The sequence below is a fragment of the Hemicordylus capensis genome, chromosome 6 (genome assembly GCF_027244095.1).
Source record: "Hemicordylus capensis ecotype Gifberg chromosome 6, rHemCap1.1.pri, whole genome shotgun sequence".
Taxonomy (NCBI): Eukaryota; Metazoa; Chordata; class Lepidosauria; order Squamata; family Cordylidae; genus Hemicordylus; species Hemicordylus capensis.
In genome coordinates this window covers 10,923,428-11,042,109 of record NC_069662.1, presented here as the reverse complement: position 1 = coordinate 11,042,109, position 118,682 = coordinate 10,923,428, and the positions used below count along the sequence as shown (strand labels likewise).

At 42.7% G+C, this 118,682-nt stretch overlaps 4 protein-coding genes and 1 pseudogene across 4 annotated transcripts; 4 read left to right on the top strand and 1 right to left on the bottom strand.

The window, feature by feature from the left end:
- Positions 1-6,705: 6,705 nt before the first annotated feature.
- On the bottom strand, positions 6,706-13,805 carry LOC128330823 (vomeronasal type-2 receptor 26-like). Its single transcript, XM_053264189.1, has 3 exons — positions 13,515-13,805; positions 8,490-8,616; positions 6,706-7,604 (listed from the first exon to the last, which is right to left on the bottom strand). The coding sequence occupies exons 1-3, from the start codon at positions 13,803-13,805 to the stop codon at positions 6,706-6,708; spliced, it is 1,317 nt and encodes a 438-aa protein (XP_053120164.1).
- A 10,090-nt stretch (positions 13,806-23,895) lies between these two features.
- Positions 23,896-41,265, top strand: LOC128331580 (vomeronasal type-2 receptor 26-like). Its single transcript, XM_053265157.1, has 6 exons — positions 23,896-24,023; positions 26,702-26,879; positions 28,795-29,655; positions 32,128-32,355; positions 36,043-36,169; positions 40,364-41,265. The coding sequence occupies exons 2-6, from the start codon at positions 26,787-26,789 to the stop codon at positions 41,263-41,265; spliced, it is 2,211 nt and encodes a 736-aa protein (XP_053121132.1). The 5' UTR covers positions 23,896-24,023; positions 26,702-26,786.
- A 2,042-nt stretch (positions 41,266-43,307) lies between these two features.
- Positions 43,308-62,340, top strand: LOC128330822 (vomeronasal type-2 receptor 26-like; the record flags this gene model as incomplete). Its single annotated transcript, XM_053264188.1, has 6 exons — positions 43,308-43,570; positions 47,337-47,514; positions 48,058-48,918; positions 56,822-57,049; positions 58,992-59,118; positions 61,433-62,340. Coding segments are annotated over exons 1-6 (2,565 nt in total), but the record flags the coding sequence as incomplete, so codon positions are not given.
- An 11,064-nt stretch (positions 62,341-73,404) lies between these two features.
- On the top strand, positions 73,405-90,456 carry LOC128330821 (vomeronasal type-2 receptor 26-like). The gene is made up of 5 exons (XM_053264187.1): positions 73,405-73,512; positions 77,831-78,691; positions 82,818-83,045; positions 86,191-86,317; positions 89,555-90,456. Exons 1-5 carry the CDS (start codon positions 73,420-73,422, stop codon positions 90,454-90,456), a joined length of 2,211 nt encoding a protein of 736 aa, XP_053120162.1. The 5' UTR covers positions 73,405-73,419.
- A 4,721-nt stretch (positions 90,457-95,177) lies between these two features.
- Positions 95,178-115,276, top strand: LOC128330820 (vomeronasal type-2 receptor 26-like; annotated as a pseudogene).
- Positions 115,277-118,682: the final 3,406 nt, after the last annotated feature.

Below are 118,682 nucleotides of genomic sequence, written 5' to 3'. Positions count from 1 at the left end.
ATAGGAACATAGGAACATAGGAAACTGCCATAAACTGAGTCAGACCATTGGTCTATCTAGTTCAGTATTGTGTTCACAGACTGGCAGCAGCTTCTCCAAGGTTGCAGGCAGGAATCTCTCTCAGCCCTATCTTGGAGATGCTGCCAGGGAGGGAACTTGGAACCTTCTGCTCTTCCCAGAGCGGCTCCATCCCCTGAGGGGAATATCTTCCAGTGCTCACACATCAAGTCTCCCATTCATATGCAACCAGGGCAGACCCTGCTTAGCTAAGGGGATAAGTCATGCTTGCTACCTCAAGACCAGCTCTCCTCTCCAATCAGTTGGGCGGAGCTAATGGAATGCAGTGGTGAGGAGTGGGGGAAGAAGGGCTTGAACAAACAGTGCAGGATATGTCTCAGCATGAAGATTGTCAAGACACTCAATCACCTTCTGCTTCTGAGGGGGCAAAGCACCTAAACCTCTTTAGTTTTCTCACCGGCCATTTTTGTATTTCTAAAGGGGGAGCAGTTTGACACATTTAAGCTCTTGGTGTGACAGGTTAACCCCTCCCTCCCATAATATGAAAAATTGGTACAGTATGCTTGTGAACTCTCCTGAGGAATGGAGGGCCAAGTTGCTCACGGAATCTGTTGATCATTGCATGTGTGCACACATACACAGCCACACAACAAACAATCTTCACTATTTCCCCCCACACTGGCAATTTACTACAACATTTTGCACAATACTTGTATGATCTATCACATTGATAACCCACAAACAAACTTTCTTCTAAACTGGAGCTCAGGCCAGGGGCAACCTGCCATCCATACACGAGCCAGACCCACCCCTGCCTAGCTTCAGAAGGGTTGCTGCCCCACATGTCTTCCGGCCAGACATTAGCAGTAGCTAGTCAGACTACGAATGTATCCTGTTTCAGTTTAGTTTTAGTGCAAAATGCATGATTACAACATTCAGCAAGCAGAGGAGGGTCTTCGGCAATATAAGAATGGATCCCAAGGGGTAATTGTTGAGTTTGGAATGGGGTGGAAAAACATACAGTACACCATATATGTCCACCTATGAAATACTGGAAGGGATAAATGGAATGTTTAGGGGCAGTCATGTTCTGTTTCCTTAGGAAACTTGGAAAGATACTCTTACAACACCTCAAGTTTCCCTTGCACCCGATAATGGAGGCTCTATGTGTGATGGAGGTTCCACATGTAATCAGGACCAATGGTCTCTTGCTATTTTGGAAATTATGATTAAACAGCAAGCGCAGCTTAGCAGTCTTGCTTCCACCTGGTCCGTGGAAATCCAACTGATTTCTTGAGGAGTGTAAGAACTTGCTAACTATGCTCACTGAGGCAGTCTTACAATCGACAGTTACCAAGAAGGCTGATGTAACAACTGATGATCTTTCCTCACCTCTGCTCAATTTATCTTCAACTGCCTTATAGTCAGATGAAATAAGAACAACACACTCTCCTATTCAGCTTGCCAAGGTGAAAGAAAAAGCATCACAGAAGGAGGAAAACCTCAAATACTAATACAGATAAGAACAAAAACAAAAATAAACATAAACACAAACATAATACTAAAAATAAAAATAAAAATAAGAGGTCTTCTACTTCATCAGGACGGGGCACAAAAATGAACTTTAATAGATTATTTGAAATTCTAGATGCTCTACAAAGCTCTCATGCTGGCACTAAAAACAGAGACAGGAATCGAAAGAACCGAGTAAACCAAAGGAAGAAGATGAAATCTGCTGTTAAAGGGACAGTTGAGCTTCCTCTGGAGCAAATATTGGGGGCTGAGCCCTCTACTGGGGAGACACCTAAAACTTCTGAGGACTCAGGGTTGCTCACTAGGAGGGAACCCTTCGTTTTGAGCCAGTCATCCTTACCATCTGAATTATTGAAGCCTATTGACCCAGGAGCTAATAACAGCTGCCATTTGCGGCTGGTTCCTTACAAAGCAGCTCTTGTTAACTTCCCCAAGCCTCGAGGGCTGCTACAGCAGAGTGAATGAAAGTTTCACTTTATTCATCTAATGAGAATGCTTGGCTTGACTTTCCTTACCGCCAATGACGTTCTTGATATTCAATATCTGTATTTTAACTATTACAGTGCTCATGCTATTGTAACATTTTCTTCCAAGGCTATGGATTCTCAACTGTTGAGCTATCAAAGTGTGCTTCAGTGTTGTAAAATTCGAGCAACTAGAGTTTTCCAGGACTGTAATATTAAGCACATTACTGGCCCTCGCGATCAAACAATTGAAGTACAATCTAATAAGGTGGTTCGATAGTGTAATGGATGATTTTCCACCTGAAAAGGAAGCCTTGCCTTCAAGCTCTGGGAAGCTCCCAGTTAATGAGTGCTAAATAATTGAGGTAGAATCTAAAAAGGCGGCTGACAAGCAAATTGGTGGCCTCTTGCCTGAAGAGGAAGCCCTGTTTGTAAGTTTTGGAAAGCTCCCAGTTAATGAGCAAATTGATATTGTAACCAGACTAACTCACTTAAAAGATGCTCTAGTTAACAGAAGTTTGAATAACGGTGTTATGCAGGAAGGGTTTCAGCCCTTTAAGGGAATGTCTTCAGATGTAACACACCCTATGATCACTCCCCGGGTTGATGATGGGGTGGTTTTTGTCCCTTTAGGCCTCTTAAACCAATATGAGGAGTTTTACCACTCAAATAATGTCTGCAGGGAGGATGATCTTGCTGCCGAGGATTCATTGGTAGCTATGCAATGACAAAATAAAATAGGGCTTCTAACATGGAATATATCAGGCTGGCATTCTTCTATAATTGATCCCTCTTTTAGGGAGTTTCTTGCCAGCGCTGATATTATTCTTTTACAAGAAACTTGGACGTTGGATGACCCAATCCTTGATGGCTTTTTGTCTTACGCACTCAAAGCGTCGCCGGGGGTGGGTCATGGTAGATGTAAAGGTGGGCTGGGTGTTCTTGTTGCCACCTCATTGTGAGCCTCTTCGAGACTCCTTTCTACTCTTACACCTTTTGCCATGGCTGTCTTGATCCAATTCGCTTATTATAAACTGTTGATCATTAATATTTACCTTCCTCCGCAGAATAGAAAATCACAGATTGGAGCGGTCTGGTCTGAATTGGAAAATTATATTTTAGATCTCTTATTTGCCTTTTTGGACGCTTTTGTGGTAATAGGGGGGGACCTAAATGCAAGGATAGGCCCAGATGATTTCACTTTATACTCACAACAGAAGGCCTACCCAAATAGTTTAGGGGTAGATGAACTCCCTTTTATTCGAGCCTCTAAGGATATGAAATCTAACCATGCAGGCTTGTGTCTAAGTCGCATGGTTTTTAGAGTTAATTTCACTATACTGAACGGCTCAGTCCCTAAAGATCATCCTGCTGTGTTCACTTATTTGGCAGGTTCTAAGATGAGCCTTATTGACTATTTCATTTCCTCAAGAAATCTTCTCCCTTATGTGGAGAGTTTGGAGGTCACTCCTAGATTTAATAGTGACCATTTACCTATTTTTCTTTGTCTCAAGTCCCCCTTCCTTCACCCACACTTAAAATCTTTGTACCCATTTCCTGTTGATGGTGGGGATGCAATGCGCAGAAAAAGATGGTCAACTCAATTGGATCAAATGTTTAAAGATCTGTTGGCTTCTGATCATTTGAGGAATATACGTGAATCTGTTCTTAGTAACGACTCACCACCTACCCTTTTGACATCCTATAACGCCCTAGTTCTCGAATGTCAACAGCTATTATGTAGTAATATTTGTAAGTCTTCTCGGCACCGTCAAAGGGGTTCCCAAGCTTGGTTTGATGGAGAATGTGTCAGTGCCAGGAAAGCTCTTCTTATTAGTTATCAGAAGTATAAAAGAACTTCTAGTGGGCATCATGCTCAGATTCTGCTGCAGGAAAAAAGACGATATAAGCACTTGTTATGGCATAAAAAAAGAGAAGCTGTGAGGGAGAATTGGAAGAGCTTAGCCCAGGCTGTCAGAACTAAAGATTCATCGCTATTCTGGCGCTTAGTTAAGTATCCCTCCAGTTATAATTTCACTCCGTCTAGCTGTCACATCCACCCTGAAGTGTGGGAGGAATATTTCTCCGATCTGTATAGTGACCCTAATGCTTGCTCTGAACATCTTTTTCAAGAGATTGAGTCTACACATTTGTGGGCTCCGGTTTCAATCTCTGAAATTCTTTCTTTAATTGCACAATTAAGACCTGGCAAAGCACCAGGGGAAGATTTTATTCCCCCGGAGGCAATTAAAAATAATCCGGAATGGTGGGCACCAATCTTGGCCTCATTTTTCACTTATATAGATAGGACTGTCTAAATTCCCAAAACATGGAGGGTTGCAGTTGTTGTTCCTATTGTTAAGAAGGGTACACGTGCGAATCCGGCCAACTATAGACCCATCAGCTTACTGAACATCATTGGTAAGCTCTATGCAAAACATTTACATGATAAGTTAAAGGTCTGGCTTGATCGTGAGAACCTTCTTGCTGATGAACAGGCCGGCTTTAGGGAGGGTCGATCTACTATCGATCATTGTTGTATTGCAACACCTTATTGAGAAATATTCGACCCTGGGTACAACCTCTTTATATGCTGCCTTTGTAGACCTGAAGGCAGCTTTTGATTCTATTTCAAGGGTGAAGCTTTGGGAAAAACTGGGGACTTCCTCCATAGACCGTTGTTTGTTCAAGTGCTGTATTTGGACACCTCTCTTAAAGTTAGATGCAGCCTTTAAGGGCATCTAACGAGTGCTATTGTGACTCAGAGAGGTGTTAAGTAGGGCTGCATACTTGCTCCACTATTATTTAATTACTACATAAATTCTATGGTGGAACAATTGAGCCATTTAGATTTCCACCCTCCTAAATTTGCAGGGAGGCACATATCTATCTTGCTTTATGAAGATGATGCGGTCCTCTTGTCGCAGACGCCAATTGGCCTCAAAGAATCGCTGAGAGCATTAAGTCTGTACTGCAAGAAAGAGGGTTTGGAGATAAATTTCCAGAAAACCAAAATAATGGCTTTCTCATGGAGACCTAAGATTCGCACTTGGATGATTGAGGAGGTATCATTTTTTAAGTACCTAGGGGTAGTTTTCCATGCTGGGGGCACTAGGAAGGCCCACGCGAACTACATAGCCTCCAATGCCAGAAAAGCTCACTTGCCATTTTACAGTACTTGTGATCAAAAGGTGGCTATTACTTACCAGCAGCTTTTAAACTATTCAAAGCAAAATCACTAACCCAACTACTTTATGGAGCGCAGCTGGGTTTTTTTCCAAATATAACAACTTTGGAGTGTGTACAGTCAAAATTTTTGAGAACTGCCCTTAATATTCCAAGCTCTGTTTCAAATGCTACTGCCTGTTTGGAGACTGGCTTTATTAGGGTGGAGGCCAGTATCTGGATTATTATATTTTGTTACTGGCTCAAACTAATTTATCATCCAGTTGGCCTGGCTCTTCTAATTTTACAGGATGATTTTGGCTCCAGGTGGATCCAGTCTATTGAGGCTAAAATAGCTACTTTGGGCCTCTTTGTTACAATTTTGTCCAAGCTGGGATTTGATCAGGCAAGGTTGCTGGTTAAACAATGAGTGTTAGACTCCGAACGGCAAAATGACCGCTGGAAGGTCTCCAAATTTTACATCTCAGAGGAAAGAAGATATCTAGTCTCTGCAGTGAATTATTTTACTTGGTTGGAATTTCCGAGGTATAGGAAAGCTTTTACCTTGGCTCGTTGCCATTGTTTACCCTCGGCAGTTCTAGGAGGGCGCTATAGAGGGGTTCCATTTACTGACAGCCTTTGCCCTTGTGGGTTGGATCAGGTGGAAACTACTGAACATGTTTTATTATTCTGTCTGTTCTACAAGGATATCCGTGAATCTTTCATTACTCCTTTGCTTTGTAAATTTCCTGGTCGACAGGAGCAATTTTATTGTTCCTTGTTGCTTTTGGACTCAGAGTGTTTAATTACATCTAATGTGGCTAAATTCTGTGCTGCTGCCATAAATATACATCACCGGATGGTTAATAAGGACATTTTACTTTTAAAATTTTTATTATCACTATGTTTTCAATTTTGTTAATTTTTTAAACTAATTCTAATTTTAACCTGTTTTAATTATATACATTCAGTTTATTGTTATTTAATTGTATCCTTTTTCTTCTGTTTTGGCTTGCTGCTGTAACATTAAAGAACTGAACTGAACTGAATCTAAAAGAGAGCTTGGCCAAATTAACAATTAACTCCACATACAGGCAGATGCCTGGGAGAACAATTGGTTTTGTTCTTGCCTATTAGCAAGGGGGAGCAGATTTTTGTATTTTCCCAATACCCAGTTACAGAGGGCCTTGGACTAAAGCACTCAAACTAACAGGTTGGTCCTCTGAAAGTCTGCTTGGTGGCCACTCTGCTTGGTGGCAGTTATATTAACCTACCAGAACTTCTGAGTTTATTAGAATCTTTTTCTTAACTTATGGCTCTTGAAAGTCAAAGATTTTTTAATTCAGCCAGTCTGCTTCTCCACAGAAAAAAGATGACTCAGCACTAAATTCTCCCTCATGCTGCAGGATTGGTTTAGACCAGTCAGGGAGATCCATTAACCTGACCTGATTCAGGAAAGCAAATCTGCCATATCCACAGTCCACTACATACAGAATAACTGCAATATGACTAAAAAAGCTAATACTTATGGTTTTTTCCTTATCTGCTCCTTCGTGTTTAACTCAGGTCTCAGGATAATAATGTAACATTTGGGGGGAAAGATGCAACCCAGTAACCCAGCACTGGAAGCCAAAATGGCGAAAATCTCCACAGCCACCATGTACTTTCCTCTTGTGCTCAGGTAGGCTGGAACAAAGGACAGCCAGACACTGAAAAAGACCAATAGGCTGAAGGTAATAAACTTGGTTTCATTAAAACTATCAGGTAAGTTTCTGGCTAGAAAGGCTACAGAGAAACTGATAATGGCAATGAGACCCATGTAGCCCAAGACACACCAAAACATAGTGGCTGACCCTTCATTACATCCCACTATGATTTCTCCAGCCATGGTGTGCATGTTGAAATCTGAAAATGGGGGAGAGGTTCCCAGCCACGCAGCACTAATCCCAGCTTGCATAAGGAAGCATAAAAGAACAATGGAACTGGTTAGTCTTTCCCTCAACCATTTCCTCTTCCTGTTTCCTGGTTTGGTGTCCCTGAAAGCTAGGACCACCGTGATGGTTTTGGCCAGCACACAAGAAAGGGCAACAGAGAAGACGGTACCAAAGGCAGGTTGTTGAAGAAGGCATTTCACCTTGTTAGGCCGCCCGATGAATAGCAAAGAGCAGAGGAAGCAAAGACAGAGAGAAATAAGAAGAATGTAGGTGAGACTCCGATTGTTGGCCTTAACTATGGGAGTCTCTCGGTGCTTAACGAAGGTCCCTAGCACTGAGGCTGTGATCAGAGCAAAAGAAACAGCAAACACAGCTGAACTGGTTCCCAAAGCTTCTTCATAAGACAGGTAGCTTATAACCTTAGGCTTGCATTGGTCTTGGTCCTTATTGGGAAAGTGATCTTTGAGACAATTGACACAGACATCCATGTCTGAAAGAGAAGGAAAGGTGTGTTACTCTAGCAGCTGAGCCATAGGGGATGACCTTTTTGGTGTAGACAAGATTTTAAGTCCTCTTTAATGTGTAGGTAAAACAAATAAAAACAAAAATCTTACAAAACCTGAGCAAATGTGTTTCAGTGGTAAAACATCATTGCCATTGCTCTATTTCAAATAGCAAACTGAAATGCCATGCCACAGCGATGGGCTGTGTCCCCGGCATTCCCCATGCAGTGTTGGCATGTAAATGGCCTCGGCGCATGCATCAACGCCATTTTCGGGGCAACATACTGTTGCTGGCCCCGCAAATGGTGCTGACGCATGCACCGATGCCATTTACTTGCCAACGCTGCACAAGGGATGCCAGGGGCGCATTGCATCACCGCAGCGCGGCATTTTAGCAATATTTACACTTTTTGTTTTTGTTTTAACTAATGTTTTACTTTCTGTTTTTATTTTGTTGTAAACCGCCCAGAGACGTAAGTTTGGGGCGGTATAAAAATATGTTAAATAAATAAATAAATAAATAAATAAATAAATAAATAAATAAATGTGTTTTGTTGTTGAGAAGTTTGTCCCAGTGAGGATACTTTAGAGCAGGCCTGCTCAACTTAGGCCCCCCAGCTGTTTTTGAACGACAACTCCCATAATTCTCAGCCACAGCAGCCAATAGCCAGGAATTATGGGAATTGTAGGCCAACATCTGCAGGAGGGCCGAAGTTGAGCAGGCCTGCTTTAGAGAGTGTGGGAGGTAGAGTCAGAGAGCAAAAAGGAGGGAAAGGAGAAAATGGAGTTGTTTCTGAATATACTTTTAGTTAAATCTACATATTTATTTGGTGAAACTTGTGCCCAAGAGCTGTGTTCTCAAATTAGCCTACCTAGCTGGTCAGAAATCTTCCCCTCTGGGCAGGGTGCACAATCGTAGCAGCAAAATGGCTTCCCCTCCAGCATTTCCCTCCTATAGCCAGGAAGGCAGTGGTTTGTACATGAAGAGACAGGTGGTCCCTGCTGGGAAATGGAATACACCAAGTTTTAGTACTCTGAAAAGGGAATGTGACATATACCATTTGAAACAAAGATGAACCAGGGATTGTTGACTTGGATGAGAGAAGAGCTGGTCTTGTGGTAGCAAGCATAACTTGTCCCCATTGCTAAGCAGAGTCTGCCCTGGCTGCATATGAATGGGAGACTAGAAGTGTGAGCACTGTAAGATATTCCCCTCAGGGGATGGAGCCACTCTGGAAAGAGCATCTAGGTTCCAAGTTCCCTCCCTGACATTTCCAGAGATAAGGCTGAGAGAGACTCCTGCCTGCAACCTTGAAGAAGCTGCTGCCAGTCTGTGTACACAATACTGAGCTAGATGGACCAATAGTCTGACTCTGTATAAGGCAGCTCCCCATGTTCCCATGAGTGAAAAATGTAAAAGACTGCAGTTATCATTGACAGATGTAAGCCCTCTTCAGAAATTATAAATTGTAAGGGTGAATGCTGTTTGTGAAGGGGAAAGCAGGGAGGAAGTCCCCAATGCCCACTGCTGTCACTCACCCCTGCCACCGGGTGTGTGTGTGTGTGTGAAGATTCCAGAATCTTCCATCAGCTCTCACCTGGTTAATTCTGCTGTTCCATGTGATGATGTCCTTCGCTATGGTAAGTCCTTTGCTTGGAGTCATCCTTCCAGTTTTTACTCTTTTGAGTGACTGGTTTTGGAAAGTGACCCAGTTTATAACATCAAGCCCACTTGCAAAATTCCTAGTTTCATCAAAAACCACCTCATCACCTGCACTATTGTTAAAGGAGACTTTCTGGATAAATCGATGGAGCTAAATTAGAAGACGAAGAGACAGATGTCACATAAAATGGTACAGGGACATTCAAGAATAGTTATCTAAAAGTCTAGGAGGATATGGGGAAATGACGACATCAAACTAGGTTAGAATAGGAAAATAAAAATTAAAAAATAATTTAATGGGGCTATTCTCACGATCAACAAAAATTGGGCTAGGAGAGCCTAACCCGATTTTTGTTGATCGTGTAAATCACCGGGAGAGCCCGCTCTCCCCGCAGTATCAGCCAAAGTGGGTCTAACTGATTGTGAGACCCGCCTCAATATGTGAGAGCTTTTTACTGAATCATGGAGAAGACATCTGTGCAAGAACATATTTCTTGTCATGATTTTAGATCTTTAGCATCTGATCCAAATGGTGCAGTCATAGAGAGGCCATCATTACACCTGAGTATATTCTGCAAGACAGCATATCAAGACACATTTGATATGGGTCTGAGAGCTATAGGCTACCTCTAGCCTCAGAGGCAGGATGCCTCTGAGTACCAGTTGCAGGGGAATAACAGCAGGAGAGGGGCATGCCCTCACCTCTTGCCTATGGGCTTCTCAGAGGCATCTGGGGGGGCCACTGTGTGAAACAGGACACTGGACTAGATAGGCCATGGGCCTAATCCAGCAAGGCGGTTATTTTCTGTTATTATGTTCTGATGATGATGTTGACTGCAAAACTAACATTTCCTGACCAGTCCTTTAGTCCTTGGCAAGTTCTTCAAAGAGCAAACAACCATTTTCATTATGTGTTTCTGTCTGGGTTCATTGAACCCATGTTCACTGAACATTTTCCCAGACTATGGGAAACCCCTATATCGGGCAGCAGCAATATAGGAAGCATCATCTCATACTGCACGGGAGATGGCAATGGTAAACCCCTCCTGTATTCTACCAAAGCAAACCACAGGGCTCTGTGGTCGCCAGGAGTCAACACCGACTCAACGGCACAACTCCTTGAACATGTGTAAAAGGCTATAGAAAGAGAAAATTTAACCTCATTCCTGCTCATCACAGGCCTGCCAACTATTTCCCATTAGTATTCACGTCCACATGTTATACTTCAATGCAACATAAAGGAGGCCCCTTATTTTGGCATTTCAATCTTAGCAGCCTAGTGAAGAGGTACTACCTGCCAGGGTTGCCGCACCAGAACTTCTTTTCTCCCTCCACCTGCCATTGTTCTGAGTTTGGATTTGGATGAAAGCATGGCTTGCAGAGCATGTGCCACCACATAGACTGCATTGTAGATACTGTAGCTGTGGCCTGTCATGCTTATTTCAAACACAGTCCCAGGAAGACTCTCCAACCTCTCCTCCCCTGTACAGTTTTTACTGACCACTCGGTGTATGTTGGAATTTAGCACAGAACACTGGAATGCTTCCTCCCAGAAGTGCTGGATGAAGCCATCTCCATGGTGTCCATTTGGGCAAAGGCTCTGAAGATGATTTTGGAATCCCAGCACCTCACTGGAATGGATTGCAAAGGACAAAGCACCATGGAAAATCTTCACGCCTTGGCTTCTGATAGATATGGGCAACCCAAAGTCCCACTGAGCTGTCAAGATCCAGATTTTCCCTTGAGGTCCAATGCTTAGGAGCTGTAACCAGATACCCATACTCAAGAAGTAATGAATTTCTGCATGGACCACATACACGTTCACATTGCTGTCAATGAGAAATACATTTCTTCCCCATTTGCTGACTGAGTTCGACTCCGCATTAGTAACAGGAGTCACTGGGAACACTTCTGCAAAGGCAGGACAGATACCATTCTCAGAAAGCATAGGACATAGGGTGCGTATAAAGGTTTCTCCATAGTCATCATCCACAGCAATCAGCCCAACCCACTTCCACTCGAAAAGTAGCAGTAATTGGACAATCCCCTCATACTGAAGAACTTCATTTGAGACTGTCTGGTAAAAGGAAGGGATTTGGGAACCGTCACTCAGTGCTGAGACCAAAGGACTGTAACTTAGCTAGAAAGCAAACAAAATCAGATTGGTTTGAGTGACGTTTTTCTGAGTCTATCAAGATGCCTATGGTATCTGCTTAATTTTCTAATTCGAATTGCGCATCAGTCTTCTAACATGTAGGATAATTTTGATTTTCTCCACATATGTGGGTCTTCTAAGAACTGTGGTGCACTCTCTGGTAACCTCTAGGCTTGACTACCTGGGGCTGCCTTTGTATGTAGTTCGGAAACTTCAGTTGGTCCAAAATGCAGTTGGTTTCCGAGGTTTCTCGGATAGACCAAATTATGCCTGCCTTAAAACAATTGCATTGGCTTCCAGTAGGTTTCCAGGCAAAATACAAAGTGCTGGTAATTACCTTTAAAGCCCTAAATGGCTTAAGACCAGGTTACCTGGGAGAGCACCTTCTTCAACATGATCCCCACTGCACATTAAAGTCATTGAGAGGGGTCTGTTTCCAGATGCCTCCAGCTCATCTGGTTGTGATCCAGAATTGGGAACAGGCCTTCTCTGTAGTTGCTCCTGGTCTATGGAATGCATTCCCTGTAGACCTTCGTGGTTTAACCAGAGGTGCACTTAGGTAATTTTGGAGCTCCCCCTGCTGGAGGCACCCTCCCACTGCAAGTTAAGCATCATCCCCCTACACACATATACCCCATGACAAACACAGTATTTTTAACATGTGGAGTATATTTATCCCAATATGCAGTAGCAGAAACATTTCAACACATAACATATTCTCATCCCACGATTTTCTTTCTCCACTCCCCACTCTGTCTCTAGAGCACCTGGCTCAGATCACAATCACACTCGGCCACCTAGTGCAGTGCAGGCCAGCAGTGACCACAAAACTAGGGACTGTCTAAAGAGTATTTGGGGGCCCCCAGAGGGTGTGGAGGCCCTGGATTTCAGCCCCAAAGTCCAAGGGTGAGAGCACCACTGGATTTAACATCTCATCAGCCTTCAAAATAGCCCTTAAGACACATTTTTAAAAGCCAGGATTTTAGTGATGTTTGAATATTTTAAATTGTTTTAACAGTTTGTCTTATTTTATTTTTGTTGTGTTTATTTCTGTGAACTGCCTAGAATCTTTGGAGTCAGGTGGTATATGAAAGAAAGAAAGAAAGAAAGAAAGAAAGAAAGAAAGAAAGAAAGAAAGAAAGAAAGGTGAGTGTCCATCTGTCTGTCCACCTGCAATGTTTCATCAGAATGAGAGGTCTCAAATTTGTCCTTTGTCCCTGGTTTTTTTCTGCCTTAATGATGTTTTTCTGACATCTATAGCTGGTTGACCAATCTCCATCCTTAACCGAGACCTATTTGCATGCCTTACATCAACACACTTCATATTAAGAAACAAGATCAAATGTGCCGGGGAGAAAAGGTTCAAGAATGAATGCAGATATACAGAAGGTAGCAGCAAGGGAAACACAAAGCAGGATTTGAGGTAGAAGGGAAAGAGTTGAGGGGTGAGTTTTATGGCAGTGAGAATGAAGCAGGGGCCAAGCAAGAGAAAAGTGAAACAAAACTAGCTGGCATAAGAAAAAGTGGAGCTCCCACTTCCTTACTCACTGAGCTACGGACCAGCTGTATGTTTAGGCAAAAGGCAGATTTTGCATCAAATTAATAAAACACAATTGGTTGGGGAGGAGAGCTGGTCTTGGGGTAGTGAGTGTGAATCTTTTCCTTTTGCTAAGCAGAATCTGCCTCAGTTTGCACTTGGATGGCGACTGTAAGATTCCACTTAGGAATCCCCCATCCCCCAAAGGAATGGGGCCATAGCTCAGTGGAAGCTCATCTAGGTTCCAGGTTTACTCCCTGGCATCTCCGAGATAGGGCTTGGAGAGACTGCTGCATGAATCTTTTGGAGAGCCACTGCCAGTCAGAGCAGACAGTCCTGAGCTAGATAGGTCAATTGGTCTGATTCGGTATAAGGCAGCTTCCTATGTTCCTATCGTTAAGTCAGAGCCCAGTTTTGAAACCTCAAAACTATTCCAAATGTCTCCTGAAAGAGAAAGATCACCACTACCTTTTGTAAGGTGGTAATGCTGTATGTGGAGTGTTATAGCTGTTCCGTAAACACCTATATTCAGAAAGCCGCACCTGTGGAATCCTGACAATGTGCAAGATGTCTGCCATCTGGATGGAGGTGTCAAAGTCAAGGCCCCCAATGATGGCTATCAGCCTGTTTGATGACCCACACTTGTAATTGACCACCGTTCGATCCTGTGTTGACACCATGTACAGCATGGTCTTGTAGGTCATCTTTGCATCAAAAGAGTTATCCAGGATGTGGAAACCCAGGGTGATATTGGGTAAAAGGTTGGGGTTTTCATTGATTTCTTTCACAGCAAACACCAAGGCTTGGACGTGCTGGTAGTTCTTTGTCACCATCCTGCAAGAAGAGTTTGTTAGGTTTTGCAGGGATATCTTCCAGCTTCTGAAATCTAGATGACCACAACTATGAATATTTATATACCACTTTTCAATAAAGTGGTCTATAAATTGAAGTAGAGAACATTAAAAGGATATAAATCATTTTATAATAAATAAATAATAATCAACTTTATTTGTTAGCTGCCCTCTAACAAATTGTTCTCTGGGTGGCTCACCACACAGCATTCAAACATCAAAATATATCACACTGATGTTCCTTCAGAAGTCACTGGATTCCCAGCATCCCTAGCAAGGCACCTACTACATAGAATGCATTATTTGTTTAGGCCAGGACACCTACTTGGAGGAGAGAAGATACCAAGGAGAGGATTAAAGGAAGCAGAAAAAGCCACAGAGAAATGTTTTGTGGCTGAGAATTTAGTGGAAGGCTGGGGATGATGGCCTTTGGCCATTGTGTCTGAGGATTATGGGAGACGTTGTCCAGCAACATCTGGGTGACAGAGGTAGGAAAGACCTGCCTTAGATTTATGCTGTACATAGATTGTCCAGGGGTCTTTTGGCCTTCTATGTGTCGTTATGCATGAAACATTGTTAACGTTGATCTCAGTTTTCTAAATTTAAAACAAATGCACTGATAATGGGATTTTTAATTTTTCCTGAATGTTTCCTTGGATCAGAACATAAGAGGAAACCTTCTGGGTCAGCCCCACAACATCCTGTTTCCTACAGTGTCCAACCAGATGCTTCTTGGAAGCCCAGAAGCAAGAGATGAAGACTTTACGCCTCTCCCATCATTACTCCTCAGCAGCTAGTATTAATAGACGGTTGTGTTTAGTATCTTTCAGTATCTCACTATCCAGTGAGCTGGGTCTCACGATCAGTTAGACCCGGTTTGGGAAGGGAAGCAGGGAGAGCGGGAAAAGCCCGCTCTCCCCGCACACAAGCAGGGCGGGAGCCCTGGGTGGCCGGATCAGCTGCTCACATGATTGCCGGCTCCATGATGGAGCCGGTGGGGGCTGGGGAGTTCAGGGGCCGTGTGCCCCCTGGAAGCTCCAGTATGCCTTGCGTGAGCACACAGGGCATACTGGAGAGACCCCCAGGGCCGGGAGGCGGATTTTCGCCTCCTTTCTGGGGGTCTACTTGTGAGTAGCCATGCCGCAGAGCCATGCCGTGGCTGCTCATGATAAGAAAAACCAGGTTTGCAGAGCGCTTGCTCCGCAAACCCAGTGTAAGGGGAGGGGTACTTAGGTGGGTTAACTGCCGGGAGGCAACCGGGCTCGCCTATGGGAGCCTCACCCGATTTTGGATGATCGTGAGAATAGCCTAGGAACATAGGAACATAGGAAACTGCCATATACTGAGTCAGACCATTGGTCTATCTCACTCAGTATTGTCTTCACAGACTGGCAGCAGCTTCTCCAAGGTTGCAGGCAGGAATCTCTCTCAGCCCTATCTCGGAGATGCTGCCAGGGAGGGAACTTGAAACCTTCTGCTCTTCCCAGAGTGGCTTCATCCCCTGAGGGGAATATTTTGCAGTGCTCACACATCAAGTCTCCCCTTCATATGCAACCAGGGCAGACCCTGCTTAGCTATGGGGACAAGTCATGCTTACTACCACAAGACCAGCTCTCCTCTCCCAGTATCTTTCATGTTTCGTTGTTTGTTATTTTACACTGCCAGTTTTATAATGATGCTAGATTTGAGCTTATTTGTCCTGAACTTGCCTTATACACAGATTCAGATCATAACTTATGTTTATCTCATCTTTTAGCTGAATAGAACGAAGCCAGACTGTGGAAGGTTGCCAAATTTTGTTACGTTTTTGGTAGGATATGTCTGGAGGTTAGTGGGGATCCTGTAGAAAATGTGGGGGGAGTGGGGAGTCAGATAGGAAAAGGGTGGGAAAGGAGAAGGAGAAAATGGAATTGTTTCTGAATAAACTCATAGTTAAATCTATATAAGATTATTTTGTGTTTGTGAGGTAAGCAACTATAAAAGATTGACACATTGCTTCTACCTTGCCATCATGACTAACAGCAATTAATGAACTTATCCCCCTCCATGTATTTGTCTAATACTGTTTTAAAACCATCTTAAGCTGGTGACCGTCACTGCTTTTGCCATTCATTAATTGCAAAATTAATTATGCTCTGTGCAAAGTATTTTATTTCTACGATCCTCTCTCTCTTGTAAATCAGTTTCACTGGATGACTCCTAATGGACTGGATTTTGCACTACATCTGTACTGATGGGCTTTGCTTTGGGGATGTGTCTTGTGATGATGTTTCATTAATAAATGGTAAATCTGTTTTCTGTTTTGAAGAATTTGTTTGTATGCTGGTTTGGGTGGGTGAAATAATGTCATGCTTTCTGATGACCTAAAGATACCAAATTTTGCATACACAGTCTTGCCACTGAAATTAACTGACTGCACTACTTTTTACACTGTAATATGCTAAGTGAAAATGTACATAATTTTTGTGGTTTCTTTGAAAAAATTCTGAATATCATACTCCCGATTACCTACAGATACCAAATGTTGCATGAACAATTCTGCCATTTAAATTAGCCGAATGCACTACATTTTACACTGGAGTATGCCTGGGGATGGAAGGATGGAGACTATATCTATATCTATATCTATCTATCTATCTATCTATCTATCTATCTATCTATCTATCTGAATACAATAATCATATTTTAACTGTTATTGTTCCGACATATTTTTAACACTCATTAAGCAGATCAATAATTCCCAAATGATATAATGCCCAAGAAAAGGAAAAGTTCTTTCTCAGATTCAAATGTACTATGATTCAAATTTACTGTGTATGTTACTTATTCAATAAAATAAATAAAGCTTGAAGTTGAAATCCTACAAATTTAAAACTGTTCTTTTACTTCCCTTTCCCAAGCTTAATAAACACTTTTATGATGCATGTTTAATTTCTGCAGCTTTCTTATACATCTAATCTATGCAAAACTAGGTTGCCTGGTCAACAACAGGCAAACCTCACCTATATATAAACAAAACATTGAAGAGCTATCATTATGGAGATATTAATCTAAATGATAAGATCTCAACTTTTGTCCATCATATGAAGTTTCCTTATTGAGCTGGGCCCTTGATCCATCTAGCTCTGTATTGTCTCTTGTGGCTGGCACCAGCTCCTTTGGGTTATAGACAAGGTCTTTTCTCATCCTACCTGGAGATGTTGCCAGGGATTGAACCTGGGACCTTCTGCATGCAAAACATGCTCTCTGCCCCCCAAGCTATAGCCTTACCCCTAGAGCTTCACATCACCTGCTCTAGCATAGCAAGGTCATATAGCACGATCTTAGCAAGGTGTAAAGATCAGATAGATGCTAGCTCTTCATTAGACCCTCTTATTCAAATACATGAACTGCTCAAATGGGATAGGCCCATTCCACCAGCCAAATAACAAGAAATTACCTGGTAGTTCGAGGTTTCATATGCAAGAAGAACTGCTGTGAAGTTATCCCACCAATCATGAGGTCCCCTGGCTGATGATATTCAGGCAGAATCTGGGCAAGATCCTGTGCCATGCACTGCTTTGCAAATACTGTGCATAGTGTTTGAGGTAGCAGCAGCACCAACACCAACAAGATCATCATCCAAGCTAGCCCTTCTTCTCCAGGCGCTATAAGTCCCATGATCCTATCTGCAGATTCATCATTATCATCTACTCATTTACTAGCTGCAATGCACAGCCCTTGACTGAGTGGTGATGCACTATCCAGATCCTCAGATGTGGACCTTGCCTCAAAACCTTCTTTTTCACATAAGAGAAAGAGGCCAACTCTAACAACAGAAAAGCATTTATATCCTGCTGCAAAAGCTGGGAGTGAATGATTAATTTTGGATTTGGATGACTGTTTTCTGTTGGATTACATCACTGGCTTCAGGAAGTCCACAGGGAGTTTGAGTATGACAGAACGTTAATCATGAGCATTTGAAAATTACAGGATGCAGTATGACCTCCCCAGAGTCTTTAGACTTCCTCTTATTTACCATGGAAAAAATGTTTGTAAGACACAGTCCAAATGTGACACCATCTTTTTCTCTTTAGTATTGTTTGCCAAAATGACTCATAGTGAGGGGAGTTTGTTAAGAAGAGCAAGGAACTGGTGACTCCCATTGGCTGGTGCCTTCAAAGTCCCATGAAACCACCCAGAGACGTAAGTTTTGGGCGGTATAATAATATAATATAATATAATATAATATAATATAATATAATATAATATAATATAATATAATATAATATAATATAATATAATATAATATAATATATAAGTGTTTTGCAATGGTCACAACAGAAGACACTTTTTGAAAAAGCAATTCTGAGTAGAATAAACAGAGCTTATTTTCCATATCTTTTAACATGATGACTTACGTATGACCTGCTTCCCAAGTGCTGTGAATTTGGTTTGTATCAGTCCTTTTTGCAGAAGGGTTGCCGTGGTGGATGGCTGCCATCTTGAAACAATATGAACAACTGACAAAAGAATTACCCCAGTTGAGGTCCCCTAGGATCCCCTCATTTGGTTTGTATCCAACTTTCAGTGCTTGGGTTCCAAAGGGGGTGATGACTCTAAGAATGACTGCCATCTTGAAACAACATGGTGGATCAACAGAAAATGCACTGCCTAGAGACGTCTATATCAGGCTATGTATAAATACAATAAACAAACAAACCTAGGGCCTTCTCTCTTGTGCTATGAATTTGGTTTGGATCAGACTCTAAAAGCAAAAGATACAGTGATTTCGAAGGAATGGGGCACACGATCTTGCACTGAAACTTCTTGAACTCATCTATGTAGTATGTGCTCAGAAGGTCCGGTGCAGATGTCAGTGCGAGACAATAGCCATTCCACATACTTCCTTGAGACTGAGGGTTGGTTGACACATGCATACTCACTACTCAGTGAGCTGGTTTTCACAAGCAAAATCAGGGTGGGAGGTGTGTCCAACTATGCAGTTAGAGAGCTGTGTGCACTCCCAAGAAATGGCCGTGTGTCATCAAACATTGAGGTAGGAGGAGCACAAAGCGATCATGTGTTTGCCTCAGTCTGGGTGGGACAATGGCAACCAACCCAGATTGTTTATTCAGCATTTTACTGAGGATGGATGGAAGCATGTCCCATGTTGTCTGACCCAGATTGAGGGTAGCATATGATTACTTTCTCCTCTTCCTACCTTGATGTTTACTGACACACAACCATTTCTTGGTAGCATGTGTAGCTCTAAAAGCCTGGCTGGACACTCCTACTACCCAGCTGCTGGTCATGAGAACAAAACTGGTGATGAGCATCAGGTAGTGACTTACCTTATTGAATGAGACATCACAGCTTGATTGCCACACATTAGGGGCATTAGAAAAAGAGTTTGTATTTCCTTTTCATTTTAGGGGTTTAAAATCCTCATTCAAGGCCATGTTTTTGTGGTAGTGGCCATTTTTCTTCCCCACAATGCCCCAGAGCAGTGCAAAGTCCAGATATTGGGGAAAAGATAGTGGCTACCAGAAGAATTTATGACACTCCTTTTATACCTTGTGAAGAGGTTAAAGACAAGGGGGGAAAGACCACTATTCTCTCATACTGCAAGATAAGTTTCCAGTTCATTTCCCTCCTACATCGTTATAAAAATGAACAGAAGTCACATGTGATGTGATGTGTTGTTTGACTCATAAAATCAGCAACATGGCAGTGGATCTTTAAAAAAAACAGTCCGTTACTCCTAGATAATTCATAATCAGATGCTTCGGAATTAAGAAACTGTGAAATGAATGAGGGCTGGTTGTGTGAACAACCTTAGGATCTTCTATTTCAGCAGCCTTATTCTTTAGAGAGAGACATGAACAGCTCACAAACTTGGACCCATCCTAAGACAGTATGGACAATATGGACCTACCCTAAGACATACTGTCCATACTGTCTTAGGGCGGGTCCAAGTTTGCGAGCTGTTCATGCCTCCCTCTAAGGAATAAGGCTGCTGAAAGAGAAGATCCTAAGGTCGTTCACACGATCAGCCCATTCTGGGTAGTAGAGGGTTAACTTGGGTACAGAATCTTGTCTTGTAAAGCTGTTCTTGTTGATCTTGTAAAGCTGTTTGCTTCCCCTGCTGCCACTTTTGTGGAAGAACACCGAAGAAAAAAAAATCTTTTTAAAAAAACTCGTTAAAAAAAGGGCAAGATGCCAAGATCAATGAAGAATGGAAGTCCAAAACACAGCGTGACAGACTCATGCAATTAAAATGAATACTTTGTTGTATCAGTGGGGCCCCTCCACATGTCACCATGTTAAAAAAAGAGCAACCCAGCAAACAATTCTCAACACGTGGAAAATCAGCTACTGTTTTCTCATGCACATACCCTGCTGTAACCTGAAACATCAGCATAACACCAGAATACAGTCTGTGGGTCTGCGAACTGCACCTTGCTGTTCCCGTATGCAAGCCAGTGTCAAAACTCTGCTTGTATGAACCCACACCAAGCCCATACATAGCGAAGCAAGTTGAGCTGTCATCTGGAAAGGCTCATGGCATGGATCAAGTGGATAGAAAGAAATTTGTCTCCCTCTTTCATAATATTAGAACCCAGGGTCATCAGTTGGCGCTACATGCTGGGAGATTCAGGACAAACAAAGGGAAGTACTTTGGCCTCATTCCCACATGCACCTAGCTGGCCACTGGGTAAAGCAGGATGCTGTACTAGTTGGGCCTTTGGCCTGATCCAGCAAGAATTCTCTGAAGTTCATATAGCAGCTTAACCCTCTTCTCCTCTCTGATCTGACAGCCAAGCAGAAATGAAGGCCTGGGCACCAAAATTACCTAGTTGTACCACTGAGTGGGAATATAAACTGTAGATGGATATTTGGGATACAAACTCTCCAAACATAAATATCTTGCATTATGGACAAGTACTACGGCCCCTTTCTCTGTGTAATGACAATTGCCATCCTGGGTATCATAGGACTGAGGTGGAAGGGAAGCCATTTTGCTGTTATGATTGCCTTCCATGCCCAGAAGGGAAAATTTCAAACCAGAAAGGTAAGGGACATCATATAAAAATCCTATCAAATATTGGCTTATGATCCATAGTGGCCGGTGAGGGCACTGCTGCAGTGGAAGGAGAGGAGAGCTGGTCTTGTGGTAGCAAGCAGGACTTGTCCCCTTAGCTAAGCAGGGTCTGCCCTGGTTGCATATGTAAGGGAGACTGGAAGTGTGAGCACTGCAAGAGATTCCCCTCAGGGGATGGAGCCGCTCTGGGAAGAGCAGAAGGTTTCGAGTTCCCTCCCTGGCAGCATCTCCAAGAGAGGGCTCAGAGAGATTCCTGCCTGCAACCGTGGAGAAGCCACTGCCAGTCTGTGAAGACAATACTGAGCAAGATAGACCAATGGTCTGATTCCGTATATGGCAGCTTCCTATGCTCCTATGTTCCTAAGGGTGGCGAGAGGCAGATTTAAAAATAAATTAGCAGTTGCGTACCAGCAGCAGTGCTGAGTCCACCCGGCATTGCAGAGAGGGCAGTGGGTGCACTGCTTAGCATCTCACATGGGTCGGTGGAATGGTCCATTTACATGGTCAGCCACACCATGCTTACCATGCAAATGGCCTCCGTGCATGCACAGAGACCAGGGCCATGCATGGGATGCTAGGCTGCTGTGTGCAGGATGCCAGGCAGAGCACCACTCCTTGAGGTAGCTTGCAGGTGCTGTGGTAACTCTGGTAAGCACCTGGTAATTTATTGTCAAGGGTGCTTCTTGTAGTGCCCCCTGCACCACTGGCACCACATTCTCTGGACGCCACTGGCTATGTTCCAGCAGCCACACTTGAGCGTGATTAGACACTCATCTCCCTGTTATAAAAGTTGTGGAAAATCCAGTGGTGATGGTTTCTGATAAGGATAGAATTCTATAGAACCAATATTCTTGTCCTCTTATGTAAAGCACTTCCACAAAAAGAAAAATATGTATTACATCCAAGATGAAGGCAGCAATAACTTGCGCTTTGTCTTATGGATATGAATATTCTCTACCCACTGGGATTTCAAGTTTTCTTCGTTTGGGGTGTGTCAGATGCTTAGGAGAATTATCTCCCATTCACCACACAAAGGAATATTTCACCTATCCATAAATGCTTGCTTGGGGTGTGGCTACCAGAGAAAAGTGACCCTTCAGAATACACTAAGGAGCATGCTCAAAAAATAAATGAATTGAGACTACTGTTTCTTTTTAAAGCTCCAGTATAAGTGGATGGATCCTATTTTAAATGATAAAGCAATTTTAGAAGAAAAACTTTTTCAGACTAGAGAAGCAAAACACAAATTTGTTCTTGAGTACTCTAGTCAGTATAATTAAATTTACCATGTAAAATGATTATTATTAGCCAGAGGATCTGATTTTGCAAAACAAAAACTTGTTCTTTTTGATACCAGAATGAAGATCTGGGTTGCTCCTTGTGTATAGTTTCTATAAATATAAATATGTATTAAATATATTTCTAGGTAGAAACAGAGAACATCAGGCTAAGAACAGATTTTAACAGTTTTAAATACAGGACTTCGTAATGTTGAAAATTTCATATTTCAGTGCAGATTTTAATAGTTTTAAATACAGGACTTTGTAATGTTGAAATCTTCATATTTCAGTGCAGTATACATTCTAGCACCATATATGTAAAACAATATTTTATTTTCTAGACATAGATGTCTGCTTCCAATGTGCAAAAGAATATTATCCAAACTATGACTGGGATTTTTGCATTCCCAAGGCCATCACCTTTCTGACTCATGAAGAACCTTTGGGGATCAGTTTGGGCGAGTTTGCTCTGACCTTTACTTTTATCACAGCTTTTGTGCTTTGGATCTTCATGAAGCACAAGGACACTCCCATTGTCAAAGCCAACAACCGGGCCCTCTCCTTGCCTAAATAATTTAATTATTATTAAATAATAATAATTATTAGACCACTTATTATTATTAGACCACTTCTGAAGAAGACTGCATTGGATCCCTCAGGGTTAAGCAACTATAGGCCTGTTTCCAACCTTCCATGGTTGGGCAAGGTAGTTGAGAGGTTGGTGGCCTCTCAACTCCTGGCAGTCTTGGATGGTGTCCCTCAGGGCTCCACAACTTTGCAAGTCTGCACAGTTCCACACTCTTCTTTGAACTTTTGACTTTGAACTTTGTTCATTGACCAAGCACACCATGAGTCAGGATGGCAGCCATTGAGTTCCTAGAGAGCAGGAAAGCAATCTAGGCGCATTCTCTAAATATGTCAGAATTGCTTGGAAGACAAGTGTGAACAGTGGTGTAGTCCCAAATTCAGAAGTGCAGGTGCTCTCCATGACAGCCCCCACAGCCATGTCCAGATGAAACCTAGCTGCGAAAATGGCATATCTCTATCTGTTGCGGTCTGGTCTGTAAGTTCATGTCAGTGAGTGAGATAGTGAGGCCCAAGCAACTTTATATGATAAATTATGACTAATTTTTCAGACAGGATGAACAATTCTAAAAAGCATACTCTAACTCAAAAATACAAATACTTTTCATCTTCTTGTAGTGACTGTGTTGCTGTGGGTTATTACAAGGGCAGGTGTCTCTTGCTGTCCCATGGAGGAGGACCAAGCAGACTTCTGCTGGAATATAGTAAACATGTTTCCTTCATCAGAATTGAGAGCATCTGTAACTCTGAGGATAAAAATTACTTCCCTGCAGTTTTCAAATTAACTGTGATTACTACTACTTCCCACGGGATCTCCAGTGGCCACTAAAGGGAAAAAAAACCATAAGGACTCTGTTAATATCTCCCGTGTGTCATTCAGAGCTGGTTTGAGGGATGCACGAAGCTGAATCAAGCTGATCAACCTTTAATGTGCAGTCTTGGTTCTTTCAGATCCGCCAAATGAGTGCCCGTCATTCGAATGAGGATGTGGGAAATAGTGAGCTGGCATCTAGAAGGGAGATATTCAAACATGATTTTGTTGTTGATGGTACTGATAGTCTTGTGTCTGTCTGCTGTTTCAAGGAACGCTCCAGTTGCTGGTTGCATTACCTCTGATCCTCTTCCTGTCCTTCACAAGTTCTATCAGTCAGGCGACCTTCTCATCGGTGGGATCATTTCTCAGATCCTTGTATTTTCCTCTCAAATAACTTTTGAAAAACGTCCCTCTTCTGACATTTATTATAGCATTCTGTAAGGAGTACCTCTTTTATTTTTTGATGTATAGCACACAGCAGATAATATTCTTAGGATGGCCAATCCTATGTATGGGTTTTGCTTCTGTGTATTGCAAGTTTGGATTTGAATGACTGCATCCTCTCTTTACTTCAAATAAAGCATCCTTTTCATCTTCTTCTGTTGCCACTGGTGCTGAATAATAATAATAATAATAATAATAATAATAATAATAATAATAGGGGCTACAGAAATCACCATCAGCCAATTAAAAAAAGCAACTTTACTGGGAACAGCCTATATTCGGCAATGATATCTATAACAACAGCAACAACATGGACAATAAAATTCAGCCATCCCAGGTCCTTGGGAAGGACTCGATGTCTGGATAAAACAAACCATTCAATAACACCTGTCTGGCTGTGTAAATAAATACATAATAATAATAAATTAAATAAATATATTGTTTTCCAAATCTTCTTCTGTAATCAGTATCGATCTTGGAAGAATGTCTTGGTTATTTGGGCAATTGGGATTATTTGTCCTGCAACCTGGGCACAGAGGCACCCTTTTCAATTGACTCATATTTGAGAGATCACCTGTCCCTATTCAGTCTAGCTTAGCCTCTCCCCATCGGCTATTTCTAGGCTGTGTCTCTGTGTCTGTTTCATATTGTGAACTCTCTAGGGAGCTATTTCCTCATACTCTTTACCTTAAAAAGGATTTGAGAATGTTTTTTTTAAGTGGCACATTAATATTACAATAATGATTAATGATAACAGTGACCAACATGCCACTCAGCATACTGTGGGACAACAATACGATGCTTGTACTATTGAGCATGACTGCTCTTGTGCCAATATGCATGCTTGTACAATACCGTGCCCTCTGGACATTATGACAGTAGTGTTGTGCAAGTGTGATTGTGTACGTTTGCTGTTAACATTAAAGTGCTCTTTCACAAGAGCACAGCATTGTTTTAGAAGCACCCGTGGAATGGCATGTCATCCTATAATTATAACAACAACAACAATAGCAATAATAATAAAATAATGGTGCAAACAAAAACCATTCAGGATAAGCAGGCTGTTCAACCAATCACCCACCTACTTGAATTTCATAGAATTTCCACCTACATTGTATTTCGGCTAATGCCTCTTTATGGTAGTTGAGAAAGAATTTATCGACTTATTCCTGATTGGCGTTTGGGCAGTCTTGTTTGGGGTATACCTACTTCCATGCAACAACACAGAGGAGACTGTTTGAGGCCATCACAAGTTATTTATGGTTCGGTGAGAAAGCCAGACAACAGGAGACAAGAGTAATTGACAAGCTGGCACCCATTGGAGGTATCTGGACTTTGCGCAGCATTTGCTTCAGTGATATATTCCTGAGTCCAAACTAAATGTTGATGAGCAGTTGTTGGGTTTCTGAGGGTGTTGTCTCATCTGGCAATAAATGCCCAGCATACCAAATAAATGACTAGAAATAAATATGGTGTTGTTGTGATGCAGAAACATCCTTCTCACTGACAAAAGATGTTGTCTACCTTGGGAAGGCAGCAGGAGGACCAAGCAAAAAAAGAAGGCCTCGTTGTGGTGATAGCCATGGAACACCACTTGGAGGATAGTGGTCGTGTCTGACTTTCCCCCCAATGTTGAGGTGGGAGGGTCTCTCCTGAGCAAGGAGTTGATCTTTTAGTGCCTATAAAGATCAACTCCTTGCTCAGAAAAGACCCTGCCACCTCAACATTGGGGGAAAATGCAACCATCCAAATGTCCTCCCAGAGATGCAATTATATTCACCAGAGGTATCATTGTCATCTGTTTTTGGCTTGGATCGGCAGAAGATGTCAGTATTGTCTGTACCCAAGAAGTGTCTCTAACCAAGCACAGCTGAGAGGAAACAGAGGGCAAAAGAGAAGTGGTGGTGGTGGGAGGCTGGTTTGTGAGATACACTTGGCCACCTCCCAGTCCTGTGATTATTTCTTTTAGTCAGCTATACTGTTCCTTTCAGCTGAAATGCTAAGCACTGGGATGTTGTGGAACCATAGAACTGTTGGGTTTGATATCTTCATTTTTCTTAGCTACTAACTCAAATTCTCAAGGAGTTATGTGGTTGCACAGTGCACTATGCTTTGTGGAGTGTGTGTGTGTGTGTGTTTGGGGTGTGTGTGTCATTGCTGTACTCCCCTTAAGCAGAATATACAATTATTTGTAGGGGGAATGTAGGGGGGGCATCTAATATACCCAATGAGACTTCTCTGAAGTTCTGCCATAAGTAGGATTTCATAACTCAGAATGAGCTTTAAAAAGGCGCTTCTTGCCCAATTAGCAGAGGTTACACATTCTGACTGCTCTCTTGGTGTGTGTTTATGTATATGTATGTGTATGTGTGTTCCTACATGCTACTGAAACTAGAATCTTTCATAGCATTCCCAGTGTGAATGTAGTTTACAGAGAATCCAAGAGTCCAGTAGTTTGTGCAAATGATTCATTCCCTTAAGTAGGCTGCATTGATCTTAATGCAAGATATTTAATACATAAATATTGAACTGAAATGCAGATGTCCTCTCCTTGCAGAACATTGACCCAGAATTATCAGCATATTTTGGCCCTGGTATTCGCTGTAAAGGAGATCAATGACAATCCTGAGATCTTGTCCAATATCACCCTGGGCTTCAATATCTATAATAGCCATTTTAATCCAAGGTGGACCATTCATGCTTCATTGGAACTTCTTTCCACACAGAACAGATTCATTCCAAACTACAAATGTGACATGCAGAGCAATCCATTAGCAGTAATTGGGGGACCTAACTCTGATGTCTCCCTCCATATAGCAAAGAATCTGTGCATCTACAAGATACCACAGGTAAGATGTGTGCATGATAAGATGTGTGCATGGAATATGGGTGTTCAAAAGAATATAGATTGACGGCAAAATAATTGACTTGCTTATTGCACAACTTCAGCCCTCCTGCAGATGTTGGACTGCAGCCCCCACAATCCCTGCCATTTGGCCACTGTGGCTGGGGATGATGGGAGCTGTAGTCCTAAACAGCTGGAGGGCTGAAGTCCTACAGAACTGCTCTATACTCACTTGCTGGGGCTCTCCCAAGTTTCAGGCAGGAACCTTTCCCAGGCCTATCTGGATGGGCTTGAACCTGCCAGGACCTCAAATGCTCTGCCACTCAGCTATGGTCCCATCGCCTATGGGGAATAGCTTTAGGCAGACAGAGCTCACATGTAGTCAACCATCCAGATGAAAACCATAGGGAACCCTGCTCAGCAAAGGGAACAATTCATCCTTGCTACCACAGAACCAACTCTCCAACCTCGAGGTACAGGAGGGCATCTTGTTAACTTGCTAGTTCCCCAAAAATCTGCTGCGTGAGACAACCAGCTCACCATGTCTCATGGAAGGGCACCACAGTACCTTCCAAGCTTTGCTGTGGTTATGCCTTTAGATATATGAGTTCTAGGAAGCAGGTGAGAGCAGAGGAGGTGTTTCAGTACAGTTCTATGCTAAATCCATGCCCAACACATTTTAATCTCCTGTTCAGGTATGCTACTTGTAGCAGTTGTGCTGCATAAACTGGCCATGCAAGGAGCAAAGCTTCCTGGAATGATATATTTACTAAGAAAGATATTATTGTTATTAATTGTTTTCATCATTTTCACAGAGGACATTACCACATGCCTTGCCTGCCACCTCCAACCCCGGCCAGAAATGTCAACTCCATGCTTAAACGGACATGGAACTGTTAATGCTCACCACGAAGTGAGCCCTAGGCTAGCCCAAACCATACACCAGAAAACTCTCCTCTAGTCAGGGAACACTTTCATGAAAAGGGCAACTTTGGTAACGTTTTTGAAGAGAAGTTGGTACACTCATGGAGGAGAGCTGGTCTTGTGGTAGCAAGCATGACTTGTCCCCTTAGCTAAGCAGGGTCTACCCTCATTGCATATGAATGGGTGACTTGTGTGAATACTGTAAGATATTCCCCTTAGGGGATGGAGCCACTCTGGGAAGAGCAGAAGGTTCCAAGTTCCCTCCCTGGAAGCATCTCCAAGATAGGGCTGAGAGAGATTCCGGCCTGCAACCTTGGAGAAGCCGCTGCCAGTCTGTGTAGACAGACCAATGGACGGACTCAGTATATGGCAGGTTTCTATGTTCCCATGTTCTGATTCCCCCCCCAATTTGTTTGTGCTGAAATTCAATTTGATTGTGCTGAATATGGTGGTTCATGGCAGTTTCCCTCTTATGCAACTACATAATCATCTGAAAGATTATCATCATCCATAAAATGATCAGCCTAATCTGGGAAGGAGGGATGTCATTTTCCACAGCTCTGTGAGGGTGAAAGAACAGCAGGTTTTGACAAAATGGCAGAGCCTAGCTGCACTGAAGTCATGCTCTGTTGCCCAGCTCAGGAGAGGGTGAAATGATATATGCTTTTCTCCCCTCTTTACAACTAGGCATACATCCCTGAGGGTCATACAAGTCACAGGGAAATATTTCTGGCAGTAAAAAGGGCTTTTGGAGGAAGGGGAGAGAAGCAAAAATTGATGTCCTCCCTCCTGTGTTGTAGAATCAACCTTCAGTGCAGCAAGGAATCTGCCACTCTGTGAGGGCAAAGCCCGTTTCTCCTTGTAGCACCGATAGAGATCTGGGGCAAAGAGATCTGGGGTAAGGATTAGAGTTTATGAAGTGCATCTGTACACACACACAAACACAGTTTTATATGAAAAATCGCTCTTAACCTTTGCTCTCTCTCTTTTAAAAGCTCATATATGGCTGCACTCAGGCAATGAAAAATGACATGCAAGCTGGTTTCCTCTACTGGATGTTTCCAAAAGGGGCTCATCAGTACAGAGGGATTCTCCAATTGCTCCTGCATTTTGGGTGGACGTGGATTGGGTTTTTTTACTTGCCTGATGACAATGGAGAGAGATTTGTACAGGATATGCTGCCCATGTTTTCTGAGAGAGGCATCTGCTTTGACTTTATAGAAACACGACCAACATTTTCTTTTTCAGATCATATTACTGATGCAGTGGAGGAGGCATCAACAAAAATGAAGACTATTTCAGAAAGCACTGCCAATGCATTGGTCATATATGGTGAACTACAGACCATGTTGGTTTTCATACTAATGCACAACTTGGCAGAATCAGAGAATATGCCAATTAAGGCAAGAGGTAAAGTCTGGGTTATGACTGCTCAGATGGATTTCACATCATTTGGGTATCAAAGAAGTGTAGATCTCAAATTCCTCCATGGGGCTCTTTCCTTTGCATTGCATTCAAAAGCGGTGTCAGGATTCTGGCAGTTTCTTCAGAGGAGAAACCCCACCTCAGAAAAAGATGATGGCTTTCTCAGGGTCTTTTGGGAAGATGCATTTAATTGTCATTTCACCAACTCCATTGCAGATGAGGTGGTTGAGGAAATCTGCACTGGGGAGGAGAAGTTGGAGACTCTTCCTGGGTCTGTTTTTGAGATGAGCATGACCAGTCACAGCTACAGTGTCTACAATGCAGTCTATGCTGTGGCACATTCGTTCCATGCCATGCACTCCTCTAAATCTAATCGAAGAGGAAGGGTGGATGCAGGTAGACGGAAGCTTCTACTTCATCTGCCCTGGCAGGTAACCCCCTGATCTGCATCTGTGGGAGTAAAAAGAGGATCCAGACTTATTAGAAAATATCTCTTGGAATAGATTAATTAACGCTGAAGTTCTAGGACTGTTGTCACCTACGTTCTACAGATAGCTCACTGATGCTCCTGCTCGCATAAAGGCGCTAGTGAATTTATTAGGTTCAGCCCAACAAAGATTTACAAGTTGTTTAGAATTGTTATACACATAATCAAGTGGGTAGTCAAGTTCATATGATGAAATTTAATCACCATCCTTTGATTTTCCTTTCATTCCTACCAAATTAGCTGATTAGCTCTGCTCTTGGAACACAAGAACTCCTGGCACTGTTTGTGAGCAGTGGCTGAAGCACTAAAAGGGGTGGGGTTTATTTATTTCTTGTCATTATTAAGGTGTTGCTCTTCACAATATGTATCGAGGGGTGTTGCTTTGGAGGAAGCCCTGCCAACTGAGGTGGTCCTTGGCAGAGGGCGATATGTCAGTGGGAGTGGGACATGCCAGGTCAGTGGAAGGCGCACTGGTTATATCGAAGCAATAACACCTTCCAGTTCTTCACCTTCCAGTCCTTCTCCCATCCAAGGAGACCCCAGTAACTCTCCCAGTTGCCCACCTTGCCTGAACCTGGTGCTATTTAATGCCAGGCCCCCTAAATGCAAAGACCACGCCTCACAGAATTAGCATTCCATAAATGTGAAGGCCACAGCCATCCTGGATGAGCGCGCGGACCTGGTGTGCATTAGAGAAACCTGGTTGGATGAAGGGGGAGATATAAATTTATCTCAGCTGTGCCCACCAGGTTTCCGCATGCAGTATCAACCAAGGCAGGGCTGGCGGGGAGGTGAGGTTGCCCTTGTTCATCAGGAGACCATCCCCCTCACCAAATTCATTTTCCACCTAAAATCACAAACCTAACTAAAAACCACCAAGCAACACAAACTACAAAGAAAATATTTAAACACAAGCAATTTTTTAAAAAAATCCAAACAAGCATTTAAAAGCAAGCATTTGAAAAACAGAGAGTGTGTAAGAGCGAGCATTTAAAAACAGACACATTTTAAACCTTTTAAAAGGTTTAAAGCAACAACCCTTGAGAAGCCTTATTTTTTTGTGCATGCAATAATAAAGAAAATTCCACCTCAGACTGGCAGGGCCACCACAACTTTGCCAAGAGCCTGCATACCAAGGCTCTCAAACAATTCCAGACCACTGACTCATCATTGGTGGTCCGTGCATGTATGGTGCGTGCATGTATGAGAGTGGGTACTAGAACTTAGGAAGGAAGCAAAGCAACTATATACAACAGTTGCTAAACTTTATTGGTTATTTACAATATATACAGCCAGGCTTCTAGTGTACTTCTAGTGTACTTCTAGTGTACCATGTGCTTCACCATGGCCCCCAAGTGCTGCTGGATAGGGGCACCAGATGATCAGCATCAGTGGGATGCATGCATATAGGTCTGCATGTATCAACCGCACTAGTGGCAGACTCTGACACATGTGCTTTTTAGGGTTGTGCACAAATTGATTTCTTCATTTCGATAGGTGCCCGAATCGAAACACCCCTGATTTGTTTTGGGTCCAAATCTGACCCCCTGAATCACTCCAGATTTGATTTGTATCCAAATTTTCTGAATACAAATCCAAATCGAATCAGATTTTTTAAAAAGGGCCCCGGGGCCAAAAGAGTGGGATGGGTAGTAGTGCCCAATGGGTGCAAGGAAGCTAGCACCCAAATTTTTAAAAAAAATGGACAAAGGGGTGGTTTTTAATTGATTTTTGAAGTTGGCAAGTCTTTGGGGCAGAAAGGGGCTTTTGGGGGCAGAAGAGTGGGTCAGTTGGTAGTGCCCCAATGGGTGCCTGCTACCATCCAGATTTCAAATAAATTGGTGAAAGGGGTGATTTTTAAAGAATTTCTGAATTTTCTAAATCTTTAAGCTTTTCCCCCCTAGGGAATAATGGGGATTTCAGCAGCCCCATAACTCTACTTGGGGGGCACCAGAGTGGCCCAGAGCAAGTGGTGGTGTAGTAGTGCAGCTAGGGTGCCAACCACCCCCAAACCCACAAGCCCATGGGGCACTGGGTTTTGTTGATTCTGAGGTGTTCTGAAAGGAGATTCTCTGGTAGCAAATGAGGGTGGATTCAACTCTCATTCAAATACCAATATAGAGCAGCAATGTAGGTGCTGACCAGTATTCCCTCTAACAGGGATTCCCAGATATTGTTGACTACAACTCCCATAATCCCCAAGCAAAAGCCATTGCAGCTGGGAATTCTGGGAGTTGTAGTTAACAACATCTGGGAATCTCTGTTAGAGGGAACACTGGTGCTGACTTACTTCTAGTACTACTACTTTACACCTGCATGGAACTTCTTATCAGGACCACTCACCATATCTCTTATTGTAATTTGTACTTTTCTCTTCATCTGTGTGAATTGCTCTCTTCCCCAACACCCAATTCAGCTCCACCACTTTCTGAGAAGTGTTGCCTTTAACAACAGTGTTGGGGAAAAAGTTTCCTTTGATGAAAATGGGGAATTAGTTGCTGGATTTGACATCATTAATTGGGTCACATTCCCAAATCAGTCCTTCCTTCGAGTCAAAGTTGGCAGGATGGAACCAGAAGCTCCTACAGAACAGGTGCTCACCATTCAGGAAGATGCCATTATATGGCCCAGGCGGTTTAACCAGGTGGGAGTCTGTGTATATTTGAAGGAATCTCCATTCATTCCCCAAATATTGTTTTAAATGTTTCATTATTCAGATGCTATACCCATGTTCAAATGCTATGTTCAGTGTACACAAGTACAGGTATTCACAAATTTTGTTCATCACACTTACAGTAGTATGTTTCCTATCTATGCCCTGTATATGATGTGATGTCTGCACAAGTTCACTATTAAATGAATAGATGTAATTCACAAAAAACATTCATAGAGTCACCTGTACACCCGTACAATTTATTATCTGCATAGGGCTTGAGATCACTCTGTATCCAGATTCTATCATTAGGTGACACTCATTGAAACCATGATTTGCTGTTCCATGGCATAACTTTGAAACCGTTTGACCTTTAAATGTTTTGGTTACTAAAGCTGTAATGCTGAGAAAGTTTAGTTGGGAGTAAGTCTCATTGAATACAATGGAAGTTACTTCCAAGTAAAAATGAACAAGCCTGTGAAAACACAGCCAAAGCATGAGAAATACATGACCATAAGGAAAGGTGAATTGCAGAAAAGAGCAGAATACCATGGCCGGCTCCGTTTTCTTGTGTTCCAAAGGATAAAATACTGGATGAGAACTGGAAATTGTGGATTGAGTTGCCCAAAACCTTTATCTAGGCCTGAAGTCAGCAGGCAGTATCTTCAGGCTCTTAGAATAGAAGCCAGGACTGCCATTCTGCTGATGGCCCACATTGTTGCCTACACTGCTCTGAAATGATGCTATTTGGGAGGCATCAAAGAGAAAAACTAATGCTCCCTAGGTGGCAGTCACCAAATGCAATTGTGAACAAAAGGTTTTAAAAATGTAAAGAGCTCTTGCCAAAGTGAGCCAGGAGTGGGCACCCACATGGGAAAACTGGACCAGGACAGTTTGGTCCGGCACCATCTTGAACACTCCCCGCCCCGGTTTGGTTCAGTCCAGGGGGGTTCACGAATATTTTTTTTAATTTTTTTAAAAAAACTTATCCCTCTTTGGGGGAGTTGTTGAAGGCGGCAGGGGATGCGGGTCAATGGAGGCTTTCCCTCCCCTCACCGGCTTCCCTTACAGTCCAAACTGGCCCATTCAGCTGGCTCTTTGGCTCATTTGGGCCTTCCCCCTTCGGTGCAGCAGCCATTTTGGAGGCTGCCGCATCTGCAATTGGCCTCTGCATGATCCAGGCCATGCAGAGACCAATTGCGCAGGCGTGGCAGCCTCCAAAATGGCCACTGCACCAGAGCTGGAAGGCCCAAATGGGCCAAAGAGCCGGCTGAATGGGCCGGTTTGGGCTGTAAGGGAGGCCGGTGGTGGGAGGGGGAACCTCCATGGACCTCCCACCTCGCTGCCTCCTACAACTCCCCTGAAGCGGTTAAGTAAAGAAAAGTCCACGAACCCCACAAACAGTTGGTGGGTGTGGTGTGTGTTCGGTCAGGGGTTATACCAAACGGGATGGTTCAGTTTGACCTCAAACCATCAAGCTGAACAGGTTTGACGTAGAACAGGTTTGACGTAGAACAGGTTCGTCGTTGAACCTGTTTGCACATCCCTAGTCTCATCTCTCATTGGCCAGCCTGCATAAGCTAATTCCATGGATCATGGGCACATTGCTTATATGGAGTCTGGGTTACCAGTCAGGTTTGCTGATGACACCAAATCATTTGGTGTGATTTCAAAAAAAGGATTGAGAAGGGCTCCAAAAGGATCTCTCCTACCTAAGTTTTTCATTGCAAACTGCCCACAGGTGGAGGTTTTCGGCGGTATAGAAATATGTTTAATAAATAATAAATAAATAAGTGAATGGGCTTGAAAATGTCTAATGCATTTCAAAGTAAGTGAGTGTGAAGTGAGGCACATAGTGGCAAAAAGGGTTCCTGATTTTAAATATACAGTACATTGGTGGGGTCTGAGCTGTCACTGACCATCCAGGAAAAGTATCTCGAGGTCATGGTAGATAGCTCACTGAAAAGTCTGTATCAGCAGCTGTAAAGAATAATAATTTTGTATTAGAGGTTATTAGGAAAGGGATTTTCCTGGTGAATTTGTGCAAGATCCCTGTGGAGATTTAGAGCTTTCACGGGGAATGTATCTGTAAAGCTTTTCGCTCTCTCTGCTGTCAGCTTTGTGAAAGAACTCTGATGGGGGGGGCTTTTTTTTTTTTAAAGGCTAGTTAAAAGGCTGAGAAGCAGAGATCAATGAAAATTAACTAAAATAAAACTGGAATTAACATTAATACAGGAAGTGGCTAAGCAAAGGCAGATTAAAAAGCAATTAAGAAATGAAATGAAAGGAGCTATGGCTGGTGGTGGTGCACAAGTACACCGAGATTTTTTTAAAAAAAGGCTGATTACAAAGGTTGAGAGGTAGAGATTAATGAAAATCTGAAAGGAGAATGGATGTCCAACACACTGTGAGACAGACTCATGTGAGTTGTGTAGGTTGCTGTCCAGAAAGGCTCATGGTGTGAATCAAGTGAATAGAAATATGTTTTTCCCCCTCTTTTACAATATTAGATCCTAGTGTCATCAGTTGGAGCTAAATTTTATTTATTTATTTATTTATTTATTTTATTGCTAAATATATATACCGCCTTTCATTAAAACAATCCCAAGGTGGTTTACAGCAGAATTTAAAAACAAGATTGTGAAAATGACACAATTAAAATATTAAGCTAAAAATATAAAACAAATCTGATTTAAAAAATTAAAACACAAGCATAAAAACAACACAAAATACAAATGTTGGGACAAACAAAGGGAAGTACTTCTTTCCCCAATGTATAGTTAAACTATGGAATTTGCTGCTGCCAGATGTGGTGATGGCCATGAATCAAGATTGGTTTAAAAGGGGATTAGAGAAATTCATGTAGGGTAGGGCTACCAGTGGCTACTAGTCTGGATATAGTTGTATATGGGGTCATTCACACAAACAAAAACTGTGTTCTACCTGGGTTTGGGAGCTTTGTTTGCTTCCAATTTGTGTTTATGTGGAAGCAAGGTAGGATGAAAAACCTTGGTTGAAGTGCTTGCATGGAAGCAAGGTAGGGATCAAAACCTGGGTAGCTTTTCCTCCTACCTGACTTCCACACAGTCACTTCTACTCAGGTTTTCCTCTTACCTTGCTTCCATACAACTGAAAACTGGGAGCACACACAGTTCCCAAACCCAGGTAGAACACAGTTTTTGGTTGTATGAATGACCTCTTTATCTACCAGGATCAGAGGAGCATACTCCTGAACACCAGGTGCCTAGGAACACCAACAGAAAGCAGCATTGCCCTCATTCCCTCACTTGTGGACTTCCCATATGCACCTAGCTGGCCCCAGTAAGACCCCAGTCCTCCTTTCAGGCTCTCCTGAAAGCCAACAATGAACTCAAATGACATATTTTTGCCGTGAGTGTATTCCACATCCCAGGAGCAGCTACAGAGAAGGCCCGCCTCTGAGTCAACACCAGACATACTGGTGGTAACTGGAGATGCTGGATTTCATGGCCCTTCGCCTGATCTACCAAGGTCTCTCTTATGTTCATATAGCAGCTTAACCCTTCTCTCCTTTCTGATCACAAGAATGCCGACCAGAAATGCAAGGGGAAAGCCAGAGTGGGAATATAAATTATAGATGGACCTCTGTTATTCAAACTCTTCAAACATAAAATATTGCCCTCTTTCATTTATGGACAGGTGCAGCCCCTTTCTCTGTGTAATGACAATTGCCATTCCGGGTATAGTAGGACTGAGGTGGAAGGGAAGCCATTTTGCTGCTATGATTGCCTTCCATGCCCAGTAGGGAAAATTTCAAATCAGAAAGGTAAGGAATGACATATATAAATCCTATCAAATATTGGGCTATGATCAGTGGCAGGTGGTGAGGGTGGCGAGAGGCACCTTTAAAAATAAATGAGCAGGTGCTTATCAGTGTTTCCACAGCCCCTGCAAGCTGTCTCAAGCAGCAGCATTCTGCCTGGCATCCCACACATGCTTACCAGGAAAGGAGAAGAGAGCTGGTCTTGTGGTAGCAAGCATGACTTGTCCCTATAGCTAAGCAGGGTCTGCCCTGGTTGCATATGAATGGGAGACTTGATGTGTGAGCACTGCAAGATCAGATAAGGAGTCTGTGCAAACCAACTGTGCTTTTGGGCTGTTTGAGAGCTATTTGCAAATAATATTCCAACAATAAGAAGACAGAATCTGATATCACCAATGTTCTTGTCCTCTTCTCTAAAGCAATCCCACAAAAAGAAAAATATGTATTATATTTCTGAGGTAACCCAGAGAGACCATATTATGCCTGTTTTAAAACAGTTGCACTGGCTGCCATTATGTTTCTGGGCAAAATAAAAAGTTATGGTTACTACCTTTAAAGCCCTGAACAGCTTAGGTCCGGGCTACCTTAGAAAGTGACTTTTTCTCTGCATGATCCCCACTGCACGTTAAGGTCATCAGAGGGGTCCGTCTTGAGTTACCACCATTCCATCTGGTGGCGACTCAGAGGTGGGCCTTCTCTGTAGCTGCTCCTGGGCTGTGGAATACACTCACGTCACGGCAGAAATATGTCATTTGAGTTCATTGTTGGCTTTCAGGAGAGCCTTTACAACGTATGTCTTTGGCGTGGCCTTCCAGAGTTTTAAAACTGTTTAAATGCTTTAATTGTGAATGGGTTTATGCTGTTTTCAAATTGTTCTGTAATGATTGTTTTAAAACAAGTTTTAAGCTGTTTTTATATTGTTCTGTAATGATTGTTTTTCAAAAGGATTGATTTGTGGGTTTTTTCTTTATTGTTGTGGACTGCCCAGAGCCGTTTGTATGGGGCGGTATATAAATGTAATAAACAAACAAATAAATAAATACCAGATGAAGGCAGCAATAACTTCCAGTTCTTGGTAGTGGTCCTATTGTCCTGCACGCTATGGATGTCTGCACCTGCCTAGACAAGACCCCGGGGAACCTTCTAGAACTATCAAAGCCTTTTGGCAGTAGCCCCGCCCCCACAGTGACATACCCTCTCCTCAGGCATACCTCCTTCAGTCTTTTCCAACTGCTGCGATAGCAACATCTTTTTGCCTTGGTTTTCTGAGGCCAGAGCTAATTTTTTTAAAGCCTTTACTACTTCTATACAATATACAATATACCTTGTTATTTTTGGTTTGTTTTGCTTTCTATCACCTTGTTATATCACCTTGCCTTTCCCTTTTGAGTGTTCTTTTTCATTTCGTATTCCCCCCAACCCAGCACATGACCTCCCACCATTTTTCCCCTCAGAGGCCTAAAGTCGTGTCTCAATACCATGTTTCTCGGGATATTTGCCTCGCAGTGTTCTTTTCTTCACCCACCTTGGATGAAGAACACTCTTGGCACACGCTGGACATTAAACGTGCCCTCTCCTTCTATCTGTATTACACACATCTGTTCCGCAAGTCAAACTCCTTGTTTATCTGCTTTGCTGGTCTTAACAATGGGAAGCAGGTGTCCTCACATAGACTCTCTGCCTGGATCACAGCTGCAATTAAGCATGCGTACATCCTGGCTAAGAAGTCACTGCCGCCTTCTGTTGGAGCGCACTCGACAAGGGCTATGGCCACCTTTACAGCTTTTCTTCTTGGGGTTTCCCTTGATGCCATATGTAGAGTGGTGATCTGGAAGGGTTGGTAGTCCTTTTTCTGCAACTACGCCCTGGATACCAGGTCAAGGACTCATTCCCAGTTTGGGAAAGCAGTCCATCCTGCAATAGATGCCTTCTTCTCCCGCCATCAGATGCTCAGAAGAATTGTCTCCCATTCACTATTTATTACTGCTCAGATTCCACACACAGGAATAACACACACACACCTATCCATAAATACTTGTTTATCCACACACACACCTATCCATAAATTCTTGTTTGGGGTGTGGCTACCAGAGAAACAGGACCCACATAAGAACGGTCCTGCTGGATCAGGCCCAAGGCCCATCTAGTCCAGTACCCTTCTTCACACAGTGGCCCACCAGATGCCTCTGGGGAGCCCACAGGCAGGAGCTGAGGGCATGCCCTCTCTCTTGCTGTTAATCCCCTGCAGCTGGTACTCAGAGCACTTATTGAATCTGGTACTTATTGTATCCCTCCAGAATACAATAAGAAGTATGTTCAAAAACTAAATTAATTGAGACTACTGTGTGGGTTTTTTTAAGCTCCAGTAGTGGCTGATAAGGCAATTTAGCAGAACAGAAACAATTTTAGCAGAAACAAAACAGAAAGTTGCTTTTAGGGTTGTGTTTTTTGTTTTCTGTTTTGTTTTTGGCCCGAATCCAAAACACCCCCATTTTGTTCTTTGTTCAAAATCAGCTAATTTGAAACACCCCCATTTTGTTTGTTTGAAATTGCAAAATCCGAATCTGAAACATTTTGGATTTTTAAAAAATGCCCCCTGGGCAAAACTAGTGGGTGGGGGTGGTAGTGCCCAATGGGTGGAAGCTACCAACCAAATTTCAGAGGAATTGGGCAAAGGGCTGGTTTTTGGTGAATTTTTGATGTTTAAAATTTTTCCCATAGGGAATAATGGAGGTTTCAGCAAAAGTATAGCTTCACGGGGGGGGGAGGGAAGGAGTGGCACAGAGCAGGGTAGTGTGGGTGGTAGTGCCCAGTGGAGGCAAGGAAGCTGCCAAAATTCTTTCAAAGGAATTGGGCAGAGGGCTGATTTTTAAAGATTTAATGAAGTTTACTCATCTTTAAGGTTCTTCCCCATAGGGAATGGTGGAGTTTTCCATAGCTCCATAACTGTACTTGGAGGGCACCGGGGTGGCCCAGAGCGAGTGGTGGTGTAGAGCACATAGGGTGTGCCCTATGGGTTGCTAACCATGGGGTACTGGGTTCTGTTGTTTCTGAGATGTTTTGAGTATAGATTCTCTGGTAGCATATGAAAATGGATTCATGGTTTGTCATTTAAAATCTCATAAGCTACCAGATAATCTACAGGCTGGGCTTAGTCTGGCACAAGGCAGGCATAGGCAATGGCATGACATCTCTCAAGGGTGTGTGCGTATGAAAAAAAAATTCTTATGGAACAAAAAAGCAATGCAGCAGATAAATCCATTCCCAGGCATCATCATGGCAACTTGAGGCATGCCATGCAATACGATCTAGTTCTCTTTCTTTCTCTTCAATGAGGCAGAAAGGCCGAAAGGCGAATGAATAACTAACTTGTTGAATGAATTGAAATCCCCTCCTTGAATGCTCCCCCACCCTTGCCCTTTCTTCAACCCTTCCCCTGGTCAATGTGGGGTCAGTGAAGAGTGGCAAGAGGCAAAAGATTCAACTGGGAACAAGGAGGGAATCATCAGAAGGTCAGCCCATGCTTTAGGTCACTGATGGGAAGCTGGAAGGGCAGGAAAGTCAAAGAGATGTCAAACACAAAATGGAGACTGACTCAGAGAACGCCACAAAATGGAGGTCCGAAACAACAAAATGTTTTTAGCCGAAACAGGGACATTTTGTTTTGTGTAGAAAACTTTTGGATTTGGAAAATTGGCTTTTTGTTTTGTCTACAAAACACCCGAAATGGCCCATTTCGAGTACAAAATGTTTTGTACCCGAAACGTTTTGCACATCCCTAGTTGCTCTTGAGTATTCTAGTCAGAATGATTCAATTTGAAATATATGGGTTATTATTAGCCAGAGGAGCTCATTTTGCAAAACAAAGCCTTTTTCTCTTGTTGATTCCAGTCCAAAGAAGTGGGTTGTTCCTTGAGTATGGTTTCCTTTAAATATATTTCCCTGAAGAAACTGAGAATATCTGATTAAACATAACATAACATAAGAACACAAGAACAGCCCTGCTTGTTCTTATGTCATAAGAACAATCTTGCCTTGGGATTGTTTTTAATGAAAGGCGGTATATAAATTTAACAATAAATAAATATTTTTTTAAAAAAAATAAAATGGATTTTAATAGTCCTAATACAGGACTTTATACTGCTGAAATTTTCATATTCCAGTGCAGTAAACATTCTACCACATTTTCTTTTCCAGACATGGATGACTGCTTCCAGTGTGCAACAGAATATTATCCAAACAGTGATCAGGATTTTTGCATTCCCAAGGCCATCACCTTTCTGACTCATGAAGAACCTTTGGGGATCAGTTTGGGCATTTTTGCTCTGTCCTTTGCTTTCATCACAGCTTTTGTGCTGAGGATCTTCATTAAGCACAAGGACACTCCCATTGTCAAAGCCAACAACCGAAACCTCACCTACATTCTCCTCATTTCCCTCCTTCTCTCCTTCCTTTGTGTTTTGTTGTTCATTGGCAAGCCTGAGAGTATCACATGTCTCTTTCGACAAGCTGCTTTTGCCATCATCTTCTCTGTGTCAGTTTCTTGTGTCTTAGCCAAAACGGCAATTGTGGTTCTGGCTTTCATGGCCACCAAGCCAGGGTCCAGCATGAGAAAGTGGGTGGGGAAAAGGTTGGCCTACCTCATCGTTCTTTGCTGCTCTCTCATTCAAACCACCATTTGTACAGTGTGGCTGGCAACTTCCCCACCATTCCCGGATCTAGACATGACCTCCATGGCTAAAGAAATGATCCTGGAATGTAATGAAGGCTCCACTGCCATGTTTTATTCTGTGCTGAGCTTCCTGGGCTTCCTGGCTACAGTGAGCTTCATCTTGGCTTTCTTGGCCAGGAAGTTGCCTGACAGTTTTAACGAAGCCAAGTTTATCACCTTCAGCATGTTGGTCTTTTGCAGCGTTTGGTTGTCCTTTCTTCCAGCCTACTTGAGCACAAGGGGGAAATATATGGTAGCCGTGGAAATATTCTCAATCCTGGCCTCCAGTTCAGGATTGCTCTTTTGTATCTTTTTGCCCAAGTGCTATATCATTGTGCTGAGGCCTGACTTGAACCAAAGGGGGGAGTTAATCAGAAGAAAGAACTAAAGGTTCTCTGGCCCTGATCCAGCCAAAGCTATCCATGAGGAATCCTATTGTAAACAATGGGTGTAAAGTCCGTTGTGGCTCCCTTATTCCATTGTTTCCATTTATTCCTAATTGAGCTAATTGCAATTGGATCAGGGCCTGTGTTTTTTGCCATATGCTGCGGAGGTTTTTACTTTTTCACTAGGGTGTAAATCTACTGCAATCAGTGGCATTAAACTGGGAGTGAACCTACATTAATAGATTATATTTATGCTCATCTGTTTTCATATTTTTATTTATTTGTTCTAACTATAGACCACTAAATCATAAAATGTGAAGGCAGTTCATATTTTAAGCAAAAGCCACTATCAACAGTCTTTGTTATTCCAATAGACCATACAACGAGGAAATATATACCTGCCATGGAAATATTCTCCATCTTGGCAACCAGTGCCTGTTGTACAACAGTTGCTGTACACCAATCTTGTACAATGATGTTGCAGAACAGTCTTGAATAATGATGATGTGGAAATTCCAAGGAAGCAGATTTAGGCTAGACAATAGGAAGAATTTCCCAACTGTAAAGGGGAGGAAAGCGCTAGCCAGGCCATCAGGCGGGGAAGGAAAGCGCCTGCCAGGTTGGCCGGTGAGGGAAAGCAGACTGGGAGGGGGAGAACGGACTGGAGCTGAAGTGGGGGAGGAGGATGGACTGGGGCTGAAGGGAGGGAGAAAAATGAAGATGGAGAGGAGAGACAGGCAGTTCTAAGGGTGCAGATGCTTTGCGCCAGATCAGCTAGTTTCATTTAGTTTTGTTTTTAAACAAATGGTTGACCTCATTCTCAGTGAAAAGGTTGCAAAATTTTTGACATTCAACATAGGGACATGTCATCTTATGATTTGAGGACATACAAAATTATCATGTCATTTGGAGGACAATTTAATGTTGGTTTGTCAACTTTAAAACAAACCAAACTTTGAAAACTTTACAGTTTGGATTCTTTTCACTCTGATCCTGATCATTATGTTGTGTTGAGTGGAGTGTTGCTAACTGTAGCTGATACAGCATTAAAATATTCCTTAAGCAATTTGTTGTCAGACTTATTTGTTTTTCTAAAAAGTGGAAATGACATTCTGATAGTTTGTACATTCGATGCACCTATTACTATTAATCTGGAGAAGCATGAGTGATAACTCCTTATGTCCCAAAAAATCAAATGTGACATAAAATCAAATGTGACATATTTTTCAAATGTGAAAAATCTCAATGTGACATAAGACACCACAGTACCCTCCAAAAGGATACAGATAAAAACTGGCAGGTTTTTTTGGGCAGAAAGCAAAATTCACTCCATAGTTACAGAGAGAATTTCTGTAGCAGAGGAGATGCATACCCAAGAATCTTTCGGAATGGCACTGAAATGCCAGTATATAAATATAATACTTTTATATTATACATCCATCCATCCATTCATTCTACCAGGAAGAGCAATTTTAACAAACCTATTTATTTATTTATTTGATTGATTGATTGATTGATTGATTTCTATACTACCCTTCCAAAAACAAAATGTAAGACAGACACCAGCAATAGTCACTGGAGGTACTGTGCTGGGGATGGGTAGGGCCATTATTAAGATTAATTTTTATTAGGATTAAAAACACACAAATATTGGGGGGGGGCTTTGTTTATTGCTGTGCTGCTGTGATTTTTTGCAAGGTCAAGTGTCTCTTGCTGTCCCGTGGAGGAGGACAAAGAATATTTGTTCTGCTGAAATGGAATAAACAGGTTTCCTTCATCAGTATTGAAGAGAATCTGTCATTATGAGGAGACAATTAACTTACCTGCAATTTTGAAATTAAACATGATTATTTCTCCGACTCCTCCAAATCTCACAGGAGTTCCACTGGCCACCAAAAAGACTCTATTAATATCTCTTGTACCCTTTCATTAGATATGCTCAAGTGTGAATCAATCAGATCCACCACCAAATGTTGTGCAGTCTTGACTTCAGATCAGCCAAGTGAATGCTTGTCAGGCTGTGCCACTGCGGAACATAATGAAGATGTGGGAAGAAGTGGATTGCTGTCTAAAAGAGAGATGTTCAAACAAGGCTTTCTTCATGGTACTGGTAGTCCTGTGTCTGCCTGCAGTGGTGAGGAATGCTCCAGTTGCTACCTGCATTGTCTCTGACCCTCTTCCTATTCTTCACAAGTTCTATCAGTCAGGAGACCTCCTCATCATTGGCATCATTTCTCAGATCTATGTATTCTTCACTCCAGCTACTTTTGAAAAATGCCCCTCTTCTGAACTTTATGATGATGTTCTGTAAGGAGTAGCTCTTTTATTTATAAATGTTTATCATACACCAGTCCAAAAACCAAACCTCAGGTAGGCCAGTCCTATGGAATGGCTTTTGCTTCTGTGTATTTTAAGTCTGGATTTGGAATGACTAGTACTGCAACCTCCCCTTTCTTCAAAGAAAGTCTCCCTTTCTTCTGCTAATAATGATAAATACAATAATAACATTCCATGTTTCAAACTTTCTTCTTTAATCAGTGTCTGTCTCTGAAGAATGTCCTGGTTATTTGGGGGATTGGGATCATTTGTCCTACTAATTGGGCAAAGAGCCAACCCTCTTGAAATGGACTCTTAGGAGGGTGAGAAGGATCGTCCCTATGCCTCTCAGCATAACATATCTCCAGTGGTCGTTGCTGGGAGTGTATGTCTGTGTGTGTGTGTGCATGTGTGTGAGATCTATTGAGCCTTCTAGGATAGGGAGCTATTTCCTCATACTTCTTGTTAAATATATCAAATTGAGAACTGATAGTTAAAAAGTGGCATTTCAGTATTTGAATAATTACTACTACTACTACTAATTATAATAGTGGCTGACTTGTCATGAAGAATACAGTGCATAGTTCTAAAGCAATGCTGCTGCTGTTGCCCATAATGGCTCTTCTGCTTATATACAGAGTTATGGAATCATGCTTGTAAATAATGGCTGCAGTGTTTTGCAAGCACAATTGTGTGCTTTTGCTATTTGCATAAGAATGCTCTTGGATAATAGCACCAGCATTGTTTTTGAACTGCCCATGATACGCTGCATGGCATGACAAATGGTGCAAATAATAACAGTCTGGATAAGCAGGTAATGCCACCTCTCAGTCTTTCTATTTGGATCAGTGAGCACATTGAACTTGGTCTGCTGTCTCTTTATGGTGGTTGAGAAAGCATTTCTTTAGTTATTCCTGTTTGGCATTAGGGCAGGCATGTTTTGGGTGTCCCTACTTTCGTGCCACGATACAACTGAGATTGTTTCTGGCCATCACAAGTTATATATGGCTGAATGATGAAGCCACACAACAGGAGAGAAGAGTGATTGGCAAGCTGGCATCCATTTGAGTTATCTGGATCTTCTTGGTGCAGCATCAGCTGCAGTCCTACATTCCTGGGTCTCACCTAACAGTTGATCAGCAGTACTTGGGTTTTCAAGGGTCCTGTTCCTTCTGGCAATAGGAACATGGGAAGCTGCATTCTGCCGAGTCAGACCATTGGTCCATCTAACTCAATATTGTCTGCCCAGAATGGCAGCAGCTTCTTCAAGATTGCAGGCAGGGGTCTAGCTCAGCCCTATCTGGAGATTCCAGGGAGGGAACTTGGAACCTTCTGCATGTGATTCAAATGCAAACCAGGGTAGACCCTACTTAACAAAAGGGGGAAATCATGCTTCCTCCCACAAGACCAGCATTTGCCAAGCAAACCATATAAGTACGGCTTGACAATATGATGGTGCTGTGGTACAGAAAATTTCTTCCCACTGACAGAACATGTTGTTTACCTTGGGAAGCAAGCTGGAGGACCACAGCAAAGAGAAGTAGGCCTGTATGGTGCCGAGCTATGTAACAGAGAATTGTGGTGGGGGCTAATTTTTAACCCAATGCAGAGTTGGCAGAGGCTCTCCAGAGCAAGGAGTTGACCTACAGTAGGCACAATGAGACACAACCAGCTAGATATACTCCCAGAGTTGCAGCCACATTTCCAAAGGGAACCACTCTCATCTGTGTTTGGCTTGAATGGATAGACAGAGGAGGTTGGTATCTGTGATTCTGGGGCAAGTTAACATTTTGTTTGTGTTGTGCTGGAAAGTTTGGAATCTAGGGAGCTGTCAATCAAAATGTTCAGTTAGAGGGAGTGACACTGGACAGTTGGAACAACAGTTAAACAGATATGGTTTGGGGTCAGGGGAGAGAAAGACTCAGGAAAGGACCTGAAATGGACTTTCTTGGTACATGTGCTGAATAACCTATGAAATTGTCATTTGTTAAGTGGAAATCTACATTTCAGTGAAGATAAAGAAGTTGTGAAGCAAGCCAAATAAGTTCTGGTGAAGAATTACTTCAATGTCTGTGTATTGGTTAGTGGAGTACTGTCTTTGTGCCGTGACAAAAGAAGCATTGTAATAAGCAAACATAAAAGCCCTACAGTATTATAGTGCAACGTAAGACAAACAAACCTCGGTGAAAACCATCTGTTTAATTAACTTTATCCTATTTACTTGTTTTAAACACCAGACTGAATAAATTTCTGTCAAAACCACCCTACCTACACTTACACAAAGCTATGCAAACCACTTTCAGTGTGCTAAACACCAAGGTTTGAAGTAAATTCTAAGGTGGCAGTGAGTATAAAGTCTAATTGAAATATTCAGGAATATTTATAGATCATAAGTAACATTTAAGTATAGCATCCTAATGGCACTGGTACAACGGTGTATCGTATGTACCCAGAAGGTTTATGTGACCAAGGACAGCTGAAGGAAACAAAAAAGATATGTGAGACCTGTAGGAGACTGATTTGTAGAATGATCTTGACCAGCTCCCAGAACTGTCATTAATGCCTTTTGGTCAGTCACACTGGCCACATTCACATGACTGCAGAACTACAGATGAATGGGCCAGCAGATCTATGGGTGTTAAGTCCAAATGTGGAGAAATACAGTTTGGTGTGACTAAAAAACTGAGGGTTCGGATTTTGAAGCCCAGTCTGAACCATGGGATTGCAGTGAGTATTGCCACCGCCCACAACTGAGATTAGATGCATCCTGTGTGTTGCACACAACCTCAGGTAGCTCCTTCCTCAACTCCAGTGTGATTGGTCATGTGGGCTGTTCATTTATGGAAGAAGGGGTCCCCCCCTTTTTTTTTCTTTCCACTGACTGCAGAGAGGACACTCTCCCTATAGTCCAAATGTGGACAAGAGAGTGGGGGAGAGGAAGTGGAGCCACGGGTCCATTGGACCTATGGTTTCACATGACGTGCAAATGCAGCCACTGAGGTTGTTTCAGCTGAAATACTGAGAACTGAGATTCTGAAAACCAGATCCACATTACTGTTGGGTTTGAAATGTTCATTTTTCTTAGCTAGCAATTCATTTTTCTCAATAGTTGCAAAGGGCACCATACCTTGGGGTGGAATGGGGTGAGGTTCACCAATGAAATTACCCTTAGCAGAATATGCAATTATTATAGGTTATCTGCTTTGAAAAAATTGAGGAGCCATCTCATATAACCAAAGGGACTGATTTATAGAATGAACTTGACCAGCTTCTAGAAATATGATTAATGTCTTTTGGTCAATCACACTACAGTTGAATGGGCTTGTGGTTCAATGGGCAGCTCTTCTCTGAAGTGCTCTTGTAAGTAGGATTTTAGAATTCAGAATGATGTTTAAAAATGCACTTCTTGCCCATTTAGCAGAGGTTATACATCCTCTGTGTGTGTGTGTTTCTCATATATACTACTGAAACTAGCATCTCCAGCATCAATTCCAGTGTGGATCTCATTTACAGAGAACTCAAAAGTCCACAGGTGTGTGGAAATGCTTCTTTGCACTCTCCCAAAGTAGGCCCAACTGATTTTAAAGCAAGATACTTAGTACACAAATATTGAACTGAAATTGGAGATATCCTCTTGTTTTAGAGCAATGGCTCAGAATTATCAACATATCTTGGCCTTGGTATTTGCTGTAAAGGAGATCAATGACAATCCTGAGATCTTGTCCAACATTACCCTGGGCTTCAACATCTATAATAGCCATTTTCATCCAAGATGGACTATCCATGCTTCATTGGAACTTCTTTCCACACAGAACCGATTCATCCCGAATTACAAATGTGACAACCAGAACAACCCATTTGCAGTAATTGGGGGACCTAATTCTGATGTCTCTCTCCACATGGCAATGAATTTGTGCATCTACAAGATTCCACAAGTAAGATGTGTGCATGGAACATGCAGTTTAGAATATGATTTACTTGTTTGTTTGCTTGTTTATTATTTGTTTGTTTGTTTATTTATTCGATTTCTATACCACACTTCCAAAAATGGCTCAGGATGGTTTACACAGAGAAATAATAAATAAATAAGATGGCTCCCTGTCCCCAAAGGGCTCACAACCTAAAAAGAAACATAAGATGGACACCAGCGACAGTTACTGGAGGTACTGTGCTGGGGTGGATAGGGCCAGTTTATCTCCCCCTGCAATATAAAGAGAATCAACACGTTGGAAGGTGCTTCATTGCCAAGTTAGCAGGAGTCTGTAAATTTATTACATTTACATACCACTGTTCATCCTGGAACCCATTTCTCTTTCCCTGTTTTCTTGGTAAGCTGCTCCTAAGAACTGCTGAGGTGTCTCCATTCTTTTGGACAAGGCATTACAAATTATTCTGGCACAGTGCCTCTGTACACACACACACACACATAGCCATACAAAGCTTTTAAATGAAAGATAGCTTTCCCCTCTCTTTTTTAGCTCATATATGGCTGCACTCAGATGATGAAAAATGACATGCAAGCTGGTTTCCTCTACTCGATATTTCCCAAAAGGGCGCATCAATATGAGGGGATTCTCCTATTACTCCTGCATTTTGGGTGGATATGGATCGGGGTGTTTCATCTGTATGATGAAAATGGAGAGGTTTTTCTACACGACACATTGGCCATGTTTTCTGAGAAAGGCATCTGTTTTGACTTTATAGAAAGCTTCCCAACACTGAAAGGTTCCAGTGGCATTGAAGAAACAGTAGGGGAGGTTGTGGAATCAATGAACATTGTATCCAGAAGCACTGCTAATGCATTGATCATATACGGTGAAATACAGACCATGCTCGTTCTCATACTAATGCACAACTTTGCAGAATCGGAGAATATGTCAATTAAGGAAAGAGGTAAAATCTGGATTATGATTGCTCAGATGGATTTCACATCACTTAGATTTCAAAGAAATGCAGATCTGCACTTCCTCCATGGGGCTCTTTCCTTTGCATTGCACTCAAAAGAAGTGTTAGGATTCCGGCAGTTTCTTCAGATGAGAAACCCCATTTCAGAGACAGTTGATGGCTTCCTCAAGGTCTTTTGGCAAGATGCATTTAATTGCCAGTTCCCTGACTTCACTGCAGATGAGGAGATTGAGGAACTCTGCACTGGGGATGAGAATTTGGAGATTCTTTCTTCATCCATTTTTGAAATGACCATGACTGGTCACAGTTACAGCATCTACAATGCTGTCTATGCTGTGGCACATGCATTACATGCCATGCATTCATCTAAATCTAATCAAAGAGGAAGGGTGGATGCAGGTAGACAGAAGCTCCGATGTCAACTGCCATGGCAGGTAACCCCCTGAGTTGCATCTGCTGGAGTGAAAATAGAATCCAGACTGTGTATAAAATGTCCCTTGGAAAGACTAGTTAACGCTGAAGTTCTAGGACTGTTGTTGTCCCCATTCTACAACTAGTTCACTGGGGCACCTGTTCACATTAAGGCTATGGTGATTTTATTAGGTTAGGCAAACCTATAAGTTAGAATTCTTGTAGAACTGTTATACACACACACACACACACACACACACACACACACACTCACTCACATGGGACTGCTTATATTAGGGAACTGAATAATCTACCTTTCATTGTCTTATATTTTTTCAGATTGGCTGACATACTGCAGGACCTTATGTTTGCATTGCAGCATTGTGTTTACTCGGTCTTGTGCAGGTGGAAAAATTGTGCAAACAGAGTGGTGCAATGGTGCTGCCATTATTTCCAACGGCTCTCCCAGTCTGCAACTCCATTTGTACAATTACCTTGAGCAAGTGTGCTGTAACCTTGCATAGGAAAGCAGCCACGATCTAGGCTGTGTTCTAATGAGGAGAACATTCATGGTTAAGGAGTTAACTGTGATCAACAAGCCCCGTGCTTTTCCTGTGAAGCATGTTGTGAGAACTCTGAATTTCCAGGGTATCCTGGTAAGATCGCTGCAATTAACCAACCTTATCCAACAGAACTAAGAGAAGGCAGAACCTCCCCAAATGACTGCCTGGAGGCAGTGATAATGATCAGGGAGAACTAAGTAAGCCTGAATCCAAATAAGACATAGGTACTTATTGTGTGGCATTGAAACTCAGGAAATAATTTTGATCTCCTAGTTCTGGATAGGGTCACATTTCCCCAGATGGAACAGGTATGAAGTCTGGGAGTACTTCTGAATCCAAACCTCTCCCTGGTGTCTCAGGTTGCGGAGGTGGCCAAAGGTGCTTTCTATCAGCTTTGGCTGACATTCCAGCTGTGTCTGTTTCTTGAGATAAATGACCTCAGAACAGAAGTACATATGCTGGTTACCTCCAGACTTGACTATTCAAATGCACTCTATGTGCGGCCGCCTTTATAGGTAGTCCAAAAACTGCAGCTGGTACAGAATGCGGCAGCCAGGCTGGTCTCTGAGTCATCTAGAAGAGAAACCATATTACTTCTCTATTAAAGAACTACCCTGGTTACCATTTGGTTTCTGGCAAAATGCAAGATGCTGGCTATAACCTAAACTGCTTAGGCCCAGTGTAGTTAAGAGAACGTGACTCTCCACATGAGCAGTGTGGAGAGCGGGATCAGCCACCCACACAGTTACCGGATCCATCATGGAGCCGGTTGGGGAAGTGGGGATCAGGGGCCGCCCAGCCCCCGGACGTCCCAGAATGCCCCATGAGAATGTGTGGGACATTCTGGGGAGACCCCTGAGCCTGGGAGGCTTGTTGGAGCCTCCTGGGCGGGGGTCTCCTCGTGAGTCGCCATGGCGCGGAGCCACGCCATGGCGACTCATGCTCGAAAAAACAGAGTAAGTGGTGTGCTTCTCCACTAACCTCATTGAAGGGTGGGGGCATTTATAGAGGTTTGCTGCCAAGAGCCGTGTGGCTCTCATTGCAGCACACAAGCAGCAGGAACCAGTCCGGGATGATCCCTGCTGCTTGTCAGAATAGCTTCAGTATCTTCTTCACTATGAGCCCCATGGCCATTTGAGAGCATCTGGAGAGGTTCATCGGCAGTTGCCGCCTGGTGACTACACAGGGATGAGCCTTCTCTGTTGCTGTCCCAAGATTCTGGAATGCGCTCCCTGCTGAAATAAGAGCCTCCACATCTCTGACAACTTTTAAAAAGACTCTAAAGGCACATTTATTCACCCAAGCTTTTTCACTAGACTTGTTGTTTAAAATTGTTTTAAGGTTTCCTCTTCCGTTTTATTTTATTTATTCAATTTATATACCACCCTTCCTAAAGTGGCTCATGGTGGTTTACATTAAATTAAAAAAAAAAACACATAAGAAAACTATTAGATTTTTTTTTAACCAGATTAAAATTAAAACTTGATATCATTAAAAGCCAGACTAAAAAGATGGTCTTTGAGACTGTCTTGAAGTCCTCCAAGGAAGATAATTCTCTCATGTCCATGGGGAGTGAGTTCTACAACCTAGGGGTGACAATTGAGAAGTTAGGGATCTTGTAGAGAAAAGTGCCCTCTCAGGTAACCTGGACTTAAGCTATTCAGGGCTTTAAAGGTAATAACCAGCAATTTGTACTTTGTCCGGAAACATTTCAGTAGCCAGTGCAACTGTTTAAGAACAGGAATAGTGTGGTCTCTCCAGGATACCCAGAGAACAATTTGGCTGTCATATGGACTAAATGAAGTTTCTGAACTACATACAAAGGCAGCCCTACATACAGCTCATTGCAATATTCCAACCAGGTTACCAGCTGTTGTACCACTGTTTTCTGGTCATGCTCCTCAAGTAACGGGTGGAACTGTCAAATCAATTGCAGCTGGTAAAAGGGTTTTCTGGCCATATCCTCAACCTGAGGCAGCAGGGTGAGACCCATGTCAATGATTTTGCTCCCAGGGAATTTGGAAATATCCCTGAGTACTTTGGGGGTTGTTTGGGAAACTAGCGAGTTTAGATGGAGGAGCTCATTTCAGACTAAATTTGTGCAAAAGCTTCGGTCTTGGGAATGAGTGATAGAGAGTTGATGTTCAGAAGCAGAATCAGGTTTATTTTAGGGTTTAGGGGTACAGAAGAGAAATTTGGATGATAGAAACACAGTGAGGCGAGTCTCACGATCAGTGAGAATCACTGTAGCCGGATTTGCGGGGAGAGTGGGCTTAGCCCACTCTCCCTGCAGACGATTGGAAGGAAAGCCCTGGGCAGCCAGATCAGCCACCCACATGACTGCCAGCTCTGTCATGGAGCCGGCAGGCATTGTGGGGATCGGGGGCCATGCGGCCCCTGGAAGTTCCAGGATGAGACCCCCAGTGTCGGGAGGCTCATTTCAGCCTTCTGGCGGGGGCTTTTTGGGGGCTTGCTTTTTAATGGAGGATGGTGTGGGATAGTCATGCTCATATATTCTCTATTCTTGTCTACTGTCTGAGGTGGACCAGTCTCACCTCTTCTTGCCCATCCTGTAATATCCTCCTTTTCTCACCCATTCCAATGCATGTCAGGCTTTTTTACTCCCTTCCCATGATTATAAGCAGAGAGAGAGAGTTGCAGTTGTCCAGTTGTTCTTGCTCTATCACTGCAAAAGGAATGAGAAGTCAGTTCCTGTCCCAAAGGGCTCATGCACCATCTAAGCAGAAACATAAGGAAGACGGGGGCAATTTCAATTTGTAGATCTTTGTATTTGGTGATTTTTCTATTTCTTTTTCTTCTATTCTGCTATCCCCTGGTATTGCTATGTCAATTATTTTAACTTGTTTTTCTTTCTTCTCGACTACAGTTATATTTGGTGTATTGTGTGGCAGATGTTTGTCTGTTTGTAGTCGGAAGTCCCATAATATTTTTACATCTTCATTTTTGACAACTTTTTCAATTTTATGGTCCCACCAATTTTTGGCTACAGGTAGCTTGTATTTTTTGCAGATGTTCCAGTGTATCTTCCCTGCTACTTTGTCATGCCTTTGTTTGTAGTCAGTCTGTGCAATCTTTTTACAACAGCAGATTAGGTGGTCCACTCTTTCATCTGCTTCTTTACAAAGGCGGCACGTGCTGTTTGTTGTGGATTTTTCTACTTTTGCTCTTATTGCATTTGTTCTTAGTGCCTGTTCTTGTGCAGCCAGTATTAAACCCTCTGTTTCTTTCTTCAAGTTGCCATTCTTAAGCCATTGCCAGGTCTTGGTGATGTCTGATTTTCCACTTATATTGTGCAAATATTGACCATGCAGTGGCTTATTTTTCAATTTTTCTGCTCGGTTCTTGACTTGTTCTTTCTTGTAGGCCTGCTTTGTTTCATTGGTGTTGAATAGTTTCGCGTTATTGACCATTTGAAGTGCATCTTCTTCACTGTCCTTGATATATTCTTCAAGGCCTCTTTTCTCCTCCTCTACTGTTTGATGGACTTGCAGCATTCCTCTTCCACCTGAGCTGCGAGGGAGGTATAGGCTATCTACATCACTGCGGGGGTGCAGAGGATGATTGATGGTCATTATTTTCCTGGTCTTACGATCCAGCGTCTCTAGCTCTGCCTGGGTCCAGTCTATTATCCCTGCAGTGTATCTGATAACAGGTATAGCCCAGGTGTTTATGGCTTGTATGGTGTTCCCGCCATTGAGTTTGGACTTGAGGATTTTTCTAACTCTCCTGATGTGTTCACTTCCAATTTTTCTTTTAACTTCAGCATGTGCAGTGTTATCAGCCTGGAGAATGCCCAGGTATTTGTAATGTTCTTTCTCTTCCAGGTTCTTGATCTTGCTTCCATTGGGCAGTTCTATTCCTTCTGTTTTTGTTATTTTTCCTCTGTTCATTATTAATGCAGCACACTTGTCTAGAGCCTCAACAAAGATCCTGGTAAGGGAGATGTTATTCTTATAGACCACAGCCACTCCACACCCCCGCTCTTCACCCACTCCTCAACAGAGTACCTTGGAGGGAGAAGCTGGGACCAAACCGGGCCACTGGTCTCCCCCAGCCTGGTCTCCCTAATACGAACCAGGTCGGCTCCTGCATCCAGAATCAAATCATAAATGGTTTCTGATTTGTTCTGGACCAACCGGACATTACAAAGGATCAAGGTGAGGTTCTGAGGGCACTGCTTCCCGAGGTCAAATAGCTGGCAGGGCAGCCAGAAAGGGAAACAGCTTTAGTTTTCTGATTCCCCTTCCCCTGTAATGACCGGCTGGCCTCCCAATATTACTTCTTCTGTGGATTCTATGATAGCAAATGAGATTTTCAACGAGACACCATGAATCCACTCTAATATGCTATCATAGAATCCACACTCAATACCTCAGAAACAACAGAACCCTGTACCCCATGGGTTAGAAACCGATGGGGGTGGTTGGCACCCTATGTGCACTACACCACCACTCGCTCTGGGCCACCCCAGCACCCCCCATGTGCACTTATGGGGCTGCTGAAAGCTCCATTATAACTTATTATGAGGAAAAACCTTAAAGACGCGTAAACTTCAACAATTAACCAAAAATCAGCCCTCTGCCCCAATCCTTTGAAAAAATTCAGGTAGCTTCCCTGCCCCTACCCGGCACTACCACCAACCCCACAATGCTCTAGGCCACCCCTTTCCCCCCAACGTGAAGCGATACACCCTTCATTATACCTAATGGGGGAAAACCATAAAGACGCGTAAACTTTAAAAATCATCCCTCTGCCCAAATCCTTTCAAATAATTCTGATAGCTTCCTTGCCCACCCTAGGAACTACCACCCACCACACTCCACTCTACGACACCCCTTTCCCCCCGACGTGAAGCTATACATTTGCTGCAATCCTAATTATTCTCTATGAGGAATTCAAAAATACTTTAACAATTCACCAATAATCAGAGGAGTGTCCAATTGCCTTGAGATTTTTTGGGTGGCAGGCACCCCTGCCTGTCTACCACCCACCCTGCTTTTGTGCTCCTAGGTGCTCCACAATAGGGGATATGGACTGGTTCATGTCCCATTATACTCAATGGGAAAAATAATTAAAAATATTTCAAATATTCATAAAAAATCATAGGGGTGTCTGATTGCTTCAGGGTTTGCATGGTTGTTGTCACCCATGGGTGCTCCACAATAAGGAATAATGGCCTGGTTGGAGTCCCATTATATCCTATGAGAAAAAATAAAAATAATTTTCAAAAATTCATACAAAATCGTACGAGTGTCCGATTGCTTTGGGGTTTGGGTGACAGGTACCCCTGGGTGCCAGCTACCATCCTACCAATATTCAGGTGTCTGAACCGATCTGATCCAGTCTGAACCGGTCTAAACCTGTTCAGATCTGAACCGAACCAGGGGGTGGTTCGGACAAAACCAAAACCGAACCACCCCCTCCTGGTTCGGACCCGGTTCGGATCTGTACCAAACCGGGTGAACTGGTTTTGTGCACATCCCTAATATATATGGCTCAAGAGAACCAGCAGCCAATCAGGCTTCCCTGAGTCATCACTTCTGCTTCCTCTCTTGTGATCTCCTGGACCTGCGTGACTCCCACTGAGCTTCCCTCTTGAGACGTCTTCTTGAGACAGGTGAAATCCCAGCCTCCTCCTCCTCAGAAATAATGTCTGGCAGCTGCTCCAAATTCTGAGCTCCAGAGTCTGGTCTCCCTGCCAAATCCTGTTGCTGTGCCTGTGAGCCCTCACTAGCAGGCAAATCCTCCCGTTGCTGCTCTGACTCTTCTGAGTCAGAAGTCTGAGCCATGACACACCTGAAATCCACCTGAGACACAGGAGTGGAAACACTGTAAAACAATGCCTCCTATCCTCAACTCCCTCAGGCAATCCAGAATGATACCATGATTGATGGTATCAAAAGCCACTGAGAGATCCCAGAGAACCAGCAGAGTCACATTGCATTGAATGTGTTACAGTGAGACACATTCTGTTTCCAGAAAAAGATTGGAAGCAGAAGCGGCTTGAGTTAAACCAGGGGCATAGTAAGGTTCCTGGTGGCTGGGAGACAAAGTTTAGCCAGGGGGACTCCTCTCGCGCGTGATTCACACTCATGCCCCTGAGCACCAAGCCATGCCCCCTCTATCTGATTCAGATGCAAGGGGGTGAGGCAACCTTACCCCCCAAGTCTTCCCCGCCCTGTCTCTTGAACTTACTGTTCAGTGAGCAACCTTGTGGGCCCTCTGACCCTCCTGGCCATGGGACATTTGTCCCCCATTGTCAAATGGATGCTATGCCCATGAGTTAAACTCCTAACAATCTGGAACAGCTCTGCTGGATGATAACTTGCTGGCGCACTACACACAGAATAAAATTGCTTCCTTGCTGCATGTATTGTCACAGCATAGACCTTCAAATGTCTTATCCAAGATGAGCTCCTCCATTTTGAAGCAGGTCGGAGAGGACACTTAGGAGTGATTGTGTCTACTGCACTGGTAAGTTCCCTGTTCTAGGTATCAACCAAGGCATTGGCAGAATCATTGACAGAATCCAGAACCCTTCAAGGCCCTTTGCTATTCTACTGGATACAACAGACTTCTCGGGTCGACCATTCTAATAATGCGCTCCCTGCGGAAATCCGTAATTTGAATTCTCTATTAGCTTTGAAGAGAGCCTTTAAAACCTATCTGTTTGGCCTGGCTTTTCAGGGTTTTTAAATCGGTTTTAATATTTTAACCCGGTTTCAGGGTTTTTAATTACTGTGACTGTTTAATTGTTGTTTTAAAATGTTTTTAAATTGTTAATTGTTGTTATATTGTGTTTTTTTATATTTTTGTTTTACTGTTTTAATGGTTTGTTTTAATTGTAAACCACCCTGAGCCATTTTGGAAGGGCGGTATAAAAATCAAATAAATCAAATAAATAATGATAAGTCAGCCACCCCTGCAGTCGTCAGACATGACTGCGAGACCAGCTTTAACCAGGAAGTGGTCTGTCCATGACAATGGGGAAATTACATGAGACCCCACCCATGGAACACACCCCTGATCCAAGCAAGATATTAAATCCAGTGTGCTACCAGCAGAGATGGAAGTTTGGGGCAGTGTACAAATATAATAAATAAATAAATAAATAAATAAATAAATAAATAAATAAATAAATAAATAAATTTAACCAAGACTAGATAGGACTAATAGTAGTGGTGGTGGTGGTGGTGGTGATAGCAGTTGTAAGTGCTTCCTTCTTTTTGGAACTACTGTTTTAGGGCAGCAGAACTTATCTTATATGACCACTAACCACTCCCCTTGTATTTTTTTTTCATTTTTCTGTACATCCTGTTCTTTCCCCCCACTCCCAATACAGCTCCATCATTTTCTGAGAAGTGTATCATTTAACAACAGTGCTGGGGAAATGATTTCCTTTGATGAAAATGTGGAATTAGTAATTGGATTGGATATTATCAACTGGGTCACATTCCCAAACCACTCCTTTCTTAGGGTCAGAGTTGGAAAGATAGATCCGGAGGCTCCCCCAGGCCAGGTGTTGGCCATTCATGAGGATGCCATTCAATGGCCCAGAAGATTTAACCAGGTATGATCTGTGCATATTTGAAGATATCTTCATTCATTAACACAATGTTTTTTAAAAACTGCTTCACTGTGCATACACTATAGCCATAGTCATATCATGTCCAATGTGTGTACCATGTATACACCTGCAAGTATTCACACATCATGTCCAATGCACATACACTTGTACACTTCCTATCAATATGTTCACTTTAAAAATGCACAGATGTATAGCCATTCACACAAAAAGAAATACATTCATAAAGACACCTGCGGACATGTGAAATTGCACTATGTATAGGGCTTGAAATAGTTCCATAACAAATATCCATCAGTTATATGGCAGTCATTGAAACCATGGTTTCCTGTTCCAAATCTCCCCCTGGCACAACTTTTAAAGGAATTAACTTTACAGAACATTGGCCACTACAGCTGTAATCCTAAGCAAACTTACTAGAGAGTAATTCCCACATATACACTGTAAGTTACTTCTAAGCAGAAAGTACTTTTTCACACAGTGCATAATTAATCTATTGAATTCTCTGCCACGGGATGAGATGGTGATGACCATGAGCTTGGATGGCTTTAAAGGGGGCTTAGACAAATTCATGGAGGATAGGATAGCCAATGGGTACTGAGGGCTGTCGGTGACTTAAGGCCTCAGAGGCAAGATGCACCTGAATACCAGATGCAGGGGAGCAACAACTTGAGAGAGGGTCTGCCCTCACCTCTTGCTTGTGGGCTTCTCAGAGGCATCTGGTGGGCCATTGTAGGAAACAGGATGCTGGACTAGATAGGCCTTGGGCCTAATTCAGCAGGGCTGCTCTTATGTTCTTATGTAAATGAACACAATTTCTTAGTTACAACAGCAAAAAGTTGTAAAGTCAATTCTTTAGGGGCCCACAGCAGTGCCGATGGTGCAGAAATGCCCTTGTTATGCTGCTCAATATGTGGGCCACTGTGACTAGCTGTCATTTCTCATGTTCCAGTTGATAAGACACTGGATGAAAACCTGAGGTTCTAGATATAGATGTAGTCATCCAGAAACCATTCCTAGACCCAAACTCAACAGGCAATTGGGGGTGTGTAATCCGGGTTCGACATCAAACCGGCTTGGCTCAACAGGTTTGGGGTTGAACCAGACCAGTCTTGGCTGGTCCAAGTTCCAATTAAACTGGGCCCAGTTAAAACCAAATCAGCTTGGAGATCTACTAGTAAAGGGGAATCCTGTGAAGATTACTGGTAAAGGGGAAGCCTCCCCGACACCCCCTTTACTGTTAAAGGGGAATCCTCTTTGGAGCAACGACTTCAAAGTATTCTGTGGCCTTCAGGCAGTAAAGACTGTTAACTCGGAGTAGGTGGAGCACCACTCTAATAATTCTCCCCCCGCCCCGCCAACACAAGTTGTAGTATTGTTTTCTCTCTTGCTTCTTAATGTTTTTCTTTGCTTTCTCTGCCTCTAGTATGTCTCCTACCTTTACTTCACTGACTGAGTGGAGACTTCCATGACACTCTGGCAGAAGGCTTCATCTCCTCTGTCTGGCTCCATCATTCTGTTTTTATTCTGCATAAATATGCCAAGATAGAGTGGTGGCTCCCACTACCCCAAATTACTGTAGTTTGCATTGGTAGTTACTGCACACAGTGTGTAGTTTGCATTGGCAGGCCTGTCTGGCCCAGAGGTCCTTGCAAACTGTGAGGCACAGGCGCGCTGGAGTGGGTAGCTTTTCCTTTCACCTTGTTTCCACACAACCAAAAATTGGGAGCACACACAGCTCCCAAACCCGGGCAGAACACAGTTTTTGATTGTGTGAATGGCCTCAGTATCCTAACCCACATCTAACCTATTTGGAACTCATGCACAAACAATGCAGAGGTAAGGACAGAGAGCCGGGTTATGAACATTTGCAGTGCAAACTTAACTCCCCAAAGAGAAAACATTGCCCTCTTTCATGTATGGACAGGTATGGCCCCTTTCTGTGTGCAATGATCATTGCCATCCTGGTTATAGTAGGACAAAGGTGGAAGGGAAGCCATTTTGCTGCTATGAATGCCTTCCATGCTCAGAGGGGAAAATCTCAAGCCAGAAAGGTAAGAAATGTCATGTATCAGACCCATCAAATAAATTGTCTATGGTCCAAAACATCCATGTCAGAGTGTTTAGGCATTTATCTCTCCATTACATAAAATGTTGTTGACAATTCAGTGCTGATGTTCTCTGGTAAGAAATTAGTCATATACAACCAAAAATGTTTTTTATTTTATTTATTTTACATTTTATATCCCACTCTTCCTTCAAGGAGACCACAGCAGTGTACTGCATACTTAAGTTTCTCCTCACAACAACCCTGTGAAGTAGGTTAGGCTGAGAGAGAAATGACTGGCCCAGAGTCACCCAGCAAGTATCATTGCTGAATGGGGATTTGAACTCAGGTCTCCCCGGTCCTAGTCCAGCACTCTAACCACTACACCACACTTTTGCCCTCTGATAAAGCAGCTTCACAGAATGAAGAAAAAGAAAATTACATCAATGAAGGTAGTAAGAGCTTCCAGTTTGTCCTATCCCTGGAGAGAAGACAAAATCTTTATAAAAGTATTTCCTACCCCCTGAGTTTTTTGAACTTCCTTCCTTCCTTTGAGGGGTAGCAAACACCAAGGAGAATTGCTTGCATGTATCTTGTCCATTAATTTTCAGCATAATCAGAGTTCCTCAGCATGTCCATGGACTTCAGATCCACACCTTCATCTATGTGTAGGAGTGAGAAGAATGGTGTAGTTGTTGGATTACTGGAAGAATAGGAGTGGTGGGAAAAGAACTTGAGTCCAGATCCCTTTCTCAGCCATGAAGCTGGAAATACACAAGAGGCTAATTCATACAGTGGAGAACTGGATAGGATAAACATCCTCCCAGTTTCAAGAGCTGTGCACATGCCCATTTTCTGATTGGGTCTGCGGGGGAGACACTATACTATATTCTATCCTGTATATTTTATGTGTTCTTGTTTAGAAGTTTTCCCCAGTGGGGATTCTGTAGAGAGTGTGAGCGGTGGAATCAGAAAGCAAAAGGGAGAGACAGAAGAAGGAGAAAACAGAGTTGTTTCTCAACAAACTCTTAGTAAAATCTGTTGGGAATTCTCCACAGCAGTGTGCGCAGAGGCAAAACACAGCAGAGTCTGCCCAGGCATGCATGTATGCTAAGAGTAAAGGAAACGTGGAGCCAGTTCATAGTTTCAAATCAATATAAGGAGTCTTTATTGGAGAACTCCATTCTAGAGAGTAAAGTGGAGAGACAGAATCTCTAATCTAGCTAGCTAGCTGGATGCAGACAGATGCTGTCTGCATCTCTGTGCACACATGGTGCAGAGAGAGGCAGGTGTTAGAGAGAAGGAAGGGAGGGAGGCAGGCAGGCAGGCAGGAAGTCCTTGAGAACAGCAATCTACATCTCAAAGGGATAGTGTCAGAGCAGTAGAGAGGAGGAATGACCAATGTCTTGACCCCTCTAGCCCTCTGACTCACTAATCACTCACTCTGTCATTGAGACAAGAGACAGCACAGAGTCCTTCACTTCCAACAAAATCTATATAAGACTACATTGTCTTTGTGAGGGAAGCAACTATGAAACAGAGGGGCTGACAGTGATCATCATAGCTCCATCCAGTTCAGCAGTTGCACCCAGCTGCTGAATGAGGTACGTGGAAACGCCTAGTTGGTTAAATCTCCAGTCTTTTCAAACAAACATAGTGCCAACAATTTGATATGAAAGACAAGACTTTTGAGGTGTTTGTGTTATGCACAAGAAGACATCTGAGCTTGCTAGCATTGTTTTTGACTTAAGCAACAATCCATGAATTCTCAAGTTTTTCAGTGCAGTGGGCCACCATTGCACCATTTCAATGAAGTGGGCCACCATTGCTTGTTGTTCTTCATTTTTCTTCCTGAATGAAGGGCATGGTGGGGTGAGGTGGGGAGCCAAGTTTGGAAGTCGATACATGAGGTGCCTAATGAAGAAAAAATACCCAATGAGAGTGAATGGGGTTTTTTCTCTCCTAAAACTAGGCAGAGTTCCTCCTCCCATATTCTCCTTAAAACAAATTTCAGAGAATATAGAAGGTAGAAAACCTCTGTGGTCTCCAGGAGTCAACACCGACACGACAGCACACTTTACCTTTACCTTTAGTACACCCAAGCCTAGAAGCCACCGTACTTGATAGGACTGAGCTTCTCTTGCTGATTTTGGTCATGGGATCTGGGCTACTTCTTGTCAAAATGTTTCCATGAGGAAATGGGGAACATCAGGTTCAAAACTAACAGTTCCAGTAGGTGACTTTATACTGCTCAGATTTTATTATTTCTTTGCACTGTACATTCCACTGAAACATATATAGAATGACATATTCCTTTACAGACATGGCTGACTGCATCCAATGTGCAAAAGATCATTATCCGAGCAATGAGCGGGATTTTTGCATTCCCAAGGCCATCACCTTTCTGACTCATGAAGAACCTTTGGGGATCAGTTTGGACATTTTTGCTCTGTCCTTTACTTTTATTACAGCTTTTGTGCTTTGGATCTTCATTAAGCACAAGGACACTCCCATTGTCAAAGCCAACAACTGGGCCCTCTCCTACACCCTCCTCATCTCCCTCCTTCTCTCCTTCCTTTGTGCTTTGTTGTTCATTGGCAAGCCTGAGAGTATCACATGTCTCCTTCGACAAGCTGCTTTTGGCATTCTCTTCTCTGTGGCAGTTTCTTGCACCTTGGCCAAAACTGCCCTTGTGGTTCTAGTTTTCATGGCCATCAAGCCAGGGTCCAGCATAAGGAAGTGGGTGGAGAAAAGGTTGGCCTACTCCATCGTTCTTTTCTGCTCTCTCATTCAAATCACAATTTGTACAGTGTGGCTGGCAACACTTCCACCATTCCCAGATTTAGACATTTACTCCATGACTAAAGAAATGATCCTGGAATGTAATGAAGGCTCCACTGCCATGTTTTATTCTGTGCTGAGCTTCCTGGGCCTTCTGGCTACAGTGAGCTTAATTTTGGCTTTCTTGGCCAGGAAGTTACCTGACAGTTTTAACGAAGCCAAGTTTATCACCTTCAGCATGTTGGTCTTTTGCAGCGTTTGGTTGTCCTTTCTTCCAGCCTACTTGAGCACAAGGGGAAAATACATGGTAGTTGTGGAAATATTCTCAATCCTGGCCTCCAGTTCAGGATTGCTCTTTTGTATCTTTTTGCCCAAATGCTATATCATTGTGATGAGGCCTGACTTGAATCAAAGGGGGGAGTTAATCAGAAGAAAGAAGAAGACTCTAAAGTAGGGATGTGCACAAAACTGGTTCGCCCAGTTCGGTCTGGATTCGAACCGGGTTCAAACCAGGAGGGGGTGGTTCGGTTTTGGTTTTGTCCGAACCACCCCCTGGTTTGGTTCGAATTTGAACCAGTTCGAACCGGTTTGAACTGGTTCAGATCAGTTTGGATGTCAAAAAATTGGTAGGATGGTAGCTGGCACCCAGGGGTACCTGTCACCCAAACCCCAAAGCAATCGAACACTTGTCCGATTTTTTTATGAATTTTTGAAAAATATTTATATTTTTTCTCATAGGATCTAATGGGACTCCAACCAGCCCATTATTCCTTATTGTGGAGCACCCATGGTTGCCAACAACCCTGCAAACCCCGAAGCAATAAGGCACCCCTATGATTTTTTATGAATATTTGAAATATTTTTAATTATTTTTCTCATAGAGTATAATGGGACCCGAACCAGTCCATTACCCTCTATTGTGGAGCACCTAGGGGCACAAAGGCAGGTTGGGTGGTAGACAGACAGGGGTGCCTACCACCCACAAAACCCCAAGGCAATTGGACACTCCTCTGATTATTGGTGAATTGTTAAAGTATTTTTGAATTCCTCATGGAGAATAATTAGTATTGCATTAGTCGGGGGCAAAGGGGTGGCCAAGATCAGTGTGGTGTTGGTGGTAGTGCCAGGTAGGGGCAAGGAAGCTACCTGAATTTTTTCAAAGGATTTGGGCAGAGGGCTTATTTTTGGTGATTTGTTGAAGTTTACGTGTTTTTCCTCATAAGGTGGTATAATGGAGCTTTCAGCAGCACCATAAGGGCACTTGGGGGGTGCTGGGGCAGCCCAGAGTGAATGGTGGTGTAGTGCACATAGGGTGCCAACCACCCCCATGGGTTTCTAACCCATGGGGTACAGGGTTCTGTTGTTTCTGAGGTATTCTGAGTGTGGATTCTATGATAGCAAATGAGATTTTCAATGAGACACCATGAATCCACGCTAATTTGCTATCATAAAATCCACACTGGGCGGTGTACAAATCTGATAAAACAAACAAATAAATAAATTGTCCATCTGAGATCCAGCAAAACCAGGTAGTTATAGCAGAAATAGCACAGCATATTATACTCAGTTTTGAGAAACATAAGCCACCTATTCAAATATTCCATGATTCCTTCCTCCTCTCCAAGTGTATCCTCTTCAAGAGACTATAAGGACTCTCTCTGCCTCCCAGTCCCTTTGAATGCATTTTGAAATTCCCTCCAAAAGTATGCCCCTTCCCTCCCACCCCCAGCCAATGAGGATACAGTTACCCATGACTACACCTGATTTATAGGCTAACAAGCCAATCAAGAAGCAAGGAGCTCAGAAGCCAAAAAGAAGCCAGTGCTAGAAAACCAATCAGTAAGGGAAAAATAAGCATCCAAAATGGCACTCGGGACATTGAAACACTTCGATCAAAACAGCGTTGTTCTGCTCCAAGCTCGAAACAGGTCCTTTATTTAAATGGTGTTCTGTTTCTAGCACATCCCCATTTCCAACTTCACTTACAGTAGGAACCTTTCACCCTAATGTCTAACCTAAACTGCTTCCTTGCAATTTCTACATCATAATTGCTCAAGCCTCTTCTGCAACTGTCTTTTGTTTGTTTGTTTTTAAACTAATATTTTTATTTAATAAGAAAAGAATAAGAAATAACATGATTACATTATCATCTCTTGAACTTCCAACAGTTATATATGACAATCTGGGATTCCGCTTCCATCCTTTGCCAACCTTCTTCCGCACATCAGATATTACAGAAAGATATAAGTAATGTGTTAATCAAACCTCAGTATTAAAAAACCCAAATCTTGAGTGTGGATGTTGACCCTGTGCTAAGTTGTAATTTATGAAAGATTCCCAGGTTAATGCAAATATTTCATCTGAGGTATTCTGTAAATAAGCAGTGATCTTAGCCATCAAGGCATATTCCCATAGCTTTAGTAGCTATTCATCCAAGCTCGGGGTTCCCTGTGATCTCCAATTGGCAGCATAGAGAATCCTGGCAGCAGTAATCATATTTAAAGACAACGTGTGTTTAGTAGATATATAAGGTTTAGTCATATTTAACAACAACAACAACAAAAGCTCACATGAATAGGGGAAGTTTATATTTAAGATTTGTTGCATCTTAGAGTGAATTTTCCCCTAAAATTGTTGTGCTTTGCCACAAGTCCACCACATATGATAGAATGTCCCCGCATGATTCTTCCATTTCCAACAGTCTCCAGAATAATTACTGTCCATCTTTCTAATCATCATGGGAGTAATGTATCAACAAAAATACATTTTGTACCAATTTTTTCTTAAGGTACTATTTGCTGCAAATTTAATATTCACATTCCATTGATGTTCCCATTGTTGAATATCAATTGTCTTGTTTAAATTTTGCATCCACTTAATCATGCAGTCTTTTATCTGTTCTGTTTCTGAATCATATTTCAATAGCAATTTATATAGCAATCCCAGTAAATGATCAGCATTTTTGGTTAATGGTACTTCAAATTCCATTATATCTCTAAATTTACCACCTTGTCTTTGAATTTTTTAATGCACTATAAAACTAATTTGTAAATATATGCAACAGTCTTTTGAGTTACCATTGCTCAGAAAACCAATCAGCAAGGGGCATAAAGGCATCCAAAAGGGCACTTGGAGCACTGAAATGTTTCAATCAGAATATTGTTGTTTGTTCTGCTCCGAGCTTGAAACAGGCCCTTTATGGAAAGGATCTTATGTTTCTAGATCGAAACTGTCTGTTTCAAGTCATAACAGTTTGCTGTTAGAATATTCTGCACATTCCTCCTATATCTAACATCTCTTACAGTTGGAACTTCCCTATGAATATCTAACCTAAATCTGCTTCCTAGCAATTTCTACATCATCAGTGCTCAAGACCCTTCTGCAACAGTCTGTTGAGTGACCTTTGCTCAGTCTTGTGGTACAACCTTGTATATGCCCCGAAGAAGGTATTCTACTTCTACTTGTGTAACTTTACAGAGTACCACACATTAGCAAGTTTGCACAGTTCCACACTCTTCTTGCAGACTTTGAACTTGGTTAATTGACCAACCACACCATGACTCAGGATGGCAGCCACTGAGTTCCTTAGGATTGTGCATTTTGATTTTGTTTTGGGCTGAATCTGAAGGCCCCCCCGCTTTGGATACGGTCCAAAATGAAGCTCCCAGAAACCCCATTTTTTTGTTTTGGAGCCGACTTGCTCCAAATCTGAAGCTGAAATGCAGGCTGTCCAATCTCCCCATCACTCCCTCCCTCCCTTCTGCCCCAGTCCATTCTCTGACTTCTGTTCTTCCCCAGATCGTCCCTGCCACTGGAAGCCCACCTTCCCCACCCTTCAGCAGTGCTTTCTCTCCCTGGTTCCAGGTTCCCTCCTTCCCTCCCTACCATTTTCGCCCACCTGCCTCCTCTGCCAGGGCCCACCATCACCGCCTCCTCACCCCCGCTGTCTGCCTCTGCCACCGCCTCCGCCATGCCTGCCACCGATGTCTCACCACCCAGCCAAAGACACAGTCAAGCTCCCTTCTGCCCTGGAAACTCCTTCTTCCTGTCTGGCCCTGTTCTCGCCAGAATTTGAAGGCCTGAAGGGCGGAAAATTTAAACACACGTCATCACTCAAAATGGAGACTGAGGAGAAACACTTCGCTCAATCCCAAAAAGGAGGTGCGAAATGTTTTCCAAATAACAAATCTTTAGGCTCCGAAATAAGATAATTTTGGTTCGAAAACAAAGCTCTTCATTTTTTAAGTCTTTATTTTGTTTTGTGTACAAAACACCTGAAAATGGCATTTTCAGGCACAAAACGTTTTGTTATCAAAACGTTTCACACATCCCTAGAGTTCCTAGAGAGCAGGAAAACAATCTAGGCACATCCTCCAGAAATGTCAGATTTGCTTGGAAGACAAGTGTGGACAGTGGTGTAGTCTCAAATTCAGAAGTGCAGGTGCTCTCCATAACAGGCCCCATAGCCATGCCCAGATGGAACCTGCTTGCGAAAATTGCATATCTCTATGTGTTTGGGTTTGCGCTGTAATTTTTGTGCCAGTGAGTGAGAGAGTGAGGCCCACACATCTTAATATTATAGATTATGAATAATTCTTCAGACAGGATGAACAATTCTAACAAACACACATTAACACAAAAATACAAATATTGTAGTGACTGTGTTGCTGGGGGTTATTGCAAGGGCAGGTGTCTCTTGCTGTTCCATGGAGGAGGACAGAGAAGATGTCTTCTGCTGGAAGATAGTAAACATGTTTCCTTCAGCAGAATTGAAAGCATCTGTAACTCTGAGGAGAAAATTAACTTCCCTGCAATTTTCAAGTTAACCATGATTACTACTTCTTCTTGTTCTTCATATCCCATGGGAATTGCAGGTAGGTGCCACTAAAGAAATACAATATAAAGACTCTGTTAACATCTCCTGTGTCATTCAGAGCTGGTTCAGGTGATGCCCAAAGTTGAGTTAATCTTACCAACCTTTACAGTAGTGCAGTCTTGGTTTTAGGCTATGTCACTGAGAAACATTCAAATGAGGATGAGGGAAACAGTGAACTGGCATCTAGGAGGGAGATGTTCAAACAGGATTGTGTTCTTCATGGTACTGATAGTCTTGTGTCTGCCTGCTGTGGCAAGGAATGCTCCAGGTGATGGTTGCATTATCTCTGACCCTCTTCCTATTCTACACAAGTTCTATCAGTCAGGAGACTTCCTCATCATTGGCATCATTTCTCAGATCTACATATTTTCCTCTCCAGCAACTTTCAAAAATCGTCCCTCTTCTGAACTTTATAATGGTGTTCTGTAAGGAATAGCTCTTTTATTTGTTTAATGTATATCACACAGTAGGTAATATTCTCAGGATGCTCAATCCTACAGATTGGCTTTTGCTTATGTGTATTGTAAGTGCTTATTTGGAATGACTGCATTCCCCTTTTTCTTCAGATAAAACATCCTTTCTCCCTCTTCCTCCTTGAAAGAATACCCTGGTTATTTGGGTAATTGGTATCATTTGTCCTGCAAGCTCTCTTAGATAGGGAGATATTTCCTCATGTTCTTTATGTAAAGAAAGTATTAGAGAACTTTAAAAACTGGCACATGAACCTTTCAAAAATTATTAATGATAATAGTGGCCAACATGCCACACAGCGTGCTGTGGTCACTTCTAAAACTATGCTTGTACTGATGAGCATGACTGCTCTTGTGTTAATATGCATGATTGTAAAGTCATGCCTGTACAATACCGTGCCCTCTGGACATTATGGCTGTAGTGTTGTACAAGTGTGATAGTGTACTTTTGATAATAACATTAAAGTGATCTTTCACATAAGCACAGCATTGTTTTAGAACCACCCATGTTACTCTTTGGGGCATGTCCTCTAACAATAACAATAAACAAACAAATAAATAAAATAATGGTGCAAACAAAAGTCAATCAGGATAAGCAGGCAGTGCAACTAATTAATCCACTTATGTGAATTTCATTGAATTGCCACCTACTTTGTATTTCAGCTAATGCCTCTTTATGGTAGTTGAGAAAGAGTTTCTCTATTTATTCCTGATAGGCTTTTGGGCAGTCTTGTTTTGGGTTTACCTACTTCCATGCAACCATATAGCTGAGAGTGTTTAAGGCCAGAGTGATTGACAAGCTGGCACCCATTAGAGGTATCTGGACTTCCTTTGTGCAGCATCTGCTCCAGTTATATATTCCTGAATCTGACCAAACAGTTGATGAACAGTTATTGGGATTCTGAGGGTGCTGTCCATTCTGGCAAAACATGACAAGCATACAAAATTAGTATGACAAGAAATGTATGGTGGTGTTGTGATGCAGAAACATCCTTTCCACTGGCAAAGGATGTTGCTTACCAGCTGGAGGACCATAGCAAAGAAAATTGGTGATAGCCATGGAACACCCCTTGGAGGATTTTGGTGAGGACTAACTTTCCCCCCAATGTTGAGCTGGCAAAGTCTTTGCTGAGCAATGAGTTGACCATTATAGGCACTATGAGACGCAACCAGCCAAATGTCCTCCCAGAGATACAACTATATTCACAAGAGCTACCATTGTCATCTATTTTTGGCTTGAATTGGCAGAAGATGTTGGTATTTTATGTACCCAAGAAGTATCTGGAACCAGTGACAGGAAACCGACAAAAAGAGAGAGGTGATGACTGTTGGAGGCTGGTTTGCTTTTAGTCAGTCACACTGTTCCCTTCAGCTGAAATCCTGAGAATATTGTCGTTTGGATCCATATTACTGTCAGGTTTGACATGTTCATTCTTCTTAGCTAGCAACCAATGTCCCCTCTATTTCTTTTCCATCAGTGAGCAGAATAAGTTTTGTTCTGGGTGGCAGTAAATAAATAAATGAAATTTATTTACGGCCGTGGGTGGCAGTATCAAGGCAATGTATGCAAATGTGCATTATTATGTGCCAGTGCCACTATAGATGCAACACGCACACACACACACAAACCATAAATATGGCGGGAAAGTAAAAGAAGTATATTTTACAAATCTATTTATAAAATTAGATGTTTAATTTCTTTTGCTTCATATTGAAGTATAATCAATCAATCAATCATATTTTTATACCACCTGATATGCAAATCTCTAGGCAGTATACAAATCCCAACATTAAAATCACAGGTTAAAATATGTAAAACATGATAAAAACAATACAAAACAAATTATTAAAATAATTAAAATCCTAACTAAAAGCTTATGAGAACAGGAGAGTCTTGAGGGTCTTCCTTTAAACAAAGAGAAGGAGATGCTCTTATTTCAGCAGGGAGCATATTCCAAAGTCCTGGGGCAGCCACAGAGAAAGCTCGGTCCTGAGTTGCCATCAGACGAGCTGGTGGCAACCCTAACTGGACCTCTGCAGAAGATCGTAAAAGGCGAGAGGGTTCATGACAAAGGAGGCGCTCTCTTAAATAACCTGGGCCTGAATCGTTAAGGGCTTTATAGGTAATAACCAGCACCCAGAAACATATTCAAGTCTGGAGGTTACCAGCATATGTACCACTGTTTTAAAGACATTCACCTCTAGAAATGGACACAGCTGACATATCAGCCAAAGCTGATAAAAAGTGCTCCTGGCAACCGCCTCAACCTGATAATAAATACAATAAAACATTTTGTAACCTGTTCTAGAATTTTTTAAAAATAAAACAAATTATTTTTAATTTTTTTAAATAAAAGAAAATATTGAGGGGGTGGGTCCTGTCGTGAGCATCACCGAACAAGGAGGACATAACCAAACAAGAAGAGAGGAGAGCTGGTCTTGTGGTAGCAAGCATGACTTGTCCCCTTAAGCTAAGCAGGGCCTGCCCTGGTTGCATATGAAAGGGAGACTAGAAGTGTGAGCACTGTAAGATATTCCCCTTAGGGGATGGGAAGAGCAGAAGGTATCAAGTTCCCTCCCTGGCTTCTTCAAGATAGGGCTGAGAGAGATTCCTGCCTGCAACCTTGGAGAAGCTGCTGCCAGTCTGTGAAGACAATACTGAGCTAGATAGACCAATGGTCTGACTCAGTGTATGGCAGCTTCCTATGTTCCTAAGAACAAGGTACAGTAGGAAAATACCAGATCTCCGCTATACAGAACTTTGGGAAGCATGTATAATAATAATAATAACAACAACAACAACAACAACAACAGGTTTTTTAAAAAGATTTTTTAAAATTAAGTATTGGACACTTGTATGGTGCTGTGGAAAGAATACATAATCTGGGACCTGCATGCCTAATCTGAAATGAAAGGGAATTTTGGTTTTTTAAAAAGACAGAATATACATTTTTGAAAGTTGACTAGTTACTCAAATTAAAGAAACTGGAAAAGCTTATAGTGGTAAAAATTAGGGATGTGAGAAATGATTTGAGTACAAAACAATTTTACTCAAATCTACCTGTTTTGGGTCATCTGTGGACAAATAAATCACCCCTGTGCTAGCTGGCCAGATTAGAGTCCAAAACAAATTGCCCAGATTTCGGACCTGAAAAATTGGGAGATTCAGATCTCCATTTTGTGGTGATCTCTCTTGCTGTCTCCATTTTGTGTCAGGATTATTATTATTATTATTTAAAGCCCAATTTCCCAAGCTTCAGATTGATGTACACCATGCTGGACTCAGTCAGTCAGCCACCATTCTGCATTTCTGCTTTGTGGGAGGAGAGAGAGAGAGAGAGAGGGAGGAGCTTTGCTTTGTCTTGCCTGCCTCCTGCCTGGAGTGGAATCTCTGCTTTTTGTTCCTGCTTTCCTGATTGAGGAAAAGAGAAGATAATTTTTTTCACCCCCTTCCTGCTGCTGAGAGAATCACTGCCTGTGCCTGCTGTCTGTGTGAATCGATTTGGGTACAAAACAATTTGTACCCAAATCTACCTGTTTTGGGAAATTTGTGGACAAAACAAATTGCCCCTGTGCTAGCTGGCCAGATTTGGACCCAAAACAAATCGGGGGTGATTCGATTTGGGGAAAAATCAGATTGAAAAAATTGATTCGTGCACATCCCTAGTAAAAATGCTTTATTTTTGTTTTATTTTTAACTGGGAGAGTAAATTGGTTCTTTTTTTTAAAAGATGTGTGCTTTATTTTTTAAAAAAATCTTGACACATAAGGAAGATACCCCCACTAACTTCTCACTAGGGATGTGTGAAACGTTTTGGGTACAAAACATTTTGTACTCAAAAATGACATTTTGGGGTGTTTTCTATACAAAACAAAACACAGAAATCCAATTCCAAAATTTTTTGTATCTGAATCGAAATGTGCCAATTTTGGATCTGAAAGTTTTGTATTTCGATAAAAGTTTTGGATCTCTATTTTGTGATCGCTGGAAGTCTTTCTCCTCAGTCCATTTTTTAGTTCTGACGTTTGTTTAAATTTCCCGCCCTTCAAGCCTTCTGAGGTTTCTGAGGTATTCTGAGTGTAGATGCTCTGGTAGCATATGAGATTTTCAATGACAAACCATGAATCCACTCTCATATGATACCAGAGAATCTACACTGAACAACTCAGAAATAGCAAAGCCCTGTACCCCACGGCTTAGCAACCCATGGTGGTGGTTGGCACCCTATGTGCACTACACCACCACTTGCTCTGGGCCACCCTGGTGCCCTCCAAGTGGAGTAATGGGGCTGCTGAAACCTCCATTATTCCCAATGGGGAAAAATCTTTAAGACACGGAAACTTCAAAAATTCACCAAAAATCAGCCCTTTGCCTAATCCCTTTGAAATTTGGATGGTAGCTTCCACTCATTGGACACTACCACCCCCACCCACTCTTTTTTCCTGGGGCCCTTATTTTTAAACCAAATTTATTTGGATTCGGATTACGAATATTTGGATCGAAACCAAATTTAAGGTGATTTGGATTTATCTGATTTGGACAAAAACTGAAATGGGGGTGTTTTGTCCAAATCAAAACACAAGAAAAATGAAATGCGCACCCCTACTTCTCACCGGGTTATAGTTTTAAGGGGCAAGTTACATGTTATATACAACAACAAAATTTATATACGGCTCTTCAATAAAAGTTTTCAAATCAGTTTACACAGAGACATAGCAAATAAATAAACAAGACGTACAGATCCTTGTATTGAAGTGTCATCAACTCATGTCACCTATTCATGTACCATGCATGTGTAATGACTAGCAAAATATAGGTGTGGTTGGAAAGACGAATGTGATCTCTCAATCCAGAGCAAAGAAATTGAGTCATGATAGTATTCTGCCATGGGTGATCCCAAGGGTTAGCAGCTCTATGACAAATGACTTACTTTAATTTGTTTAGGTATATGCCATAACTCTCTGATATATTTTATGAAGTGCATCAACTAGCCCCTGATTATCTTCTACTTGTACTTTTAGTAGGTGATGCGTCACATGCATGTGCATTTGGTGGAGGTGGGGGAAATACTCAATGCTGCACACAAACCTTTTTGTTTACCTCCCACACTTCTGCAGGCATTCTGCCACTTAAGTTAGCAGAATCTTTCCTGTTTTTTTCCTTGCGGTGGCCATGCCACATTGCTGAGGAGATTCTGGGCTGCCAGGAACTTCTCTTCCTCCACCATCTCTTCCATCTTCCATCCTCTGTCCTCCTTTGGATTCTCCCAACAAGACTGCAGATGAGATCTGCAACCAGAGCCAGATGAGGAGGAATCCTTGCTGGGTGGGGGGAAGAGGAGGAGGGTGGTTGTGGTGGGCAGCTGTGACAGCCACCCAGCTGTGGGGAGAAGGGGAAACCAGCCAGGACATGGGCAGGAACTGTGTGGGCAGCAGGAAAGGGTGGCGGGAGCAGCAGTGCGGAGAGATAGCACAGCTGATAGAAACAGCTGTGCGGTTGGCTGAAATATTGTGTATGCACCTTTTTCTGCATCTTAGAGGGAATAGTGCTTGCAACTCATGTTCTCAGGGAGTTGTGTGGTTGTACAAGGCACCATGCCTGGGATGGGGTGGGACTACAATTATTGTAGCTTATGTGCTTTAGAAATCTAGAGGCACCTAATACAATCAAAGGGAGTTCTCTGAAGTTCTGTCATAAGTAGGATTTCATAACTCAGAATGAGCTTCAAAAAGGTGCTTCTTGCCCAATTAGCAGAGGTTTCACATTCTGAGTGCAGTATGTGTGTGTACGTGCATACATGCTACTGAAACTAAAATCTTTCATAGCATTTCCAGTGTGAATCCAGTTCACAGAGAATTCAAAAGTCCAGTGGTTAATGTAAATGCTTCTTTGCACTTTCCCAAAGTAGGCCCAATTGGTTTTAATGCAAGATATTTAGTACATAAATATTGAAATGAAATGCAGATGTCCTCTCCTTACAGAACACTGACCCAGAATTATCAGCATATTTTGGGCCTAGTATTTGCTGTAAAGGAAATCAATGACAATCCTGAGATCTTGTCCAATGTCACCCTGGGCTTCGATATCTTTAATAGCCATTTTAATCCAAGGTGGACCATTCATGCTTCGTTGGAACTTCTTTCCACACAGAACAGATTCATCCCAAACTACAAATGTGACATGCAGAGCAATCTATTAGCTGTGATTGGGGGACCTAACTCTGATGTTTCTCTCCATATAGCAAAGAATCTGTGCATCTACAAGATACCACAGGTAAGATGTGTGCATGGTAAGATGCATACATGGAATATGGGTGTTCAAAAAGTATTGATTGATGGCAAAATAATTGACTTGCTTATTGCACAACTTCAGCCCTCCTGCAGAAGTTGGACTGTATCCCCCACAATCCCTGCCATTTGGCCACTGTGGCTGGGGATGATGGGAGCTGTAGTCCAAAAGCTACAGAACAGAGGGCTGAAGTTCTACAGAACTGCTCTATATTGACTGGCAGGGGCTCTCCAAAGTTTAAGGCAGGAACCTTTCCCAGGCCTGTCTATACTCTCTGCCAGGACCTCAGATGCTCTTCCATTCAGCTATGGAATGCTTATTTGGGCCACAATTGCTGGTTCTTTAACCTAAAACAACATGGGTTTTTTTTTTTAACCTAAAGCAACTTTACCTAAAGCAACATTAACTTTTTTAAAAAAATGCACATGATTAGTCCTCTCCTGTTCTAATTCCTTCACAATGTATTTCCTAATCTAAAACCTATTTCAGATTCAAGGTAGGGGAAACTTATTGATTTATTGTACCTTTAAGCTAAGAGATGCTATTTCAAATAGCTTACACTAGGAATATGCAAAATTATCCTGTATATTCTTAAACTGATAAGAAAATGGTGCTGCTCATCCCAAAATAACCTCAAGCCACACACCCCAAAGCCAGAATTCTCTCCCCTACAAGATAAAATAGAATAATGCCTGACCCAGAGGCAGAGCTTTGTTTATGCACAGAACATTGCCAAACACACTGCCCCCTGACCCGAAATGCCTAAAATTTGTTTAAATGAACAAAGAACTAGTGTTGCACACCCATATACATTCTGCTCCTATATCTTATAGAGAAGGGTCTCTTGGTCTTGGGCATGGGTGTAGCTATAACTGAGCGGATGTGAAGAATCCAGGGGCCCCAAATCCTGAGGGTCCCACAACTCCTCCACTCCCTGTTTGCTTCATTATCTCCTTTTCTCCGAGTAGCTGCCAGGGAGAGGGATGAACACAGGCCCCCTTTCACCTAGCTACACCCCTGGTCATTGGAGTGTGTGGTTTGAAGTGGACCAGGTGAAAAAAGAGTGGTGTGTGTGTGTTGGAGAATACATCAAAATATCAAGAAAAACATCAAAGTATAACAACAATATCCAACAGCTATAATACAAAGAGATTAAGGAGCGGTAGAAAATATCATAACTTGTCTAATCCTATTAGCAGTCAAAAGAAAGCCATATTATATGTAACTCACTGTCTCAATCCAAAAGTAAATAGCTAAGACAATATTTATCTGAACGGCTATAACAACTTAGATATGGATCAATAAAAACCAACTGAAAGTCCTTATAAAATTTACAGTATAATAAAATATGATGCTTTATCACCACACAAACAAAGATGCACTGAATAAGGGACTTTTTTGTACCTGCCCTCTAATACAGCAGATGGAAATGCATTGAAGCGAGCTAAGGAGCATATTCTCCTATATTTAGGAACCACAAGTGAATTTAGATATCTGACAGCTGAAACCTCAAATAAGTGCTGACCATAAACAGATCTATCAGACAAATTCTTGATAAGCCACATCTGGTATCCTCTGCTTAAGAACAAGCTTAGCTCACTCGTCGCCCCAATGCAATAACAGGGCAGGAGAGAAGCCAAAATGATGCAATTTGGTCTTGACAGAGGATCTCCAACTAGAACGAAAATCATCTGATAATAACAGGGGGGTTAGACCTTTAGGGAAAATAAAGAGTTTTAACTAGAAACGACAGATTAACACCCAAGCTCTGACTTCCACCCTGTGCATACCTCACTCCAAATGTATAATAGTATTAGATACACACTGGCAAACCTGAAACAAATTCCTCAGATATTAAGATTGATTCTCTTCAAGAGATTCCAAGTTCTGATGGGGGAAATTCTGAATTCCAAAGAGCAGCTAAGCAAGAGCCTTAGCTTCATATTGTCTAACTGTAGCAGGGATAAATTATCCACTTTTAGATCTATAAAAAGCCAAAAATAGTTGAGGAACTGTTTTGTGCACTCTGTTCCATGTATTCTTTGTGGGAGTTCGGACTAGCTTAAAATGGAAAATTACACCCAAATATTTAAAATGATCTGCTTGCTCTATCACAAGACTGTCAATTGTCCAATAATTTTTTTAATTAGTTTTAGCGCATAATTTTGGTCTTATGATAATATATAATATAGCAATAGCAATAGCACTTACATTTATATACCACTTTATAGCCAGAGCTCTCTAAGCGGTTTACAATGATTTAGCATATTGCCCCCAACATTCTGGGTACTCATAAGGCAATTTCTCTACAAAAACTGACCAAAGCTGATAAGGCTCTTTTAAACCCAGTCATAGACTGGGAAAGGATCACTACATCATCCATGTACAAAATGGCAGAAATATGCTTTGAAGACAGTTTCAGAGGGTAAAATTTTAGCTTGTCTAAATGCTCAACGATATTATTTATAAAAATTAAACAAGAGAGGAGCTAAGATGCACCCCTGCTTAACTCTATAAGTTCCAATTGATTTTCATAGCAGGCCACCAGAAGCTTGTCTAACCTTTAGAGGGTATTATCATATAGTTAAAAAAAAAAAAGCAAAAGCAATCTCTTATCAACAGTAGATGCATTAAGACTTCTCCACAGAAACTCTTGGGAGACTGAATCAAATACAAAATGGAAGTCCACAAAAGCAGCATATAAATCCAAATGTTGGTGTAGTGCATGAGCCCCTGAAAGTGGATTCCAAGTGTATTTTCCACAAAATCTGAATTGTCAAGTAGTGTTCTAAGGGAGAATGACCAGGCCTAAAAATAGTTTGTTCTTCTGCAATGATTTCCTCTGACTCGAGCCAGTCCAATAATTTCTCATACAGGTGGTGTTGTATAGATTTTGCTAATAATGTTCAACAAGCTTATAGGGTGATAATTACCAGGCTCATCTCAATTGTCCTTTTAAAAAATAGGGATTATTATTGCCAGTGGAGAAAGGACTTAGCAAATTCTCAGTTTCATGTAAAGACAACAATGTACTAATTCTGCATTTTGTATTTTCCCTTGAAGAAGAGTGTGGTTTGGGACTAATATGCCTTCATTTTTTATTCACCATCAAGTTGCCTGATTTCAAGGTTACTACTAAGTCACAGAATCAAAATACTCAGCTGATTATGGTCCCTCACAAAGGAAAAACCAACAACTTTAGATCAACTATTAATTTAAAAAAAAAAATCATCATGAAAATCTTTAAATTAGGCCAGAAAAATAAGGCTAAAAGAGGGGGGAAAATAAGTTTTAAATGCATTAGACTAGCAGAGGACCAATTATGTATATTTTTCAAAGTCTGCATCACTTTAAAATTAAGTTTGAAAAACAGCAATTGTGGCCTCCAAATGCCCCACTCAGATTTTGCTAGATGTTTGATATGTTTTTTGGGATACTCTCCTGAGTACAAAAATCCAAATTACATTCTTCTTGCAGTTAGTTTGAGGTTGAGATCTCTCTCTCTCTCTCTCCCTCTCCCTCTCTCTCTCTCTCCTCCCCCCACCACCTTCCACCCCCAGTAAAATGACCAACCTAATCTGAGAGGAGGGGTGACATCTTCCATAGCTCTATGAGGGTGGAAGAGTGGCATGTCCTCACAGAATGGCAGGAGCCTAGCTGCATTGAAATCATGTTCTGCAGCCCAGCTCAGGGAACGGAATAATGATTTCTGATTTTCTCCCCTCTTTACTTCTACTACTACTATGGATATTTATATACCGCCTTTCAACCAAAGTTCTCAAAGCGGTTTACATAGAAAAATAAATAAGACATAAATAAGATGGTCCCCTGTCCCCAAAGGGCTCACAATCTAAAAAGAAACATAAGGTTGACACCAGCAACAGCCACTGGAGGGATGCTGTGCTGGGGTTAGATAGGGCCAGTTGCTTTCTCCCTGCTAAATAAAGAGAATAACCACTTTTAAAAGCCTTTTTGCTCAGTTAGCAGTTTACAACTAGGAATGCATCCTTGAGGGTCACACATGCTTTGGGGACGTATTTCTGGAAGTAAAATTATTTTGGGCTTTCAGAGGGAGGGGAGAGAAGCAAACATTGCTGCCTTTTGCTCCTTTGCAATCGTAGGATCAAGATTCAGTGCAGGAAGGCTCTTGCCAATATGTGAGGGCAAACCAGTTCTCTCCTTTTAGCACTGAAAGAGATCTGGGGCAAATATTATAGTTTGTAAACTGTAGCTGTACACAAAAAACCCCACAGCTTTTATATGGAAAATCTCACTTTGCTCTTTTTCATATTATTTTTAAAAGCTCATATATGGCTGCACTCAGCTGCTGAAAAATGATATGCAAGCTCCTTTCCTCTACTGGATGTTTCCAAAAGGGGCTCATCAATACGAGGCAATTCTCCAATTACTCCTGCATTTTGGGTGGACGTGGATTGGGGTTTTTTATTTGCCTGATGACAATGGAGAGAGATTTGTACAGAATATGCTGCCTATGTTTTCTGAGAGAGGCATCTGCTTTGACTTTATAGAAACATCCCCAACATTTTCTTTTTCAATTCATATTACTGATACAGTGGAGGAGGCATCAACAACAATGAAGACTATTTCAGAAAGCACTGCCAATGCACTGGTCATATATGGTGAAATACAGACCATGTTGGTTTTCATACTAATGCACAACTTTGCAGAAACAGAGAATATGCCCATTAAGACAAGAGGTAAAGTCTGGATTATGATTGCTCAGATGGATTTCATATCATTTGGGATACAAAATAGTATGGATCTCCACTCCCTCCATGGGGCTCTTTCCTTTGCATTGCACTCACAAGAGGTTTTAGGATTCCAGCAATTTCTTCAGATGAGAAACCCCATTTCACAGAAAGTTGATGGCTTTCTCAGGGTCTTTTGGGAAATTGCATTTAATTGTCATTTCCCCAACCCCATTGCAGATGAGAAGGCTGAGGAAACCTGCACTGGGGAGGAGATGTTGGAGACTCTTCCTGGGTCTGTTTTTGAGATGAGCATGACCAGTCACAGCTACAGTGTCTACAATGCAGTCTATGCTGTGGCACATTCGTTCCATGCCATGCACTCCTCTAAATCTAATCAAAAAGGAAGGGTGGATGCAGGTAGATGGAAGCTTCGATATCATCTGCCATGGCAGGTAATCTGTATCTGTGGAGGGAGAAGAATGTGAGAATGTCTCTTTGAAAATATTAGTTAACACTGAAGTTCTAGGACAGTTGCTGTCTCCATTGTACAACTAGTTCACTGATGCTCTTTCTTGCATTAAGGCTCTAATGCATTTATTAGTTTCAGCACAACTATAACATAGAATTACAAGACTTGTAGAATTGCTATAAACATATGGAAGTGGGTATTCAAGGTTCTATGAGGAAATGTAATCATCTTCCTTTCATTTTGTTAATTTTTTACAATTTGGCTGACATATTGCACAATCATTGTGACCACTCTTGCACAATTGTAAAAACTGTACAAATACTGTTGTGCAATGGTATGTGCATTATTTCCAATGGTTGTACCATCATGCAACTGATATTGCACAGTATATCAGCCATTTTACAGGCTGCATTACTCTTGATGACAATGATCATGCTAGAACAGTTAACTGTGATCAACAGTCCCAAAATGCTCCCATGGACATGTTGTAATACCTGGAACTTCCTGGATAAATCATGATATCAGCATTTTTTTTGCAATTATCCCATGTTTAACTGAGACAGAAAATCTGGATTGGATCCTGGTTATCTATCCTACTTAAATGTGGATTAACTGCATTGATAGCCTGGAAGTTCAAGGTTCAAGTTCCTGCTTGAACTCTGGCTACAGTTCTGTAGTTCCGAATTTGGGTGACATGAGGCTTTGTGGAACCTCAGGTAGGGGGAGGTGAAACTCACTACTACCCAAGGGTTCAGATTGGGGTTACAAAATTGAAACCGAGTGCGCACTGCCTGACGGATCTGTAGTTGCAAACATTCGGATGACATGGTGAGAAAACCTCTGCCCCCACCAACTCCTGTTCCGTGTTATGTGCAAATGTGGCCATAGAGTCATAAACATGTTCATAAATTTGGTTCTAATTCTAAATAGATTATATCAGCCACTTGAAGAGTGAACCTTGGGGTTATCTTTTTAACGAAAGGCGGTATATAAATGCAAAAATAAATAAATAAATAAATAAATAAATAAATAAATAAATAAACCTCCTGTCCTTTTATAAAAAGCAAGGGGGGGGATAAGAAAAATCTCAGTTGTTTCTGTCCCCTTCAGTGGTATCTGGCTGCTATTATATTTTCTTTATTTTATTCACATGCTGGGGAGTGGGGAGTCATTTCTGAAAAGACTACAGCTGTGTTGAAAACCTCCATAAGAATGTCTGAGAATATTTTAAAATGCAGTAGAAATTTCTCAAAATTAGGCCCCCTTCATATTCTCCCCTTGAAAAATTGTGGAAAATATTTGGGGGACATATTCTCCCCATGTCTGGCTTAAAGGTAACTAAGAGAATGGAGTAGGTGATAGGGTTGTGCGTCCCCCCCCGGTTTTTTTTTTTGCCTGAATCCGAAACACCTCCATTTTGTTCTTTGTTCAAATCAGCCAATCCAAAACACCCCAATTTTGTTTTTTGTTCAAAATTGCAAAATCCGAATCGGAAACATTTTGGACTTTAAAAAATGGCCCTGGGGAAAAACTAGTGGGTGGAGGTGGTAGTACCCAATGGGTGGAAACTACCACCCAAATTTCAGAGGAATTGGGCAAAGGGCTGATTTTTGGTGAATTTTTGAAGTTTAAGATTTTTCCCATAGGGAAGAATGGAGGTTTCAGCAAAAGTATAGCTTCATGTTGGGGGGAAAGGGGTGGCCCAGAGCAGAGCAGGGTGGGTGGTAGTGCCCAGTGAGGGCAAGGAAGCTGCCAGTATTATTTCAAAGGAATTGGTCAGAGGGCTGATTTTTAAAAATGTAATGGAGTTTGTGCATCTGTAAAGGTCTTCCCCATAGGGAATGATGGACCTCCATAATTCCTGCCCCATAACTGCACTTGGGGGGCACCAGGGTGGCCCAGAGTGAGTGGTGGTGTAGAGCACATAGGGTGCCAATCACCCTCATGGGTTGCTAACCCATGGGGTACTGGGTTCTGTTGTTTCTGAGATGTTTTGAGTGTAGATTCAGATTCTCTGGTGGCATATGAGAGTGGCTTCATGGCTTGTCATTGAAAATCTCATATGCTTCCAGAGAATCTACACTCAGAACACCTCAGAAACAACAGAACCCAGCACCCCTTGGGTTAGCAACCCATGGGGGTGGTTGGCACCCTATGTGCACTACACTACCACTCTCAATGGGTAGGCACCCATTGGGGCACTACCACCTGAACCACTCTTCTGCCCCCAAAGCCCCCTTTCTGCCCCGAATCCACCCCAAATGACATCAACATCACACATTAACAACAGCAGAGCTTTGGAAAAAATCAGGCAGATTTCCAGAGGTCATGCACATCCACATCCCTCCCGCCCAAAATGCAATTTATCTATACACAACAGTGTGAAACAACAACAATGAAATGCACACTGCCCCACTAGCCAATGAGGGTAAAATTTACCCTTAACTTTGCTTAAAAGGAATAAGGAGGCAATTGCCAGCAGATCAGCCCATGCTTTCGCTGGCCGATCTGCAGGCTGGAAGGGCTGGAAATTCAAACAGATGTCAAAACTCAAAATGGAGACTGAAGGAGAAAGACTTTTTGCAATTGCAAAGTGGAGTTCCAAAACAGCTGAAACAACAAAATGGTTTGTATCCAAAACGGATGTTTTGTTTTGGCTACAAAATTTTCTGCTTTGAGCATTGGGTGTTTTGGCTACAAAACAGCTGAAATGGCCTGTTTTGTGCACAAAATGTTTTGCATCCAAAACGGAATTCACATCCCTAGTAGGTGAGCAAACATCTTGACTTGGCCAGTCTGTCAGGAAGCAAAAAATTCCTGCTCAGCTTCCAAATGAATGACCAGCATATATGCCCATACTGTGCCCCAGAGGGAGGGAGAGAAACTGCAAGCCTAGGGATTGAAGCACTGGTGGGGACACACACCAAATACCTATGTTTGCAACTCCAGATCTGTCAGGCAATGCACACTTGGTTTCAATTTTGTGACTGCAGTCTGAACCCTTGGGTGGTAGTGAGTTTCACCTCCCCAGCCCTGAGGTTCCACTCAGCATGCATGTCATCCAAATTCGGAACTACAGAACTGTAGCCGGAGTTCATGGAGGAACCTCCTCTCTCCCTTTGGCCATGATTGACTATGTGGGCTGTCCTCCATGCCAGAAGGAAGCCAACACAGTCAGTTCCCCCTCCTCTCTGCAGCCTCCAGGTTTGTAGTCAGCCACCATTACCTCAGAACCTCCCCAGAATGTTGGGTGTGGGGGCGTGAAGTGCGAGCTGGATCTCAGCTGGCAGGCACCCTCTCCCTCAGGAGTCTGGGGATGCCTCTCCCCACTTGACCATTATTGTCCATCCCTGCTCTTACAAGGAACAGTGACTGGACAGATTGATATGAGAGAAGGCTTTCTTTCATGTCTATAAGAAACCTGTTGTTGGTGAGAGAAGCTTCTGAGGTGGCAACCTTGATCCTGGAGTCTTCCTGTCGTTTTCCAATCCCTCCAGCCATACAGTGAGTGCAGTCATGGCTTATTCTGCCCAGCTGATATCCTGGTTTGGTTGCCCACCCTTCTTCCTAGCTGCTTTGGGGTAAAAGGGGATAGTAGGCAGTAGGGAATGTGTATGAATGGCTTTTGCAGGAGTGGGTGGAGAGAGGAGCAGTTACTTTAAGAAGGAGGTAAGCAGGTCCTTACCTCTTCTGTTGCTGCCCCACAGCTTTTCTGGGTGCGGTGCTTGCTCTAGTAAAAGCCTCATGTGACTGTGGGATGCACATATGTGTCACGCATGTGTGGTGCCCATGTGCATGCCAATGCTGCACATGCAGGCTGCAGGAAACAGTGTCACAGCTGCACATGGCTTTTGCTAGAGTAAGCACCAAAACTGGAATGCAGCAGGCAGCAGAGGAGCAGGTAAGGGCCTGCTTACCTGCTTCTTAAGGGAACTGCTCCCCACCCCACCAGACTAGTTCTGCTGCTATCTCCTGAACAAGTTTGGTGCTTCCCAAAGGAGATGCCCAACTGGCTCATACACACCCCTAGTAGGCAGCGCACCAAATGTATTTTTACATTTTTATGTACATCCTAACAAATGGCTCTCTTTTCATCACCCCCAATAAAGCTCCATCACTTTCTGAGAAGTGGATCCTTTAACAACAGTGCTGGGGAAAAGGTTTCCTTTGATGAAAATGGGGAATTAGTTGCTGGATTGGATATTATCAACTGGGTCACATTCCCCAACCAGTCCTTCCGTAGAGTCAGAGTTGGAAAGCTAGAGCCAGAGGCTGCCCCTAACCCTGTGTTCTCCATTCATGAAGATGCCGTTCAGTGGCCCAGCCGATTTAAACAGGTAAGATCTGTGCATATTTGAAAAAGTTCCCATTCATTTCCAATATGTTAAAAGTCTTGGTTCACTGTTCAGAGCTTATGGCCAATGTATATCCTATGTATACATGTGCAGATGCATCACAGTCAATGCACACTAGATAGAGATGTAGCTGAGCAATACTTTTTGATAGGCTTCAAGTCAGCAAGCAGCATCTTCAGGCTATGCTGGGGCTTTAGTGAGGGAAGGCCAGTCACTAGGTGCAGGTGGAGCACCATGCTACTCACTCTCCCACCCCCAGCACAAGATCTATTCTATTCCTCTTCCCTCTCTTGCTTCTTAGTCTCCTCCTTTGCGCACGCGTGCTCTCTCTCTCTCTCTCTCTCTCTCTCTCTCTCTCTCTCTCTCTCTCTCTTTCTCTCCCCCCTCTCCATATTCACATGTAAGGGGAAACTGGAGGTGAAAGATCCTGAGGCTGACAAATCTTTATGTGTGAATGCATACAACCCCAGTCCCATCAGGAAAGGGACCCAAATTTTCCCTCAGGTTGTAGTGAGTTTTGCTGAAGTTTCCAGCTATACATCTGAATTTTCCAGCTTTACATCTGAATACGGAACTGCAGGTTTCACTGGCTGTAACCAGAGTTGAGGTAAGACACGTCTACTCCTCTCTGGCTGTGATTGGCTGTTGGGGCTGTCTTCAAGAAGGAAGCCCGCACAGCCAGTTCCCCCTCCTCTTTGCAGTCTCCCTGACTGCAGTCCGGTTCCTGTCTGTTTCCAAACACAGGTTCTGAATGTGGACAGCTAAGCATGGGCAGTGGGGAGCAGAACCAGGGGTCCATTTGACCCTCAGTTCCACTTTACATGCAAATGAGGCTTCTCTTCTCTTCTCTTCACTTCTCTTCTCTTCTCGTCTCTTCTCTGACAGAGTGGGCAATTCCCAGACTCTCCAGCAGAGGGTGTCACTTCCTATATCTCTTTCTGTATCTGTGTTTATATTTACAATACATTTTTTGATGTAGGGCAGTGGCTTCCAGTGCCTCAAATCACTGTAATTTGCATTGCAAATCAGAATAGTTATTGCTGGGGCAATGGTGCATTTTGGTTCTTCTTCATCGATGAGCTTTGGCTTGCAACACTGCCACAAATCAGAGAGGGACATGCAGAGGGTTCAGAGAGGAACAGGTGGGTGAAGCCACTTGAGCTGTGAAATGCTGCTGGGGAAGAAAGGGCCATTGCTCAGTGCACGTGACAAGGGAAGAGTAGCAGGAGGGCTACCTGTGGCCGCAAAAGGTATTTAGATTTGTTTTAATTAAAGAAGATGAGCTGCAGAGAGTTGTGCATGGTAAGGAAAGGAGCTGAATTCCTTCTTTACTTGCTGGTATACAAATGAGTGAGACAGTTCCAAACATAGGGATTTAAAACCCTGGTCTTCCCCACCAGCCCCAATGGGTACCAGCTGCCATGATGGTCCTCAGGGAATATTAGGATTCACTTCCATTTAGCTGGTGGCTTGCCTTTTTACTCACGGTGCCGAAATGATGTTGTCTTGGAGTTAGCAAGGGGGACGGGAAATGTGGTTGTCAGCTGGTGGAATTCTGGATAAAATTTACAAAAAGAAAGAAAAATATTTTCTTTAAAAGATCGTTTGCCACTGCCACTTCCAAGGTAAGCCCTCAGTGGGCGACACCCCCATATGAGAAGGCTTCTGGAAACCCTTCAGGCCTTGGTCTGGCCTTGCCTTCTTGGCAAAAGACTCCCGAAATAGCAATGGGATGTGTACAGTGTTGGAAGTGAAGGACTATGCACTGTCTCTTGTCTCAATGACATAGGAGGACAGACTAGTGAGTCAGAGGGCTAGAGGTCATTGACCAAGACATTGGCCATCTCTTCTCTACTACTCTGACACTATCCCTTTGATATGTAGATTGCTAATCTCAGGGACTTCCTTCCTTCCTTTCCTTCCTTCCTTCCTGCCACTTCCTCTTCCCTTCCTCTTCCCTTCCTTCTACCTTGCAACATGCAAGGTCCTCCCCCTGCACCATGTGTGCAAAGATGCAGAATCCATCTGCATCCAGCTAGATAGATAGATTAGAGATTCTATCTCCTCACTTTCCTCTCTAGAATGGAGTTCTCTAATATATACTACTTATATTGATTTGAAACTATGAACTGGATCCAAGTTACTTTACTCTCAACATTCTCGCATGCCCAATTAAATTCCACTGTGTTGTGCCTCTGTGCACTCTGCTATAATGGAAACGGGTTTCTCTTACCAGAGAGAATTCCCAACACAGAGAACCAGCGGGGGGATGGCTTTAAGGGTGGGGGAGGATGCACTGCATTTCCCTTGCCGGCGTGCAATTCCCTAAAAGCCCGTCCACATGGCAGCATACCTCCCTGCCTCCCTGTCCTGATGTTGTCCGGATATGACTGAAACTACTAGCTGCACCACATGCATGCACACATTGCACATGTTGCATGCATGCTCTAGAAGTGCACGAGCAGCTAGTACTTCCGGTCATATCCGTACAACATTGGGATGGGGCGGCAGGGAGGTACGCTGCTGCCCTGATGGGTTTTTAGGGAATCATGCACCAGCAGGGGGTGGACACATTGGGGAGGTGTAAGTGCATCCTCCCCTGCCCTTAAAGCCACCCCCTCCCCGCCATCGAACCTTCGAGCTGGCCAGGGTTCAAACCAGTTTAGAGGCCTGTAAATAGGCCTCCGAACCAGTTCGTGCTCATTCCTAAATAGCAAAACCCCTATATAGCAGTGGTGCCCTGAAAGTACCGCCATTTTGCAATCCCACCAACATTCCATTTGCGCACACATGCTAGAATAAGGAGGCCAAATGCAATGTTTTCAGTTTCAATAAAATCCAGAACTGGCCTGGATTTTTATTTATTTATTTACTCTGGAGAGGTGTCAAGTTGCTAAAAAGACAAGGCACTCTGCTGAAATAGCTGGGGAAGTCTCATCTCCTTGGTTATTCTGCACAAGCTAGTTCCATTGGCTATGGCCATGTAATATCTTAACTCACCCCTTCTCTCACCTATGCTGAGCATGTACACCAACAATGCAGAGGAAAGGGCAGAGGATGAGATTATGAACCTTTGTAACGCACATTCCCCCATAATCAAACATTTCCTTTATTCATGTGCGGACAGGTACGGCCCCTTTCTGTGTGTAATGACCATTGCCCTCCTGGTTTTAGCAGGACAGAGGTGGAAGGGAAGCCATTTTGTTGCTATGATTGCCTTCCATGCCCAGAAGGGAAATTTTCAAAGGAGAAAGGTAAGAGATAACCAGCAGCCAATCAGGCTTTAAAATAAAAATATTTATAGAATATATTGGCTATGATCCAGCATGAAAACAGCAGAAAATGGGGGTCCATTTAGGTGCTCATGCATAAAAAGCTGTGGAGAATTCAGTGGTGATGGTTGCCGATAAAAAAAGAAAAAGATGGTTCTCACAATTATTTATTAGGTAGGAGAAGTCTTTTACACAATTTTGCAAGTTGTACACGCTGCTGCTATTTGAAGATGAGGTCAGAGGCATCATCCATGATAGCAGCTGGATCAGAGGGCTTTTTTTTTGTTTTCATCCTACCTCATTCAACAGGTGGGTACAGCTGCAGAGTTGGGAGGAGTCTTCTGCCCAGCTGCTGATTAGCAGACATTCTTGAGTGGTGGACCCCCATTGTAGCTTCTCTTTTCACAGCAATTGATCATTCTGCCTCATCGCCAAATGATAGGGCCTTAGAAATATTTATTCTCATATATAAGAGAGGCAAAAGGAGTTTACCATCAAATTATCATCCCACTAGCCTCCACTAAACCACAGAAACACACCATTTTCTCAGGTAGATTCAAGACCTTGCCCAGACCATCAACAAAGCCCCAACCCCCAGAAAAATGTATTACTTTCCTGGGAAAACCAGACAAACTCTCCTCTTGGAAAGGATGGGGAATGAGCTAGGAAATCCTTGAGTATCCAAAAGCTAAGATGTTCACGGGCTTGCAAAATGCAAACCCTTTTACTAGGTATTTTGTAAAGCAGTTTGTGAAGAAACATAGTTTCTCAGCGTAGAGAAGCAAAACACAAAATTGCTCTTCTGTACTCTAGTCACAGTAAATACATTTGCAGTTTAAAGGGATTGCTCTTAGTCTGAGAAGTTAGTTTTGCAAACACAAGCCAGAGTGATTGACACCTATTTAGTATCATCCTGCTCTGTCCCTCAGTACAGTAAGTGCTGACTGACTGTCTCCCTCTGTGAGATTTGCTTTGTATGTCTCCTGTCCATTAATTTCATTGATTCTGAGCATGTGTTGAGCACCTCTTCAGTTCTGCCCTGTTGTAAGACCCAGGTCTTATTTTTAATAATCTAAGAATGTGCAGAGACTTCAGAGTCACACCTGCATCCATGAAAAGGTTAGAAGTATTTTGTAGTTTGAGGATTGGAAGGACAGGACTGGTAGGAGAAAGAACCCAAGTCCAAATCCCTTTCTCCTGCATGAAGCTGAAAATACACAGTTAGGATGTTCTCATGACCAGCCTTTTCTGGGTAGCACATGGTTAACCTGGGTACAATTAGGACTTGTCTGGAGCCTCACAGCCCTCTCCTCCCCAGTGCCTATCAAGCTGGGTGTCGTAAATGTGTTAGCTTGGCTAACCCAACAGGATTTTCAACCTCTTCAGCTCTCCCCCTGTGAGTTAAACAGAAAGTAGCCGTGAAGCTGTACAAAGGAAAACGAAAGACTCGCAAAGAAAAATAGTAGTAAATGAATCAAGTCCCCTGAACTAATCTAGGTACCCCCCTCTACGATAACTGAGTAATAACTGAAAAGAAAACAACAGAGCAAGGAATGAATGGAACAAAGGACACCAGAGCAAGGAATTAACAAAACAAGAAACACAAAGCAGGAAAGAACAGAACAAGGGCAAACTGGAACTCGAAAGGTTGAGGAATTCTAAATAGGAACACGGTCTGTGGTAAGCGAAAGTTGCTAACAGCAATCTGTGCAACTAACAGACTGCTTAATATAGGGCTCTAGATAACCAGCAGCCAATCAGGCTTTCCTGAGTCAGCACTTCTACTTCCTCTCTTGTGATATCCTTTTCCTGCGTGACTCCCACTGAGCCTTCCTCTCGAGACGTCTTGTCAAGACAGACGAAATCCCCTCCTCCTCCTGATCAGCCTGCTCATGTCTGGCAGCTGTCTGATTCCTCAGCTCCAGCGTCTGTTCTCCCTGCCAAATCCTGTTGCTGTGCCTCTGAGGCTGCACTCCCAACCGAGACCTCCCATTCCTCCTCTGACTCAGAAGAGTCAGAGGTCTGAGCCATGACACCAGGCTACCCAGATTGTCTACTCTGCCCTTAACCTAGGTACGATAGAAACTTCTGCTGTCCTACCTTTGTTTTTGGTTACGTGGGTGCCTGTAGCGGCTTTTGTAGCTCCCAGGGCCAGCTACCAAATAGAGTGTTGTGACTTGCGAGGGCAGTGGGAGGAGCCATGCATTGGCATAGGATGCTGCACTGCTTCCTGGGCAAGGCATTTTGGGATAATGGAGGACCTACACACCTACCTCCTTTGTTTAGTTATCAGGGGTATGTTAGTTAGATCTCCAGTGTTTGCATTGAATAATGAAACAAGAAGTTCTAGTAAGAGCTAACCTGCTTACTTTCCTTTCAGTATAATTTTAATTGATAATTAGAATCATCAAATTCATGCACTTTTATTGTTGAACACCAAATGCAATATGCAGTAAAACAGTAGTCGCCAGAGCCTTGTCTGGAAGAACAGGATGCACTGTGCATAGGTGGAGGATGGCAGTGAGATGATGACATCATTATAAAGCATGCCATTGAAATGTCTCTATGGGGCACTGTATTAAATTTGATCCAGATCAGTCCAGGCATTGCAAAGTTGGTAGACGGGAATACTCATAGCTGCTATCTTGAAATGGGTTCTGGAACTCATTTATTGGATATCAATAAACATATTGAATTTTATATATATATATATATATATATATATATATATATATATATATATATGGGATATCAATAAATATGTCCTCTATAATCTGAACAAATATACTAAGTTTGTTACAAATCAGTTTGGCAGTTCAAACGTTAACCCAGTTCCTCCTGAAACATTCACTCATCCACCATCCTGATATCATTACAAAATAGATGAGATGCCCCAGCATGAATATTCAACAGAATTCTCCCTCCTGTGTTCTGCTCGTAACACATTTCAGAGAATATAGGAAGAGGGTAGTCTGGCCAAATGTAGAGGATGCCCTCCATGATAGGATGGAGTTCCCTTTCCTGATTTTGGACCTAAGATCTGGGTTGCTCCTTGTCTATCCTGAATAGGGTTACTTCCAATATATTTCCATGAAGAAATTGAAAACATCAGATATAGAAGTAACAAAAGTAATGAAGAGATTTATAATGTTAAGATTGAATATTTCAGTGTACTATACATTCCACCAACATGTGTATAAAACCACTTTTCGCCCCCAGACATGGATGACTGCATTCAGTGTGCAGAAGATCATTATCCAAACTATGGTCGGGATTTTTGCATTCCCAAGGCTATTGCCTTTCTGACTCATGAAGAACCTTTGGGGATCAGTTTCCATGTTTTTGCTCTATCCTTTTCTTTCATTTCAGCATTGGTGTTAAGGATCTTCCTGAAGCACAAGGACACTCCCATTGTCAAAGCCAACAACCGCAGCCTCACCTACACTCTCCTCATCTCCCTCCTTCTCTCCTTCCTTTGTGCGTTGCTATTCATTGGCAAGCCTAAGAGTATCACATGTCTCCTTCGACAAGCTGCTTTTGCCATCATCTTCTCTGTGGCAGTTTCTTGCATCTTGGCTAAAACTACCATTGTGGTTCTTGCTTTCATGGCCACAAAGCCAGGGTCCAGCGTGCGGAAATGGGTGGGGAAAGGTTTGGCCTACTCCATCGTTCTTTCCTGTTCTCTCATTCAAGTCACAATCTGTACAGTGTGGCTGGCAACTTCCCCACCATTCCCAGATCTAGACATGACCTCCATGGCTAAAGAAATGATCCTGGAATGTAATGAAGGCTCCACTGCCATGTTTTATTCTGTACTGAGCTTCCTGGGCTTCCTGGCTACAGTGAGCTTCATTTTGGCTTTCTTGGCCAGGCAGTTACCTGACAGTTTTAACGAAGCCAAGTTTATCACCTTCAGCATGCTGGTCTTTTGCAGTGTGTGGTTGTGCTTTGTTCCAACCTACCTGAGTACAAGGGGGAAATTCATGGTAGCTGTGGAAATATTCTCCATTTTGGCCTCCAGTGCTGGCTTACTGTGTTGCATCTTTTTGCCCAAATGCTATATCATTGTGCTGAGGCCTGACCTGAACCAAAGGATTGAGTTAATAAGAAGAAAGAAGTAGACTCTAAAGGTCTATGGCCCTGATGCAGCAATGACATTCATGAGCAAGTTCTGTTTCAAACAACAAAAATTTAGTTGCTGACTAAATTTTCTTGAGAAAGTCCTGTTGAAATTCATTAGTCATTTATAGTAACTTCTAGGTAATCCTATTGAGTCATTTAGTCAGTAGTCTTAATTAGAGCAAATTGTAGCTGGAGAAGGGCTTTTGCTTTCTGCTATATGCCGCTATATTTTATTATATTAAAAAACCTGAAAATGTTTTACACCCCAAAACAACTAACAACTGCCTTTGTTAGTCCAACCTACTGAAATATGATACATGGTGTCTGTGGAAATGATATCCATCTTGGCTTCCAAGACTGGGTTCCTAATTTGTATATTTCCACCCAAAATGGTGAGTAATCTGTATAAAACCTCTTGCAGCTGGAACATCGAGAGGAGAGCTGGTCTTGTGGTAGCGAGCATGACTTGTCCCCTTAGCTAAGCAGGGTCTGCCCTGGTTGCATAGGAATGGGAGACTAGAAGTGTGAGCACTATGAGATCTTCCCCTCAGGGGATGGAGCCGCTCTGGGAAGAGCAGAAGGTTACAAGTTCCCTCTCTGGCTCCTCCAAAATAGGGCTGAGAGAGATTCCTGCCTGCAAGCTTGGAGAAGCCGCTGCCAGTCTGTGAAGACAATACTGAGCTCGATAGACCAATGGTCTGACTCAGTATATGGCAGCTTCCTATGTCCCTATGTCTAGCCTGAATCTGCTTCCTTAGAATTTTTGTATCATCATTGTTCTAGGCTGTCTGTCTAATCATGGTTGCAGAAGAGTGTTCTGCAGCATCATTGCAGAACATTCTTCTGCAATGACTGCTACACAACATTTGCGGCTCAACCTTATAGCTCAAGCTTGTATATCTCCCGGAGAAGGCGTAGGTTGTTGCCTGCTGAGATAAATACTGAATACTGGCCATATTCAGACGGAATGGCTAACTGGAAGTAAACATGGCCGAGGTTCCAATTTGAAATGCCAAATGTTGCCGCATACGCTCACCAAACCACAGCCCGCCTAACTCCAGTTGCAGGATAAGGGCAGCCTCTCCCTGCTGCTTGACCTCTGAGGCTGATCCTAGTCAGTTCTACAGCCAGACTGTGGGCAAAGGGTCACAATGTGAGCAGGGTGGCCACGATTGGCCACAATCTCAAAGGGGGAGTACTGAGCACAATCATGCATTTTGGCAGCATTCTGCCCACCCTTGGAAGCAGGGGCGTAACTACTATTAGGCAAGGGGAGGCAGCTGCCTGGGGGCCCCCACGCCTCAAGGGCCCCCCCAGAGGCAAGTAACATGTGAAGTGAGTGTGTGTGTATCAGCGAGGGGCCCATCATAAAATTTTGTCTCTGGGCCCACTCCAGCCTTGTTACACCCCTGCTTGGAAGGGAAAGAGCATTTAAACCCCTTTAAAAACATAAGAACAGGCACTTTAAAACATAAGAACAGCCCTGCTGGATAAGGCCTAAGGCCTATCTAGTCCAGCATCCTGTTTCACACAGGGGCCCACCAGATGCCTCCGAGAAACCCACAGGCAAGAGGTGAGAGGGCATGCCCTCTCTCCAGCTGTTGCTCCCCTGCAACTGGTATAGAGAGGCAATGTGTCTCTGAGGCTGGAGGTGGCCCACAGCCACCAGACTAGTAGCCACTGATAGACTGTCCTACATGAATTTGTCTAAGCCCTTTTAAAGCCATCCAAGCAGGTGGACATCACCACATCCCATGGCAAGGAATTCCATAGATTATTTATGCACTATTTGAAAAAGTATTTCCTCTTGTTGGTCCTAAATTTCCCGACCTTCAGTTTCATGGGGTGACCCCTGGTTTGAGTGTTGTGAGAGAGGGAGAAAAATTTCTCACAGTCCACCCTCTCCACGCCATACATAATTTTATACTCCTTGATCATCTCTCCCCTTAGTCCCCTTAATTGCTTCGATGGAGACTTCTGGGTGGGGTCGGAGCTTCAGGGCCATTTGCCCAGCATGCTCCCACCGAGATCCAGTCCCATTTAGGCAAGCTTAGATTGGACATCAGATCTCATGACCTGTTGGTGTGAACATCATGGTCCATCAAATTTACTTTCTGTTTGGAGCTCAGTTGGAGCTGTCCAATAACTATCTCTGTAAACCCAAGGGTTTTTTTCCCTTTAACTGAAAGTGTGGGTGTGTTTGTGTATTTTAAAAAAGAAAAACATGAAGTACATATGTAAAATTGCCTGCTTTTTTCATTTCCTCATTCACTACAATTGCTGCAAATCGCAGGTGAGATTATTCTGTCAATGTTACTGGATCTACTTATTTCATTTAATTGGTAATTTTAACAAATGGGTGACTTCATTTTCAATGAAAAGGTTACAAAATTTTTGGTATTCAACATAGGGAATGGTCACCTTGTGATTTGAGGACGTACATGATTATTATATTGTTTGGAGGGCAATTGAATGTTAGTTGAATGTGGTTAATGCCAACTTAAACCAAACATAATTTTGAAAACTTTACCATTTGGATTCTGATCCCTCTGATCCTGATAATTATGTTCTGTTGAGTGTTCCCAGTTGTAACTTATACAGCATTAAAATATTCCTAAGCAATGCATTGTCAGATTTATTTATTTATTTTTAAAGTGGAGATTACAATCTATTACTTTGTACATTCGGTGCCCCTATCGCCATTAATCTGGAGAAGCATGAGTAATAAACCCCAATCAAACATGAGTTAAGACAATATAGTTCCCTTCAAAAGGATTTAGAGGAAAACCAGCAGGTTTGGGGAGAAGGGAAATTTATTCTGCAGCTACAGAGAGAACTTCTATGGTAGAGGAGATGCTTATCAAAGAGCATTTCAAAATTAGGCCACCCAATGGCCTTGTGCAGGGGAGCAGCACTTTGACCCATTCCTGGATCAGGCACCACAGTGGCCACCTGTGATTGAGACTTCTGGGAGGGGGTGGAGCTTCAGGGCCATTTGCCCAGCATGCTCCTAGCAAGATCCAGTCCCGTTCAGGCAAGCTTCTGATCAGAGCTCTCTGTCAGAACTCCCGGGGCTTGGCCAAGAGTTGCTGGCGGGCAGTGGTGGCAATTAAGTGTGGGATGGCTTTGCCTTTTTTTTGGTGCTGGTGGGTGCTCTGGTCCCAGTTTTTTGGACTGGGTTGGGGGTTTGTACTGCTAGTACAATTACTACTAGTAGTTAAGGTGGTTTTGAGAGTTCACCGCCCCCCCGGGTCCAGTTTGACATTAGTGCCTTTGGGAGAAAATGATTTGGCCCAATGGAACAGAACCTCTTTGGTTCTGCAACCTAAGGCAGACATTGCAACACTCCAGGAATGGATTCCAGGGCTTGTCATGGCTTGGGGGGATTTGTTGCAGTGTAGAGCATGGAAAAGCATGGAAAGGGCTAGGAGGAAGATCAACAAGGATATGGCGTGGCTTTGGACAGGGTGGCTTTGTTGTGGCTTACCCCAGGATTGTTTTTTTCTAGCCCTGATGGTGTCCACCTCTCTGCCTCAGGGTGCGATATTTATTTATTGCACCTGTGGCAGGGGCTTTCAGAATTCCTGCAAGGGTGTTTGTTGGGGGATGCAAGGCCAAGCAAGGCTAGCTTTCCCCTCCGGGGCAGTGCGCGGGAAGGGCATTCAGCAGAAGTTGGGATTTACGCCGATGAACGTCCTGGTGTTATTTAAATCAGGGGAGTGTGCAATCAGAGGCTTTGCAGTTCAGGGGCTACATTTCACACTCACATGTGCTTCAAGGACTTCACAACTTCAAAGCTGTGTGGCTTGGGGGAGGGTAAAGTTCACAAGAGGGCCTCAACCCCTTTGGGTTGGCTATGAGGGACAGATATCAGGACTGCTCAGATGCCAGGTTCTGAGCCAGGGTGTGTCACTCATCAGGCTGTGGAATGGCTAAGTTGTCCAGCCTCAGCATAGGTTAGTCCCGCACTGCCTGGGGGTGGATTTTCCAGCAGCAAAATCCAGTTTGAATTTCTCAATAAAGTTGTGACCCTTTCGCCCAAGTCTTGCTTTCAGTGTATTTTTTTGGGCACGGTGCTGGTGGGTGTGAGGACAATGGCTTTGAAATGCCAATGTAGAAGTATATTCTTATTATTTTATGTGTTTATGTATGTATGTATGTATGTATGTATGTATGTATGTATGTATTTATTTGTTCCTGCCAGGGTGAGCAATTTTAACAAACCTATATTAAGATAAAGAAAGAAAAATGGGGTGTTGGGGCCTTCTTTTATTGCTTTGTTGCTGTGGGTTATTGCAAAGCCAGCTATCTCTTGCTGTCCCACTGAGGAGACCAAGAAGATTTCTTCTGCTGAAATGTAATAAACAAGTTTCTTTCAGCAGTATTGAAGAGCAGGTGTCATTCTGAGGGGAAAACTTCCCTGCAATTTTCAAATTAAACATGATAACTTCTCCTCCTCCTACTCCTCCAAATCTCAAAGGAGTTCCAGTGGCCACTAAAGAAACAAGGCAATAGGATTCTATTAATATCTCTTGTACCCTTCAGAGCAGGTTCTAGAAATGCCAAAGTGTGAATCAGTCTGATCAACCATCTAATGTTGTGCAGTCTTGGCTTCAGATCAGCCAAGTGAATTGTTGTCAAGCAAAGCATTCAAATGAAGATGTGGGGAGAAGTGAATTGTTCTTTAAAGGGGAGATGTTCAAACAAAGTTCTGCTCTTCATGGTACTGGTAGTCCTGTGTCTGCCTGCAGTGGTGAGGAATGCTCCAGTTGCTGATTGCATTATCGCTGACCCTCTTCCTATTCTTCACAAGTTCTATCAGTCAGGAGACCTCCTCATCGTTGGCATCATTTCTCAGATCTATGTATTTTTCACTCCAGCTACTTTTGAAAAGCGCCCCTCTTCTGAACTTTATGATGATGTTCTGTAAGGAGTAGCTCTTTTATTTTTACATGTTTATCATACACCAGTCCAAAAAAGAACCTCAAGTACGCCAGTCCTATGGATTGGCTTTTGCTTAAGGTCTGCATTTGGAATGACTAGTATTGCAACCTCCCTTCTTCAAAGAAAGCCTCCCTTTCTTCTGCTAATAATGATAATATAATAATAACATTCCAGGTTTCAAATATCCTTCTGTGATCAGTGTATCTCTGAAGAATGTCCTGGTTATTTGGGGCATTGGGATTATTTGTCCTGCTAACTGGACAAATAGACTCCCCTTTTAAAGTGCTGACTCCATTTAAACAGGAGGAGGACTCCTTTTTATTCTTAGTGGCAAAGGGACATATCTCCAGTGGCTGTTGCTGGGAGTTTTGTGTGTGTGTGTGTGTGTGTGTGTGTGTGTCTCTGTGTGTCTGTGTGTGTGTCTGTGTCTGTGTCTGTGAAAGAGAGAGAGAGAGAGTGGGAGGGAGGGAGACCTAGGACAGTGAGCTATTTCCTCAATTTTTTTAAATGTATGGAACATAGGAACATAGTAAGCTGCCATATACTGAGTCAGACCCTTGGTCTATCTAGCTCAGGATTGTCTTCACAGACTGGCATTGGCTTCTCCAAGGTTGCAGGCAGGAATCTCTCTCAGCCCTATCTTGGAGATAGGCCTATCTTGGCCTCTCAGCCCTATCTTGGAGAAGCCAAGGATGGAACTCGGAACCTTCTGCGCTTCCCAGAGTGGCTCCATCCCCTAAGGGGAATATTTTACAGTGCTTACACACCAAGTCTCATATTCATATGCAACCAGGGCAGACCCTGCTTAGCTAAGGGGACAAGTCATGCTTGCTACCACAAGACCAGTTGTCCTTGAGAACTGATTGAACAACTGCTCCCTTTTATCTCATAAATCCTGACCTTCTACGGTTGTCTCTTTGATGCACTCACAGCCTGTGCTTACTTTATTGTTAAATACTGAACCATTGAGAACAATTGAGAACTGAACAGTTGAGAACTGATTGATGAAATGTGACACATGAGTATTTTAATCATGACTAATAATAGTCGCTAATATGTCATGAAGTGTAGAGTGGGTAGTTCTAAAACAATGCTGCTACTGTTGCCTATGATTGCTCTTGTGCTAATATGCAAAGTTGTACAATCATGCTTGTACAATACTGTGCACACTGGAAATTATGGCTGTAGGGTTTTGCAAGTGCGATGGTGTGCGTTTGCTAGTCATATAAGAACACTCTTGCACAGTAGCCAGCATTGGTTCCCAACTGACCACAATATGTTGCATAGCATGACAACTGGTGCAAACAAAAATCAGTCTGGATAAGCAGGTAATGCCAACTCTCAGTTTCTCTATTTGGATCAGTGAGCACATTGAACTTGGGCTGGTGCCTTGTTATGGTGGTTGAGAAAGAATTGATTTAGTTATTCTCGATTGGCATTTGGGCAGGCATGTTTTGGGTGTCTCTACTTACATTCCATGATAAAACTGAGCTTGTTTAGGGCCATCACAAGTTATTGTTTTATGGCTCAGTGTTGAAGCCACACAACAGGTGAGAAGAGTGACTGGCAAGCTGGCACCCATTTGAGTTATCTGGATCTTGTTTGTGCAGCATCAGCTGCAGTCCGACATTCCTGGGTCTGACCTAACAGTTGATGAGCAGTAGTTGGCTTTTCGAGGGCACTGTCCCTTCTGGCGATATGTGCCAAACAAACCAAATAAGTATGGCTTGACAATATGATGGTGCCATGATGCAGAAAAATTCTTCCCAGTGACAGAAGATGTAGTTTACCTTGGGAAGCAAGCTGGAGGACCACAGCAACGAGACATAGGGCTGTATATTGTGCAGCCATGGAACAACACTTGGAGGATTGTGGTGGAAGGCTGACATTTTCCCAGCGCAGAGCTGGCAGAGACTCTCTTGAGCAAGGGGTTGACCTACAGTATATAGGCACTATGAGACACAACCGGCTAGATGTACTCCCAGAGATGCAGCCACATTTCCAAAGGGAACCACTCTCATCTGTGTTTGGCTGGAATGGACAGAGGATGTTGGTATCTGTGATTTTTTAAGCAAGTTAACATTTTGTTTGTGTGGTGCTGGAAAGTTTGGAATCTAGAGAGCTGTAAATCAAAATGTTCTGTTAGAGACAGTTTTGAAGTCTAGATTAATACAAACCAACCTCAGTGAAAACTATCTGTTAAATAAACCTTACTCTATTTACATGTTTTAAACACCAGACTGAATGAATTTCTGTCAGCCTCCTACCTATGCTTTTGCTAAGCTCAACTAACCAGTTTCAGTGTGCTAAATACCAAGGTTTGAAGTTAATTCGAAGGTGGCAATGAGTGTATAATGTAACTGAAATCTTCAGGAATGTTTATAAATCATAAGTAACATTGAAATATAGCCTCCTAATGGCACTGGAACTCTACAGGATCATATGTAGCCAGGACAGCTGAAGGGGAAAACAAAGAGCTATGATATCTGTGGGAGACTGATTTGTAGAATGAATATGAGAACTCCATTCTGAGAATGGAAATGCTGAATACTAGATCCATATTACTGTTGTGTTTGAAATGTTCATTTTTTTAAAGCTAGCAATTCATTTTTCTCAGTGGCTGCACAGGGCATCATGCTTGGGGTGAGATGGGGTGAGGTTCACCAATGAAATTATCTGAAGCAGAATATACAATTATTGAAGGTTATCTGCTTTGGTAAAGTTGGTGAGGCATCTCATATAACCAAAGGGACTTCTTTGAAGAACTCTCATAAGTATGATTTCAGAACTCAGAATGAGGTTTTAAAAAGTGCTTCTTGCCCTGTTAGCAAAGGTTACACATTCTGAATGCTATCTGTGTGTGTGTGTGTGTGTGTGTTTCCCCCCTCCCCTCATAAACATTACTGAAACTAGCATCTCCCACATCTATTCCAGTATGGATGTTATTTACAGAGAAATCAAAAGTCCAGTGATGTGTGGAAATGCTTCTTTGCACATTCCCAAAGCAGGCCAATTTATTTATTTATTGTATCACTTTATTTTTGAAAAAATTACATATTTATAGCACTAAACATCATTTATCAAAACACAAACAGCAATACATATTTTAATGCAAGACAGTACAAAAATATTGAACTGAAATTGCAGGTGTCCTCTCATTATAGAGTGATGTCTCAGAATTATCAGCACATCTTGGCCCTGGTATTTGCTGTAAAGGAGATCAATGACAATCCTGAGATTTTGTCCAACATCACCCTGGGCTTCAACATATATAATAGCCATTTTCATCCAAGATGGACCACTCAGGCTACACTGGAACTTCTTTCTACACAGAACCAATTCATCCCAAACTACAAATGTGACATGCAGAACTATCCATTAGCAGTAATTGGGGGACCTAACTCTGATGTCTCTCTCTACATGGCAAAGAATCTGTTCATCTACAAGATCCCACAGGTAAGATGTTTGCATGGAATATGCAGTTTAGAATACGATCTACATATTTATTTCATTTACATGCCACTGTTCATACTGGAACCCATTCCTTCTTCCCTATTTTCTTGGTAAGCAGCTTCTCAGAACTGCCCGTCCCCTTTTTATGGGACTATGCATTACAAATTATTCTGGCACTGAGCCTCTGTACACTCACACACAGCTTATATATGAAGGATATATTTTCCCTCTCTTTTTTAGCTCATTTATGGCTCCACTAAAATGACGAAAAACAACATGGAAACTGGTTTCCTCCACTGGATGTTACCAAAAGGGGGTCATCAATATGAAGGGATTCTCCAATTACTCCTGCATTTTGGGTGGACATGGATTGGGATGTTTTATATGCATGATGAAAATGGAGAGGTTTTCCTACACGACACATTGGCCATGTTTTCTGAGAAAGGCATCTGTTTTGACTTTATAGAAAGCTTCCCAACACTGAAAGGTTCCCGTGGCATTGTAGAAACAGTAGGGGAAGGAGTGGAATCAATGAACATTGTATCCAGAAGCACTGCTAATGCATTGATCATATACGGTGAAATACAGACCATGTTCATTCTCATACTAATGCACAACTTTGCAGAAACAGAGAATATGCCAGTTAAGGAAAGAGGTAAAATCTGGATTATGATTGCTCAGATGGATTTCACATCACTTGGATTTCAAAGAAATGCAGATCTGCACTTCCTCCATGGGGCTCTTTCCTTTGCATTGCACTCAAAAGAAGTGTTCGGATTCCAGCAGTTTCTTCAGATGAGAAACCCCATTTCAGAGAAAGTTGATGGCTTTCTCAGGGTCTTTTGGCAAGATGCATTTAATTGCCAGTTCCCTGACTTCACTGCAGATGAGAAGGTTGAGGAACTCTGCACTGGAGAGGAGAAGCTGGAGACTCTTTCTGCATCAGTTTTTGAAATGACCATGACTGGTCACAGCTATAGCATCTACAATGCTGTCTATGCTGTGGCACATGCATTACATGCCATGCATTCATCTAAATCTAATCAAAGAGGAAGGATGGATGCAGATAGACGGAAGCTTCTTTATCATCTGCCATGGCAGGTAACCCCCTGAGTTGCATCTGCTGGAGTGAAAATAGAATCCAGACTGTGTATAAAATGTCTCTTGGAAAGACTAGTTAATACTAAAGTTCTAGGACTGTTGTCACCTCTGTTCTCCAACTAGTTCACTGAGGCACCACTCACATTAAAGGGTATGGAGATTGTATTAGGTTAGTCACACCTATAACTTAGAATTCTTGTAGAATTTTTATATACATATGGGTAAGTTAATTGAGGGAATGGAATCATCTTCCTCTCATTGCTATATCACCCCCCCTCCACCAAATTGGCTGACACACTGCACAACTGACATTATGTTTTCTGACTTGTGTGAGACCACTCTTGTGCATGTGCAAAAATTGTAAACACACAGTGGTGCAAAGGTAAAGACATTATTTCCAATGTCTGTCCCAGTGTGTGACTTCTTTGAGCAATTGCTGTGCTTGTGCAAGAGCGCTTGTAACTTTGCAGAGGAAAGCAGCCATGATATAGACTGTATTCTAATGATGAGAATGATACCGACAGCAGCACAGTGGCAAACTCGCCTGTGAAGCCACGCCTCAAAATGGGGTTACGAGAGTGAGCCCTCTCCTAACCCCATTTTGGCAATTGTCTGTCAGCCACAGCTGACATACTCAGGGGGGAGTGGGATCCCTCCAAGTGGTGGGGCAGCATGAGGCGGCATGACTCAACACGGGTGCTCATCCAGGCAGGTGCTCATCTGGGCAGGCAATCTGCCCACCCAAGAAGGCAACACTAATCTTCTGCGGAGAGGGTAATTCTAACCCCCTCTCCCTGCAGACTGCCCATGAGAGTGAGAAGAAGCTCTAGATATCATTAAAAGCCAGGCTAAAAAGATGGGCCTTTAAAGCTCTCTTGAAGACCTCCAAGGAAGATAATCCTCTAATATCCATGGGGATAGTGTTCGACAACCCATGGGTGACAACAGAGAAGGCCAAATCCCAGGTCACCACCAGATGAACCAGTGGCACCCAAAGATGGACCCTTCCTAATGATCTTGATGAGTGGTGGGTTCTTGTAGAGAAAGGTGATCTCTCAAGTTAGCCAGACCAAAGCCATTCAGAGCTTTAAAGGTAATACTAGCACTTTGCACTTTGCCCAGAAATATATTGGCATCTAGTGCAACTGTTCAAGAATAGGCACAATGTGGTCTCTCCAGGATACCCAAGAGACCAATCTGGCTGCCACATGCAGTCAGTCAATTTTATTACAGCCATTGGCCAGCAAAGAGATAAAAATAACAAATATAGCTAATACACACAAATGGTAACTAATAATAACACACAATAAAACAGTATACAAGCATCCAAAATAGATTACTTTAAAAAGAGTAAAATGGCTCCTAAAATTGGGACTTTAATTGAGACCTGAATCTCATAGCAATATAAAAAATTTTTGCTACTGCTTTTGTAACCTCACAGCTTCTGTCCGCAAGGCAATATTGTGTATAAAAAAGCTCACACCTTCCGGTAAATCTAACTAACAAGGGGGAAATAAGTTCTTCTCTGACATCATGATACAAACAACAATAGAAGAGAACACATGGATAACAGTTTCCAGGAGGCTGGAACCACAAGGGCAGAAAACCGTAGTTGAAGGATCCTTAGCAAACCTCCTTTCCAAAAGAGAGGAGAGCAGCACATTTAAGCGAGCCTGAGCAAATGCAACCCGAAACTTAGAAAAGTGAAGTGTTGTTAAATAATTAGCACCTCTATCTCCCATATGGGGGAAAATCCCAAAATGTAGGGGAGAGCAGTTCCTATTAGCCAAGGACATAGGTTCCTGATGTTCAATATCATGCAACCACAAGAAGAGTGTTTCCTTCACCTGATTATTATCCAGGGTAAGTAGTTCAGAAGGAGAAAGCCCCAATTGCATTATTTTATTATTTATATAAGATAGCCAGGGGTTTGGATAAGAGTCCAACCATAAATATCAAAAGAAAAAATTCCCGGATCTCTAAACAGAGTTTGATCCATCTAGCAAAAGTAGATTCCCAAGCTTTACAGGCTATAGAGAAAGACCCAGATTCCAGGCAAAGAGCAGAATATGACACACACCTAGGCACTGCAAAGATTGCTCTTAGGAATATAGACTGTACTCTCTCCAAATCAGATGTTACTCCCTGTATCCATAATGAGGCTCCAAAAAGTAATTGAGCCACAATCTTAGCCCATAATACATGGAGTGCCATAGGAATGTACTGGCCTCCTTTAGAACAGTAGAAGTGCAAAAAGGCACTAAGAGTTTTATGGGCTATATGAACAGAGGACATCCTATGAGTATTCCAATTAAGATTATATTGGGGGGGGGGATGCCTAAATATTTAAATTTGTAAACCTGCTCAATACGGTTCTGATTTACTACCCATTTATATAATTTCCTGGATTTAGAAAAAAGCAGGACTTTTGATTTTTTATAAATGATAACTAGCTAGTTATCTTTGCAGTAGCAGGCAAAAGCATGCAGCAATCTTTGCAACCCTAGTCTAGTCTGAGATAATACAGCTGCATCATCAGCGTATAACAAAACTGGCACTCGTTTATTAGCCAGCTTTGGTACATGTGAATCCACCTTTTCCAGACATTGGGCCAAATCATTAATAAAGAGATTGAATGATGTAGGGGCCAAGACACAACCCTGTCTGACCCCACGAGTAGAAGGAGTTAGATCACTTAGAGCCCCATTAGTGGCATACCTAACTCATAGCGAAGATTTGGAATAAAGCTGCATCATCAGAAATAACAGTCTCTTATCTATTGTAGTTTTTTCGTGTTTGGACCATAATAAGTATCTGGAGAATGAATCAAACGCAGATTTTAAATCTATAAAAGCAACAAAAAAAATTGCCTTTAGAGCCACTAGAACATAAGAACATAAGAACAGCCCTGCTGGATCAGGCCCAAGGCCCATCTGGTCCAGCATCCCGTTTCGCACAGTGGCCCACCAGATGCCGCTGGAAGCCACAGGCAGGAGTTGAGGGCATGCCCTCTCTCCTGCTGTTACTCCCCCACAACTGGTACCCAGAGGCACCCCGCCCCCAAGGCTGGAGGTGGCCCACAGCCCTCCGACTAGTAGCTGTCAATAGACCTCTTCTCCATGAAATTATCTAAACCCCTCTTAAAGCCATCCAGGTTGTTGGCTGTCACCACATCTTGTGGCAGAGAGTTCCACAAGTTAATTATGCGTTGTGTGAAAAAGTACTTCCGTTTGCTGGTCCTAGATTTCCTGGCAATCAGTTTCATGGGACGATCCCTGTTCTAGTGTTATGAGAAAGGGAGAAGAATTTCTCTCTATCCACTTTCTCCACCCCATGCATGGTTTTATAGACCTCTATCATGTCTCCCCGCAGTCGTCTTTTTTCCAAACTAAATAGCCCCAGGTGTTGTAGCCTAGCCTCATAAGAAAGCTGCTCTAGGCCCTTGACCATCTTGGTTGCCCTCTTCTGCACCATTTCCAGTTCTACAATGTCCTTTTTTAGATGTGGTGACCAGAATTGTACGCAGTACTCCAGGTGTGGCCTCACCATCGTTTTGTATAAGGGCATTATAATATTAGCAGTTTTATTTTCAATCCCCTTCCTAATGATCCCTAGCATGGAATTGGCCTTTTTCACAGCTGCCGCACATTGAGTCGACACTTTCAACGAGCTGTCCAAGACGACCCCAAGATCCCTCTCCTGGTCTCGCTAGATTATGCAAGATCATACAATGATCAAGAGTAGAGCGGCCTGCTCTGAAACCCACTTGCTCAATCCGAAGGATTTGGTTCTCTGAGATTCATGCCTCAAGCTTATCCAATAGATAAAGAGCATATAGCTTACCAGCCACAGACAGCAAACATATAGGCCTATAATTAGATTGATCCAAATGAGAACCATTTTTAAATATGGGAACAACTACAGCTGTTTTCCATTGCTCTGGTATAATTCCTGTGCTATTAATAGATGTAAATAAATTGGCTAAAACTAAGGCCCACCATTCTATATTAGCTTTTAATAATTCAAGAAGAATAAGGTCTGGACCAGGGGCTTTTCCAATTTTTAAACGTCCTACTAAGTTTGTTATTTCTGCAGGAGTAACGGGGGGCCAACAGGGTAACATATCTATCAAAGATGGTGTAAGAACCTGACTAGGCTGTGCATCATTATAAACTACAAAAAAGTGGGTTTCCCACGATCTAGCCGAGATCCTACAAGGCATGTTAACTCGACTTGTTACAGAAACAATTCTCCAAAAAGTGTGGCTATCTTTGTTATTAGTAGCCATTATAAGCTTATTCCTGGCATTTCATAAGGTTTGATGTTTAGCAGATTTGAGACTGCTTTTATATGCTTTCTTTATCTGAAAATAGGTGGAAGAAATTGTTCTGAGCCCGATCTATATTCTCTGTAGATATTCTTCAGTTGTTTTCGTAATGCCCTTCAGCATGAGTCAAACCAATTATTAGTTGCTCTCTTACAATGAGCATGTGGAGACTGACTTGCTCAAATGTGAAAACTTTTGTATAAGAGCATCTTCTAATTTTACATAAGCAGTAATTGTTTGCGGGCCCAAATGTGCTTGCACAATAGAATTATATCGATTTCTACCTTTGGGAGAGTCATTGAACATGGATATCTCACTTTCTACTTTCTTAGACCATTTTATTTTGCAACTTAAATTGGTAGAACTATCATCAAAAACACAGGGAAAAAGGTTATTCCTCCTTTCCTGGGGAAGATCTAGATAAATGAACATAGGAAAATGATCACTGAAAATTTGCTCACCCACCTCAAAGGAAGTGACATAAGGAAGAATAGATTTAGAAACCATAAAATAATCCACAACACTACTCCCTCGTGAGGAAAGAAACGTATATTCCCCAGGAATATCCGGGGGTATAGCACCATTTAATATTGTCAGCTCAAATATCCTAGTTAGAGAGAGCAGTTGGGCTCCTGATGAATTGATGGCTTTATCTTTAGAAAAATGGTTAGGAATGGGAGCACTGTCTATACAGTCACCCCATTTCCAAAAATGGGAGGCCATCAACGTTGTATCATCAGTACCACATCTAGAATTAAAATCCCCCATAAGGATTATAGAAGCATAATTCAATGTTGCTTCAGTTATATATATCTCCAGCTGTTGCCAAATAGTATGCCAAATAGGGAGCACTATCCACATCCCTTATGGTATTTTTTCCATTTTTCTGTACATCCTAACAAAATACACTTCCCCCACTCACAATACAGCTCCATCATTTTCTGAGAAGTGTATCATTTAACAACAGTGCTGGGGAAATGATTTCCTTTGATGAAAATGCGGAATTAGTTATTGGATTGGATATCATCAACTGGGTCACATTCCCAAACCAGTCCTTTCTTAGGGTCAGAGTTGGGAAGAAAGATCCAGAGGCTCCCCCAGACCAGATGCTGACCATTCATGAGGACGCCATTCAGTGGCCCAGCAGATTTAACCAGGTAAGATCTGTGCATATTTGAAGATTATGTATGTATGTATGTATGTATGTATGTATCACATTTATAAACCACCCCATCCAAAGGCTCTGGGCAGTGTATAACAAATATCGCCATTTGTTAACACAATGTTTTTTAAAAATTGGTTCACTGTTCAGACACTATAGCCTAATTAATATCATGTACAATGTCTGTATCATGTATCCACCGGCAGGTATTCACACATCAGGTTCAAGACACATGCTGTAGTACACTTCCTATCAATATGCTGCTTCAAATGGACATGTCCCCAGGCTCACTTTAAAAATGAACAGTTGTACAGCCATTCACACAAAAAGCAATACGTGCATAAAGATACATGCAGATGTGTGAAATGTGCACTCTGTATAGGGCTTGAGATAGCTCAGTTAAAAAATATCTGCCATTTAGATGGCACTCTTTGAAACCATGGTTTCTTGTTCCAGTTCTTCCCTTGGTACTAGGGATGTGCAAATTGGTTCTATGCTGAACTTGTTCAACGTCAGGCCTGTTGTGTTCAAAGGCTTGCAGTTGACCCAAACCATCCCCACTTTGGCTTGACCCCAGAACAACTCCCCCCCCCGGGACGGAACCTCACTGGCCATTTGGCGGGTTCGCAAGCCTTTTTACGATTAAAAAGTGGTTTTTAGTACTTACACCCTCTAGGGGGCTTCTCCAAATCCACTTGGGGTCTACAGAGGTCCCCCCTCCCCTTGCTGGCCTCCATTTTGCAAAAACCACCTAGTTCGGGCATTCTTCAACCTGTTCCGGGCCTTTACCCCATTGTGCTGGGTATGTGCAATGGGCCCCGGCGTTGCCAAACCATAAACTAGGGCCCCAGTATTGCCAAAACAGAGGCCAGAGTGGGGAGGGGGAGCCTCCATGGATTCCCCCACAGCCTCGGAGAAGCCCACCAAAGGGGGTAAGTACAAAGAAAAATTAATGTAAAAAGGTTGATGTACCTCCCTGAACTGAACCTCAGGAGTTCGATAGGGCAGCAAAACCAAACTGGCTGAGTCTGATTCGGGTCCGGTTCAGACTCAAACCAAACTGGGCCAGCTGGTTTTGTGCACACCCCTACCTGGCACTATATTTAAATGAATTAACTTTACAGAATTTTGCCCACTATAGATGTAACCCTAAGCAAACCTATGAGGGAGTAACTCCCACATATACAGCGTAAGTTAATTCCAAGTAGAAAGTACTTTTTCACACAGCGCACAATTAATCTATGGAATTCTCTGCCATGGGATGTGGTGGTGACGGCCATTCGCTTGGATGGTTTTAAAAGAGGCTTGGGCAAATTCACAGAAGACAGGTCTGTTAATTGCTATTTGTCTGAGGTCTATAGGCCACCTCTAGCCTCAAAGGCAAGGTGCCTCTGAATACAGTTGCAGGGGAACAACAGCTAGAGAGAGGGCTTGCCTGTGGGCTTCTCAGAGACATCTGGTGGGCCAGAACCAATTCAGCACACCTCATGTCAAACCACGTACCTGGCAAAAGTTAGGAACATAGGGAGCTGCCATATACTGAGTCAGACAATAGGTCCATCTAGCTCAGTATTGTCTACACAGACTGGCAGTGGCTTCTCCAAGGTTGCAGGCAGGAATCTCTCTCAGTCCTATCTTGGAGATGCCAGGGAGGGAACTTGGAACCTTCTGCTCTTCCCAGAACGGCTTCATCCCCTGAGGGGAATATCTTCCAGTGCTCACACATCAAGTCTCCCATTCATATGCAACCAGTGTGGACCCTGCTTAGGTAAGGGGACAAGTCACGTTTGCTACCACAAGACTAGCTCTCCTCTCCTGAGAGAGGTTGCCAAGATTAACACAGTAAACTCCCAAACCAAGTGACATAAAGAAATGTAAACAATTATTTAAAAGTTAAGCCAATCTTAAGCAGTCATTTCACCACAGACTCATTGATACAAACAGAGAGTGGGTAGGACAAGCTTCCTGCCCAAATTTGGGAGGTGTGTGTATTCCCATTTTCCCATTGGGTGTGAGTAAAAAAGCAAGGTAGGAGGCACCGGCAGTGATAGTCTGCTAAACGGCATCTGGGTGCAAGAGTTTTCCCTCCTACCTCATTCAGCAGTTGAGTACAACTACTGGGTGGGATAGAACCCTCATACTCAGCTGCCACTTTATTTTATTTATTTATTTAAAATATTTCTATACTGCCCAAAACTTGCCTCTCTGGGCAGTTTACCATTAAAATAATTTAAAACATAAAATCAATTACCAATTAAAATCATTTAAAACATTGAAAACATTGAAAACCCAATATTAAAAATATTAAAACTATAAATCTCATTAAAAGCTGAGTGAATAATTGTGTCTTCAGTGCCTTTTTAAAAGTTGCCAGGGATGGGGAGGCTCTTATTTCAACAGGGAGCGCATTCCAAAGTCCAGGGGCAGCAACGGAGATGGCCCATTCCTTAGTGGCTACCAAACGAGTTGGCAGCAACCACAGACGGACCTCTCCTGATGATCTTAACAGGTGGTGGGGCTCATGGCAAAGAAGACGTTCTCTTAAATACCCGGGGCCTAAGCTGTTTAGGGCATTCTGATAGGTAATAACCAGCACCGTGTATTTTGCCTGGAAACTTATCAGCAGCCAGTATAGTTCCTTCAGCACAGGAGTAATATGATCTCTCCTAGATGACCCAGAGACCAACCTGGCCACCACATTGTGGACCAACTGTAGTTTCCAGACTACATACAAAAGGAGCCCCACATAGAGCACATTGCAGTAGTCAACCCTAGAGGTTACCAGCATATGTACCACCGTTTTGAAGTCGTTCATCTCAAGAAACGAATGCAGCTGGAGTATCAGCCAAAGCTGATAAAAAGCACCTCTGGCCACTGCCTCAACCTGGGACACCAGGGAGAGGTTCAGATCCAGAAGCACTCCCAGACTGCATACCTGTTCCTTCCGGGGGAGCATGACTCTCACCAAAACTGGCAAATAAAAATTGTCTCCCGAGTTCCATCCCTGCACAATAAGTACCTCTGTCTTATCTTCATTCAGCCTTAGTTTTTTACCCCTCATCCAGCACATTACTGCCTTCAAGCAGGCATTTAGGTAGTGATAGCAGATGATCACTGCTGGTGCCTCCTACCTTACTTACAGACACACAATCAGAAAACAGGAGTACACACAGCTCCTGAACTTGGGTAGGACACTTATCATACCCACTTTCTGATACTCTGAACTCCCTTTTTCTCCATGAACCAGTTATGAATTGTGGTTTTGCTTGATCCCTGAGCATTGGCTTGAAACACTACCTGGGATAGGTATAGGGAGGTGGGCATACTCATTTTAGATGGGCAAGGCTGCTGGGGATGGAAGGGGCCATTACTTGGTGCAGATGGTGATGGAGGATTAGCAGGAGTGTCATGACATTTTTATTGTCAAGTTTATTTATTTTTTTAAGAGGAGCTGCAGAGAAGTACATACTAAGTAAATGACTTGAACTGCAAAGTAAGATGTATTCCCCCATCTTTGGAGTTGGTTTACTCCTTTCTCAGTGGTGGATAAATGAGCCAGTCAACTTCAAACACAAGAGTTTACAAGACTTGGGATGAAAGTGCCCAAAATATTCTCCGGAGATTTTCAGGGGATGAATAGGAGCTGAGAAATTCTGTGAATTTGCTGCTGAACTTCAAATATAATTTGAATATTCACTGGATAATTCTCATGCTATCATTTCCAAAAATAGTGTTTTCTAGAATAAGAAATAAGCACAAACAGGCTCATTTTCAAGTTTCTTAGAACAAAGGAAAACAGAAAACTGTTAGAGGGGATAGTCCTGGACTAATCTGATCTTTACATTTGAACCAATTAAGGTAGAGAGCCTTGGATAAGCCTTTAAAATTTATAAATCTTTCTTTGTGCGCTACCAAACCATATCCTTCAAACAAGTTGAGATGTCTGGTTGCTCTAATAATGACCATATTCGCACATAACAGCAAACCATGAGTAGATGAATCTGTGGTTGAATTTTGTTAAATTTTGTAACCTTGAATCTTATCACAGACGTTCACCCAGCTGTAGGCTGACAACCTCCAGTTTCAAGTAACCGAAGCCACTCCGTCTTTTTGATCCATTGAGGCCACATCCCAGCAAGCTCTGTAGCACTCACGTCACCAGACTGGGGGCAAGGCTTCAGAACGTCTTCAGGGCAGTAGCCATTGTCCACAATCTGGTTTTACAGTGAAACCATGGTTTCACACATTCGGATGTACTACTCCAGTTTGGTGTTACATGCTTTGGTGTTACTTTCTCTTTTCTGTGATTCTTGTTTTGTGGTTGTAATGGAGGGTGCTCTGCTCCCTTTGGCTATCAGCAAGATCTATCTGGACTTCACCACATCTGCCTTAATTCTAACCTGTTAATATTGCGTTATAATCTGTGTGATTTATTATGCTGAGTTTCTTGCAAGTATGTATGTTTTACTAAGTATTGGTCTATGACAGCAATAAAGAATAACGATGATGCAAATGCGGCCAATATTTCTCTGTCTCCACAGCACCAAAACAGAAACACCCAAGGATCCTTTCTGTTTTGCTAGAAGCATGCATTATAGGTGCTTGAAATAATTTGGAACTTCAAATTTACAGAATCCTGAGTCTAGGCCCCTAGACTCAGAAAATCCAGACATTTCTTCTCTGCTCTTCCCAAAATATTATTTTGTTTATGAACTCAACTCTATCAGCCACTTATGCAGCATTTTGCAAAGAAGTCTCAGTTGATTGTTTTTACCCCTAAAGTATTTATCTGTTTAGCACATTTGTATACTGCCCAAAACTGATGCCTCTGAAAAGAAGTATGACCTTTACACAGTCCCAAGCTCTGAATTATTTGTTAAAATGTCCCCAAGGAGCTATCTATAGATAGATATGCAAATTCAGTTTATTGCTGTGTGGAGAAAACCTGAGAGGTTAGAATCAGGGGATTTGGAGAACAATTCTCTAAAATATTCTCACCTCCTTTAGTTGAAGAATAATCGAGTAAATCTGAATGGGAGAAAATTCTTTTCCAACCCCCAACACCACATTTGGAGCTCATTGACTCTTTTATATATCAGTAAGTAAAGGTGCAATCTAGCTCAAACCATGGGGGTTTAAACCCCTCACATTGTTTCCCACACTGTTCTGAAATGATGCTCTCTTGGAGGCATCATGGAGAAAAAATACTGCTTGCCATCTTGTGGCCATCAAGAGAATGAAGACCCCTGAGGAGTGAGGGTGGCCCTGCCTTTAGCTCCCAAACCTGGGCAGAACACTGTTTTTGATTATGTGAATGACCTCAGTATCTTAACCCACATCTAACCTAATTGGAGCTCATGCACAAACAATGCAGAGGAAAGGTCAGAGAGCGGGGTTATGAACATTTGCGATGCAAACTTCCCAAACATAAAACAATGCCCTCTTTCATGTATGGACAGGTACAGCCCGTTTCTGTGTGCAATGATCATTGCCATCCTGGTTATAGTAGGACAAAGGTGGAAGGGAAGCCATTTTGCTGCTATGATTGCTTTCCATGCTCAGAGGGGAAAATCTCAAGCCAGAAAGGTAAGAAATGTCATGTATCAGACCCATCACAAATATTGGCTATGGTCCAGCATGTGCACGTCAGAGTGATTAAGCATTCATCTCCCTATTGCATACAATGTTGACAATTCAGCTCTGATAGTCCCTGCTAAGGAAATAGTCTGATATAACTAATAATCTTTTTGACCTCTTTGCTAAAGCACCTTCACAGAACAACAACAAATTACATCCAAGATGAAGATAGTAAGAGCTTCTAGTTTGTCTTATCCTTGAAGAGAAAACCAACTCTGGATAGAAATATTTCCTACTTTTGGTTGTGTGGAAGCAAGGTAGGAGGAAAAGCTACCCAGGTTCTCCTCCTACCTTGCTCGCACACAACTGAAAATGGGAGCACACACAGCTCCCAAATACAGGTAGAACATGATTTTAAATAGTCTGATATAACTAATATTTATTTTTTGCCCTCTTTGCTAGAGCAACTTCATAGAACAAATTGTTTTTATATCCAAGATGAAGGCAGTATTTATGTATTTATTTATTTGAAACATTTGATATACCGCCCACTCTGAAGACTCTGGGTGGTGTACAAAAACATGCAAAACAAGACAGCATTAAAATTACATTCTAAATGAAACAAAAGTAACTAACAGAGGGGGGCAGGAATAGATAAACTACAGGGTAACTACAGTATGACTTTGTCTTATCCCTGGAGAGAACACAAACACTGAATAAAAGTATATCCTGTCCACTGATTTTTTTGAACTTTCTTGCTTTGGGGGCAGGTAGCAAACTCTCAGGAGAATTGCTTTGCATGTCTTTTGTCCATTTAATAGATTATGTATTGAGTGCACTTTCAATTCTGCCTTGTTGTAAGACTTCAGGCTGTTTATTATGAGTTTGAGCATAACCAGAGTTCCTCAGCATAACCAGGGACTTCAGAGCCGCACCTGCATCTATGTATAGGAGTGAGAAGCATGGAGACTCTCCACACAAGCAGTGTAGAAAGCTAAGGAGGGTTTTGCGGGGAGAGCAGGCTTGGCTCACTCTCCCCACACATGAGCACAGATTGGTTGTGCACACGATTACCATCTCCGTCATGGAGGTGGTTAGGTCAGTGGGCATTGGGGGCTGCCGTGCTCCCAGAAGTCCCGGAATGCCCCATGCGAGTGTGCGGGGCACTCTGTGCAGACACCTGGCACTGAGAAGCTTGTTGCAGCCTCCTGATCAGGGGTCTCCTTGTGAGTGACTGCAACATGGAGCCCCACCTTAGCGACTCACGACCACAGAAAAAAGGGTTAGTGGAGTGTTCACTCTGCTAACCTCATTGTAGGGGAGGGGTACTTAGGCAAGCTAGCTGCCGTTGAACCACTGAGCTCTCCCACGAGCCCAGTGGTTCTCATGACCACTAGACGGCAAACTGGGCTCCCTTAGCCCGCTTTTGAGTGGTCGTGAGAATAGCCTCATGGTGTAGTTGTTGGATCACTGGAAGAATGATAATTGTTGCTGGATCTTTGGAAGTAGTGGGGAGAGAACTCCAGGTCCCATTCTTAGCCATGAAGCTGGAAATATATAAGAGGCTCATTCCCATGATGGAATGAGGTGGGACAGGCATCCCACCCAGTTTCAAGAGCTGTGCAGACTTCCATTTTCTGATGGGGCGTGAGGGGAAAACAAGATAGGAGTCTGCTTTGTTCTATGTGGTATATTTTATGTTTTGTTATTTAGAAGTTTGTCCCAATGGGGATTCTGTGGAGCGTGTGGGTGGTAGAGTCAGAAAGGAAAAGGGAGGGAAAGGAAAAGGAGAAAATGGAGTTTTTTTCTGTACAAACTCTTAGTTAAATCAATATAAGACTCCGTTGTCTTTGTGAAGGAAGCAACTTTGAAACAGAGGGGCTGACAGTGATCATCATGTCTCCATCTGATCCAGCAGTTGTTCCCAGCTAATGAACAAGATAGGTGGTTTAACAAGCCAATCTCCATTATATTTATTTAAAAAACAAACCAACAAACCAAACAAGCATAGCATCAGCAATTTGAAAGGAAAGACAAGACTTTTGGGGTGTTGGTGTCATGAATAAGAAAAAATCTGAGCTTATAGCATTATTTTTGACTTAAGGAACAAACCATTAACACTCAAGTTTTTCTGTCCCTCTTCATTGCAGCGGGCTACCATGACCTTTCCTTTATTTTTCCTCCTGAATGAGGAGCATGCTGGGAATGAAAAGCCAGTTCTGGAAAGCTGGCTAATGAAGAAAAAATACCCAATGATTGTGTAAAAGGGGAGAGGGGGTTGCCTGAAAATTGGGCAGAATTCCTCCTCCCATATTTTCTTTCAAAGGAATTTCAGAGAATATAGAAAGAAAGTAGTCTGTCCAAGCCTAGACATCACTCTTCTTGACAGGACAGAGTTTATCTTGCTGATTTGGGTTATGGGATTAGGGCTGCTTCTTGACTACTCATGGGAAAATATTTCCATGAAGAAACAGGGAACATCAGATTTAGAACTAACAGTCCTAATAGAGGACTTTATAATGCTCAGATCTAGGGATGTGCCAGGTTGTCTTTGTTCGAATCTGAACTGGATTTGACCTGTCCGAGGGTGTTCAGTTCGGGGTCGAACAGGCCCTGGCCCAGTCCAGCGCAGCTATTGAGCATGCTCAATGGATTGACAAACATATATGTAAAGGGGGATCTGGTAAGGACTCCCCTTTACAAGTAAAGGAATGTGGTGGGGTGGGGCAGGGAGAAAGTTCCCTCTTTATTTTTTAAGAATTTGCCACTGTGTGATGGGATGTGGGGTGGCAGTGGCCATGTGGAGAGGAAGGCAAGGGCTGTGATGGGGGAGAGAGTGAGGGGAAAATTTCCTAAAACCGGCTGCAGATCTGCCCGTGCTCCATTTGGGAGGCAGCTGGAAGGAGATCTCGTTGCCCCATCCCACCATGGAGAAGCTTTTGGAGGTAAAAGTGGACATTTACCCTTATCCCCTGCCACACCACAGCCATCGCTGCCCTCCCCTCAGTGGCCAATGCCACCCCCATGCCACTGTGCAGCGGCATGTTCTTAAGATTAAAGGGGGAACTTTCCCCTCGGCCTCACCCTGACCCCAGACCTTTACTTGCAAAGGGGAATCCTTGCCAGATTCCCCTTTACATGGCCATCAAGCTGGCTTGAGAGCGGGGAGCTTGGTTCAGCCTACCGGTGGACGGTGACTGCCCCACCATTCGGCACAAGGGGCGAGCCTTCGAGCCCAGCCATGTTGAGTGCAAACCAGCTCTGGGGAGAGCCAGTTTCGATATCTCTACTTGGATCTTATTATTTCAATGCACTGTATATTCATGTATAGAGGACAACATATTCTTTCTCAGACATGGACGACTGCATCCAATGCGTAGAAGATCATTATCCAAGCAATGGTCAGGATTTTTGCATTCCCAAGGCCATCACCTTTCTGACTCATGAAGAACCTTTGGGGATCAGTTTGGATGTTTTTGTTTTCTCTTTTACCTTTATCACAGCTTTTGTGCTGAGGATCTTCATTAGGCACAAGGACACTCCCATTGTCAAAGCCAACAACTGGGCCCTCTCCTGCACTCTCCTCATCTCCCTCCTTCTCTCCTTCCTTTGTGCTTTGTTGTTCATTGGCCAGCCTGGGAGGCTCACATGTCTCCTTCGACAAGCAGCTTTTGGCATCATCTTCTCTGTGGCAGTTTCTTGCATCTTGGCCAAAACCACCATTGTGGTTCTAGCTTTCATGGCCACCAAGCCAGGGTCCAGAGTGAGGAAGTGGGTGGGGAAAAGATTAGCCTATTCCATCATTCTTCCCTGCTCTCTCATTCAAGCCATGTTTTGCACAGTGTGACTGGCAACCTCCCCACCATTCCCAGATTTAGACATGACCTCCATGGCTAAAGAAATTACCCTGGGATGTAATGAAGGCTCCACTGCCATGTTTTATTCTGTGCTGAGCTTCCTGGGCTTCCTAGCTACAGTGAGCTTCATTTTGGCTTTCTTGGCCAGGAAGTTACCTGACAGTTTTAATGAAGCCAAATTTATCACCTTCAGCATGTTGGTCTTTTGCAGCGTTTGGTTGTCTTTTGTTCCAGCCTACTTGAGTACAAGGGGAAAATACATGGTAGCCGTTGAAATATTCTCCATCTTGGCCTCTAGTGCTGGGTTACTGGCCTGCATCTTTCTCCCCAAATGTTATGTCATTATGATGAGGCCTGACTTGAACCAAAGGGGAGAGTTAATCAGAGGAAAGAAGTAGATTCTCAAAGTCTATGGCCCTGATGCAGCCAAAGTTATCCATGAACAAGTTCTGTTTCAAACAACAGAAATGGAGTCAGCAGCGCCTATGTTACTCCATTGTTTTCAACTGCTGACTTCCTGACTTCCTCACTAGATTAGTCACTGACTTAATGTAGTAGAGAAAGTCCTGTTGAAATTCATTAGCCATTTAGAGTAACTCCTGCATAATCCTATTGAGTAATTTAGTCAGGAGTCTTAATTAGAGCAAATTGTAGCTGGTGCAGGGTTTGCGCATTCTGCTATATGTGGCTGAAGTATTTTCTCCTGGACCCCAATGAGGGACAGAACATGTGATATGGGTTGAATGTGGACAACATTATATTAACTAATACCCATGATCTCCACCTGACTTGAATCAAAGGGGAGGAGGGAAGCTAATAAGAAGATGAACTAAAGCTTCTGTGACCCTGATCCAAGTGAAACCCTCCATGAGGCATTCCTAGTGTAAACAATGGGAGGGTGTGGCACCCTTATTTCATTGTTTAAAATGATTCTTAATCAATCTAATTTCAGTTGGATCAGGTCCCGTCATTTCTGTCACATGTGCCTCAGGTTTTTACTCCTTCACTAGGGTGTACATGTATTGTAATCAGTGGCATTTTTCTAGGAGTGAATGTATATAAATTCATTATATGTATGCTCATCTAGGGTTGCATTTATGTATGTGTTTATGTATGTATTTTTTTAATTAGAACTACACACTGCTAAATAATTAAATCCAAAGGCAGTTTATGCACAAACCAAAACAATTAGCAACAATCTTTCTTTGCCAATCTACCTGTGGACAGGAGGGAAATACATGGTTGCTGTGGAAATATTCTCCATCTTGGCATCCAGTGCTGCGTTACCCTTTTATGTGTGTTTCCAGAAATGCTTTGCAATTAATCCAACTAGGGATGTGTATGAAACAGATTTTGTGTTCTATTTTGGTGGAACTCAAAGCACCCCATTGTTCCCCATGGGTAGCTCCTGGGGACACATAAGTGGAGTGTGTGGTATGACATGATGGATTATATCTACCACCCAACTCACAAATGAAATGGGTAAATGGGCAGATTTTAACCTATGTTGAACTTTCCCTAAAACCCCATAACTCACAAACAATGAGCTTCACACTACACGTGCAAAGTGCCTGACAAGGTTCTATGAGGAGAGCAGGCTTAGCTGGCTGCTGTCATGGAGCCATCACAGAGCCAGCAGGGGTTGTGGGGATTGGGGGCAATGTGGCCACTGGAAGTTCCAGGATGTCCCACGTGGGGCATCCTGGAGAAAGCCCCGAGCCTTGGAGGCTGCTTGCACAAAAACAAGGTTAATGGAATAATCATTCTGTTAACCTCATTTAAGGGGAGGGGATTGATGGTGGCTAGCTTCCAGGAGCCGTGCTGCTCCTGTTGCAGCACATGATCACCCTAAAGTGGGCTGGGCTACCTTAGCCCACTTTTGGGTGATCGTGGGAATAGCTTCAATGACTCCCTATATCCTAGCATTGCAATAGCTGAGTGGTAACAGCAGCACCCTTAACTGATCAATGTCCATGTTACATGTAGTCAACCAAAATGTTTCTCTGGTGATTTATCTCGATTACACTGTCAAAAATGGCATACACGATCATATTGATGGAAGAGCTGATCCAAAGCATATTTCGGCCCTCAGATTCCTGCTCTCGATCAGCGAGTAGTGATCTGCGCATTTTTGATCGGGTGTCAGATCAAAGGCAAATTGTGTATACTGTAGCTGCGGGAAAACTCCTCATGATTAATTAGCAGCCCTTTGTCTTTCATATGCTTGCCTGCTGTCTGCACAAGATTCATATATTCTCTTACACTTTCCCCATTTCCAAAATCAGGCTGGAAGGGCTTCAATGGTATGGGGATACCCAATGTATACAGATATATAAAATTAATGTCATAATGCTTAAAACTAAATGGGTTCCTAGTGTATGCTCTGCTGAAGGCATTGTTATCAACAAATCCTAAAACAATCTGCTTAGGTAGCAGGCCGAGAAATAAATTTTCCGGATTGGTGACTCTGGTTCCTGCAGGGATACTGAACACCTTCATACTCACACAATCCACAGGATATTTGGCCGTGGATGCGAGTAGTGTTTCAGCAATTGCTAACCTAACCCCTGGAGCAAGAACGACTTTCTTCACAAAAAGAGAAGATGATAAAATCTGCACCTGGTACCATGGATTAGCACCACCGGCCATCAGACGGAACATATCTTTGTTGCATGTTAATTAAATTTTCACATCTACTCCATTCAACAGGAGCTTTTCTTGGGGGGGGGGGGACAAACAGATCTGCATGAAGGGGACCCAGTAGCTCTACTCTTTGACTTTTAGTTGTAAATCTTGCTCTCTTTACAAAACTTTTATTATTCCCATCCATCATGAGTGCCTCAAATTCTCCCACTGTATCCTTGTAGAATAATTCAGCAGAGAATTGTGTGGCCAGAGCATCTTCACTCTACTTCAACACAGATTCAATAAATGCCCTATAGGGATAGGTATTGCTGCACTGACTCACTAGCTTGTCCCCCACGGTCACATCCAACTAGCTAAACACAGATGCTATGGGGTAATTTGTCAAGGCCACTGCCGCATCTCATGCCAGGTTGGTTCCATTTTGATTTACAATCTTACAGCTTACATAAAGAAGCATGTTGTTCAGATCCAAATATGTTTCGCCCGCCCCACTATGTAAAAATCCAAGGGGGCTGTGTCAGTAAGGGCTGTCAGAGGTGGAACTTAAATAAACATGCTTCTCTCAATACTTTTCTGTGTAGGGCCCATATGGAACAAATCCAATTCAGATTTAGCACACTAGACCCTCCATGAATACAAACCATGACCGCTTTAAAAAATATCATCCTGAGAGGGTGTATTCTTTCTCTTCCTCACACCCAGCTGCTTCTGAGATATCAAGCCTCTCTGGCATATTCTTTTAAGGGGCTGTGGGGGCGGGGCACAAAAGCACCTATCATAAACCTTTCTTTTAACTCCATGGTGTCTCTTAATGTACATGAGACCCCCCTCCCTCTTGAAAGGGATTAAATTTCTTCAAGATGGATGTAGAAGCCTGTCCATCTTTAGCAATATTCCACGGTGCAGATGATCTCTAGCCCCCTTCTCAAAAAGGGCACAACTTTCCGAAAAAGACTCTAAAAAATACCACCATTTCCCGCACCGTACATGACAGGTGATCCACTATAGCCAGGAAGAGCATTCCCTGCTTGTGCTCTGTAATAATTTCTATAAATTGCCAGGTCACCCTAAATTTTCAGAGCCCCCATTATTTTTTTAAAATGCCAGGGCTCTCAGTGGGCAAAAGTGTAGTTTCACTATCACCATACCAAAATAAAA

What these genes read in the sequence shown, in the direction of transcription:
- LOC128330823 (XM_053264189.1), bottom strand. Translation starts at nt 13,805, where the DNA reads ATGGTGACAAAGAACTACCAGCACGTCCAAGCCTTGGTGTTTGCTGTG. An exon ending in ACATTGTCAGGATTCCACAG is followed by an intron (nt 8,617 to 13,514) that starts GTGCGGCTTTCT and finishes ATTTCCCAGCAG; the next exon opens with GGACCACCTGTCTCTTCATG. An exon ending in GAAGATTTCTGACCAGCTAG is followed by an intron (nt 7,605 to 8,489) that starts GTAGGCTAATTT and finishes CTTCTCTTTCAG; the next exon opens with ACATGGATGTCTGTGTCAAT.
- LOC128331580 (XM_053265157.1), top strand. Translation starts at nt 26,787, where the DNA reads ATGCAGAGCAATCCATTAGCAGTAATTGGGGGACCTAACTCTGATGTC. An exon ending in TACTTCATCTGCCCTGGCAG is followed by an intron (nt 29,656 to 32,127) that starts GTAACCCCCTGA and finishes CACCCAATTCAG; the next exon opens with CTCCACCACTTTCTGAGAAG. An exon ending in GGCCCAGGCGGTTTAACCAG is followed by an intron (nt 32,356 to 36,042) that starts GTGGGAGTCTGT and finishes ATTTATGGACAG; the next exon opens with GTGCAGCCCCTTTCTCTGTG.
- LOC128330821 (XM_053264187.1), top strand. Translation starts at nt 73,420, where the DNA reads ATGCAGAGCAATCTATTAGCTGTGATTGGGGGACCTAACTCTGATGTT. An exon ending in GCATCTACAAGATACCACAG is followed by an intron (nt 73,513 to 77,830) that starts GTAAGATGTGTG and finishes TATTTTTAAAAG; the next exon opens with CTCATATATGGCTGCACTCA. An exon ending in GGCCCAGCCGATTTAAACAG is followed by an intron (nt 83,046 to 86,190) that starts GTAAGATCTGTG and finishes ATGTGCGGACAG; the next exon opens with GTACGGCCCCTTTCTGTGTG.